This window comes from Camellia sinensis, chromosome 12 (assembly GCF_055761805.1).
Source record: "Camellia sinensis isolate YWXY chromosome 12, ASM5576180v1, whole genome shotgun sequence".
Classification (NCBI taxonomy): domain Eukaryota; kingdom Viridiplantae; phylum Streptophyta; class Magnoliopsida; order Ericales; family Theaceae; genus Camellia; species Camellia sinensis.
The window spans coordinates 110,870,468-111,000,978 of NC_138972.1; the positions used below are offsets into that span (position 1 = coordinate 110,870,468).

The 130,511-nt window shown below is 35.6% G+C and overlaps 2 protein-coding genes and 3 long non-coding RNA genes across 6 annotated transcripts; 3 read left to right on the forward strand and 2 right to left on the reverse strand.

The window, feature by feature from the left end:
* Nucleotides 1-29,362: 29,362 nt before the first annotated feature.
* On the reverse strand, nt 29,363-71,857 carry MIRO2 (MIRO-related GTP-ase 2). The gene is made up of 14 exons (XM_028227839.2): nt 71,450-71,857; nt 61,639-61,771; nt 61,314-61,463; nt 60,379-60,555; nt 59,951-60,202; nt 58,985-59,053; nt 54,071-54,126; nt 52,541-52,622; nt 31,554-31,765; nt 31,356-31,425; nt 31,031-31,143; nt 30,500-30,650; nt 30,158-30,344; nt 29,363-29,635 (listed from the first exon to the last, which is right to left on the reverse strand). Exons 1-14 carry the CDS (start codon nt 71,638-71,640, stop codon nt 29,559-29,561), a joined length of 1,920 nt encoding a protein of 639 aa, XP_028083640.2. The 5' UTR covers nt 71,641-71,857; the 3' UTR covers nt 29,363-29,558.
* LOC145804711 (uncharacterized) lies at nt 62,219-67,456 on the reverse strand. The gene is made up of 3 exons (XR_014347022.1): nt 67,306-67,456; nt 66,092-66,218; nt 62,219-62,391 (listed from the first exon to the last, which is right to left on the reverse strand). It is a non-coding gene; the product is annotated as an uncharacterized LOC145804711 (long non-coding RNA).
* Nucleotides 71,858-98,752: 26,895 nt separating the features above from the next.
* Nucleotides 98,753-103,252, forward strand: LOC114284869 (uncharacterized). Its single transcript, XM_028227822.2, has 5 exons — nt 98,753-98,929; nt 99,634-99,705; nt 100,034-100,217; nt 101,420-101,509; nt 102,904-103,252. Exons 1-5 carry the CDS (start codon nt 98,852-98,854, stop codon nt 103,071-103,073), a joined length of 594 nt encoding a protein of 197 aa, XP_028083623.2. The 5' UTR covers nt 98,753-98,851; the 3' UTR covers nt 103,074-103,252.
* Nucleotides 103,253-122,893: 19,641 nt separating this feature from the next.
* LOC145804712 (uncharacterized) lies at nt 122,894-123,333 on the forward strand. Its single transcript, XR_014347023.1, has 3 exons — nt 122,894-122,952; nt 123,045-123,157; nt 123,245-123,333. It is a non-coding gene; the product is annotated as an uncharacterized LOC145804712 (long non-coding RNA).
* Nucleotides 123,334-123,405: 72 nt separating this feature from the next.
* On the forward strand, nt 123,406-124,370 carry LOC145804713 (uncharacterized). Of its 2 annotated transcripts, XR_014347025.1 has the most exons (4): nt 123,406-123,503; nt 123,591-123,686; nt 123,768-123,902; nt 123,980-124,370. It is a non-coding gene; the product is annotated as an uncharacterized LOC145804713 (long non-coding RNA). The 2 variants fall into 2 exon arrangements; XR_014347024.1 differs by having other exon boundaries at nt 123,434-123,686.
* The last annotated feature ends 6,141 nt before the right edge of the window (nt 124,371-130,511 follow it).

The following is a 130,511-nucleotide window of genomic DNA, read 5'->3' on the forward strand; positions in this document are numbered from 1 at the left end:
TAACAACAAATGGAATGCAGAAGAAATAAAGGAAAGGAGAGAGTTTGTTTGATTATAAAAATCAAACCAGAAAATAAAATAAAATAAATAAAACAGATTTTTATTTTGTTACAAAAATAAAATCAAAATCTGAAACAAAAAAAAATAATAAAACAGAAAAGTAAATTAATTACTTACCAAATTAATTTGTTGAACAAATTTTTTGATCAAGTCAAATGTTTAACACTGTGTTCTTAAGACAGATTCGTCCTCTCCACGATACTTTCAGATTGTGAATGTCTATCTCCTAAGATAAAATGATCAACAGTGAATAGTAGCAGCACTTCACACTATTCATACAACGAACACACTTTGTGTTTGCACTCTTTCTCACAAGTGTAGACACCCTATTTTTGACCGACCTTGAGACTCAGACGTCACCAGTTGAGCGCTCGGTGATATTGCATATTGTGCTCATTCAGAAGTTTCAGAGTCTCGGTTGCGAGCCTTGCCTCCGGACTTCCGGACTTTTTTGTGCTTTGCCTCGGTTTGTGAACCAGGCTCCGTTTTCTCTTCCCGAAGGGAGGGAGAGGTCTTGTAGATCATCTCTCAGTGGCCGTAGGCTACGTTTCGTGGTCATAGGCCGTTTTGCCCGTTTGGAGTCCGGTTTCTAGTTTTTCAGAGCTGTTGGCCGTGTGCCTCGGTTCGGGACCGCTTAACCACCTCCGTTTGCTCCAGTTTTTGGCATGCATCTTATTTCCTCCTTTTTGAGGGACACTGTGGTCCGAGAGACCAGCTTCGTGGTCGGACACCACTTCCGGTGCCTAACAGCCCACTTTCGAGGCCCCAAACTGCGTGTTTTGGCTCCCGAACCTTCATTCTGCATTTTTGGGCTCCGACCCAAACTTGAGATAGTCATATTTTGAGGTCCTTTTCATGTTTGATTAAGGACCTTTTGCTGTTTGAGATCTCCTACTGCCACTTGCTTCTTTACCCCTCTTTTAGGCCTTTTCTTGCATGATAGTTTAGGCCTACTTGTATTTATTTTCGTGGCTTATCATAAACTACAAAGTGTCTTGTTTTGAGCCCCTCTTCAACTTTGTTGAAGGGCTCTCGGCCATTTGAGTCCAGCAGCTACCACTTGCCTTTATATCTCACTTTTTGGCCTTTTTGGGGGGAAATTTGAATTTGAATTTCCCCCCCATTTTTCCCCCTCTTTTCCACCTCTTTTGCTTATAAAACCAGCAGCTCCCAGCTGTGTTTGACGATTAGAAAATTTTGGTTTTGAGCTCTCATATTAAATCTCTCTCTCTCTCTCTTCCAAGCTCCAAAACCCCTTGTTCTTAGACCATTTTTACACTACAACCCCTAGCCTATCACCTCCATTACTCATTTCAGTACCTTGGGGGACATTTTAAGAGGTTGAAAGCTCAGATTTTTGGACTAAAAGTTGCTGAAAAATTGGTCTTCAAGGGTGAGTCCCTATTCTCCTTTTTTGTGCTTTATTTTGTTCAATACATTAGCCATACTTGCTTGCTGTTTTGGGCTCCGACTCTAACTGGAGCTAGGCTTATTTTGAGCTATTTTTCATGTTTGTTTAAGGGCCTCTCACTGTTTGAGGCTTCCTTGTTGCACTTGCTTCATTGCCTCCCTTGTATGCCATTTTCTTGTGTAGTATTTTTGGCCTATGTATAAACTATTTTGAGCTCTGTCATAAACTGTAAAGTAGATTATTTTGAGCCCTTCTTCAACATTGTTGAAGGGCTCATCACTGTTTGAGGCTTCCATTTTCCATTTTCCTTTATATCTCTCTTTTGGCCTCATTTTTGCATGTTTTGTTAGCCTCTTATGCTTATACTTTTGGGCTCTGGTCCGAACTATAAATGGCCTTGTTTTGACCCCCTCTCCATGTTTTATCAAGGGTCTTTAGCTGTTTGGAGCCTTCTTTTTGCTCTTTGTGTTCAATCCTCTTTTTAGGCCTTATTTTGTATAATATTTTGAGCATGCTTGTGTACTGTTTTTGGCTCGGTCATAAACTGTTTTGGGTCCCTCTTCAACATTGTTGAAGGACCCTCTTCTTTTTGGGGCCAGCAGCTATGACTTGCTTCTTTATCTCACATTTAGGGCCATTTTTGCATATCGGTTTAGCCCTATTTGTGTTCGCTGTTTGACCTTGCTTAAAACTGTAAACATGCTTGTTTTGGGACTGTCTTGAGTCTGCCTTTACATTTCATGTTCAAATAATACATGCTTTGTATAGCTGTAGGCCAATGCATATGCCTAGTTTTGTGTTTCGGGTTCATTCCGTACGTCGGGTGTCATGTTTCCATGTTTCGGGGCTGTTTTGCATCACATTTCAGTGCTGAAACTTGCATGTTTGTATGCCATATTTCATACCTTGCCATGCCTTGGTAGAGTGGCATTTGTGCCTTAGGATTGATCCTCGGTTTGCGTGCATGCATGCGCGTACTTCGAGAGTCTCATTATCATCTGATGGCCTCTTATGTGAGTGTGGCTGAGGTCTACTCATGTTAGTGTAAGTCCATTATGCATTGTGTATGCCATTTCATTTCGTAGCATTGCGTATGCTAGGTTGTATGTTAGCGCATTGTGTATGCCATGTTATCTCGTGCATCGTGTATGCCATTTCATAGCATTGTGTATGTTAGGTTGTATCTTAGTTGCATTTCATGCATATCATGCATATTGCATCGTGCTTGGGATAGGAGTTAGCCTAAGCACGGGAAACGAGGGGCGTTTCGTACTTCGAGTGACGAAACGTGTCTCAATTCCCTGTCACCGACACTCTGGATTGCCCATGATGGAGTTAGGTCTTGTTGTGTTTTCATATGCATTCATTCTATATTGAGTTACACAATTCGACTCCTCGGCCATCATGCATCGAGATGCGTGATTGGTGGCACGAGGATCGAGGCATGCATACATTTGTGAAAATACATTGCCATGCCCTTTTCCTGCTCTCTGTTGCAGCAAATCAAGAATCAATAGCCTTTCAAAAGCCATGCACAGCATTCCGGCATCAATCGCAAACAGAGGCTAATTGGGGCATCGCAGTGGATTTCCGTGCCAAGCAACCCGAGCATGCATCATTCATCATCCGGAGCGGAGTCGAGGCAGTCCCTAGCTTGCATGCTAGTTTGCAGTTTTCTTAGTTAAATTTGTAATTTAATTAGGATTTTGTAATTATTTGGACTGTAATATTTATTCGGGACTATATTATTCTTTCGGACCCTCTGTGCGAGGGCATAATTGTAATAAGTGTGCGTGTGTGTGATGCATGTCTTCCAATCCCACGTCTTTCTCCCTTTTATTTACCAACTTATGATGGTTAGATTAGGGCATGTTTCAATTAGCATACAGTATGATAGCATGTTTGCATTCATTCATCTGTTTTGCATGCACCGGGCTCGGCGCATCATACTAACTGCATTGTATTTTCAATTTCAAGTTGAATACATCATAGATGTAGCATTTCATATGCCATGTTTAGAATAGCCGAGCCTGCTATAGTTGCACTTTTGCATGTGTTGCATTAGGCATTTCTGTATAATTAGGATCATGCATCGATTTCTAATTAGTTTCTGTTTTGGCGTGGAGTACTCGGTAAGTTTTATGCTTTAGCATCTTTGCATGCGTGTGAGTGACTGCCATGAATAGCATGCTTACCATGAGGCTAATTGCTTATGTGATATAACTGTCTGAATGCCTGTGGGTGAAGGTTGGATTATTTGGATTGGAACAATTCATTCACTGTGTGTTTTAAGCCTACTAGATAGTGGCAAAATCATGTTTTCTAAGCCCACCCGAGGGTGGCAAATCCACGTCTTAGCCTACTTGCGAGTAGCACCATCAAACTATTTTCAAACAAACAAACATGAACTGTTTTGTTCCAATTCAGGCGATCTAGTCTATACTTGTATGCTGTGCACATCACATAGTAAATCTAGGCTAATAACCGGAATAAGAACGCACAATGTTTTTAAAAATAGATATCATGGTTAGTAGAGGCCGATCTTTGATCGGGCGAGCGGGGGTGCTCACGAAGTGACCTTCCCCAATCGTACCCAAGTTCCCGAGCCGAGGCAACTTTGGTGATGACGGACACGTGGCCTTAGGCAAACGAGCCAGAGTTTCCTAAATTTCTCCAAAATAAAATATTTAGGTGGCGACTCTGTATCTGGCAAAGCAGTCCATGTTTGGCACTTCTTTCAAAATCTGTTTTCTCAAAACGATTTGCCAGATTTGGACTCTTTGGTTCAGATTTAGAACCGTGACATTTGAATCTTGAACTGTAGTGAGCCCAATATCGAACGGAACGGGGGACTCGTTCCTCCCGGAGGCATTCGGGGACGTCTACAGTTTCTGGCGACTCTGCTGGGGATTTAGAGAACTTGACTCGAACTCATGATATCTGTTTTTGACTACACTTATGTGTTTCTTTGCATTGCATTTGCATTGGTGCGCCTAGGACACCGTGTTTGCCATCTGTTATTTCTGAACGGTTTGTCGGAGGCTTGTCTTGTCAAGGCATGACCATAAGGCTGACCGGTTGTGGGCTCTGCCAGTATGGGAACACAAACCCCGATTTTACCGGGGCACCCTTTTTGACCATTTGACCTAGTGCATATTCGGATCCATAGTGACCATTCCAAACTAGGACAGGTTGCTTAACCGATATAGGTTGTTTGAAACCACTGCGTGCGTAGTGAAACCCTAGCTCCTGACAAAATAGGATAGGGAAACCCTACCCCAACATAGGGGTGTTTTGGCTCTCACTTATCTGTTATGTGCTTTTAGAGTGCGTCTCTAGAGGAATGCATGTATCAGTTTGCAAGTTTGGGCATCAGGTCTGCGGGCACCAGTTCAGTATTTTGGGATTTAGTTTACCCGAGGGTAACAGTTTACAGGCCGAATTTTGGGGCAAAATTCAGTAGAGGGCACAGTCATCCCATTATGCTCATATCTGTTCTGGTGAAATCAGGCTGAGATACTGCATGTTTTCTCTTTTGCTAGATAGTCCTAGAACCATAGCTTCAGAAGACTCCAATATCCCCCAGGTACATCGAACTTGTGTTGATAGACTTTGTCGGGTCAGAGATTCAGTTCAAGGGCAATAGAGGCAGGGTAAAAAGGTCAGTTAGGCACAGACCACCAGTACAGTAGCTACCAGCTCAGTGGTCTTTGAACAGCTAGGTTGAGATTTTGAGTCTACTGTAGAGATAGATATACTGGTGGTTCAATCAGATCAAGACAGTATATCAGGCTTAGAAGAGATGGTGCGCCAGCTCCAGGATAGTATGAAAGCCATGCAGCAAGATGCTGTCCGTCAAGCGGAATTCGCCAAGCAACAGACTGTGGTCATAGCCCAACAAGCAGAGACAATTGCCAGGTTAGAGCAGCAAACCGGAGTATCTACTTCACACCAGGCTCCTCCCCCACCAAGAGTTCCCATACTCGGGGAGGCAACCCACGTCCAGGATGATACGGACATTCCAGGCGGGCCAGCTCCGCCCCCGGTTCTACCCCAGCTGTCTAAAGCACCAATTAACCCACCAGACTCCCCTTTTGAGTTCGAGACGGATCCCATGGCATTGAAAGTGAGCAAGCTTGAGAAATTGTTCAAAAAGTCTTAGGGGGCCCACTCTATTCCCGATATAGAGGATGGTTATACCGACTCAGTGGTGACATTATCGAATCGGTTCAAGATGCCACATATCAATCGATTCGATGGCTCTGAAGACCCAATGGTGCACCTCCAGCTGTTTTCTGATATCTTGAGGCCAATGGGTTTGACCACAGCCCAGAAATTGTCACTATTCGGCCGAACCCTGTCTGGGATAGCCGCAATCTGGTATGCAAAATTGGAGAACTTTGTGAAATGGAACTGGGAAGAGCTAGCTGAGGCCTTTATTGCTCAATACTCCTACAACACACAGATCGAGGTCACAACTCGTGATCTTGAAGTCACCCGCCAAGAGCCAAAGGAGGGTTTCTTAGAGTTCGTGACGAGATGGAGAGCGAAGGCCTCAATGATGACTACAAGGCCTTCCGACAAAGATCAGATCAGGATGATTATCCAGAATCTGCATGGCAAGTTGCTACAAAAGATGGTCGTTCTACCTCTGTTTACCTTTCCAGCCCTTCATGAAATGGGGGTTCAAATCGAGGACGCCATCAAACAGGGGGTCTTCGCAGAAGATAATGAGCCTTTGAAGAGGAATGTTGCTCGCAGTTCCAATGCTACTACTGATGGTAGCACAGCTGCGAAATGCTCAGAAGTAGACACTATCACCACTTCCCTCAATGGCCAAAAACCAATCACTTCAACTCGGCCCCAAGCCCGAAAGTTCACCCTCTTTACATGAGTCTTTCCCAAGCTTTGAAAAAGCTGCAAGAAGAATGACACCTAGAACTCCTAGAACCCCAACCCATTCCAAATCCTCTTCTACCAAGATAAGACCCAGCTAAATACTGTGCCTATTATCAACAACATGGTCATGATACAAACCGTTGCATCCGCCTCCGTCATAAGATTCAGGATCTTATTGACGAAGAGACCCTAGCTCCACCCAAAGGACCTCAGGTTAGTACTGACTCGTCACTTCCTCATCTCAACCTCATCCATATACTGCCGTCCACCTATGACCCCAGCATATACATCACCTCAGCCCATCTACCTAAGCCTGAGGTGTTTATCCCGGAAAGCATGGACTTATGCATGATGGGTGCATCTGAACCCCAATCATCCCAAACCGTGAACCCACTACTTCTGAGCTAAAGAGAATGATCGAAGACCTTCGAAGAACTGTGACAGATCTAGCCTCGGCTCCATCATAGACCACAGCACATGCTAGGAGTTTCACGACAAAAGGCTCCCCAATCTTAGGACGGGCTGCATTTGAAGAAGGCCGATCCCTTGACCAAGTGGAGGTAAGTGGTGAAAACAAGATAGGAGCGGACATGGATCCCCATGAACATCTTCTGTTGGATGTTGAGGCTTTGAAAGCCGAGGGACTGAACAAAGAGCAAGTGCTCGCAGTTGTTGCAAAAACTGTGGACGACACTTTTGCCACTCAGAACGAGAGCATTTTGAATCAAGGGGCAAGCCGGGAGAAGGGTCGTTGTATCAGAAACGTTCCTTTCAGTTATAATCTTACACTCGGAAGAGATCAACAAACCAGGCTAGCACCTGCCAATCCCTTTGCTGGTGCGTCCAGCAAAAATCCACAAACCTCGAAATATCTACCCCGAGGTCAGAGAGTCTTCCATGCTCTCTATATGCCATTGTCCAAAGCTCTCCAAATCCTTGTTGGACAAGGCCATCTCAAACCCCTTGAGCCTCGGCCTCTCCCGAACCCTCTTCTGGCTATGCATGATGCTACCTAATACTGTGCCTACCATCAACAAACCGGTCATGACACCGACAGTTGCGTTCGTCTCCGCCACGAGATACAAAATTTGATTGACAACGGGGTCATCCCCGCACCAGGTCCTGCAAAGCCTATCGGCACTTGATCAGTGAATTTGGGGGATAATGTGATGTGATTAGGGGGATGAACCACCTGCGGGCAGCGCTCAGTTTACTCCAGATATGGTGGATGGCATGCACTGTTTTGAGCATTTGCGAATGCTAGCTTTTGTGCTTTCTGACTTGGGTATTGGGTCAGTCTTGTTGTTTTGTTTTGAGTCTGTCTTTTTGTTTTGAGTCAGTCTCTTTTTTTGTTTTGGGTCTGTCTTGTTGTATCGAGTCAGTCCTGTTGTATAGGAGTCGGGTGATTCCGGGGGGTGTTACCTCGGGCGTCACCATTTTGTTTTGTGTTTATCTTTTTGTTTTGTTTTGAGTCTGTTTCTGCCAGGGAACCAGTTGTGCAGACAGATTTTGAATGAAACAGCAGTGATTTTCACACTCTTGTGTTTGCTTCTGCCTTGTGCCAGTTGTGCCAGAAGTTTGAATGAAATGACAGTGCTCTTCGCTTGCCTTTTCTGTGCCTTTGAAGTCATTGTAATGACCTAAGTTTTTCAAAACTTTTCGAACACTACGGTGAAAACGAAAAGGAAGGAATTCCTCGGGTTTTGCAAAACTTTGATCATTCGAGAGAAAGAAAGGCGTGCTAAGCCCTTAATGAATGAAATCATGCTTATTAGTGTGAGTACTGGGAAGGATCCTGGCTTGATCCAGATTAGTTCTACACTGTCTTCAGCGCGAGCGACTGGTCGCTTTCTTAAAAGATTTCAAAAAATGTTTTGCGCGGTCCTGCGAAGACCTGTGTAGAATCGCTCTTGAGATTGTACAGCTTAGGATCGCTCTCAGCCTCGAGACTCGACCCCTCTGCTTTCAAAACCTTGAACTCGAATTCAGAACGTTCGACGGTCAACTACAATGTGAGGCCTGTGTGGCCAGATTCAAAGCAGCCCTCGAACAAGAGGCAAGGAAGTCAGATCAAGAAGACCAGATGTCATCAAAAGAAGCTTGCGAAGCTAGGTCAGAAGCACCCTTCGAACTACGGGCAAAAAAAATGTCAGACAGCTCGAAGAGCCAAAGGTGGATCATTCCGCAAGTCAATGAAGATCGGCAAGAATGCCAAATCCCAAAAGGGAGGAAAGAAGAAAGTATTGCTGAAGGACAGCTGAGTTCCTATCCACAACACTAGGGGCAAATTCAGCCCCCATTGGATGGACTTCTACTTCGTCAGCAAATAACAGCCATTCTCCTGGATTCAGACGACTTCAGGATCTCAAAACCATTGGACATGGACAAAGCTACACTTTTACCCTTGAGAGGCTCGCTGGGCCGAAAACCCAGAAGGGCGACCCAGGCAAAAGTTAGAGCAAGAAAAAAAAAAAAAAAAAAGAACAAAAAAAAAAGTGCAAAGAATGAACAAAAAAAGAGAAGAAAAATGCAAAGAAAAGAACAAAAAAAGAAAATCAAAAAAGAAAAGAAAAACAAAGCTCACAAGGTCGAAAACCCGCAACAGGCGCCTTGGCAAAAGTTAGAGTATAAAAAAGAGAGGTTAAATACCCGAGTGTACCTTAACCCCGAACTACGTAAGGCTTGATTCCCATGTTTGGGATACGTAGGCAACTTCATTCTGAAGTCTAGCCATAAACACTTCCAAATCGACTGTGTCCATGCGATGGTTCTGGTCATCTTTGTCTTCTCTGTATCTGAGAGTCTGGTTGTGTTCGTCGCTCTGAGGACTGACTACAATGCGCTGCGGTGCTATCCAAAACAAGGGGCAACTTTCCGTTGCCATTCAAAACACCGTAGTGTCATTTCAAACAAGGGGCAACTTTCCGTTGCCATGCAGTGTCCTTCAGACAAGGGGCAATTTTCCATTGCCATGGATCCGAGGTTGCGCATCTCAAGAGTAGGTTTCGTGCTCGTTGAGCAGTGGTCGTTTGCAAAAATAGTTTTTGAGAATTTTTACTGAGGTTGACTAATCTTCTCGAAAAGTATTCCATTTTCAAAACTGGACCATTTCTTGGACCCAAAAGAGGAAAATTTTTAGTGCTCATGGCCTGACTTGCATGATTTTAAATCAGAAAATTGAACAAGCATGTTAATCTAACTCTCATTTTGGTCAAATTTTTTTTAGGAGAAAACTAAAACAAAAAATGGTCAAAATGATGAACTAGGGGCACAGTTGAGTCAGGCTTCCTGTCTTTCCCATTATCAACATACTTGCCAAGAAGGGCACTCTACCTGCCAGAATAGGGCACAACTAAAGTTAACAACAAAGGGCTGAAAGCTCTCTCATCCTCCAAGAAACGAGGTATCAAGCCAAGTGCGAAGCACGAACCGGAATGGGACAAGATATTCCACTCCCTTATCTGGACAGATCTGATCACGTCCGAACTCCCCAACAGAGCATCGTCAACCGATGTCAGCTGCAGATTTGCTACACACCCAATTGTAGCACAGCCCTTTTGTGGAAGAAACTCACTGTTGTGAACAAGAAGAAGAATCTGGTAGAATACCGGGGGCAAGAGCCCACAACTTCCTTCTTATTCATGAACCACCCAGGGGAGGGATAACAAAATGAGAGATTGAAGAATAGAGAGGTGTGCGCTGAGAGAAGAAGTGAGGAAAGGGCTTTTTTAGAAAAACAGAGCCTGAGGGCCGAGTGATGTGAGAGACACAAATGAGAAAGGATGGGAAACAATATCCGGAGAAACTGGCTCCTCGCGATCTGAGAGGGCTGTCGTCTTTGTAATACGTCTGTGTGTCGTGTCTTTTGTTTTGTTTATCTCGATTCCTGCTTTGAGTCGTCCCGAGTGTGTCTCGTTGTGTTTAGGTTGTTTACCTTTTTGTCTTTCGTTGTTGAGTCTTTTTCGCTATGTTCAGTCGTAGGCTCAATACCCGGTTAAGAACTCATTTCTTAATTTCAAAAATAAAATCGTTTTGTGCTCAGAGTGCTGTGCCATTCTTCATGATTGTGCAAAACAAGATTGGTTCTTTCATAAAGTCGCGGGGTTCAACATAGGTCACGTGAGAACAGTAAAACCAGGACCTATCTGAAGCTACATGGGTTCCGGACTGCAAAGCAAAAGAAAAGAGGGAAAATGGAAGTATCTGAGTGTGTTTCACCTTCAGCAAATTTCGTGATTGTATTCCGGATGTACCTTTTCAAAGCCTTGTCAATGCGCCGAAGTATGAGTGTGCCTCTACCTCAAGCGCAAGATCAAGCCTGCTTCAAAGTTATGCACCCTTCCACCTGCATTGTTATGCACTTTTCCACTTGTATTGTCATACACACCATACTTCCATTTATTTGCATCTTGTGTTATCTTCTACCTTTTATCCTTTTACGCTGAGCAGCGTTTGGGATCGTTGTCCTCCGGGACTTTCTCGGGTTGCGTTATACGCGCACTTGAGCGGTTGTTTTAGGACATCTTCTCACGATTTCAGCATGGTTAGAGTGTTCTTTTCCTCACACGATTTCAGCGTGTTTGGAATTTATCCTAGGTTGCGTTGTGTAGGCACCTGGGCGGTTGTTTTTGGACCTCCTCTCATGATTTCAGCGTGGTTTGAGTGTCCCGTTCCTTACGCGATTTCAGCGTGTTTGGAATTTTTCTCAGGTTGCGTTGTGTACGCACCTGAGCGGTTGTTTTCAGACCTCTTCTCATGATTTCGGCGTGGTTAGAGTGTTCTTTTCCTCACACGATTTCAGCGTGTTTGGAATTTATCCTAGGTTGCGTTGTGTACGCACCTGGGTGGTTGTTTTTGGACCTCCTCTCACGATTTCAACGTGGTTTGAGTGCCCCGTTCCTTACGCAATTTCAACGTGTTTGGAATTTTTCTCAGGTTGCGTTGTGTACGTATCTGAGTGGTTGTTTTTCGGACCTCTTTTCACGATTTCAGCGTGGTTTGAGTGTCTCCGTTCCTTACGTGATTTCAGCGTGTTTGGAATTTTTCTCAGGTTGCGTTGTGTACGTATCTGAGCGGTTGTTTTCAAACCTCTTCTCATGATTTCGGCGTGGTTTGAGTGTTCTTTTCCTCACACGATTTCAGCGTGTTTGGAATTTATCCTAGGTTGCGTTGTGTACGCACCTGGGCGGTTGTTTTGGGGCCTCCTCTCATGATTTCAATGTGGTTAGAGTGTTCTTTTCCTCACACGATTTCAGCATGTTTGAAATTTATCTCAGGTTGCGTTGTGTACACACCTGGGCGGTTGTTTTGGGGCTTCCTCTCACGATTTCAGCGTGGTTTAAGTGTCCCGTTCCTTACGCGATTTCAGCGTGTTTGGAATTTTTTCTCAGGTTGCGTTGTGTACGCACCTGGGCGGTTGTTTTTGGGCCTCCTCTCACGATTTCAGCGTGGTTTGAGTGTCCCGTTCCTTACGCAATTTCAGCGTGTTTGGATTTTATCTCAGGTTGCGTTGTGCGCGCACTTGAGCTGTTTTTCGGACCTCTTCTCACGATTTCAGCTTGGTTTGAGTGTCCCCTTCCTTACACGATTTCAGCGTGTTTAGAATTTATCCCAGGTTGCGTTGTAGACGCGTTGGGTGGTTTGTGTTTAGACCTCCTCTCACGATTACAGCGTGGTTTGAGTGTCCCGTTCCTCACACGATTTCAGCGTGTTTGGATTTATCTCTAGTTGCGTTGTGTACGCACCTAGGCGGTTGTTTTGGGCCCTCCTCTCACGATTTCAGCGTGGTTAGAGTGTTCTTTTCCTCACACGATTTCAGCGTGTTTGGAATTTATCTCAGGTTGCGTTGTGTACGCACCTGGGCGGTTGTTTTGGGGCTTCCTCTCACGATTTCAGCGTGGTTTAAGTGTCCCGTTCCTTACGCGATTTCAGCGTGTTTGAAATTTTTTCTCAGGTTGCGTTGTGTACGCACCTGGGCGGTTGTTTTTGGGCCTCCTCTCACGATTTCAGCGTGGTTTGAGTGTCTCGTTCCTTACGCGATTTCACCGTGTTTGGATTTTATCTCAGGTTGCGTTGTGCGCGCACTTGAGCTGTTTTTCGGACCTCTTCTCACGATTTCAGCGTGGTTTGAGTGTCCCCTTCCTTACACGATTTCAGCGTGTTTAGAATTTATCCCAGGTTGCGTTGTAGACATGTTGGGTGGTTTGTGTTTGGACCTCCTCTCACGATTACAGCGTGGTTTGAGTGTCCCGTTCCTCACACGATTTCAGCGTGTTTGGATTTTATCTCTAGTTGCATTGTGTACACACTTGAGCAATTGTTTTCGGACCTCTTCTCACGATTTCAGCGTGGTTAGAGTGTTCTTTTCCCTTACACGATTTTAGCGTGTTTGGAATTTATCTTAGGGTGCGTGGAATGCTCTCCTAATTTGATTTTCTTTGTTCTTCCTCCACTCACGAGTCCAGCGTGGTTGGCGTGTGTTCACCCTTTGCATCTATTGCACCACATCTATTACATCGTATCTATTTTACTGTCTGGTCTAGGAGACCTTAAATCCTCCGGTCTAAGGAGACCTTAAATCCTGCATCTTTATTCGCACTGTCTTGTGCACTTCCCAGTCTAGGAGACCTTAAATCCTCTAAAGGTGCAATTCCTTTGGTGTTTGTCGTGCCCGAACGACTTCTGGTGGTCTGGTATAGCCACCTGCCTGTGTTTGCGGTGAGTTCCTAGGAGACCAACTGAGACGGTGGAAACTAGAGTTCGAATGGCTTATGCCTAGAACGCAAAGGTTCGGGATTTCCGAGACTAAAGTCTGGTTTAAATACCCAGAGGTATATCCTCGGCTTGAAATCTGTATGGCAGCCCCATAGATTGAGATAGCATCTGTATGCACCTCAATTCTGGATACTGATCCAACCTAGTCTGTCACCCTGTTGGAGAATAGGGAAAGCTGCAACCATAATCAGGGAGAAAAGTAGTACCTGTGGTTCAACTGAGAAGAAGCGGGAGATCCCCAGCAGCATGAGGTAAGTCATTGCCAATTGCCCCTATGAGGTACCTTCATTTCCTAGCTATTACATTGCATTTCAGTTATTACATTACAGTGCATTGTATGAATCCTCAATTTTCAAACCGGCTTCGCGCAGCGTATAAATCCAATTATCAAACCGGCTTCGCGTAGTGTATAAGTCCAATTTTCAAACCGGCTTCGCGTAGCGTATAAGTCCAATTTTCAAACCGGCTTCGCGTAGCGTATAAGTCCAATTATCAAACCGGCTTCGCATAGCGTATAAGTCTAATTATCAAACCGGCTTCGCGTAGCGTATAAGTCCAATTTTCAAACCGGCTTCACGTAGCGTATAAGTCCAATTATCAAACCGGCTTCGCGTAGCGTATAAGTCCAATTATCAAACCGGCTTCGCGTAGCGTATAAGTCCAATTTTCAAACCGGCTTCGGGTAGCGCATAAGTCCAATTATCAAACCGGCTTCACGTAGCGTATAAGTCCAATTATCAAACCGGTTTCGCGTAGCGTATAAGTCCAATTATCAAACCGGTTTCGCGTAGCGTATAAGTCCAATTATCAAACCGGCTTCGCGTAGTGTATAAGTCCAATTATCAAAATCTTCCTGCATATCATTTTGCATTTTGTCCCTACCTGCGGGCATGCCTGCGGGCATATCTGTGTTATTTTGTATGTTTGTCTAAGTCTTCGGCCTTGTCAAAAATGGGTCGTCTCTAGATTTGGCATTCACTCCCGTCACTTATGACTTTCGAGTTCTGTCAAAGAGGGGCAACTGTAGACACCCCATTTTTGACCAACCTTGAGACTCAGACGTCACCAGTTGAGCGCTCGGTGATATTGCATATTGTCCTCGTTCAGAAGTTTCAGAGTCTCGGCTGCGAGCCTTGCCTCCGAACTTCTGGACTTTTTTGTGCTTTGCTTCGGTTTGCGAACCAGGCTCTGTTTTCTTTGTTTTCTCTTCCCGAAGGGAGGGAGAGGTCTCGTAGATCATCTCTCAGTGGCCGTAGGCTACGTTTCGTGGTCGTAGGCCGTTTTGCCCGTTTGGAGTCCGGTTTCCAGTTTTTCAGAGCCGTTGGCCATGTGCCTCGGTTCGGGACCGCTTAACCACCTCCGTTTGCTCCAATTTTTGGCATGCATCTTATTTCCTCCCTTTTGAGGGACACTGTGTTCCGAGAGACCAACTTCGTGGTCGGACACCACTTCCGGTGCCTAACAGCCCACTTTCGGGGCCCCGAACTGCGTGTTTTGGCTCCCGAACCTTCATTCTGCATTTTTGGGCTCCGACCCAAACTTGAGATAGTCATATTTTGAGGTCCTTTTCATGTTTGATTAAGGACCTTTTGCTGTTTGAGATCTCCTACTGCCACTTGCTTCTTTACCCCTCTTTTAGGCCTTTTCTTGCATGATAGTTTAGGCCTACTTGTATTTATTTTCGTGGCTTATCATAAACTACAAAGTGTCTTGTTTTGAGCCCCTCTTCAACTTTGTTGAAGGGCTCTCGGCCATTTGAGTCCAGCAGCTACCACTTGCCTTTATACCTCACTTTTTGGCCTTTTTGGGGGGAAATTTGAATTTCAATTTCCCCCTCTTTTCCACCTCTTTTGCTTATAAAACCAGCAGCTCCCAGCTGTGTTTGACGATTAGAAAATTTTGGTTTTGAGCTCTCATATTAAATCTCTCTCTCTCTCTCTTCCAAGCTCCAAAACCCCTTGTTCTTAGACCATTTTTACACTACAACCCCTAGCCTATCACCTCCATTACTCATTTCAGTACCTTGGGGGACATTTTAAGAGGTTGAAAGCTCAGATTTTTGGACTAAAAGTTGCTGAAAAATTGGTCTTCAAGGGTGAGTCCCTATTCTCCTTTTTTGTGCTTTATTTTGTTCAATACATTAGCCATACTTGCTTGCTGTTTTGGGCTCCGACCCTAACTGGAGCTAGGCTTATTTTGAGCTATTTTTCATGTTTGTTTAAGGGCCTCTCACTGTTTGAGGCTTCCTTGTTGCACTTGCTTCATTGCCTCCCTTGTATGCCATTTTCTTGTGTAGTATTTTTGGCCTATGTATAAACTGTTTTGAGCTCTGTCATAAACTGTAAAGTAGATTATTTTGAGCCCTTCTTCAACATTGTTGAAGGGCTCATCACTGTTTGAGGCTTCCATTTTCCATTTTCCTTTATATCTCTCTTTTGGCCTCATTTTTGCATGTTTTGTTAGCCTCTTATGCTTATACTTTTGGGCTCTGGTCCGAACTATAAATGGCCTTGTTTTGACCCCCTCTCCATGTTTTATCAAGGGTCTTTAGCTATTTGGAGCCTTCTTTTTGCTCTTTGTGTTTAATCCTCTTTTTAGGCCTTATTTTGTATAATATTTTGAGCATGCTTGTGTACTATTTTTGGCTCGGTCATAAACTGTTTTGGGTCCCTCTTCAACATTGTTGAAGGACCCTCTTCTTTTTGGGGCCAGCAGCTATGACTTGCTTCTTTATCTCACATTTAGGGCCATTTTTGCATATCGGTTTAGCCCTATTTGTGTTCGCTGTTTGGCCTTGCTTAAAACTGTAAACATGCTTGTTTTGGGACTGTCTTGAGTCTGCCTTTACATTTCATGTTCAAATAATACATGCTTTGTATAGCTGTAGGCCAATGCATATGCCTAGTTTTGTGTTTCGGGTTCATTCCGTGCGTCGGGTGTCATGTTTCCATGTTTCGGGGCTGTTTTGCATCACATTTCAGTGCTGAAACTTGCATGTTTGTATGCCATATTTCATACCTTGCCATGCCTTGGTAGAGTGGCATTCGTGCCTTAGGATTGTGTATGTTAGGTTGTATCTTAGTTGCATTTCATGCATATCATGCATATTGCATCGTGCTTGGGATAAGAGTTAGCCCAAGCACAGGAAATGAGGGGCGTTTCGTACTTCGAGTGACGAAACGTGTCTCAATTCCCTGTCACCGACACTCTGGATTGCCCATGATGGAGTTAGGTCTTGTTGTGTTTTCATATGCATTCATTCTATATTGAGTTACACAATTCGACTCCTCGGCCATCATGCATCGAGATGCGTGATTGGTGGCACGAGGATCGAGGCATGCATACATTTGTGAAAATACATTGCCATGCCCTTTTCCTGCTCTCTGTTGCAGCAAATCAAGAATCAATAGCCTTTCAAAAGCCATGCACAGCATTCCGGCATCAATCGCAAACAGAGGCTAATTGGGGCATCGCAGTGGATTTCCGTGCCAAGTAACCCGAGCATGCATCATTCATCATCCGGAGCGGAGTCGAGGCAGTCCCTAATTTGCATGCTAGTTTACAGTTTTCTTAGTTAAATTTGTAATTTAATTAGGATTTTGTAATTATTTGGACTGTAATATTTATTCGGCATAATTGTAATAAATGTGCGTGTGTGTGATGCATGTCTTCCAACCCCACGTCTTTCTCCTTTTTATTTACCAGCTTATGATGGTTAGATTAGGGCATGTTTCAATTAGCATACAGTATGATAGCATGTTTGCATTCATTCATTTGTTTTGCATGCACCGGGCTCGGCGCATCATACTAACTGCATTATATTTTCAATTTCAAGTTGAATACATGTTAGCTGTAGCATTTCATATGCCATGTTTAAAATAGCCGAGCCTGCTATAGTTGCACTTTTGCATGTGTTGCATTAGGCATTTCTGTATAATTAGGATCATGCATGGATTTCTAATTAGTTTCTGTTTTGGCTTGGAGTACTCGGTAAGTTTTATGCTTTAGCATCCTTGCATGCGTGTGAGTGACTGCCATGAATAGCATGCTTACCATGAGGCTAATTGCTTTTGTGATATAACTGTCTGAATGTCTGTGGGTGAAGGTTGGATTATTTGGATTGGAACAATTCATTCACTGTGTGTTTTAAGCCCACTAGATAGTGGCAAAATTATGTTTTCTAAGCCCACCCGAGGGTGGCAAATCCACGTCTTAGCCTACTTGCGAGTAGCACCATCAAACCATTTTCAAACAAACAAACATGAAATGTTTTGTTCCAATTCAGGCGATCCAGTCTATACTTGTATGCTGTGCGCATCACATAGTAAATCTAGGCTAATAACCGGAATAAGAACGCACAATATTTTCAAAAATAGATATCATGGTTAGTAGAGGCCGATCTTTGATCGGGCGAGCAGGGGTGCTCACGAAGTGACCTTCCCCAATCGTACCCAAGTTCCCGAGCCGAGGCAACTTTGGTGATGACGGACACGTGGCCTTAGGCAAACAAGTCAGGATTTCCTAAATTTTCCCAAAATAAAATATTTAGGTGGCGACTCTGTATCTGGCAAAGCAGTCCATGTTTGGCACTTCTTTCAAAATCTGTTTTCTCAAAACGATTTGCCGGATTTGGACTCTTTGGTTCAGATTTAGAATCGTGACGAATTTAGAGTCCTGAACTGTAGTGAGCCCAATATCGAATGGAACGGGGGGACTCGTTCCTCCCGGAGGCGTTCGGGGACGTCTACAACAAGGAAAATAATGCAGCAAAAAATGCAGAGAGCAAAAGCGGACAGATTTTTTAATTTGAATCGGACAAATATAAACATGTACAGAATTCTAACCGAATTTTGAAACCAAAACCGGACAGATTTTTGAATTTAATTTCCGAAATTCAAATTCCAAAAAATTAGAATTTAATTTTAGAAGAATAAAATTCAAATGTTTTTTGCCCAAAAAGATAAGTATTGAGTCAGACAAGTTCAACCCAACCTCACACCCGCGCCCAGGCCCAAGCCAGCCTGGACGAATGGTGGCGATACGTGTGTTTATTTTTGGGTCCAATGAGTCTAGTCTAATTTGCCCATAACCTCTCCCTTCTACAAACTTGGGGTGCCCCTTGGGGTCCTTCCCAAGTTACAATCCCAAGTTCTATAAATCCATAAAATTCTTCCCACCAAACCAACGTGGGATAAGCTTTTATTTAAACCTTAAGAAATTTCCACCAAAAACTTCATTTTCATGGAGTTCACTTTGGCTTCAATTTCTCATTCACCTGATAATGGTTTTGAGTAACCAAATATATCACGTGAATAACAACGCGGCATAGAACACGTTACAACTATGATCTGCTAACTTTGATGTATGGATCCCACTTAAAAAATATATCAAAGTTTAAGAAAAATTTAATTTTCCAAAATCATTTCTAACCAAAAAAAAAAAAAAAAAGATTCCAAGTTCATGAAATGTGCACGACACTTCCCGCATGATACTCTAGTCGCACAATTTCAGTGAAATCGAATTACTTGCTTTAATTCCTATATTACTTCATAAAGATGAATTCTCCTACGATTCGAAATTTTTGTAATATATATAGTTGATGACGCGTGCAATATATGGGAATTTATTTTTAAAATAAAAAATTAATTTTATGTCTTAATATTTTATGTGTAAAAGTTTTTAACAATTGAAAGTCAATTATAAATAGATTTGCTAATGACTGATATGTAAAATAGGCTCATAAAAATAATTTCTTTAATTTAAAAAAAAATATATATATATTCTCAGTCGGAAATCAAATCTTTATTTATGTTAATCAAATTTATCAAAAATCATGAATTTTACTTGAATTAAAATATTTTTTTCTGAAAAAAAATAAATAAAAACAATGAAAAATTCTATAATATGCAAATAATGACTTGATTATAACTCATTTTGGTTATTATTTGAGAAGATCTTTACTAATTTCTTATATTTTTTGTTATATCACTACAATATATAAGAGTTTTAGAGACCAAATGTTTTGGTCTCTAAAAGTAAAAATTTTATTACAAAAGACATTTAGAGACTAATTTCTATCGTCACGAGGATAATCGTTAAAAGGTTGTCTCGAAAAGTCAAAAATAAAGCTTTTAACGACAAAATTTTAAAAATGTCACTAATAAATAAACTTTTAGGGATAAAATAATTTGGTCTCAAAATGATTTATTTTTTGAGGCAAAAAATTTTGTCCCAAAAGGATAACAATTCATCACTAATGTCTAATTTTCGTTGTTAAAAATATAATAACGACATTTTTCAAAACAAAAATATTTGGTCCCTAAAAAATAATTTTGTTCTTAAATTTTGGTCTCCAAAACCTTAATTTTTTGTAGTTTATCTAAAGTGGTGCATCGAATCTTTAATTATACTTCAAGTGATATTTGATTATAATCTATTATAATACTTTTATATGACAATATTTAAGTATTTTATTACACGAAAAAAGTGTTTAAGGCGGGTTAACTCAAATGTAGGATTTATGCTTATATCAGAATGATCGTAAGAGTTATTCACATTGATATATAAAAAATTAAAAATTCAAATCATAAAGAATCATACACAAAATCTCTATAACCTTAATAATTTCAGTTCCCAAAGGGATTTTGATTAATTATGTTATCAGTAATACTATAAATTCAAAATTTTTCAATGAATCATTATTCTTTAAAATAATACTTCACACTATATATCACTTGGTATTTGTCAATTTATCTTCTAAAGCCTTAACAAAAAAAATTGAGTTCCATTATTTTAATCAATCATATCAAATTGGACGTTATACGTGTATGCAAATCATTTATAAAAATATGATATCTGACATAAAATCACAATAAAGTTAATTTTAATTAATGTAATGATATTTTGTATTATAATATATGTTACAGAGAATAATATTAATATTAATTTGAATTTGAATTATTTATTTTAATAATTTTAGTCTTATCGTTCTATTAAAGTGTTAGTTAAATACTTATATATAATATAATAAATTTAGTTAAATTATTTGTTTATTTTGATAATATTAGTTCTATTGTGCTATAAAAGTGTAATTATCATATAATAATTTTATATGATATACATTAAATTATAAAATAGTAAAGTAAACATTCATTTTGATATGAAAAATAATAGTTAAATTAGAAAAAGAATTAGTAATATAAAACTAAAAGTGATTCTAATTATTTATTTTTATTTTTATAATTTATTTGGAAAATAAAAATATGTAGAAATAGAATTACACAAAATTTATTTAAAAGATTAAATATAAATATGTAGTAATTAGATTAAGAAGAAAATACATAAATTAAATACGTAGAGTATTGATTTTTTTTTAATATGCTTTTTGAATTATTCATGTATATTGTATATAAGTAGATAAAATTTAAATAAATATAAATTTTGTAATAAATATTTAATATTAGGGAAGTTGGTTAAAAGCTGTGATTTTTTACTTTTTTCTGAAAAAATATATAAAAAAATAGAGAGATGATGTGACTCAAAATAAGTTAAAAGCTGCTTTTAACCAAGTTCTCAAATTAGTCATCAATAAGGCAGATAAAAAATATAAAAATAAATTAATTTGATCCGTGCGATATACATAATTAAGTACATGCTATCTTATTTATTTATTTATTTGTATATCAAGATAATTTTTTTTCAAATATCATAATAATTAAATTAAAATATCAATTACAGAGAAGAAATTTAACGATGACAAAACTAAATACATAGTGAAAAATATATGAAAAATAAGTATTTATCAAATAGAGTCTATATAAAATTGATTATTATAATTGAAATTAAATCTGTGTAAAAATTTATAGGTAAATGAAAAATGTATACTGATGTGAATTTTTTAGAATAAAACTAAGGTTTTAAAATATACCACCTAAGTAAAGGAAAAAACATTATTTTTAATAATATATATATATATATATACATGATAAGTAACCCTTCACGGTTCAAGATTTTTTTAAAAAGGGCCAATCCAAGTTTCGATAAAAAAATCTTCACAAAAAAATTAATTTTTTGCGACGGCAAAACGCCGTCGCAAATAACCCAAACGCCTTCTCAAAAGATTTTTGCGACGGTAAATGACTTTTTTTCATCTCATCTTATTATTTGATATGTCAATTTAGTTATTAGTGCTGTATTAAAAATATTCATGAGTGGTAAAATCATTACACTAATAATATATTAACAAACAAAATAGTAAATCTAATACAGTATAGATCTGTGATAAATATAACATTATTAATAAAACAAACAAAAAAAAAAAAGTTACAACAAAAGTTCAGTAATTAGCATAATTTGTCTATAAATTTTTTTTGTTGAATAGTATATTTACTTTATTTTTTGAAAGTTAAAAGGCTGTTATATCTCATAATTATAAGAATATTATTACATTAATTTATAACATTTTTTTTTTTCTTTCATACAAATGTTTTTATTTTTTTATTTTTACTCGGTGGTAAGAAGATCCACGGGGAATCAAACAGGGACCCAATTGACTACAACCGGATTGTGGAAATCTATTATAGCTGTTGGAATCATCATCATATATACAAGATTCTTCTTGTCTTCTTGTCCTGTAATTATTAGCATGTTTGTTTCAAACAAACAAACAAGTTTTTATTTTGTCTTCCTTTTGATCATTCAACATGGACCCATTGAAAAATTCAAAGCACACTAAAATATTCAAAATTCAAAGCACACGGACAGTAACGATTCAGCGAAAAATCTATTTTATAAATATTTTTTCATGTTTAGTAATGATAGTGGTAAGATAAAAATAGAAATGAAGGTGGTGATGGTGGTGTGAAGGTGGGGTGGCGGTGGTAATGATGGCGATAATTATGGTGGTTGTGGCCATGATGTAGTGGTAAAGTTGAGAGTACTGATTGTAGTGTGGTGATATTGGGCTTTAGGCCAAGTTTGAGATGTGTAAAAAAAGTTAAAAAGTTACTTAAAAAGTTAAAAAATTATCACTATTCACCAAAAGTAAAAAATTACGGCTGCACAACTCTCAATACTAATTTTTCCTACACACTAATTTATACAATTTTTTAATACACATTTTTTCATAAAAAGTCAAAAAGTTAACCCAAACATCCATATTTTTTCCCTTAACTTTTTAGTCTAAAAAGACAAAAAGTACACTTATTTAGGACACCTCAAACAACCCCTTAGTCTATGCTCAAAAGATTTATTTTCCGTTGATTATTGATTTTTTTTTTTTCTTCTTCTTCTGTTGAATTCATTTTTCATTGTAATAAATATCAGAAAATATGAAAAATATTTTATGTTCAAACAAATGGAATATAAATATAAATATTTCAAATTATATTTTTGTCTTGTTTTGTAAAAAAATAATAATTAAGGCCTCGTTTGGGAACAGGCTAATTTAGTAACTTTTTGGTTATTTGGCTAAAATGTGATGTAAAAAAAACTAGTATGTTTGGGATGACTTTTTGACTTTTTACGAAAAGATGTGCAAAAAGTAGAGAGAAAAGGGAATCTTTGACTTTTTGGTATGAGTTGTTGGCTTTTTGACTTTTTTAGTAACTTTTTGACTTTTTGACTAAAATAGCCTCTTGCCAAACGAGGCCTAAATGGATAACACAATTGGAACCCATTTGTTTTGATTTCTTAAACTGTGCACAAATTTTCCTTATTTTATTAATGCGGCATTTATTATATATTAAGGCAGCACATAAATTTATTCCAAAAACATTTCATAATTTATCCAACTTATTGCACATTTCATATACCCTACAGCTTATGAGATCAAATCTAATATATTTATTTAATATATATAGTATTAAAAATAAAATTTATTTTAATTAAACTAACTCTTTCTTTCTAAATTTAACCACATGTACATAAATAATTCAATTAAAATTACTATATATTTTTGTTGAGTTAAATGATAGGACTAAACTATTATATTACATTGCATATGTTGTAATATACTTTTTAAAATAATTTTATATGAATGTACTTATAAACATACATATAAATAATTCAATTAAAATTTATAAGACATTAATTAAAAAAAAATTATCACCTGCATTTTACATGGGTCTAGTATATATATAGAGGAGGATCCCTTCCAGTCCAAAATCTGGACTGAAAGGTGTTGTCTTGGCTCGTACGGCCCACCACGGATCCTGTTTCGATGATCTAAACCGTTTATTTTGTTAGATAATTCGTGTATTTCATCTCTAAAAAAAAAATTAAGTCGATTCAATAACGGTAACTAGTTCAATTTATCACTTTTTTCACACAAAAAAATGCATAAAAAAAATCATACATTTTTTTTATAACAAACGTTATAAATTGAACTAGTTACTATTATCGGATCGACTTAATTTTTTTGAATGAAATACATGAAATACCTGATAAAATGAACTATGTAGATCATCGAAACGAGTCCTGTGATGGGTCTCACTGGCCGAAACAACACCCTTATGTCCATATTTTAGACTGGAGGGGATCCTCCTCTTAACCGAACTCATATTTTAATGGGTAAATTGCTAGAGTATAGATACAACAAATGTAACCCGGTTCTTATTTATTTGGTATTTGGTTATATATATATATATATATATATATATTTTTTAAAAAGTTATAAAATAATTGAAAAAAATTTAATTATGACATTTGTGGTATAGGATAACAAAGACCCTATTTTAATATACGGATTGCTTCCAATGGTCTACACTGTCTGGGTTATGGGGCACGCCATGGGCCTCATTTTCAATTATTCAAACGTTTATTTAGTAAGACCTTTTGTATATATCATTCACGCAAAAAATTAGATCTATTCAATAATTGTAGTTGGTCTAATTTATCGTATTTATCACTAAAAAAATGGATAGTCTATTTTCATAAACACACTGGCCATCTATTTTTTTGGAAATAAATTTAATAAATTAAATAAGTTACAATTATTAAATTAAATTAATTTTTTTATTAAAAATATATATAATTTTTTTTTTAACAAAATGAATAATTTAAATTATCGAAACGAAACTCATAATCATCTATCCGGGCCTACCCTAGTAACCCTCTGGAATAGAGGGAAGCCCGTCCTAAGGATGGTTACAAAGTGGGTTTGTCATCTCCTACTCCCGCTTTCAAACTCCACTCCCGCCTCCGCCCCCACCCAATCTTGTTATAGGTGGAATTTTTCAACCTCAACCCTATCCTCACAAGTACGCGCAAATATCTGACAACATTTCAAATAGTCAAAAAAATTGACAACCATTTAAATCTTTAACCTACTAAATAATTTCTCAATTTTCCATATATATAATTAGTGATACTTTTAAGATTATTATTTACTTATATTTAAAGAGAATCACAAATTTTTAGTATTTTTTTTCTTATATCTAATTATATTATATATATACATATATATTATTTATTTTTATATATTATCAATTAAATTTGATTTGGATTTAGATCAGGGGAGGCGATATCTGCCTCCCGTCTCACTCCTGTTGCAAGTGACCAAAATATAATTTACTCTTGTCCTATATAAGTGTCAAATCAGATAAAATCTATTCTATTCAAAAAGATATAAACCAATCCCGTGAATCAGACTAAAATGGCCATCCAATGTGTCTCTCACACGCACACACTCAAACATGGAGACACAAATGACACATTATAGGTTAGAGTTTGCTTTGCTGTCGACCATATAGAGAGAGAGAGAGAGAGAGAGAGAGAGAGAGAGAGAGGGGGGGGGGGGGTGAGGGAGAGAGTTTCTTGTTGGATATGAATCACATGATGAGATATTTTTAACACTTTCTTGTACATGATCTCCTTCCTTTGATCACAATCCTCTTCAGATCCATCAACATTCAACTGGGGATTTCCCCAGATTTTACGTGAAAAAGTAAATAATCAGAGCTGCCCACTTGACCCTGCATGCCTCTCTCTCAATCTCTTGAGAAGATCTTCCCCATCCATTACCTCTTCTTTCGCCAATATTCATGCAAACTAACTTAAATCTATTTTCTCTTATCATCATTTAAAAAAAATTAAATTAATTTTTTTTATTAAAAAATGATCATTTTTTGAGTAATAGTAATAAAATCTAAAGTCTTGAATTCTTTTCATCCTTCTAAATAACTAAAAATTTGACTAATCGTTAACTTTAAAATCTCAAAATTAATTAAGATATACGTAAAACACTTAACTATAAAAATAAATAAATAAGTTTTTTGTTAGTTCAACTCATCAATTTGTTAATAAAGAAGCATGCAAGTTCACCAAAAACATGGCAATAATTAGTAGCATAACAAAGATGAATTATTTTCTTTTAAATTTTTTTTTTCATGCTTGGAATCTTATTATTATTATTATCTAAAATGTTATATCAAATAATATGATATACAGAAGATACCTATAACATTATTGAAAGGTTACGCTTGGATCACCGCATTTGAAAAAACAGCCAATCCCATAAAATATGACTCATAAATTTACTAATAGTAATGTGACAAGAGATTGGGTGTTAAGTGATTAATTTTTAAATCAATCAATAAAAATAGTCTATATAATTATTTTATTGATTTAAGGGTTTGTTTGATTAGGCTGATTATAAAATAAAATTGAGATCATTAGTTTATAGGACTCACATTTATTATTTATTTGCAAACTTTATTATTCGGATTAAATTTCAATAGTCATTCTATCTAACAAAATCGATGCATTTTTTTAATCCCACGACTAATAATACAAAACATACATATTATTGAAATTATATATTTCTATATCTATTACAAAACAAATGTGGATAGGAGAGATAAGAGAAAGTATGTAGCTCATTAATCCAACTGGATTAATTACATAAATTATTAATACTCTCACTATTAATGGTGTTAATCAAACAAATACTAGAACTTTTTTTTCCCAATTTTTATTAGCAATAGGGATGATGGTGGCTTCTTCATGAAAATGCATGCAACAGTCAACATTAGCAGAGAAGCTATGTTTGGGAATTTGTTTAGTGATTTTTAAATTTTTTATGAAAATATATATAAAAAGAATAATGTGATAATTTATAATAAATTTTTTTAATTAAAATTCATAGTTTCCAAACAAGACCTTATAATATCTAGTATATAACTAATCATGCAAGGCTAGTCCCAAAAAAATCAATTAGTAATCAAGAATTGCTATATAGTCCCTATACCCCTAAAATAAAACCCCTTCAATTTCAAACAAACTTTGGAGAGAATGAATTGACTGCGAAAATAATGGGACACAATTTATTCCCCCAGTACCCCCATGCACGCCATGACCCCCGGTCTGGTCTGCACCCGCTTTCGATGCCGAATTCTAAGGCTCTCAAATATTATATTTGTATTTTTTTTAATATTATATTTGATTTATTGAAATTAAATAAAATTGAATAATTACTTCGTCATAATATCCATTTCCACGTTTAGTTTACTACGCAAATGATAAAAAAATATATTATAAATTGAATTATCATTCACTTTTGTGATAGAATAATTATTCTATAAAGAGACTAATAGACGACTATTCCATCACATACAGTTCCATTTCAGTAAACCAAGTATTACATTGTCGTATTAGTAGTTTAAAATGAAGTTTATCTGAAAAAATTTAGTTATTTGTTAAATTTATGAAGTCATTCACTTTTGTGAGAGAATAATTATTCTATAAGGAGACTCATAAATGACCATTCCATCACATTTATAGTTTCATTTCAGTAAACCAAATATTACATTGTGGTATTAGTAGTTTAAAATGAAATTTTATCTAAATTTTTTTAGTTATTTGTCAAATTTATGAATTGATTATAGACTATTATAGACTATGCTAGTTACATTACATTCAATTAGCTACTCAATAACAAACCCTCAATAGAGGTCCACAGAGAGACTAGGTGATTTCCGGCGGTATTCCGGTAATATTTTGGTGATCCATTTTACATTTTTAAAGTATAGATCTAAAGTTTTAGAGTGTAGATCTGAACCTTTTATGTCCGAAATAGGAGCTTTGAGTTTTTTCTCCTCCGATTTCAGCATAGATTTTTAAATTTTCAACACCCACAATGGTTCTCTCTTCTCTCAAGCCTTCTCCCATACCATTGTGGGTGTACTTCTTTCTCCGGCGATGGTGGTGGTGGAGTTGGGCAGCAGCGACGGGGACGGCAGGCTTTCAAGCAAATCTTGCTTTCTAGACTATATCTTTGAACAGGTCAGTGGTTTTCCCTGGATCGTAGCTGTTTTTTTGACGAAATTATATATATATTTTTTTTGTTGTTTGGTTGAGATGGCCCTTAGGATCTTATTTATGTATTGTTATTGTTTTATTAATATAATGTTTCCCATGTTCTCAAAAAAAAAATTAGCTAAATATTTTTCTTGAATAAATTAATAATGAAACCCATTGAGAATGTCTAAAATTTATCTCAATAATTATAATTTATATCTATCTTAATAACTGTAATATATATCAACTTTAAAAATCATATGAAATTGCTTAGGAAGTACAATATTATTATGATTGTAAAAAAAATAAATTATAATTGATTCCATTAATTAAAAAAAAATTATAATACACTATGTTTAGATTAGATTTATCACTTAATATTTTATGTGGATAAAAAAACTAGTAATTTTAGTTTTAACCTAAACAAAGTTTGTATGGATACAAACAATACAAAAAAATAAAATAAAATAATGATGCTTACTATTTTATCAATTAATCAATTTTTTTTTTTTTAAATATGTATGGAGATACTATTTTTGAGTTCGCCTTGAGTCTCAAAAGTCAAGGCTGTCTGGCACTAGTATGAGATAAATGACGAAACATATCTAAAAGTTTTGATAATGAGATTTTATTTATAAAAAATTGAGACACCCAAATATATTCCAATGATGCCCTCAATGATGTGGTAAGGAAGTGATAAATCAAAAGTTCTCAAGCATTTTCCTTTGAGAAGAGTAATGATTCTATTTATAAATGATGATTCTCTTAAAAAAAAATCTTGATTTCATTCACCATTCAAAAAAATCTTGATTTCAGTATAAACAAGTTGTTCCACCCCTATATTATGATACTTTTTTTTATTTATTTTTTTACTCCCCAGGATTTTTTCAGAATGGTAATTGCCTATTGAAGCCTTGTCATACAATATCACAAACATTACATTGCATTTTCATAAATGCCTTTCAGCTGCATTTCATTTTTAATTTTTAATTTTTGATTTTTAATTTTTAATTTTTTCATCTCTACAATTTGTATAGCTACGTCCCCATATTAATAGCATCATAACCTTTAATTTCCATTTTATTTTCTTTGATCCTCCTATTCGGTGGTCTTAACACGTATCCCGGATTCTTAACACAGTTGATGCACTCTCTCATTTTGCTTCAAAATCTTGTGTAGCCCAATGATTTATCCATGTCCATTTGACAAAGTTCAATGGACTCCATTTTAGGAAGATTGCCACCCCCACCGCCAGCCTCAACGTTAGCCTCAGCCTCCGGTGATAGAGCGTGGGCTGGGTTGCCACTCCCCTGCGCGCGGTTTGATTCCCCCAGCACGGATGGGCAATCCATCTTTACCTGCTTTAAACTTTTCCAAAATTGAGTTTTTAACTTCCTAAGTTCATGAAAAATTAACAAAAACAAAAAATAATTAAAAAAGAAAAAAAGAAAAGAAACCACATTGCGGGTATGATTGGTCTGAAGTTGACAGGCCCTACAAGAGAACCAATGATACGCCCACCAAATGAGTTGGTCCATGTCTACTACTCAAATCCAAGAGCGTTACTCAAAAAACATGTGGAATGAAAGAATTAAAAATCCAAACACAGTACAATGTAATAGCTGCCAGTTTTACTTGCTAATGAGTCCTTTGATAACCCCCTTAAGTGCTTGATTTCGAATGTTACCTATAGATTTTCTCTGAAGTGCATTCGATTTAAAATTCAATTTAAAAATTCAGTTCTAAAAAATTCCGGCACTACAAAATTCAACATCGTGGGTTTTCGCTTACGTTTTTAGTTTTCTATCATCTATGTGCAATGCTCTTCCACAACTCAAAAGAGATCATTATTAAAGATTTTATGCCCTTCAATTCAGAACTTCAATGGAGGAAAGTTCTAACAGGAAAACAAGAGCTATGTACTTTCCACACAACAAAAATATGGATCTTCAGCATTGAAAAAGAAAAATACTCTATACACAAAGCCATCTTGAGAATGCTTAACAATAGACAACATGGAAAATGACGGGAATATATGGTAAAATAGGCAATTAATTTATTTAAGCTGTTAAGGTGGTGTAACAGCAGCTTGTCGCTTGATGGAAAACATTATTAAAACCTAATTGGAGGCAGCATTCTTCCTTGCAGTGTAGGAACGATAGGCTGCCAATCCAACCACAGCAACAGCAGCCCCAACTGCAATATATACACCATAAACAAATTCAAACATGCATTAGCCACTACCAAGTTAAAAATGAAAATGATGCTGAGACTGATAATATACCAAATAACCAAAAAGAACACCATATCAGATGACATTTTTTGGTATTTACTGTTGGGCTAATGCAGATTCTAACAAGTACTGATCATTAACCATTCAACCGTGGATCCAACTTCGCGGTCAGTTGTTGGAGGTTGCAGGGTGGCAGTGCCCCCTTGCCCCAAGGAGGGCGGTTTCAGAAGTAAGGGTGTTTATGGTATTCCGCATTTGTGACCTATTATTGCCCTAATTTCCATGTATTTATAGTTGAGGAAAGACAACTAAACCTCGTGTTATGCGTGTGTGTGTGTGTGTGTGTGTGTGTGTGTGTGTGTGTGACATTTATCTTTCTTGTATGTTTTTCCGTTTCTATGTTTCATGTTTCACCAATCCTAATTAGGTGTTATGAACTCCTAAGATTTACTGGGGTCTAGATTTTCAAAGAACAAAATACATACCTGAAACTAACATGAGAGAGCGATTAACAATCTGCCGGTAGTGCTTCTGGTTTCTCCCAATTTCGGTTTCAGGAACACTTAAATGAGGGGTCACAGCTGTGCTTACAATTCTAGAGAATACGTTATTCAAATCTCTTTCCTTCACACTGATATGAATCGGTACATCAATCCCCATATCCTGACAAATCTGGAATAAAGAATTGAGATTGAAAAAAAGTAAGCATACATGCTGCATCGAATAAAATCAAGAATTAAAAAAAGCAATTTTTATTTGTCTTCATTTGGGAACCGCAGAGGTGAAGGTGGAGACGGAAGAAAATGCAGCCAATAGAGGTAAAATACCTTTGCTGAATCTTTTGTTGCCATTGGATACGAACTCAAATCATCCTTGGCTGCAATTAAGAGGGAAGGCACCCCAAAACCAGTTTCTTCTCCACGCCTAGTCACTTCCATAAGTAATTCTGATGTTCTCTTTAAAGAATATTCATCCGAACTAACAAAGAAAGACAAATCGATGTCATTCTATCACGATATTATTTTTGAAAAGGAAAAGGAATAAAAAATCCTATGAGTAAGAAAATTGAGGAATAAAAGGTAAGGAGGCTGAAGACATTAATCCAGCAAATGATATAAAAAAAAAATTTTTAAAAAAATTTTAAAAAAAAAGAAAAAACAAAAGAGCACCGCCCACAAGAAAACATGCGATAATTGAGGTAAAATTCCATATACTTGATCATTGATGAAACGATACACAAATAATAATTCTCTCTTCAACAAATTTGACTGGTTTACCCTTTTTTGGCAAATCCTTTCCACAAATGTGATTATCTCATGGTTACTTATTTCCATGAAACATACCAAAATTATGCCCACCTATCATAAACAAAAACCGCCACATCACAAGCTGCCAGGGATTCCTTGTTGGACAAAAGTTTTTTAACTCTGTCTTCTTGAATCTCCCGCAGTATAAGAGTCTTCTTAGTTCCCTGCAATGCCCAAAGTATGTCACAAACAAATCCACATAGTTTGAATTCCAAATGACTCAATATAGAGAAGCAAATGTCAATACTGATTTGACACAATGACAGTAGTGTATCACAAACATGGTTGCGTGGTTTGATGCTTAAGTACTGAGAGAGAGAGACAGAGAGATTAATCAAATCAATAGCTCAGACTACACTAGTACTGATTTTCTTACCCCAAACTGATCAACAAGGTTTGCTACATAATGCTCCTCAGTTGTTGAAGTATAATTGTCTGAGAAAGGCCTGTAGATGGAATCAGCAACAAGAAAATTATACAGCTAAATGGCTTGGAAGAAGAAAGACATGGTGGTTAAAATCTGAACTGATCCTAGATCCTAGCATTTTGACTAAACTAAGGGTTCAGATTAAACCTTCCCAGAAATGCCTTCAGTAATGCAGATTTTCCAGCATTTTTTGGCCCAAAAACAAAGCATTGGAAAACATTTCTGTCTGTCTGTTGCTTCTTACGATCAATTGATCTTCTCCTAGTAAGACGGAGTGCTGATGCAGGATCACTTGTATATCCAATACATATCAAATTAGCCATACTTTGAGCTGGGTCCAGTTGAGTCATAAGGGCCCACTGCAATCATGTGCAGATGAGGGAGGCAATTAACATATAGCTCAAGAAAGAAAACGCCTGTTTAAAATACTCTATATATCGAAAGTCCATACTATTGCATGAACAACCTGCTGTGGAAATAAAAAATTACAAGAAAAAAAGGCCCTCCCATATAAGGTATGTGTTTTCAACCGAGTGAGCCTTATAAGTCTCTGCCCTCTACCTTTTGGTGATGAGTGTCTAGGTTTGGATTTCTCTGGGCTTAGTGCGGATGTGTATCAGTCTTCTTTGCATGTCAGGAAAAGAAAGAAGGAAAAAAAGGAGAGAGAGAGAGAGAGAGAACAACTGCTACCTCAAAGATAATTGAGTAAGCACATTATTATACAATCTATAATCATTTCAATTAAAGAATATGCAAATTTAAATGTGCTGCACCAAATCAGATTCAGAAAATCAACTATTCTTTCCCATAGAGGTGCCAGAATAAATAATGAGAAAAATAAAAATATACAAATAGTCCTACTTTTCTCAAAGAAGAACAATTTAGTCCTATCAATTTCAAAAAGACTCCCATAAAAGTCCTATTTTTCCTATATTCCTCTTTTTACCTGTAGAATTTTAATATGAAATACCATTGATATGTTTCTCTCTCTCTCTCACCATTCATTTTACTTTCTGAATTCCATCCACTACTAATTAAAGAGGTGGGGAAAACTAGAAGCCGCAAGAGACTAAATTGTGGTGGTTTTGATTTATGTGCCATGATGTTTCTAGTGTATGAGAAGCTAAAATGTCATCTATCCTATTTATGATTTTAGACTAATTGAATTTGATCATTTAACTATGAGTAGAAGCGTAATTAATGTCCATGAGAAGAAGTAAAATTGGAAGAAAGTATAGTATTGATGTAGTTTTGAAGGGAGCTTCTATTGACACCCCCTATTTTTCTATTTCTTTTTATTACAATTTTACCCCCCTCAATAAAATTACTTTTTCGGACAAAAATCCCCTAGATCCACCACCCCTTCTATTGACCACCGCCGCTGCTCCTCTACCCACTTCATTGACCACTGCCACCACCCCATTCACTGTCTCCCCAGCCCCGCATCACCCTTCCCCACCTGCACTCTCCACCTTCAACCCCTTCTCTCCCCACCCCGCAGGCCCCACCACTTGTAACCTTAGCTGCCACCTTCAAAACACAAGTCACCACCTGTAGACACTCCATTTTGACCAACCTTAAAATTTGGACGCTTTCTGTTGATTACTCGATGATGACAATTAGAATGTGTTTCTCACAAAATCCTCAAAAGACAGATGAAACTTGAGCTTTAATCCAAATTTTTACACATTTTCGGCCAAATTATTTTTAGAACTTAAAACCCTCTTTTCAAAATATTTTTCCAAATGTTTCTACAATATTCTGAGGCTCCCATTTTGATTAAAATATTGCACTTTTCAGTAAACCAAGTAAGGATAAAATGGAAATAAATGAAAGGGAGGTGAACTCTTTGAAAAATATTTAAAAACATATTCTTTATAGGTTTGGAGTTGAAGGAAACATGAAGAGGTGAAAGAAAACTGGTTTAGGAAAAGCATGAGTATCAAATCGTTAAGCAATAAATGAACAGTTTTTACTAAATTAGGCATATCTCTTTGTACACTTGAAATTTAGATGTGAGGCCACCACCATTGGAAAGTAGACTTTTGGGGCTTCAATTTTGATTCAAGAATCACCTAAAATTGAGTCTGGATAAGGGAGATATACCCGTTTGAAGTCGGACCTAAGAGCATATTTTGTTGACCCGGCCCGAGACAGCAGCAGACCTTTTTTTTTTTTTTTTTTTTTTTGGTTTTGGTTTTGGTTCTGTTGGAACACCCCATTGACCCATTTTATGATCCATTCAAGTGCACACACTCATCCTCCATTATCTCCACTCACCCTCCATTATCAAAAGAGGTTTTGGCCCTATCATAAAGGATGAATCAAAAGCAGCAAAGTCTTGATCATCATTATCATCCTTGTCATCCCCATCACCTTTGTCTTCCACCTTGTCCCCCATTCCTTGACGTGCTTATTTCTTCAAGACTTATACATTCAGATTGTATATTGAAGAGGGAGAGGATGGAATGAAGAGAAAAAATCATTTGAGAGAGTTAGAGAGAAAAGAGAGCAAAAGAGGAAAAATTGTCTAAATTGTAACCTTGAGCCAAAACACTTCCAAGCTTCCATAGCTACTGTATCTAGGCAAACACAGGGACTTTAAGTGCACCAATGCATACAATGTAATAAACATATAATTGAAAATAAAAATCATATAGTAGAGTTGTCAAAAACTGCAACATGCCCGGGGCCGGAGGCACCCATGCGCGTTAAACAGTTCAAACCCTCGACTTCTTTAATCTAGCCTCACAAGTGCAATGTGAAACATAAATGAGAGTCCAGTTTTGGCAACTTTTATAGAAAATCCGTTTTATTGCAAAACCTTTGCCAGAAATGGACTGCATCACCAGATCTTAGAGTCGCCACCTAATGTTTTGGAAAAATTAGGAAACCCGTGACTTGTGCCAAGGCCACTGTTTGTCGTCACCAAGGATGCTTGACTCGAAACCTTAGGTATGAGAGGGGAAAGTCATTATTGAGCATCCCCGCTCATCCGATCAAAAGATCGGCCTCTACTAAACCATGATATGAGTTTTATTTGCTTTATATGTTTATATTTCGATTTATTTAATAAATCCTAAAAATTTACTATGTAAAGATACAAGTATAGACTATGTCATTCATTTTGGAACAATTTGAGTTCATGTATTTTTTGAAAGAGTTTTGAAGATGCGCGCAACTCAAGGAAATTGAGTTTAAAAACATGAAAATCAATATCATTCCAAATTAAGCGACACAACCTCCATCCACCGGCATTTATAGAGATATATCACATAAGCAAACAACCACATGGTAGGATGCTAAACATAATAAGAAATTATGTACAAGCGGGATGCTAAAGCATAACAACTTACATATTTACTGACGTCCCGCGAATAGCTACAAAACAAAGTTAGTAAAATATGTATTATCCTATATACAAAATCCTAATACAATACACACACAAGAATGCTTCTAAAGATTCAGCTTCTAAAACATGACATGTGAAACATTACAAAACATGCGATAGTACACAAAATCATGTAATAATCAATTAAAGTACAAAGATGCAAATTTAGCCAGATTTAGGCATGAATCATGTATGTAAAAGCATGGATATGCATGGCATGCAAGATATATACATATGTACAGTTAGGAAAAACGATCAAAGAATAAGATAGATAAGAAGTGGGGATGGGAAATTATTTCAACCCTTTAAATATTACAAATCCGAGGGAGATGAATAAATATTACAACACAATATAAAAATCTTCACAAACACTCAAAATAAAATAAACATAAGAAAATAACAGCTTCAAGCGCCTCGAAGACCATCGGAGGTTGATTTTCTCAACGTCGGAAGTGTGTTCTCAAATCCTCAATTCAAAATTATAGAATTTATGGTATGGAAAGTGGCTAACTCTCTAGTTTTTCTTACTTTCAATCACTAAACACTCTTCCTTATGATCAAGGCAATTGATCTTTGGCTATATCAGAATTTTTGGAGTGATTTTGGTGTATAAAAATGGGAAATTTCAATAACTATGGAAGCTTGGAAGTGTTTTGGCTCAAGGTTGCAAGTCAGACAATTTTTCCTCTTTTGCAGTCTTCTCTCACTAACTCTCTCGAATGATTTTTTCTCATTCCATCCTCTCCTTCTTCAATATACAATTTGAATGTATAAGCCATGAAGGAATAAACAAGTCAAGGAATGGGGGACAAGGTGGAAGACAAAGGTGATGGGGATGACAAGGATGATAATGATGATTAAGACTTTGTTGCTTTTGATTCATCCTTTATGACAAAGCCAAAATCTCTTTTGATAATGGAGGGTGAGTGGAGATAATGGAGGATGAGTGGGTGCACTTGAATGGATAAGAAAATGGGACAATGGGGTGTCCCAACCGAACCAAAACAAAAAAAAAAAAAAGGGGTTTGCTGATGTCTCGGGCCGGGCCAACAAAATCTACTCTTAAGCCCGACTTCAAACGGGCATATCTCCCTTATCTGGACTCGGTTTTAGGTGATTTTTGAGTCTAAATTGAAGCCCTGGAAATCTACTTTCCAATAGTGGTGGCCTCACATCTAAATTCTAAGTGTACAAAGAGATATGCCTAATTTAGTAAAAGTTGTTTATTTCTCTCTTAACGATTTGATGTTTATCCTTTTCCTAAACCAGTTTTCTTCCATCCCCTCCTATTTCCTTCAACTCTAAACCTATAAAGAAGATGTTTTTAAATATTTTTCAAAGAATTCACCTTCCTTCCATTTATTTCCACTTTGTCCTTACTCGGTTTACTGAAAAGTGCAATATTTTAATTAAAATTGGAGCCTCGGAACATCGTAGAAACATTTGGAAAAATATTTTGAAAATAGAGTTTCAAGGTCTAAAATAGTTTGGCCAAAATGGGACGTAAGGTTTTTGAGAGAAAACTAAATTCCATTTTTCTTGTTGAGGATTTTGTAAGAAACACCTTCTTGTTATTCATCATAAGGTGATCAAAAGAAAGCGCCCAAGTCTTAGGGCCGGTCAAAATGAGGTGTCTACAATTGTCTCTCTTTAACAGAGCTCGAAGTCATTTCATGACATAAGTGAATGTCAAAGTCCGAACACAACCCTTTTGACAAGGCCGTCAGACTTGGGCAAACAAACAAAATGCAATGCAAGTGGTTGAATTTGAAGGTTGCCTACGTATCCCATTGCAAGGAATTAAACCAGCGTAGTTTAAGGACATAATGCAAATGACATGCTCGGCATACAATTTGAAAGTTGAACTCGCACGCTTCGCATAGCTGGTTGTTTTGAAAATTAATGATTATGTAATAGAATGCAAAGTCGCGGAGAGATGATAAAGATATGACGATAGTAACATATGAGACAAGCCTCGTGCAAATGATATAAAGCATAACAGAAGGTATAGCACATATAAATGTGCCACAACACAAATAATAGAGAGAGTTCATCGCATACAAATGTGCCACAACTCGATTGATAAAAGAAAGGTGAACTCAAAATCTAAACACGTCTCACGTGAGAGGAGAAATAGTGAATCTAAGATCCAAACGCGTTTCACTCGAGAGAAGAAAATAATGAACTCGAAATCCAAACGCGTTTCACGCGGAAAGAGGTATAGTGGTATAACCACCAGACGTTCCTAGCCGTATTTCATACGGAGCGGGGGAAGGTTTTAACCAGATAAACATCAAATCCTAACCTTATCTCATACGGAAATGGAGAAGGTTTTAACCAGGTAAACATCTAATCCCAACACGTTTCACGTGAAAGGAGCAAAGGTGGTGTAACCAACAAGCGTACCTAACCGTATCTCATATGGAGAGAGAGAAGGTTTTAACTGGGTAAACATCGAATACTAACACGTTTCACGTGAAAGGAGCAAAGGTGATGTAACCAACAGACATATTTAACTGTATCTCATACGGAGAGGGGGAAGGTTTTAACCAGGTAAACATCTAATCTTAACATGTTTCACGTGAAAGGAGCAAAGGTGCTGTGATCAACAAGCATACCTAACTGTATCTTATACAGAAAGGGGAGAGATTTTAACCAGGTAAATATCAAATCCTAACACGTTTCACGTGAAAGGTAAAAATGTGGTGTAACCAACAAGCATACCTAACTGTATCTCATACGGAAAGGGGAAAGGTCTTAACCGGGTAAACATCTAATCCTAATACGTTTCACATTAAAGGAGCAAAGGCGGTGTAACAAACAAACGTACCTAACCATATCTCATACGAAGAGAGGGAAGGTTTTAACCGGGTAAACATCTAATCCTAACATGTTTCACGTGAAAAGAGCAAAGGTGATGTAACCAACAGGCGTACCTAACCGTATCTCATACAGAGAGAAGAGAGAGTTTTAACTGGGTAAACATCTAATCCTAACATATTTTACGTGAAAGGAGCAAAGATGGTGTAACCAACAAGCGTACCTAACCGTATCTCATACAGAGAGAAGGGAAAGTTTAACTGTGTAAACATCTAATCCTAACATGTTTCACGTGAAAAGAACAAAGGTGGTGTAACCAACAGGCGTACCTAACCGTATCTCATACAGAGAGAAGGGAAAGTTTTAACTGGGTAAACATCTAATCATAACACATTTTACGTGAAAGAAGCAAAGATGGTGTAACCAACAGGCGTACCTAACCGTATCTCATACGGAAAGGGGGAAGGTTTTAACCAAGTAAACATCAAATCCTAACATGTTTCACGTGAAAGGTGAAAACGTAGTGTAACCAACAGGCGTACCTAACTGTATCTCATACGGAAAGGAGAGAGATTTTAACCAGGTAAACATCAAATCGTAACACGTTTCACGTGAAAGGTGAAAATATGGTGTAATCAACAAGTATACGTAATTGTATCTCATACGGAAATGGGAAAGGTTTTAACTAGGTAAATATCAAATCCTAACACGTTTCATATGAAAAGTGAAAATATGGTCTAACCAACAAACATACGTAACCGTATCTCATACGGAAAAGAGGAATGTTTTAACCAGGTTTAAACGATGTAAAAAGGAATCAATATACACAACAGGAGTATACATATACATCAATATACATACACATGCAAAGTATATACAAGAAGATATATATACATACAAAGATATACATATATATATATATGTCTCTCTCCCCTTTCCTGTTTTTGTCTCTCTTTCTCTCTCTTTTCCATCATTAGCTTCGAGTGTCGTGTCTGGAGCACGATTTCAATAACAAGACCGACAGAGCTAGACCCTCCTTGATTTTTTTCAACGATTGCCTCGGCACCTTCACCCCCATGTCTTATTCTCCTTGCTCGAGCGTCTTTGTACATACGTTGAAGCAGAGAGAGTTGCGCTGATAGTTGATACACTTCAAACGCCTTGTTTTGTAGTTGACGGGATAAGTTAGAGATCGCAGTCACGGTCTCCACACATGATCTCAGCGTATACGAGTTAGCCTGTTCTACCATTATTTGCTCAATTGACATCGCTGGAAAGCTGAGAACAGGGAAAGGAGGAGGGGCACGGAGTTGAGGTTCAAGGGAGTCAGAACCGGTTATCTCTATCGTAGACTCGTTAAGGTCTAGAAAGAGAGTGAGAGAACCACGGGAAGAGGCCATGTCAGAGGAAAGTGATGCAAAAGAAAGGGGTTGCAGAGTGGTAGCAGAGAAAGTTCGTAGCTTTTTGCTCTGCCTCTCTCACAGGCCTCGGTTTAAAAAGAGAACGAGGAAGGAGAAAGAGACAAAGGGGTGAAGGCGCCGAGGCAATCGTTGAAAAAAATCAAGGAGGGTCTAGCTCTGTTGGTCAGGTGACGTATTTGTTGAAATCGCGTGCCAGACACGACACTCGAAGTCAAGGAAGCACGGGTACGGGTACGAGTACGAGTACGAGTGCGGGTACGCCGATTTGGCAAAACTCAAAAAAAGTATGATACGGGTACGGCTGTGGTACGCCGATATATATATATATATATATATTATATATAATTATGGTTAAAGGATCCAACCTACAAATTAAAATTAAATATTAAAACTAAAAAGAGAACTACTCATTTTCCTATAATTTAAAACCATTAAGCGTTAAAAATAATATTTGTGAAATCTCTCACTTTGACATGTTATGCACTGTGAATTTGTTATCATAATTTATTTTTAAAATCTTTCTTTTGCTCATCAATTTGCTATTTTTATAGGGTGAGACCAAAGAAATAACAAGAGACCAAATAAAGACTTAAAGTTAATTGCCAACAGTAAAGGAAAAAAAATTCTCAATTGAGGCAGATTGTCAATTGCAATTTGCATAATACATAAAATTACATCATTCCCAACCACTACTAATCAACTAATACCATATCAATTTTTAATGTTTTGTGCATAAACTTTAAAAGTTTGTTATGATTAAAGATTTTATAAAGAAATTCTAGGAGAATCTGAAGCAAAAGCACAATACATAGTCATACATAGAACTGCCCTTTATAGGCTTTTTTATTTTTTTTGTTCAAATTGCTTTTTAAAAACATCAAAATCATTTGCTGATATGCTTATACAATTCATACAAATAGACAGGACAGCAGAAAAACATCAAAATTGCTGATCTGCAAAAAAAAAAAAAGGACCCGGCGTACCCACGCCGTACCCGAATGAACCAAACGTACCGGGCCCCCTTTTGCCGTACCCGGTACGCGTACCCACACCCGGTAAGTACCCGGTACTCGTACGGTACTATTTTTGGAGTACTCGTGCTTCATAGCTCGAAGTAGATGAAAGAAAAGAGAGAGACGAAAACAGGAAAGGGGAGAGACATATATATATATATATATATATGTATATCTTTGTATTTATATATATTTGCTTGTATATACTTTGTATGCGCATGTATATTGATGTATATGTATACTTCTGTTGAGTATACTGATGCATTCGTACATCGTTAAAACCTTCCCTCTTTTCGAAGGAGATACGGTAAGGTATCCTTGTTGGCTACACCACATTTTCACCTTTCACGTCACAGGTCTCTGTTTAAGTAGAGAACGAGGAATTAGAAGAAGACAAGGGGGTGAAGGTGCCAAGGCAATCGTTGAAAAAAATTGAGGGTCTAGCTCTGTCGGTCAAGTGACATGATTGTTGAAATCGTGCGCCAGACACGACGCTCGAAGCAGATGGAGAGAGAGAGAGAGATAAAAATGGGAGAGGGGAGAGAAACATGTATGTATATATATATCTTTGTATGTACATATAACTGCTTATATATACTTTATATGTATATGTATATTAATGTATATGTATACTTTTATTGTGTATACTGATACGTTTGTATATCGTTTAAATCTAGTTAAAACCTTTCCCCTTTCCGTATGAGATACGGTTAGGTACGCTTGTTGGTTACACCACATTTTCACCTTTCACGTGAAACGTGTTAGAATTTGATGTTTACCTAGTTAAAACCTTCACTCTTTTCCGTATGAGATATGGTTAGGTATGCTTGTTGGTTACACCACATTTTCATCTTTCACGTGAAACGTGTTAAGATTTGATGTTTACCTAGTTAAAATCTTTCCCCTTTTCCGTATGAGATACGGTTAGGTATGCTTGTTGGTTATACCACATTTTCACCTTTCACATGAAATGTGTTAAGGATTCGATGTTTACCTGGTAAAACCTTCCGCCTTTTCGTATGAGATACGGTTAGATATGCTTGTTGGTTACACCACCTTTGCTCCTTTTACGTAAAACGTATTAGGATTAGGCGTTTACCCGATTAAAACATTCCCCCTCTCCGTATGAGATACTGTTAGGCACGCCTGTTGGTTACACCACCTTTGCTCATTTCACATGAAACATATTAAAATTAGATGTTTACCCGGTTAAAACCTTCCCCCTTTTCGTATGAGATACAGTTAGATACGCCTGTTGGTTACACCACTTTTGCTCCTTTCACGTAAAACGTGTTAAGATTAGATGTTTACCCGGTTAAAACCTTCCTCCTCTCCGTATGAGATATGATTAGGTACGCCTGTTGGTTACACCACCTTTGCTCCTTTCACGTGAAACGTGTTAGGATTAGATGTTTACCTGGTTAACACCTTCTCCCTTTTCGTATGAGATACGATTAGGTATGCTTGTTGGTTACACCACATTTTCACCTTTTACGTGAAACGTGTCCGTATGAAATACGGCTAGGAACATCTGTTGGTTACACCACTATACCTCCTCCCGGGTGAAACACATTTGGATTTCGAGTTCATTATTTTCTTCTCTCGCGTGAAACGCGTTTGGATCTCAGGTTAACTATTTCTCCTCTCACGTAAGGCGTGTTTGGATTTTGAGTTCACCTTTCTTCTATCAACTGAGTTGTGGCACATTTAATGCAATGATATGGCACATTTGTATGCGATGCACTCTCTCTGTTATTTGTGTTGTGGCACATTTATATGCGTTATACCCTCTGTTATGCTTTGTATCATTTGCACGAGGTTTGTTTCATAAGTTACTATCTTCATATCTTTATCATCACTCCACGACATTGCATCCCATTACATAATCATGAATTTTCAAAACAACCGGCTACGCGAAGCGTGTGAGTCCAATTTTCAAATTGTATGTTGAGCATGTCATTTGCATTCTGCCCCTGAATTATGCTGGTTTGATTCCTTAGAATGGGATATGTAGGCAACCTTTAGGTTCAACCACTTGCATTACATCTTGTTTGTTTGCCCAAGTCTTACGACTTTGTCAAAAGGGTCGTTTTCGAGCTGACATTCACTCTCGTCATGAAATGGCTTCGAGCTCTGTTAAAGAGAGGCAACTGTAGACACCTATTTTTAATCAGCCCTAAGACTTGGGCATTTTTTTTTTTATCACCCTATGATGAATAACAAGTTGTTTCTCACAAAATCCTCAACAAAAAAAAAAAAATTCAAATGTTTCTACGATGTTCCGAGGCTCCTATTTCGATTAAAATATTGCGCTTTTCAGTAAACTGAGTAAGGACAGTATAAATAAATGAAAAGGATGTGAACTCTTTGAAAAATATTTAAAAACATCTTCTTTATAAGTTTGGAGTTGAAGGAAATAGGAGGGGATGGAAGAAAACTGGTTTAGGAAAAGGATGAGCATCAAATCGTTAAGAAAGAAATGAACAGCCTTCACTAAATTAGGTATATCTCTTTGTACACTTGGAATTGTGAGGCCACCAATTTAGACTCAAGAATCACCTAAAACCGAGTCCAGATAAGGGAGATATGCCCGTTTGAAGTTGGGCTTAAGAGCAGATTTTGTTGACCCGACCCGAGACAACACCAGACCTGTTTTTTTTTTTTTTTTTTTTGGGTTTAGTTGGGACACCCTATTGACCCATTTTATGATCCATTCAAGTGCACCCACTCATTCTCCATTATCTCCACTCACCTTCCATTATCAAAAGAGGTTTTGGCCTTGTCATAAAGGATGAATCAAAAGTAACAAAGTTTTGATCATCATTATCATCCTTGTCATCCCCATTACCCTTGTCTTCCACCTTGTTCCCCATTCCTTACTTGTTTATTCCTTCATGGCTTATACATTCAGATTGTATATTAAAGAGGGAGAGGATGGAATGAGGGGGGAAATCATTCGAGAGAGTTAGAGAGAAAAGAGAGCAAAAGAGGAAAAATTGTCTAAATTGCAATCTTGAGCCAAAACACTTCCAAGCTTCCATAGCTACTGAAATTCCTCATTTCCATACACCAAAACCACTCCAAAAATTCTGATATAGCCAAAGATCAGTTGCCTTGATCATAAGGAAGAGTGTTTCGTGATTGAAAGTGAGAAAAGCTAGAGAATTAGCCACTTTTCATGCCATAAACTCCATAATTTCGAATTGAGGATTTCAGAACACGCTTGCTACACTTGAGGGTAATCAAGAGGGAGTTTGTGAACTAAGGAGTTCATCATTTCCTTGGAAAGTGAATTTCACAAACTTTTCATTTTCTTGTATTTCTTACTTATTTTGCTCTTTTGCTTTGATTTCTTGTTATATTATATATTGTTGTAATTTAACTGAAAGTGGTGAGTTGAGACTCCCATATATGTTGTTTTTAGTTCTGTTTTGTTGTGGAAATCTAAGAAAATAGAGTTTGGCTGAGCCTACCAAGCTACCCAGACCGTTAGTTCATAAGGAAGAGTGTTTAGTGATTGAAAGTGAGAAAAACTAGAGACTTAGCCACTTTCCATATCATAAACTCCATAATTTCGAATTGAGGATTTGAGAACACGCTTGCTACACTTGAGGGTGATCATGAGGGAGTTTGTGAATTAAGGAGTTCATCCTTTCCTTGGAAAGTAAATTTCACAAACTTTTTATTTTCTTGCATTTCTTACTTATTTTGCTCTTTTGCTTTGATTTCTTGTTATATTATATATTGTTGTAATCTAATTGAAAATGATGAGTTGAGACTCCCATATATATTGTTTTTAGTTCAGTTTTTGTTGTGGAAATCTAAGAAACATAGTTTAACTGAGCCTACAGGGCTACCCAGCCCGTTAGTTGGTCGGGTAGCCACCTAAAAGTACACTATCGCTCCCGCAACCTTCATGACCATGCCCGCAACCTCTAGGCAAAATCGGGCAGCCTTCCGACGTTGAGAAGATCAACCTCCGATGGTCTTTGGGACGCTTGAAGTTGTTATTTTCTTATGTTTATTTTATTTTGAGTGTTTGTGAAGATTTTTATATTGTGTTGTAATATTTATTCATCTCCCTCAGATTTGTAATAATTGAAGTGCTGTAATAATTCCTCATCCCCACTTATTATCTATCACATTCTTTAATCGTTTTCCCTAACTGTACATATATATATCTTGCATGCCATGCATATCCATGCTTTTACATACATGATTCATGCCTAAATCTGACTAAATTTGCATCTTTGTGCTTTAATTGATCATTACATGATTTTGTGCGCTATCGCTTGTTTTGTAATGTTTCACATGTTATGTTTTAGAAACCGGATCTTTAAAAGCATTTTTGTGTATGTATTGTATTGTATTAGGATTTTGTATATAGGATCATGTATATTTTACTAACTTTGTTTTGTAACTGTTCGCAAGACGTCAGTAAATATGTAAGTTGTTATGCTTTAGCATCTCGCTTGTACATAATTTTCTTGCTATGTTTAGCATCCTACCATGTGGCTATTTGCTTATGTGATATATCTCTATGAATGCCGATGGATGGAGGTTGTGTCTCTTAATTTGGAATGATATTGATTTTCATGTTTGTAAACTCAATTTCTTTGAGTTGTGCATTTTCAAAACTCTTTCAAAAAATACATGAACTCAAATTGTTCCTAGATGAATAACATAGTCTATACTTGTATGCTTCACATAGCAAATTTTTAAGATTTATTAAATAAATCGGAATATGAACATATAAAGTAAATAAAACTCATATCATGGTTTAGTAGAAACCGATCTTTGATCAGATGAGCGGGGTGCTCATTATTGACTTTTCCCTCTCATACCTAAGGTTCCGAGCCAAGCATCTTTGGTTACAACGAACAGTAGCCTTGGCATGAGTCATGGGTTTCCTAATTTCACAAAATATTAGGTGGCAACTCTGAAATCTGATGACGCAGTCCATTTTTGATAAAATTGCAATAAAATGGATTTTCAATATAAGTTGCCAAAATTGGACTCTCATTTATGTTTCACATTGCACTTGTGAGACTAGATCGCAGAGATCTCGGGAGTCCGAACAGTTTACCGCGCGCAGGTACCCCCTGGGTGATGTTACACCACCCACGCTGCCACCTCACCATTGTGAAACCCTAGATCTGAGAGAGAGAGAGGGGACAGGAGACCGAATGAGAAGTAGAGGATGGGTGTAAAGAGAGTTGTGAGGTTAGAAATGAGATAGATTTGATATATTGGGTAGTGCAAAGATAAAATAAATTTTTAATTGATGTAATGTGATTCAATGCCGTGTAAATAGAAGGCTCCCAGTTTTGAGCTACTTCGGAACAAATTATTCAAAATACGATTGAATTGTCTTAATAGAAAATTGATTTTTCCTTTGAAAAAATAGGGCAATTTGGACATTTCCCCACAAATAGTTCATTTTGAAATCAACAGCGAAAAGAAAATAAAAGTCAATTTCAAATGTTCACAAATCTAAATTAAAAGGCAGTATTACAAAAACTGCAAGAGCATACTATCTCATCATAGCCCAAATGTCACCACGGTTTCTTTATATATAGTTTATTACAAGGTTTTGAAACCCGGACCGGACCGGCCGGTTCAACCGGTTGAACCGGTGACCGGATGGGGTTCCGGTCCGGTTAGCCCTCTTAAACCGGCCAATTGCAAAAACCGGACTATTTATTGAAAACCGGTGAACCCACCGGTTAAACCGGTGAACCGGTTGACCCGGTCACGGGTTGATCGAACCGGTCCGGGTCCTTTTTTTTTTTTTTTTTTTCAGTTTTTCTTTTTTTTTTCATTCTTTCTTTCTTATTTTATATATATATATATATTATATATAAAATATAAGAATATAAGAAAATTTTAATTTGAAACTCTTTTTTAAGGGTCTCCTCTTGTGAGGAATCTCATTAAAAGTTTTGATAAAATTATAGTGAAAGTCTTCACCTATTTATAAGAAAAAAAAGTTAAAACCTATCACCTACTTCACCCACTTCACCTACTCCACTACACCTACTCCACCCACTTCACCTACTCCACCTACTACCTATTCTTCTCTTCTATATATAGGAATTGTAAACATAACAACAAACATCAATCAATAATACATCAATTTTAACATGGTATCAGAGCAGGTTTAGAATCTAATAATTCTGCTTCACCGGCGGGCGGCAGCCTCGCCTTGACCGCCCGCCAGACCTCTACACATACCTTCACTATCGCTGTCATATTCATCACCCACCTTAGGAACTCCGGTATCCAAGTCCACCCCGGCTTGTTCAACGCCGAGTTTGCCCGAGCCGAAGCTGAGTTCGGCTTCGCATTCCCTCCTGACCTCAAAGTCGTACTCTCAGCAGGCTCTCCTGATCCGAGTCACAATCCTCGGCCTCGTCTACGTCCTCGCCTTCATCAGTCGTCTCTTCAGCGTCCTCCGCTACGAGAGCATGATCCACGAGTTCGATCCCTACTTCAATTACAGGACCACTCTGTTCCTGACCGAGAAGGGCTTTTACGAGTTCTGGAACTGGTTCGATTCCGAGAGCTGGTACCCTCTAGGTCGCATCATCGGCGGCACTCTCTACCCGGGTCTCATGGTCACTGCCGCTCTAATCTACTGGGCTATCAAGTCCCTCCGATTCTCCGTCCACATCCGCGAGGTCCGTTGCTGGCTCTTATGCTAAGAGCATCACCCTCTGAAACCTCATTGGTGTTTCCAACATCCTCGAGCTCTCTCTCTTCAAGGCCATGAAGTTATAAAAAAAAAAAAAAAAAAAAAAAAAAAAAGCAGCGGCTCTCTCTCTCTCTCTCTCTCTCTCTCAGTTTTGGGGTGTTGCTCTCTCCCCAAACCAATGACCAATCCCAGTTCTCTCACAGAGCTTCATACACACACACCCATTCTTCTTTTATTTATTTAATCACACCTACCCAGTTTGTTTCACTCTCATTATCACATCCATATACACCCGTATCATGTTGTCTTCCCCTTTCTTTTATTTATCCTTTTAAGATACACCCTTATCATGTTGTTCCCAACTTTCTTTATTTTATATATATATATATATATATATATATCTTTTTATTATATTATATTACCCCACACCAGCACTCACTTCCCTCTTTTATTTCTTTATTTAAAACACTTTTCCACAGAAAGTGAGCCAGCCCTTTTCAAATAATTTTCCATTACATTTTTTATTTTAAAAAAAAAAAAAACACATACAAATTTGCACAACAACTTTGTTTTATTTATATTAGGGATCAACCCTGATCACAGTTCTCCACACCAAACACAAAAAAAAAAAAAAAACAAACAAACAAACAAACAAACAAAACAAAAAAAAAAAAAAAAACGCACATCCAACCCCCACAACAACACCAGATTTGTTTTCTTTTCTGCAGACGGCCACCCACCGACCTCACTTCTTCGCCTATTCCGCCGGTCTTTTCTTCTTGCCTCCGTCCTGGGCAGTCCTTGACGGTGTTGCCTCCGTGTTTCCCACTCCACTGGGCACGATCACTACTCCCTGCTCCTCCACTGCAGCATATGGCGGACCTCCAAATCGGAACATAACGGTGGCCTTCCGCTTCAGCTCCTTATTTTCCGCCTTTAGCACATTTATCTCTGCTCGCGCATCCTTATACATGCGTTGGAGCAGAGCCAGTTGGGCGTTTAACTGCTGCACCTCATTTGTCCTACTCTGCAGCCGGTGCGACAAGTTTGTGACCGCCGTCATGGTTTCCACACATGACTTCAAAGTATACTGATTGGCCTCAATATCCGTTTGCACTGCCATTTTTTGCTCCACAGACCGCATCGGAAAGTTCGACGGAGCAAAACCAGAGGTGTTTGGTTGAGGTTCACGGGCCACCGAACCAGTTATCTCTCTTGTTGACTCGTTGAGGTCGGGAAAGAGAGTGAGCAGACCACGGGAAGACGAGGCCATTTTCTGGGCAATTGAGTATCACAGAGTGTTTCAAGATTTGCAGCTCTTAGAAACAAGCTCTCAGAGAACGAAGAGGTTTCAACTGGTTTGTTATGCTTCCAAGCCTCCACCTCCGCTTCGGTTTATAAAGACCATGACGAAGAGGCCGACACACGCTCTGTCGATCACGTGCATCGCCGCGTGTCTGGCGCGCCTTTTGATGGCTCGCCTTTTGATGCAGTGGGCGCGACTTTTGAGGGCTCGATATATATATCTACATGTATATCTTTTGGGCAGCCTATATACACTGTTAAAATTTACCATCACCTACCACACACTTACCATCACCTACCACACACTCACCTACTACACTCACCTACCACCACCATCCACTACATCTACATCTATATAAGGAACCATTTGTAATAGACAGATAATCAATCAATACATCAATCAATAATACATCTATCATTTTCTAACATGGTATCAGAGCAAGGTTGAGAAGCTAGTAATTCTGCTTCACCGGCGGGCGGCAGCCTTGCCTTGGCCGCCCACCGGACCTCTACACATACCTTCATTCCGGACCTCTCCCAAAAGTCTCGTTGATCTCCTCTACCCAGTTCCCCAAAGTCTTGTTGATCTCCGTTTGTGCAGTGAATTCACACAGCAGCTTGGAGCCGTTGGACATGGGGGTTCAGATCCCATACTACTTCAGGTGTCCGATCTCGCTCGAGCTCATACGCGACCCTGTAACCGTGAGCACCGGTCAGACCTACGACCGAACCAGTATCGAGTCCTGAGTCGCCACCGGCAATACCACGTGTCCGGTCACCCGAGCCCCGCTTACCGACTTCACTCTGATTCCGAACCACACCCTTCGAAGACTCCGAAGCAACCCGCCGATCCAGCCATGGTTCGGACTCTCCTGAGTCAAGCCTCGTCGGTGTCGATTCCGAAGCATTCGCGGCTCTCTCCGTCGGCTTTAACCAAGATTCCGGCTAGGTAAAATAAAGATTAATGTTGCAGCTGCTCTTGCCCTACTTTTCCTTTCCTTGAACCTGTTGAAATCAAAACCATGGAGGCCAACGATGTTGACGACGAAGAGTTTGGGTTCTCAAGAAACTATTTTCTCGCAAAAGAGTTGGGCAGTTCTGGAAAGAAACCAACTCACAAGCTCTCTGACATCAATCTTGTCGATGAACAGGAGCTAAGAGAGCCCACTCAACTTTCTTTTTGATTTTTTTTTTATGAGGAACACATTTTTAATTAACCTCTCTTATCTTTCCACTTTCTTTTCCTTTTTTTATATTTATTCTACTCCATGTTTTTTTTTGAAAAGCTAACCGACCCCTCAACTGGTTTTACCAATTCCTCCTTTATTTTATTTTTTATTTCCACCACCTCCCTTTCTTTTTTTTTTTACCGATATTTTTGAACAACCAACCCCACAAATCATGTGCTGGTTTTACCAAATTCATGTGCCACCCTACACCCAAATCCCTGACTATTTCATATTTTATTAATCTAATGGCTGGCATCGTCCATTATCACTTTATTTTATTTTATTTTATTTATTTATTTATTTTTTTCATTAAAAAAAACAAAAAAACAAAAACAAAACAAAACAAAAATTCCAAACACCATTGCTGTTTTTCACAAATCCGTGTGATAACGATTTACACACCAAACCTTACCTTATTTTATTCATCTCAGGGATCAACCCCGATCACCATTTTACACAAAAAAAAATATATATAAAAAAAAAAAAAAAACCATAAAAACACAAAAAAAAAAAAAATCAAAAATCAAAAAATAAAAAACACGACAACGACTTTGTTTTCTTTTCTGCAGACGGCCACACACCGACATCCCTTCTCTACTCTGCCGCCGGTCTTTTCTTCTTGCCTCCGTCCTGGGCGGCCCTTACCGGCGTTGCCTCCGTGTTTCCCACTCCACTGGGCATGATCACTACTCCCTGCTCCTCCACTGCAGCATATGGCGGACCTCCAAAACGGAACATCACGGTGGCCTTCCACTTCAGCTCCTTATTTTCCGCTTTTAGCGCACTTATCTCTGCTCGCGCATCCTTATACATGCGTTGGAGCAGAGCCAGCTAGGAGTTTAACTGCTGCACCTCATTTGCCCTACTCTGCAGCCGGTTCGACAAGTTTGTAACTGCAGTCATGGTTTCCACACATGACTTCAATGTATACTGATTGGCTTCCACATCCGACTGCACTGCCATTCTTTGCTCCACAGACCGCATCGGAAAGTTCAACGGAGCAAACTCCGGGGAGCTTGGTTGAGGTTCCAGTGCCACCGCACCAGTTCTCTCTCTTGTTGACTCGTTGAGGTCGGGAAAGAGGGTGAGCAGACTCCGGGAAGACGAGGCCATTTTCTGGGCAACAGAGTGTTACAGAATATCTCTCGCAACAGAGTGTTACAGACTCTCTCTCTCAGCACAACGAAGAGTTTTTCAGAGGATTTCGCAGGTTTTTTGCCTCAGCCTCTACCTCAGCCTCCGTCTTGGTTAAATAGCCGAGGCAGCCACGCGTATCGCGCGCCACTTAACGCCAGACGACAAACGGGCGCGCCAGCCAAGGCACTCACGTGCCTCGCCATCATCATGTCCGGCACACCTTTTTATGGATTGGGCACGCCTTTTGATGGCACGCCTTTTGAAAAATTGGGCACACCTTTTGAGGGTGCGACTTTTTAAGGGTCCGACAAGACTCTGTAAACTGTCCCGACATTGATTCCGGTTAGCTCCTTCATGAGTCCGACAAGACTCTGTAAACTGTCCCGACATTGATTCCGGTTAGTTTCTACAAGGGTCCAGCAAGACTCCGTAAACTGTCACAACAACTGTCAGAACATTGTCTGCTACAACGGTCCGACATGACCCCATAAACTGTCTTCTACATCGGTCTGACACCGCAATCCAGTGTCCTCTACACCGTTATGACACCACCATACAGTGTCCTCTACAACGTTATGACACCCCCATACAGTGTCCTCTACAACGTTATGACACCACCATCCAGTGTCTTCACCAATGGTCTGACACGACCATACAGTGTCTCCTATCTTCTTTTATTTTTATGTATTTTCTTGTTTTGTAACTCTCTCCAAACTCAAGTTGGTTAGTTCCTATCCTCCTTGAGTTTGCGGGGGGCTGTTAAAATTTACCATCACCTACCACACACTTACCATCACCTACCACACACTCACCTACTACACTCACCTACCACCACCATCCACTACATCTACATCTATATAAGGAACCATTTGTAATAGACAGATAATCAATCAATACATCAATCAATAATACATCTATCATTTTCTAACATACACCATCATACAGTATCTCCTACAACGGTCCGACATGACCCTATAAACTGTCCCGACATTGATTCCGGTTAGCATCTCCCTCAGTCCGGTGTGACCTCGTCAACTGTCCAGACTTTCTCTGCTACAACGGTCTGCCACAACCATCCAGTGTCCTCTACAACGTTATGACACAACCATCCAGTGTCCTCTACAACGTTATGACACAACCATCCAGTGTCTTCACCAACGGTCTGACACGACCATACAGTGTCTCCTATCCTCTTTTATTTTTATGTATTTTCTTGTTTTGTTACTCTCTCCAAACTCAAGTTGGTTAGTTCCTATCCCCCTTGAGTTTGCAGGGGGCTGTTAAAACCTATCACCTACTTCACCCACTTCACCTACTCCACTACACCTACTCCACCCACTTCACCTACTCCACCTACTACCTATTCTTCTCTTCTATATATAGGAATTGTAAACATAACAACAAACATCAATCAATAATACATCAATTTTAACAAAATTCTTTCAAAAAGACTCAAGAAATCCATGTGGGATTCAATCAAATGTATTTGAGGGAATATTGAAATTTTAATATCCCTCCAAAATTTTTGCTCTCCTTTCAATCAAATTATTTGAATTAAAATCATATGGAGGGAATATTAAATATTTGATTTCATCTTCCAAAATTGAAATTAATAATATTTCAAAATATATTATTATATTTTTCAGTAAAAAAAATATTAAGACAAATATTTAAGATAATTTAATATTTTTAATTTATAATTTTATTACTTATATTTTTATTTAAATATAATTTTAATATATTTATTACGTCCCGGTTCAACCCGACGGTTGAACTGGTGACCCGTCCACCCGATCCTTTTTCAGGTTCGTTCACAGGTCCGGTTTTTAAAACATTGGTTTATTAGTTTATCATTAAAAGTAATCCAGAGAGACTTGTAAACTACAACAGAAAAGCATTAGAAGAAAATTTTGATGATGAAGTAGCACTTCTGCAGTTTCAGTATCAGGATAATGACAGAAAGGAATCATGTTTGTCCACTTGATTTATGTATCACCAAACCCCCCCAGCAGTGCGCACACAAAAACAATGACGACAAAAAAAAAAAATTACAGTTCAGCAAAACATATAACCAAGTGTTGATAGGCATAGCCCTGCAACAACTGAAGGTCAATGGATACACACCTCAGATAGAAACCCATTAAGTGATATACCCCCCAATGCACTTCTCTCTGCAGCATCCTTATAAGGAGCTTCCTCCCAAGGACTGAAATTCAAAACGTCAACGGCTATATGAGATGGTATTCAGCGGAACAAAGCCAACTAAGTCCAAAGTCCATATGCACAGCAGTAAAAATAATAAAACAAAACACACATAAGAAGCCATTGGTTCCAGTGGAAATGCACATGAAATATTATTACTGATGCTGCATAGGCAACCTATGCATGATTACAATTAGAAGTAATTTATTTGATGAGATACATACTAGCAAATGCCAATATTAAAAGTTGCAACCCTGCTACCTGGGGTTCAATCAGAGCATGAAATTTAAACCACAGATGACAAATTCTGTCAACAAAAAATATTTTTAACACAGATTGACATTTTCTTTCCTGTCCTTCACTGATCCATAGACTTTCTCGTCAAATTTAAGCATAACAAGAAGAGGGCATTAGCTAATATTGGTCCCCATTAATTGAGGGTGATGGGAGAGGTAAAACTGCTGGTGGACCTAATCTTTCGCATTGTTCACACAAAGTGGCTGCTCTCAGCTCCAACCCACGTCCGTCAAAATTAAGTGTGAAAGCTAAGATAATTACTAGATCCACATCAGATTCTTGGCATATTTACAAAGGACAGTTTTCTCCAATTTAAAAGCAACATCAATGACCGGGATTAGTGTCTATGTTCATCTCATTCCTCAATATTACAATATTATCAAAAGGAATTAACTGAGATCGATGGCAGAACGTGTCTAGAAAACAACCTTAGATACCAATACTTCAGTATATTTGATCTAATTTCCACATATTGTCACTGCATCCTAATATTAAAATTAGCCAAGACAAACATCTGGTTGTTTCACATAACAATGAAATTAAAGATACTTACCAAAAAATAAATATACATTACTCACATAATACCATTTCATGCCACCCTTAACCAGAATGCATGAGAGTTTAGGTTTCAACATTTACAAAAAGTTTATGTGCCAGAATTCACCAGTGTCACATAAGAAGATAATTAAAGCATAAATTGTTTTGCAGGCTATAAACCATATCAGTGATGTAATAATGGTGACTCAAACAAACAGTAATACGATATGTCTCAAAATTGGAAGCAACATGATGAACATGCCAAAGAGCAAGCTTAACTACCCATATGACAATTTAAGCAACTGTAATTGAAAACATAGTTCCATAAAGTACTGCTATAATTTTGCACCCAACACAGACCAATGATTTTTTCAGAGCATGAACAATATTTTCTGACAGAAACATGAAGTTCCTTGCAAAAGTAACAGCTGAAATATATAAGATAAATGTTATGTAGTCTCTACATTATTTACAAACAACTACAGAACACAGCGGGAAAAGTACATCAGTAAATGTACATGTATGCATATATGTAAATATGTCTATGCACATGCTATACACTGCAGCAAATAAGAGAACAAGATTAACAACCAACATTGATTATTGAAAGCAATTCACCTTTCTGGTGCGGTTGAAAATAGATCATCAAGCTCAGAAAAACGCAGGGCTCCATCCTGTTCAGTGCCAAATTTTCCATTCAGAAATTAGGAAACTGTGCATTAGCTGGAATAGCAGAACCTGAAGTGTAAATTTTGTAGGCATACTGCAATCATCCAAGACTGATGGGCTCTTACATAACCTCTACAAAGGCATGTAACTTAGAACCACCAAACACCAGACCTAAAACTGAAAGGCAAATTGCTATCATACAAGAAAGATGAATAAAAGAATGGTCACTTGCATCACCACTAGTCAAGAAATAGGAATCTACCCAAAAAAAAAAAAAAAGAAAAAGAAAAAATTCCCCTTAAAGATGATGTTCCTTAAAATTTGCAAAAAGAGATGTTGCATTTCAATGATGACAAGACAACTATCCAACTGGTTGCACCAAGAGAACCTAGCTATGAACCACATAGATTTACCTAACCTAATTCATTGAGTCAGACTCTAAAACAGAAGTAGAGGAGGAAGAACTAATAAATTAGATATGAAAGAGGAAAGAGGGCAATGGTTTGCTAAGAGTAACTCTGGTTGCATATTGGCATTTGGAGGAAAAACATGAAAACATCAACTGCACCCATACAATTGGATGTTTTCCTTTTGACATATTAGTCATACTCCAAACATAAGGAATGTCATCTTTCCTTATGGCTAGTATTATACTAGTAAATAGCTAGTGCATATAAGAGCCAAAACCATGTATGAAATGTCTGAAATTTACAATAAAATTCAGGAACCAAGCATTTGGTGTAAGCAGGGTAGAGACCAACCAAAGGTTCATGAAGTGCCATTATAATTAGTCCATTTCTGATGACAAGAAGTTTCTCTAATGACTGTAACCTATATGAATTAGGTCATTCAACCGCTATGACAAGAAAGAAAAAGAAGGGGGGAAAAAGGAAATATTTTCAGTTGTAAAGAATGTGCAACGAATAACAAAGAAGTACAGTGTTGCAAATAGGTCTAGTTTTACAATTAATCACAATATTGATTAGCCACAACTCGTTGTCTACTGATATGTTGCTTATGCATTAATAGCATGAAGGCAAGGATCACCTAATTCAGAAATGAAAAGAAAAAAATTTGGAAACCACACATTGAGTCAGTCCACTTAGAAAGATGTATGGTTAAATATATAATATGATTGTCTGAGCCAGAGAGACTTTGCCGCATGAACTGACACTTTGGCTTTCACACAACCAAATAATATTTGGGAGTCAGATTCCCAATAGAATAAAATTGACAACCAATCATCATTTATCCTCTTACTGTCGGTTGTGGAGCTTATAACCTTAAAGGCTAGATATTTAAGACAATATTACATTTCTAAAATCCTTCAATTATGTAGGCTTAATAATCAAGACTAAGCAACATCTATTATATCCATTCTAACAACATAACCATTTACAGTGCTAGGTAAGTTCCGATTAGGTATTAACTAGCTCAGCATATCAGCAATTTATCTTCACATTTCTTTTATCATGATTTGCAAGTTATCTTCACTTTCAAGAAATTATGTGTAAAAATTGATGTATTATTGATTGATTTATATTGATATCTATTACAATGATTCATGATTCTTATATATAGAAGAGGGTGAGTGTGTAGTAGGTAAGGAGTAGGTGAAGTGGAGGTGGTAGTGGTGTAGTGGGTTAGGTTTAGTGGAGTAGGTGAGGTGGTAGTGGTGTAGTGGGTTAGGTTTAGTGGAGTAGGTTTAAGTGGGTGAAGTAGGTGGAGAGTAGGTGGATTTTAACAGCCCCCCGCAAACTCAAGGGGGATAGAAACTAACCAACTTGAGTTTGGAGAGAGTTACAAAACAAGAAAATACATAAAAATGAAAGAGGATAGGTGACACTGTATGGTCATGTCAGACCATTGGTGAAGACACTGGATGGTGGTGTCATAACGTTGTAGAGGACACTGTATGGGGGTGTCATAACGTTGTAGAGGACACTGTATGGTGGTGTCATAACGGTGTAGAGGATACTGGATGGCGGTGTCAGACCGATGTAGAAGACAGTTTATGGGGTCATGTCGGACCGTTGTAGCAGACAATGTTGTGACAGTTGTTGTGACAGTTTACGGAGTCTTGCTGGACCCTTGTAGAAACTAACCGGAATCAATGTCGGGACAGTTTACAGAGTCTTGTCGGACCCTTGTAGAAACTAACCGGAATCTATGTCGGGACAGTTTACAGAGTCTTGTCGGACCCTTGTAGAAACTAACCGGAATCTATGTCGGGACAGTTTACAGAGTCTTGTCGGACCCATAAAGGAGCTAACCGGAATCAATGTCGGGACAGTTTACAGAGTCGTGTCGGACCCCTAAAAAGTCGCACCCTCAAAAGGTGTGCCTAATCTTTCAAAAGGCGTGTCATCAAAAGGCGTGCCCAATCCATAAAAAGGCGTGCCAGATATGATGGCGATGCACGTGAGGGCCTTGGCTGGCGCGCCCGTTTGTCGTCAAGTGGCGCGCGATACGCGTGGCTGCCTTGGCTATTTAACCAAGGTTGATGCTGAGGCTGAGGCAGACAAAAAACTTCTGAAAATCCTCTGAAAAAAAAAAAAAAAAAAAAAAAAAAAAAAAACTCTCCCTTTGCTGAGAGAGAAACTCTGTAATACTCTGGAACCAACCCGTCTCTGAAACACTTAGCAACATGGCCTCTTCTTCCCGTCCAGCTACCCAGAACCTGGCCTCCTCTCAGCTGGCTCTGCTCCAACGCATGTATAAGGATGCGCGAGCAGAGATAAGTGTGCTAAAGGCAGAAAACAAGGAGCTGAAGCGGAAGGCCACCGTGATGTTCCGATTCGGAGGTCCGCCATATGCTGCAGTGGAGGAGTATGGGGGAGTGATCGTGCCCAGTGGAGTGGGAAACACGGAGGCAACACCATCAAGGGCCGCCCAGGACGGAGGCAAGAAGAAGAGACCGGCGGCAGAGTAGAGAAGAAAAATCCCACTGTTCCGATTTGTGTTGGTTGTGTTTTGTTTTGTTTTGTGTTTTTTTTATTTTTTATTTTTTTTTTAATTTTTTTTTTTTTATGGTGTAAAATGCTGATCGGGGTTGATCCCCGGCATGAAGAAATGACAAGTTTGTAAAATGTTGTTTTTTTTTTTGTTTTTTGTTTTTGTTTTTTGTTTTTGTTTTTGTTTTTGTTTTGGGAGTGTTTTGTTGAAAAAATAAAAATAAAATGAAAGAAAACAAGGGAGAAAGAAAATAGATAAAAAATATTTATAGATGGATTATATGAAAAACATCAGTGCGATTGTTTCAAAATAAAGTGGGGTATTTAAAAAAGGAGGAAAAGTAATTTGGAAAAAATAAATAAAAATAAGTGATTTTTGAAATCAAATGGAGGAGAGAGAGGGACAAACCCATGTGATAAAGTGGAGAGAGAGTCGGTGAGTGGGGTGCAAAAGGTGAAGGAGAAATGATGGATTGAAAATGGTTTGGGTCAAAAGTGGACACTGTTAGTGGGGAACATGAGTGCATTGATTATTTGATATAATAATAATAATAATAAAAATAAAAAGTTAGAACAGTTGGAGAGAATGAGTGGTGTATGGTAAGGGTTTCATCCAAAGCCAAAAATTCCTACAGCGAATCACTTCGCAAATCCTAGCATGAGCTTTTTCTCTTTCCAGGCTTATTCATGAATTTCCTGGTGATTTCAAGAGCCTCTGGTGGCATTGTGGCAGAGAACACCCCAACCTGGATTTTGGGTGGCAGCAACTGAGAACACCCCAACCTGGATTTTGGGTGGCAGCAACTGGAAAATATCATAGATCTGATTTTTAAAAACCTCGTGACAGCATTTCATCAGCTTCATCCAAGACAAACATTTTGATGCAAACAGGGCGAAGTGATTGTCTCCGCAACATGTCAAACACACGACCAGGAGTACCAACAACAACATGAACCCCACTGGAGAGAATGAGCTGATCTTCGCGCACACTAGTCCCTCCAACACAAGCATGAACCTTCACACTTTGCTGGGCAAGTTCACGAGTGGGTGGAAGAACCAAAGCTTGGCACTCAACCAAGCTATAATCTAGCTGCTGCAGAATTCCAGAGCAGAATGTTGCAGTGTTTCCAGTTCCAGACTGTCTCGTCATATGAGGTGAAGAATTCTTCTCCATCAGCCTCACACATGACTACAGTTGCACAAATCTTTGTTGATTTTATCAGCGGAATAGGTTGAGGTCCGGCGGGCGGCCAAGGCGAAGTTGCCGCCCGCCGGTGAAGCAAAAATACTAGGTTCTAAACCTGCTCTGATACCATGTAAAAATTGATGTATTATTGATTGATTTATATTGATATCTATTACAACGATTCATGATTCTTATATATAGAAGAGGGTGAGTGTGTAGTAGGTAAGGAGTAGGTGAAGTGGAGGTGGTAGTGGTGTAGTGGGTTAGGTTTAGTGGAGTAGGTGAGGTGGTAGTGGTGTAGTGGGTTAGGTTTAGTGGAGTAGGTTTAAGTGGGTGAAGTAGGTGGAGAGTAGGTGGATTTTAACATTATGCATAAGACTTCCAACATCACTCTCACATATTACACAGGTGTTGGTTTAGGCTTCCAAATGTTTTAAACTATCCACAAATTTCAACTTTTATTTTCCAAGCAGATCTAAATGTTACCCAAAAAGTTCTTTTAGTTCATAAATATTTATTTTAAACTCCTTCCCCAACCTAATTTATGGTTCTGGTATGGACACAACTTAAGGAGGTGCAATCAAATCAAAGACAGGAAACATGGCACAAAACCAAGAGATACAGGGATGCTTTGTCCATAGTGTATTGGTAAAAGCACCAACATAATATGCTTTTATCTACAAGCGACGACTACGAAAAGACTATGAAAACACTCATAAATACCTTATCCATGTCAAACAGACTGAAGACCCCCTTCAGAAACTCCACAGCTTCGCTTGTGAACTCCACACTCTAAAATAAGGCATTTAAAAGGAAGCTTCATTATACAAAAGAATTATTATCCAAAAAAAGTGTCAACTATTTAAAAAGAATTCACATTATTAATGAATATAAACTACTCAAACGATAGATGACTGGATACGGATAAAAAGCGAAGAGAAGTAGTCTTGAATAGCTCAAGTTCTAGCCTCATTTCCAAGCTTGTTCAAGAAACAAGCAACTTTGACCAAGACAACCTCTGGTCGTTGGCACTTGAATTTGTGAAAATGGATCACATATAAAATTCTTAGTATCAAACAGAATTTGTTACATTTTAAAACTTGTTAGGACACACATCCACGTGATGTGCCAATGAGACAAATATAACTACCTCCTTAAAAGAGGTTGAGTTTGATAAATGTATATTAAATATTTCATTAAGCAAGATGAGTTCAACCAACTACTTTCAAGAGATGTCAAATTTTACCTTTTTCACAAGACATGTCAAGATCAAGCCATCCCATTTTCTCTATTTCAATGGATAACTTCACTCCAAAAGTCAAAACCAATACAATTTAAAAGTTCTGAAACAGAATCAATTGTAAAGCATGTTGACCAAGCAGTTCGTGAGTTCACCAAGCAGACAACAAGGCAAACTCAGACAAGCTAATACTCACTCAAAAAGAGGATGAGTTTTTTAGGTCATCATGAACAAATGTTCAAATAACAGCATAGTTAGTAACATAGTTACTCAACAACATGTATCCAAAAGAGAAATATGTTTCAAAGTGTAATTAAAACAAAGTTCCCTTGATAGATCTTCGGCCTGATTCTACTGAATGAAAATGAGAAACAATTAAGACCATAATATTATTATATTAAAAACAATGAGCAGATGAGAATCCAATTCAATTTCAGAAATACAGTTACCTGATCAGGAGCTTTCTTGGAAGGAATTGAAAGCTGATCGCCCCTGAGCTTAATATCATCATCATAACCAAATTTCCTTAAAACAGTCCAGGTTGTCTCAAGGCGCCCTTTCTCTATAAAAAGAGCATGGAGGAAAAGAAACCCTGTCAAGGTAAGCCCAAACTCATTGACTCCTTCAGGTAGCTTCTCCTGTACAACTCGCTTAACACCCACTATTTCAGCGGGCTGTAACGGAGCATTGAAACATTTAACCTGTTTACAGTGTATATAAAATCACTTCACATTGTTAGACACGAGATGCCACAACACTACATGCAAATCCCCCCCCCCTTTCAAGAATAAATAAATAAATAAATTGACAACTTTAAAGACCCAAGGAAACAACTATCATATGATGAACAGGAGAAAAGAAAAAAGAAAGAAAATACCTGAAACTCATTCAGCTCCATATCATTCAGGGCACCATCCATATCGTGATCACAAAGAATAAATATCCGTTTCAATGCTCTCACACATCGAGGTTTCAAAGCCTGGGTTTCTTGATCAAATAATGGGGCTGTGGGATGAAGAACTGCTTTTTGAGCATAATAAAACACTTCAGGGACCTACAAGCAAATAAGAACAATGTTGTCTATTGTTTTCACCTTGAAGGTCTCCAACATATTGAAGCTCAGCAAAAAGAATAGCAAGGTATCATGGCTGAAATCCAAAATTCAAATAAATATGATTGCAATTCCCAACATCATGTATTGTTCTCAAATATCCAAGTAATTATGAAACTATAATAGAAATTCAAGTTGCACAATCTATTTGTCTATTGTTATCATTCATTATTCATGTGTAATTGTATACAAAGCATATCAAGCAAGGAGGTTGAAAGAAGTTTATTATCAATTCATCAGTGTGAAAATAATAGAATATGCATTTGAGTCAAATGGCAGCCACTTTGTGCAAATAATATTACCCAATCCACCCTTCCCAACACACTCAGTTAACAGGTACCAACAACAATGGGGATATCTTCAATTTTTTAAGACAATGTAGTTTTGAGTAAAATTTATCATGCATCCAGAAAACCAAAAATCAAGCATATGATTGAATAAAAGGAAAATTCTAAACATACATAGAATTCATACAAAAAACTTGACAAGAATAATGCGGCAATGTCATTATTGTAAACAAATCCATCTTCAATGGTATTTTGTTTTGAAATGAAAGGTCTACAATGAACCACATCATTATGTATTAAAATTATCTATAAGTTTTTTTGTTTGTATAGCATTACTCTTGAATAAAATTCGCCATAAGTAAATGCTTATTCATGTAACAAAACTGCAACAAAAATTAAACAATTGTAGCGAACCTGAACCAGATTAGCGGCAGAACATTCTATACAAGTCTCAATCTCCCGAAACTGTTGCATAATTGGTGACATCACCTGCTCTAGACTCATATGGTGACGCTCATCTCGCAAATCTAGCTTGCAACCAACTACAATCACGGGTACCTTCACCTATCCATTGGTAACACAGCATGTCCAAAGAAAATAACAATGAAACTATCATGGTTTTCAACCCAAGAATGTCAGAATAACAAATGAAGCCACGATAAATTTGAAATTTTACAAATGTGTCCAAATTTACAAAAGAGAATGAATCAGTTGTGCACAGAATGTGTGAATTGTAAACCTCAAGTCGACGAAGTTCGTGAAGCCAGAAAGTACTGAGGTGATCAAGAGTCACAGGCTGATCACATGCATAGGTTAGCACCACTGCATCTGCACGCTTCAATTCCTCCGCAAGCTTCCCTCTACTCTCCAAACTAAATTCACCATCAAATTTAAAGAAAGAAAATAAAATAATTATCAAAAACAAAATTCAAATCAGTCAATAAAAGAACTCGCATCTACTTTCTTTCTTTTTTCTTTTTTCTTTTTTTTTTTCAATTTAGACCTTCACGAATATCAATTTACCTCCTTCAACTAAAATCAACACCAAAAAAAAAAAGTACTATAATTTGGTCTCGTTTGGTAGGGCTTATAAGCTGCTTATTTCAACTTTTAGCTTAATTTAAGCTAAAATATTGTGTTTGGTGCAACTTAAGTTAACCAGCTTATAGCTTAAATCAAGCTATTTTTTAGTTTATCTCAAAAGCTGGTCAGGGCATGCTTAAGATTTCGACTTAAGCGAGCAGCTGGTGTAGGGGGGTTTAAATGACTTAAATGCCCCTTCCAAAGTTCATTATTTACGAAACTGCCATTATATATACCCTTTGATCTCTCTTGACCTAAACACTCTCGCCTCTCACACTCCTCTCCTCTTCTCCTCTCCTCTCTGGCGATCGAGAAGAATAGTCGTCCACCTCTCTGATTGCAGTAGATCATGCTTGTAGAACAGTCGTCTACCTCTCCAAGAACAGTCGTCCCCCTGTTTTCCGTTCATCTGCACCGAAAATGTAAGATTTCATGACTATGAAGTTATATATATATGTATGGACATCGATTAGGGTTTTTGTTTTTGGTTATGTGAAATGGTGTGCGAGTTGTGTGTGAGGTTTCTCTTCTCGCTCACTCTCTCTCTCTCTCTGTGATTACTGTGAAATGTCCCTCTTCTTCACTCTGTGATTAGGGTTGAAAACGCCTCTCTCTCTCTTCTTCACTCTCTGATTAGGGTTGAAAACCCCCTTTTTACTGCGATATGTTATTTATTTATTTAATCCTTAAATGTTTTTCAATTTTAAATGCATAAATTTGGTACTGGATAATGGTAGGTGAAATTTGAGTTCAAAGTTAATATTCATTTCATAAGCTTCATTAATGTGCATCCGATTACAAGAAAAAGAAAAAAAAAATTGTAGGGTTTATGCATCCTTAAAAAAATTTGTCTCTCTCTCCCTCTGTTTCTCTCTCTTTCCCTTCTCTCTCTAATTTTGGGTGATCTCTTCCATGTTCAAAATCAACCAACAAAGCTACAAACCCTAATCTTCACTTGTAAAATACTTATATATTAATCAATGTATTTCCTCACAACCAAAAATACAAAAACCAGACAGACAGTTACATACTAAGACAGATATATGAAAAAAAGTAAAAGCAAAAGGCCGGGAACAAACAATGAAAAAGAGTGATCTTTCTATATTTTTGTAACCCAATAAATGATGTGTTTGTTTTCGGTTTTTGTTTATGGCTTGTTTGGGTATTGTTTCAGTACATCTTCTCTGTGACTAACTGAGCTATATTATAATTGTTTTGTTTCTTTATATATATATATATATATATTTGACTTGAGTTTAAGTTTAATTGAGCTAATTTTGATTTAAGTTTGAAACTTGGTGAAAATTTAACAATGAAAGAATATTAACATCGGAGAGAGAGAATAAACATTTGTCATTAAGTATTTTTTTTGGAGTACCCAATTTAGATTAAGCATTTTTTTTTGGTTGTCTTGTTAATGGACTGGCTTTTATCTTGTTGAAGTCTTATTATCTGTAGAAATTTAATGTATAAAGAGAAATGATTGTATTATTGATTGATGTATATTGTGTACATTATATAGGAGATGGAGATGTGAAGTGGAGGTGGAGTGGTGGAGTAGGTGAAGTGGAGTGTGTAGTGGAGTAGGTGAAGTGGAGTAGGTGAAGTGGAGGTGGAGTGGTGTAGTGGGTTAGGTTTAGTGGAGTAGGTTTAGGTGTACATTAACAGCCCCCCTCAAACTCAAGGAGGTTAGACACAAACCAACTTGAGTTTGAAGAGAGTAACAAAACAGGAAAGTAAACTGACAAATAAAATAAAACAGGATAGGAGACACGGTATGGTCGTGTCAAACCGATATAGCAGACAGTTTATGGGGTCATGTCGGACCGTTGTAGCAGACAGTTTACGGGGTCATGTCGGACCGTTGTAGCAGACAATGTTGTGACAGTTGTTGTGACAGTTTACGGAGTCTTGCTGGACCCTTGTAGAAACTAACCGGAATCAATGTCGGGACAGTTTACAGAGTCTTGTCGGACCCATGAAGGAGCTAACCGGAATCAAACTCAAGTTGGTTTGTTTGTTTGTTTGTTTTTTTTTTTTTTTGTGTTTTGGGTGTAAAATTCTGATCGGGGTTGATCCCCGGCATGAATAAAACGAGGTTTTTTTTTTTTTTTTTTTTGGAATGACATAAGACGGAGCAGAAATAATAATGAAAAAAATAAAAATAAAAATAAAAATAAAGTGAAAGAAACATAAAAAAGAAAGAAAGAAATAATAATATATAAGTAAAATCAAAACGAGAGAGTGAGGGAAAAAGAAGATTGGTGCACGTGGGTTTCTTGGCTCACGGTTTTGTTAAAACCTGCAATGGTTTTTTTTTTTTTTTTTTTTTTTTGTTATTTTATTTTAAAAATGAAAAAAGAAAGATAAAAGAAAATAAAGAAAGTGGAGCAACGGAAGTGGACAGCTGTGGTGAAGATTGGGTTAAAAAATAAAAGGGGGTATGGGTATGTGCAAAAGGTGGTGGATGATGGGTTGGAAAGTGGTCACCCTGGTGGAGGTCCTTGAGTAGAGAGAGAGAGAGAGAGAGAGAGAGAGAATCCAATCACAAACTCCGAATGTTCCTCGGCAATTTTCACAGCGGCAGCTGTGTAATCTCCCGTGGCGAGGTGACCCGCCGAACTCATTTCAGCCAGCAGTAAGGGTTACCAATCAGTGATTTCATAACTCTTCTTCTCACACAGTCTTGCTCATGTCCTCGAATCTTCATAAAACCACGCAGTAATTCTCGCTTGTAGTGGCAATCACCACTTAAATGACCAGCCTGAATCTCACATTATCTCCTTATCGCAGTGAACGGCCGCGATGAACTTGTCCCCAAAACTGCATCCAGCTTTCTCCACATGTTCCCTCAAAAATTTCACCATTGGAGTTATGGTACTCTTGGTACTTCTGTTAAAGCTGCTGTTGTTTATCTTGGAACAGCATTAGTGAAGCTTGTTTGCCTGGCAACCTTTCTTAAGGTGTCTGAAAATGACAGCTTTGATCCATATCAAGAACTATTGAAAGCTCTGATTGGCTTTATAGACGTTGCTGGGCTTTACTTTGCATTGACCCAGTTGACTCACAGGAACATCTCTCAAAATCATAAGTTCCAAGCGGTAGGACTTGGGTGGGCTTTTGCCGACTCGGTTCTGCATTGGTTGGCACCCCTTTGGGTGGGTGCTAGAGGATTAGAATTTACTTGGGACTACATTCTACAAGGCCTTGAAGCGAATGCAAATCTGGTGTTGAGTATATCTCTTGCTGCTGTTGCTGTTGTATTTGTTATGAATGGTCCATTATGAGCAGCCTTGTGCATTCATCTTCCATGCAACAGAATGTGGTGGTGAGGTGTATGGAAGGAGAGAACCAGCCCGAGAGAGAAGAGGTTGGCCTGTCTGTCTGGCTATGCTGGGTGTCCCGCCTGCATGGTGTGTGTTTTGCCCATCATTGTTGCAGACATGGTGTTTGACGAAATATCCCAGAGGGATTTTGGGTTTGTTTCGGCGAGGTGGTGAAGCAGAGTGAAGGTATGTGTAGAAAATTCTAGCGGATTAGGTTGAGGTCCGGCGGGCGGCCAAGGCGAGGTTGCCACCCGCCGGTGAAGCGAAAAAATTCTAAGTTCTTAACCTTGCTCTGATACCATGTAGAAATTTAATGTATAAAGAGAAATGATTGTATTATTGATTGATGTATATTGTGTACATTATATAGGAGATGGAGATGTGAAGTGGAGGTGGAGTGGTGGAGTAGGTGAAGTGGAGTGTGTAGTGGAGTAGGTGAAGTGGAGTAGGTGAAGTGGAGGTGGAGTGGTGTAGTGGGTTAGGTTTAGTGGAGTAGGTTTAGGTGTACATTAACATTATCATTATAATCACTGTTGTTTGAAGATATTGTTGTATTATCTCTTAGTACAAAATTATTTTTCAGTGTTACGGAGTACTCATATTTTCCTTCTAGTAGATATATGGACTTGTTTGGTTGGATAAGTTAGTGGTTCATTTTCATAATGACAGTTACTTTTTAAACACTCTCTGAATTGAGGACACTGCAAGATCAATTAGTGATATTAATGCTCCTTTATCAAAAGTTTGAAGTATTTAATCTATTTTCTTTACAAGAAAGATCACCTTAAAAATTAATGTAGAGACATGTCATCCTCTAGTAACTATTCTTCCAGTGCTGAGATCTTGGACTTGGAATATGAGGCTTTGAAATGTGATTTTGGTGTAAGAGCTGCCATAAGGGTTACCGAGTCTGACAAGCCATCAAAAAGGAGATTGTATGTCATTTGTGAGAAGAGAAATTATCAATTTTGGAGGTGGTGTACCCCAAAATCTGTGAGGATGGTAGAGAGGCAGAGAAACGAGACAAATCTTTATCAAAATCAAAACATCGAGACTGTAGGACTAAAAGTCAAGAACCAAATGCTTGAGCAATCCTTAACATTCATGAAGCAGCTTGTTGTGGATTTGCTCACAATTTGTATTGTTTTGTCAATTACATTACCCTTCAAATGATTGTAGGTGGCTTTTAGATCAAGTGTTTTTGTACTAAGCTGTGTACCCAATAAGGGGTTGTTTGGGATGACCTAAATAAGTGCATTTTTTGTCTTTTTACGAAAAGATGTGCAGAAAAATAAAGAGGTGATGTGATGGAAAAAAGATAAAAAGATGGATTATTTTGTGTACATCAAACTTGGCCTAAATGTTGATACATCTATCCTAGATGCCATGTATGGTTATTTTGTACTAATCTTACGTTTTAATGCAAGCAATGATGATTGAGTATGTGTTAAAGAATTTTTATTCTTCATAGAATGAGTACCCAAGATGAAACACAATTTGAAAATAGGAAGAACAAGGGAAAATCCTCTCAAGTACCATTCGTTAAGGCTCATTGGGATGCAAAATCAAATGAAGTTTTTGTTAAGCTTTGTGTTGAGCAAGTGAAGGTTGGACATAGACCTGGTACATACTTAGATAGGGTCGGGTGGGAAAATGTGATAACTAAGTTTAAAATTAAGACTGAAAAAGCATACCAACGAATACAAATGAAAAACCATTGGGATGTGTTGAAAAAAGATTGACTTTTGTGGAATAATCTGTCAAGGGGTGAGACAGGCATAGGCCGTGATACATTGACTGGAGCTATATCTGTATCTGATAAGTGGTGGACCAAGAAATTGAAGGTGAGTGAATTGTTGAAGATGAACATATTCTGTTTGTTTTTTTGTTTAAACAGACCAAATTTTGTTTCTTGAAATTGTTAAATTGTTCTTTGTAATTGTTGCAGAGGTCTGCTAAATTTTGGCGTATGCCGTTGCAATTCACTGAAGACTTACATACTTTTCTCAGATGCAGCTGCTACAGGAGAATGGACATACACCCCTACCTCAGGGGTTATGCCTCACACTGATGAGACTGTGGAGGAATTTCATAGCCCACATGATGCTGAATTTCATGATGATGCTGATTTGGAGGCGGTTCATCCTTCTGAGTTAAACAAAAAACGTCTATCAAACACTGATGGTTCAGCAAACAGCAGCAAGACGAAGAAGAAATTTTCTGATGCAGCTCTACTTAACAAGACACTTGATCGTATAGTCAATGTGGTTGAGTCATCTTCAGCAACTTCAACACAAACCTTATCACGATATCCTTCAAGGTAATGGAACTTGGGTGTTACATATAATTAATGTTGTTAGGATATTTCTAATAATGAATAAATATATTTTTATTCTCAATTCTGTAATAGGATTGTATTGGAGCAATTGATGGAACACACATCAAAGCATATATATCTCCAGATAAGCAATCTCGTTTAATAGGTAGAAAGGACTTCGATATGTGTTTCACATTTTGCTTGCCAGGATGGGAAGGAAGTGCACACGATACTCGGATCTTCTTAGACACAATTAAAAATCCTAATTATAATTTTCCAGAATCAAAAGAAGGTAACTGTTTTATAATTGATTGCTACAGTAGATGCACCGCACTCACATCTTCATATTTATTTTTACATTTCTAATTGCTTACTTTAATTTCATTTTGGAATTTTAAAATAGATGAGTTTTACTTGGTAGATGTTGGGTATCCAAACATGAAATGATATCTTATACCTTACAAAGGAGAGAGATATCATCTAGCTCAATTTAAACATGGTTAACCCCCCCCCCAAAATGCACAAGAAAAATTCAACCAAGCATATTCATCACTTAGAAGTGTAATAGAAAAAACGTTTGGGGTTTGGAAAACAAGATGGCCGATGATAAAGGATATCCCACCAAACTACAAGTGGACGACCCAAGTCAAACTTGTTTGTGCAACAATGGCAATTCATAATTTCATCCGACAAAGTGAGTTCTGCAATATTGCATTTGACTCTTATGATAGATTCACAGATTATGTGCCTAATGAAGAGGAAGGATCTTCATCTCAACAAGCACGCCATGGAAATGATGTTGCAGGTGATAGCAACGAGATAGAAGTGAGGAGACATAATATTTGTATATCAATTTGTTAACGAAATTAGGAGTTTTTTAAATATCTATGGAGTTTTATTTTTATTGCCTTAATAGTAATTTATTGTATTTTTACTACAATGATATTTTCTTGTTCCCTTGTGAACTCAAATATTTAAAAATATATATATATAAAAAAAAAAATTGAGGTAATAGAAAACTGTACCAAATTAGGTATTAATTATATCAACTTCCATTAATGAAATAACTTTTTCAAAATTTAAAGTGAAAAAAATGACAAAATTACAAATTTTATATTCATAAAGGCAAAAATGACAATTACATAGCAAAAAGCTATTTTACAGCTTATTTACCACACACTACTCTACTGCTTAAATCCATAATCTTACAACTGCACCAAACAGCACCAAACATGTTAACAGCTTAAGTTCACCGCAGTAATTTATAATCTGTTAAGTTATAATCTATAATCACTTTTCCCTTATATCAGCTTAAATTATCAAACTGTATCAATGTGAATCTTTCGTCACAGATCCATTGCATAAATGAATGGAAATTGACATGCAAATTGCACATGATATCACAAAATTTGTCAACTGTTTCAACTTAGTTGTCCCACTCGCGTGAATAGTCATAGCTCCCTATACACTACCTATCGATTTATATAATAATTTTTTGGATACATTGGAAAAGTATCGATTTATATAATAATGAATTAAACTATAGTTAGGGTAAAGTGATATTGAGTGACATTTCAAAGATAAACATAAATAAATATATATATATCAGGGCCGGCCCTGCCTTAAGGCAGGTAAGGCTTGTGCCTTAGGCCCCAAATTTTGGCCCAAAAATAGGGCCCCTAAATTTAAAAAATTGTTATAGGTCCAATCTTTTTTTTTTTTTTTTTTTTTAAGATCAATTTAAAGGGCCCCAAATGTTTTATTAGGCCCATGTATAATTTAGCCCATATTTATTTATAAATGTGTTTGGCCCATATTTATTAAAATGAAAATATATAAATAAAATAAAAAAAAACAAAAACTGAAAATGTGTTTGGGCCCAATCCAAAATTTATGTGGTGTGGGGCAGTGAAAACAACTTTGGAGGCTTTAAAGGGCCCCAAAACTGAAAATGTATTTAAAGGGGCCCAAAATGTGTTTGGGCCCAACCCAACCCAAACCATACATACAAATATAATACACAATAGCATAGCAGTGATGAAACGAAGTGCTTCAGTTTTCAATCTCTGTTTAACAAAACGAAGTGAATCACTCTCCCTCTTGAAGGCAGGCAGACGAAAGCATAGACTCATTCTCCCTCTTTCACACACTCCTACTCCCGGCGATTCACTCTCTGTCACACACTCTCTCTCATGTAAGTCCTTTCTCTCACTATCAGATTTTATTAAATAAAGTTGCCCTAATTTTTTTATTTTTTTTTTTATATTCTCTCTCTATCAATTAGTAGAATAATAAATTTGCCATAATTTTTTTATTACCTTCTTTATCCATTGGATTTTAGTGGAATAAATAATTTAGCCCTAATTTTTTTACCTAAGTATTTATCAGTTTTAATTGAATAATTTGTTTGCCCTAATTTTGTTTCATTAAATTATTTTTTTATAATTTATTTGCTATCAGATCAGTAGATTATGATTTGTGGATTGATTTGAAGTGTTTGTGATTTGTGGATTGATTTGAAGTGTTTGTGATTTGTGGATTGAAGTGTTTGTGATTATAGCCATGTTTCCTAGGAAGTATAGTTCTGGAAATGAAAAGAGAAAGAAGAGGATGAAAGTAGAACAATTAATTCAATCTCAATCGGGAGCACTTGATAAATATTTTGGTACCAAGAAACAAGTAGATATTTTGGGTTCAAATGACAATGATGATAAAGATTTGATAATTGAAGAGCCTACTCATTGTGTGAGTAATAATGAGAATGATGATTTGGTGATTGAATAGCCTAGTGAACATATGAATGAGAATGAAAATGAGAATGAGAATGAAGATTTGGAGAATGTAGAATCTATTGAAAGTGAAGATGTCAATGTTGAATGTGGACCTCTAAACATTTATGACCCTAGTAATTGGGACAAGATTGATCAAAATTTAAGGGATTTACTAGTTGAAAGAGGTCCCATAAGAGGTAATGGTGTGAATTTTCCCCTAGATGACAAAGATAGGCATTTTTCTTCTACATTTTACATGCGACAGTTACAAAATAGAGAGAAGCAGGATAGAAAGTGGCTAGTATATTCAGATGCTTCAGACAAAGTGTTTTGCTTTTGTTGCAAGTTGTTTAAGCATGATAGGCTTATGGATACTGATGGGAGAGATTTATTTTCTGAGTTGAAAGTCTTCAAAGATATTTTGCCAAAAGAAATCAGTAGGCCAATTGAGGTGATGAATTATTTGAAATTGATGGATGGTTGTTTTCCAAATGCCTGGATTACGTATAGAATATTATTGACTATTCCAATTACCGTTGCCTCTGGAGAAATAAGTTTTTCAAAGTTAAAATTGATCAAATCCTACCTTCGATCAACAATGTCACAAGAAAGATTGAATGGATTAGCTATATTGTCTATTGAAAAGAATTTGGTAGATAAATTAGATTATACAAACTTAATTAGTGATTTTGCAGCTAAAAATGCAAGAAGAGTAGTATTTAAGTGATCGTTGGGTTAATTGTAAGATGGATATTGCTAAACTATAAAGCAACAAAATCAGTTTTTAATGTTTTGGAGTCATTATACTGATTTCTTCCTATCTTAATATATAAAATATATTTTAATTTATAATTTTAATGATGTTCAAGTATACTTAAATAAAAAATTTATAAATACTTATCATTTTATGCATAAATTTTTTATTAAAAAAAAAATATATTAGAGGCCCCATTTCACAGGGCGGCTTAGGCCCCACAAATCTCAGGGCCGGCCCTCATATATATATATATATATATAGATAGATAGAGAGAGAGAGATGACATGATCGGTTACCTGGAAGAAGTATCGATGATAGTAACGGGGATGCCGTCGGGGTAGAAGTCGGAGGGGAGGCGAGTAGGAGGTAAAACGGAGGGGACGCTTTCGGGAAAGTTTTCGGAAGCGGCGGCGGCGATCAAGCTTGATTTGCCGGTGCCGCGGTCGCCCACGACGGCGACGCGGACGGTGGTGCGGCCGCCTGCCATTGGAGAGCTGCTGCAATCAATGATCTGCGTAGAGCAGAGAGAGACAGAATATCAAAAACAAAAAGGATTGAGTTTTTATTATGATTACTTTTATTTATTTATTTATTTAATTGGATTTACATAGTGGGGCCTCTTTTTTTGTGGGGGCGGGGATTCAACTGACGGAGTGACTGTCGAAGCCCTAACCGCGGCAATGGCTTTCATGTGTGCAAACTCGCTGCCTTTGTTTGCCAGCTGTCATTTTTATTGGTAGTAATATGTTTGGTTTGTGTTTTTTGGATTAAATTTTTTAAAAATTGAATTTTTTTTGTTTTCATATTTTTTTGTTTTTAGTAAATGTTTTTAAAATTTTAAATTTTTTTTTACTTTTTTAGATGCAACTTACTTAGATGTATCTAAAAAATAAAAAATTTGTAAAAAAATATTTTAAAAAATTATTAAATACATAAAAATACAAAAAATGTACCGAGTTCACGTATTTTTTTTGTATTTTTTATATTTAGTGAATTTTTAAAAGGCTTTTTTCACAAATTTTTTACTTTTTAAGTATATTTATGTTAGGTATGTCTAAAAAGTAAGAAAAATTGCTTAAAATATTAAAAAAATTCAATAAAAATAAAAAAGTACAAAAAACAAAAAGGTGAAATTTTCTGAAAAGTATTTTTTGAAAAACCTAACCAAGTAATATTTTTTTTTTTAAGTTCCGATTGGTAATGGGCCTTCTCGTTAGCCCAATTACGCGTAGTTCATTTTCAGGACAATCCAAGCAGGCCTGTATTGAACCCAAGACTCAAATTGAAATAAAGAAAATCCTGCCCCGCCCGGATCCATGACCCGGGTTCAAGTCCCGAGTTCCTAGAGAAACGAGATAAACAGAATCGAGCCAGAGATTTGGCGCACAAAATCATATAAGACTTAATTTTAATATCATATTAAAATTATTAGAGACATTTAGGGCTGGTTTGGCAAGTGTAAAAATAGTTAAAAAGTCAAAAAATTACTAAAAAAGTTAAAAAGTTATTATTATTCACCAAAAAAATAAAAAAATTAATATACAAATATTAAATACAAATCAACTTTTTTGCCCATCAATTACTGACGTTAGGCCAGTTTCAGGGAAAGGAAAAAAAAAATTGCATGTGTACATTCACTAAGTTTGATGGTAAAGTTGAGCCCGTGAGGGCCCACCATGAATCTCATTTTGATAATACAAATCGTTGAAGATGTAGAACTCGTTTAATACTATATGCCTATAAAAAATCACGTCTATCGGATATCCCTAACTACATGATCAAATTAGTTTTGTATAAAAATTGGATGGTGTTATAGTTAACAATTGACAAAAAAAACTAACACGATCAGATAGCTATCGATATCTAATCAACGTGATTTTTTACAAGCATATAGTACTTGACGAGTTCTACACTTTTAATGGTTCCGATTAGAAAACGGGACCCATGGTAGGCCCCCACAGGCCAAGTAATACCATCCAATCAAAGTCCGAAAAGGAGACAATCTTTTCTTATGTATTCACCTAGCCAAATGACTGCCAATCCGTATTACATGCTACCCTATCTTCTCCTACATATTTCTTTATACAATTTTTTAATACACATTTTTTCATAAAAAGACAAAAAGTTAACCCAAATATCCATATTTTTTTTCTCAATTTTTTAATTCAAAAAGATAAAAAAGGATACTTATTTAGGGCACCTCAAACAACCCTTTAATTCAAAATTAGTTGACAATTAAGTAAAGAGATATATAAACCATAATAATTAAATTTAAATGAATTAGAGATGGGGAAATATGAGCTAAAGGGATAGAAATTTCACTTTGAGCGGCGCAAATTGCACACAAGTGGTCAATTTCACTAACTTTAATATGAAAAAATAACAATTAGAGAATATCAAATCTCTTGTGGTGCAAATGACAATTGTCAATTTTGAGTTCAATCAACTTTTTAAACCACGAAACCATACATTATTTTTATTTTTATTTTTATTTTTATTTTTATTTTTGTAAAATTAGAATCAAGAGCTCTTGTAGATTGGTTTTTCCAAAAATTTAGCTTTGAAATATGAACTTGTGGACTTGAATAAGTGGAAGAAGGCTTGCCCATTATATTGAGCTGTCCTTGATCAAATATGAGCTATAGCTAGAGCTAGAGCCAGGTTGTGGTGAATCCAGGCACATTGTTTTTTATTCTCAAAATTGATGTTTATTTGTTCGTAATGCATTCTCAATCATATAATGATATCTCAAAATTTCCTATCATATAGTGTAGTTGAGAATGTTGAAAAATTTATAAAGAGGTAGTTGTGAATTGAAATAGACTCCATTTTGAATGAAATGGTGTAATCTTTCATGATGTCTTTTTATTTTAAAGGAAGGGTCAAGCCTCCATTTGAATGAAAAGGTGCAAACCTTTTATGGTGTCTCTTTATTTTAAAGGAAGGGATATGTCCCTTCTTCATACCTTTTCTATTCAAATTGAATAGGTGCCAACAAAGCCTATATAAAGGCAGCCACATTCCAATTTTGATTGAATTCGAAAAATTCAGTCTGAAATTCTTGTCCCTTTGCTGTCCATTTTCTTTTAGTGCATTATTTTTCATATAAAATATTAGGAATAAATTTCAAAGAGTTATAGAACACAAGGTTCTAGTTCGCCGGACAAATTTATTTGAAGTGCTTCTACAAATTTGTGAAGATCATTGTATCCCGGGAGATAGATGCCACTCAACCGTAAGCACCGTAGCGGGGCGAATCTGTCTTAAGGACAGAGTGTCACACACTCGACTTGGTCTTAATTTTAATTTGATTCGATAAATAAATCCGATATGTTATTTATTTATTTTGTTTGATTTTATTTCAAGTTATTTTATTTACACAGAAGATTGATCCAACAATCTTAAGACAGATTCGAATTATTCTGTTTACAGAATTTTTCATTTGTTTCCTTTTCTCTTTCTTCTTTTAAGAAAATTATTTTCTGTAGATTTACAAAATAATATTCTGGTTGGAAAAATAAATAATGATTATATGCTATTTGATAGATAGTAGTAATATACTGTCTTTTTTCTTTGACAACAACTAGTAGTACGATACTGGTGTCATTAACAATTCAGAATATATTTTTGTGAAATTTTTCAAAAATTAATTTTGTGTTTTAGAAATTATTTTCTGAGTTTTCATTACTTATAATTCTGTTTTAGTATTTTAATTATTGAAGTGCTATAGAAATTAATTTTCTGTGTGGAATTAATTTGGTTGAATAAATTTTTTTTTATTTTCAAATTAATTGAAAAATAAAAGTTATTTTCTTATTTCTTTTATTTTACAGAATTTAATTTCTTGTGTGGAATTAATTTGGTTAAATAAAATTTTATTTTATTTCCAAATTAATTGAAAATAAAAGTTATAGTTTTTATTTCTTTTATTTTACAGAATTTATTTTTCTGTGTGGAATTAATTTGTTTAAATAAAATTTTATTTTATTTTCAAATTAATTGAAAAATAAAAGTTACATTCTAGTTTCTTTTATTTTTACAGAATTTAATTCTGTAAATTTGGTTTAATTTTCTATGTAGTGAAAATTTTAATTATAAATTTGTTTTATAAATTAGAATTGATGGCTACTGAAACAAATGCCCAAACAAGTACTACTGTGGTGGCTGCAATTGCACCAACCCCCTCTCCTGTGATGACAGTACCAATAAATCATGGAGAAAAGCCAGAGAAGTTCTCAGGAACTGACTTTAAAAGATAGCAACAGAAAATGTTGTTCTATCTTACAACTCTGAACCTGGCTCGTTTTCTCCGTGAAGATGCTCCTATCCTGAAAGAGGATGAAACCGACCGGCAAGTGGTTGCTGCGGTTGATGCTTGGAAACATGCCGATTTCCTTTGCCGGAACTACGTCTTGAACGGACTTGATAACACATTATACAACGTCTACAGTCCAATCAAGACAGCAAAGGAACTTTGGGAATCGTTGGAGAAAAAGTACAAAACGGAAGATGCCGGCTCAAAAAAAAATTTGTGGTTAGCAAATTCTTGGATTTTGTAATGGTTGATTTAAAAACTGTGATCAGCCAAGCTCAAGATTTCCAACTCATTCTGCATGACATTCACGCAGAGTACATGTCTCTCAGTGAATCCTTCCAAGTTGCAGCCTTAATTGAAAAATTACCAAAAGACTGGAAGGAGTTCAAGAACTGCCTCAAACACAAGCGCAAAGAAATTTCTATGGACGAATTAATTGTGCGTTTAAGAATTGAGGAGGACAACCGCAATTCTGAAAAGCGGGCTGGTAAGCATCCTATGGAATCTAAGGCAAATGTGGTGGAACATGCTTCAAAAACCAAGAAACGAAAGTCTTCTGGAGAAAGTTCATCACAAGGCTCTAAAGGGGGGATAATAAAAAGTACAAGTTTAATGGCAAATGTTACATCTGTGACAAAGAGGGACATCAGGCCAAAGATTGCCGTAGCAAAGGCAAAAGCAAAAGAAGAACAAGCAAGAAGCCTGCTCAAGCCCACATGACTGAAGTGGACAATATTTCCAATGGTATAGATGATATCAATCTTTCTGCAGTTGTTTCCGAGGCAAATCTTGTCGGAAATCCTAAAGAATGGTGGGTGGACATTGGTGCTACTCGCCATATTTGTGCCGACAAAAAGATGTTCGCATCTTATTCTATAGTGGACAATGGTGAACAACTCTTTATGGGCAACTCCTCAACTTCCAAAGTTGAAGGACAAGGAAAGATTGTACTCAAGATGACATCTAGAAAGGAACTCACTCTCAACAATGTGCTGCATGTACCGGACATTCACAATAATTTAGTTTCCGAATCTTTGTTGAGTAAGAATGGGTTTAGGCTAGTTTTTGAAAGTGACAAGTTTGTACTTACCAAAAACGGGATGTATGTAGGAAAAGGTTACATGTCTGATGGCATTTTCAAGTTAAATGTAATGACCGTTGTACCCTCAGTTATTAATAATACTACATCTTCTTCTTACTTGCTTGAGTCTTCAAATTTATGGCATGGTAGATTAGGACATGTTAATTATAGATCCTTGCGTAGATTAATTAATATGGAATGTTTACCTAAATTTAACATTGATTCAAATCATAAATGTGAAGTTTGCGTTGAGGCAAAATTATCTAAAACTCCTTTTCATTCAATTGAAAGAAGTACGGAACCACTTGAATTAATTCATAGTGACATTTGTGATTTTAAATCAATTCAAACTATAGGTGGGAAAAAGTATTTTAACACTTTTATAGATGACTATACTAGATATAGTTAAGTTTATTTAATTCGAACCAATGATGAAACTTTGGAAACTTTCATTCAATATAAGAATGAAGTTGAAAATCAACTTGATAAGAAAATCAAGAAACTTAGAAGTGATAGAGGTGGTGAATATGAATCACCTTTTGGTGAGTTTTGTAAAGAACATGGAATAATTCATCAAACCACCGCTCCTTACTCACCTCAACAAAATGGAATTGCTGAAAGGAAAAATAGGACTTTAAAAGAAATGATGAATGTCATGTTAATCAGTTCTGGATTACCTTAGAACTTATGAGGGGAAGCAATACTTTCTGCTAATTATATTTTAAATAAAGTACCCCGAAAGAAAGTGAATCAAACATCTTATGAAATGTGGCATGATAGAGTACCATCCTACAAATACTTAAAAGTGTAAGGGTGTTTGGGTAAAGTGGCTATTTCTAGTCCTAAAAAGACTAAGATAGGTCCTAAGACCATTGATTGCATTTCCATTGGTTATGCCAAGAATAGTAGTGCATATCGATTTTTGATTCATAAATCCGAACATTTCGAAATGCATGTAAATACTATTATTGAGTTTCGGAATGCATCATTCTTTGAACATGTATTTCCAAATAAAACTAGACAAGAGACTAGTAATAATAAGAGATCTTTTGATACTATTACTAGTAATGATCAAGAACATGATCAAGAGCAAGAGTTAGACCAAAATGAGGAAGAAGAACCTAGGTGTAGTAAACGTGCTAGAACCTCAAAATCTTTTGGTCCAGATTTTCTAACATTTTTGTTAGAAAATGAGCCTTTAACTTTTAAAGAGGCTATGTCTAGTCCTGAAGCTCCTTTATGGAAAGAAGCTGTCAACAGTGAAGTTGAATCCATCTTGCAAAATCACACTTAGGAATTGGTGGATTTGCCACCAGGTTGTAAACCTCTTGGATACAAGTGAATTTTCAAAACGAAAATGAAAACGGATGGATCAATTGACAAATACAATGCAAGACTTGTGGTCAAAGGATTTAGACAAAAAGAAGGTCTAGACTATTTTGACACATACTCACCGGTTACTAGAATAACATCCATTAGAATGCTAATTGTCATTGCATCTCTATATAATCTAGAAATTCATCAAATGGATGTTAAAACCGCTTTCTTAAATGGTGAGTTAAATGAAGAAATTTACATGGAACAACCAGAAGGGTTTTTCTGTTCCAGGGAAAGAAAAGAAAGTGTGTAAATTGGTTAAATCATTATATGGTTTAAAACAAGCGCCAAAGCAGTGGCATGAGAAATTTGACAAGGCAATGATGTCAAATGGATTTAAAATTAATGAATGTGACAAATGTGTTTATATTAAAAACACAGATAAAGGTTATGTCATTGTATGTCTTTATGCAGATGATATGCTCATCATTGGTAGTAATAATGACATGATTAAAACTACCAAGAAAATGTTGAATAAACATTTTGACATGAAGGACATGGGCATTGCTGATGTAATACTTGGTATGAAAATTACCAAAACATTAGAAGGATATGCTTTGTCACAATCTCATTACATTGAGAAAATACTTGACAAATTCAGCAAAGATGATGATCATCTTATAAGAACACCTATAGATATTAATTTGTATCTTTCTAAGAATGTACAGGAAAGTATTTCTCAATTAGAGTATGTCCAAATTATTGGAAGCTTAATGTACTTGATGAACTGCACTTGCCCAGATATAGCTTATGCAGTAAGTAAATTAAGTATATATACGAGTAATCCGGGAGTAGAACACTGGAAAGCTATTATAAGGGTTCTTAGATATCTCCGATTTACTCTTAACATTGGGCTTAATTATACTAGATATCCAGCAGTACTTGAAGGATACTGTGATGCAAATTGGATATCGGATACAAGAGACTCAAAGTCCACTAGTGAGTATGTCTTTACTCTTGGTGGGGCGGCTGTATCTTGGAAATCTTCCAAACAGACTTTTATTGCTAGGTCTATTATGGAATCTGAATTCATTGCTTTAGACAAAGCAGGGGAAGAGGCAGAATGGCTTCGCCACTTCCTTGAAGATATTCCAATATGACCAAAATAGGTGCCTGCTATATGCATACATTGTGATAGTCAATCAGCAATTGGTAGAGCACAGAGTCATATGTATAACGGTAAGTCTCGACACATTCGTCGTCGACATAATACTGTAAAACAACTACTCTCTAATGGAATTATGTCCATAGAATATGTTAAGTCTAAAGACAATATAGCAGATCCACTAACCAAAGGGTTAGCAAGAGAGTTAGTTGAGAATTCATCGAGGGGAATGGGACTAAAGCCTATTAAATAAGAGTTACCACAATGGCAACCCAATCTAGTTGACTGGAGATCCCAAGATCTAGGTTCAAAGAGACAACCGAGTTGCGAATGACTCAGAAGGATCACTAGGGAGTTTATCTCCTACCCATTTCTTTGATGAAATAGTGATGTCTGCAGCGGTTTAGGTTAAGTAATACTTTTAATGATTCTTATATCTAGGTAAACCTAGTGGAGTATGGCATGATACTTTTCATAAGAATCACCTATGTGAGTGTGAACTAGGTCGGTTCTATAAGATTTGTGAAGGGCTACAAGTCTTTAGAGCATTCATGAAAGACCAGGTTGTTCAGGGCCAAAATGAACACAATAGTGAGAACTAAACTGTGTCTGGAGATATACTGTGTGGGTTCTATTGTCTTGGTTTACACAAACGGCTGAACAGTTCAAGACATCATGTTCAATGGTTAGCTAGTAAATCCGATAGTGTCTCACAAGGGAATGTTCAAAGCCAAAAGCTACCTATCCTTTGCAGAATATTTTCAATTTCTGTACTCTCTATATTTACGTCATGTTGTTGTATTTTCTCTCTGTCAATTTCATTCATGTAGAGGATTGTTGGAAAATTTATAAAGAGGTAGTTGTGAATTGAAATAGACTCCATTTTGAATGAAATGGTGTAACCTTTCATGATGTTTTTTTGTTTTAAAGGAAGGGTCAAACCTCCATTTGAATGAAAGGGTGCAAACCTTTCATGGTGTCTCTTTATTTTAAAGGAAGGGGTATGTCCCTTCTTCATACCTTTTTCTATTCAAATTGAATAGGTGCCAACAAAGCCTATATAAAGGCAGCCCCATTCCAATTTTGATTGAATTCAGAAAATTTAGTCTGAAATTCTTGTCTCTTTGCTGTCCATTTTCTTTTAGTGCATTATTTTTCATATAAAATATTAGGAATAAATTTCAGAGAGTTATAGAACACAAGGTTCTAGTTCGCCGGACAAATTTGTTTAAAGTGCTTCTCCAAATTTGTGAAGATCATTGTATCCTGGGAGATAGACGCCACTCAATCGTAAACACCGTAGCGGGGCGAATCTGTCTTAAGGACAGAGTGTCACACACTCGACTTGGTCTTAATTTTAATTCGATTCGATAAATAAATCCGGTATGTCATTTATTTATTTTGTTTGATTTTATTTCAAGTTATTTTATTTACACAGAAGATTGATCCAACAGAGAACGTATTGAAGATGAATGGTAGCGATTTTGGAACAAATGGTCTCCAATTATTCAATAATGGACCTCTCCACTGGCAAATGATCATCTATCCTCAAATACTTTTGTTTTTCAATCTTAAAATACTCACAATTACATGTGAGGATTTCAAGATATAAATATCGATCTTTAGGCACGATTTAACGTCTATAAATGTATAGATAGAGAGATTTATACAAAAAATTATCAGGTGAATTAGAAAATTCAATATAATTATATGCTTGTTCAGTTATGTCACGACCCAAACCCAGCCCTATGGGTTTAGCACCGTAACCGGCCAGTAATCCGAGATTACCGAAGGCCTGCTTAACAGTAGTACAGTAAAACAGAGTACAGGGCCTGGCGGAAGCCAAAACAGTAAAGAAATAATGCCCAATGAGCTGTGACAGTCTGCATGCAAAAATACTTTCCAAACATATTTACATTCAGTGAAAATGTATACACAATATATACAATCATTCAAAATAGGGACTCAATCCCTATGTAACGGTACAGTAAACATTCAGTCTATACAATCCATTCAGTTATTACAAAATAGCAAGACAGTACAGAAGGGGGAGTCCTAAAACACCCCTAAGCCTTAGCATGATAGGCTCGGAACCTCGCAGTGAAGCACGGTAGTTGGCTTGACAAAACTGGAGTAACCCTGACGCTCCTAGCCGCGGTCTGGTGCCTGTACACCTACATATATATATGAGTAGTGAGCTAAAGCCTAGTGGATAACATAATGCGTAAAGAGGTTAAGAATGAATGTCCTTACAGTAATGAAAACAGTTCATTAAATCAGTATTTCAGTCGCTCAATCAGTACAGTCATATGTGGTACATCCATTAGCATAACAGTACAGTAAACAGTAGGTCTTAAAAGACCGAGCAGTAAATGATGGCCATCAGTCAGTAACAGTAGTGGTTCCAACAAGGGAACCGACAGAGAATTCTGTCACAGTAACAGTAAACAGTAGGTGCTAAGGATGCCACAATACAGTTCAGAATATAGGACATACATTCATTCAGTTAACAGTAATCAGTTCAGAAAACAGTACAGTTCAGTTGTTCAGAAGATAATCATTTGTGAACATATCTTTACACAATCGTTACTCACAGAGTTTGGGCTACAGTATGCTAGAGCGTGTCTCCCCAGTCGCCAACCCTACACAGTTAACAAATTGAACACACTAAGCTACACAGCTGGAAAAGATAATAACTTAATCCCTAATTTGCCTTGGTGTGTTCTACATCTATGCCCTTAATAAGATGTCTTAAACTAGGCCTAAGAATGCCTAGGATGAGATGAGGATGCAAAGATGTGATCAGAAAACAGTTTCAGGAGTTTTCAGAAAAACATAGTCCTGCTCGAGCTCAGGTTTCCCCGCTCGAGCGGTCATGCAACAAAGGTACACGCTCGAGCGTCAAATATCCCGCTCGAGCGTACTGTAAAAGTACTGGATGGGTGAAATCTCCGCTCGACGGACGCTCGACGCCCGCTCGAGCTTGAGACACACGACTCCGCTCGAGCGCCCGATCCTCCACTCGAGCGGACTGTAAAACAGTGCAGAGATACTGGATGCTCGGATTCCCCGTTCGAGCGTCACTATCCCCCGCTCGAGCGGAAGTGCAGAATCTGGAAAACCCAAATTGCACCTCCAAGCTCAAACTCAAGTTTTAACAACTCAAAACTCGACCTCTTGGGCTGAATTTCCAGAAAACATTTGTAAACACATAGAATAACATGGTTCAAAGCTCAATTTTGAGAAATCAAAGCCCAAGGGTGTTTAATTCAAATCCAATTTCAAATCATTTTTCAAGAACAATCCTCAAACATGACATGCATGATCTTTAAAATAACTTTTAAGCTTCAAAACATGCTCTAATGAGCCAATTGATTCACAAACATGATGAAAACATGGCCTACACTCAAAACATGGACATGCATGTGACAATTTGCCATGAACTCAACTCAAAATCCAACAATACTAACATGCATGCAAGGAATGCTCTTCAATTCAACAACAATGACCCAAAACATGACTTAGTTCTACAATGAAGCATGAATCATGCAAGAACTAGCTCAAAGACAACAATAAGAAGATGAGTTTCCTACCTTAGTCTTGTATTCAAGGTTTAGGAGCTCAAATATGAAATCTATACATCAATCCTCTTAATCCAAGCAAGATCAAGCAAAAAGAGATGAAGACACTCTCACTCCCTCTCTCAAGTCGGTGGTATGCTCAAAATGAGCTGAGCAAAAGTGTTTTGATTCAAGTGTATATAAGGCTCAACAGTGCATAGATAATGGCCACTCAGTGGTCTAATCGTAATTAGGTCAAACTATTGCAATTCACCCAATATTTAATCTAATTTAATCATACCTAATCAGTTTTCAGATAAATACACCATAAAATCACATAAATCATGATGATCGAGAAACATTAATCAATTCCCGGTTCGGCCGCCGATAAGGCTTTCAATTAGCAGTTTAAACACTAAAACATGAACAGATAGTCAAACAGTCAAACAGATGGATTACAGATTAACATACATACTCAGTCAATTCAGTTCCAGTTTCCAGTCAGTCAGTTCAGTACTTTAATCAGTTCAGTTATCAGTCATGATCAGTTCAGTTTAACGGTAATCAATGTTTATCGGTAAGCAGTGGTGAGGGTTATTACAAGTTATTAATGATCATGCATTCAAGTTGTTCTTATCACTACAAGAAATACGGGTTTTGGCGGCGTTTTTTTAACGACACTTTTTAAAATGTCACTTTTCTTAATATTTAGCGGCGTTTTGAAAACGTCGCATATTTCTTTAATTAAAACGACGCCGTTTTGTAATAGAAGGCGTTGAGCAACACCTCCAAATGCGTTAGACCTCACGCGTCTCTTTTGAATCTGCGAATAATTGTTAAAGCCTATGTAAACCCTTATTTTGAATCCTCACGGCTTCAAATCTCGCATCTCTCGCAACCCTTTCTAACCCCTTATCATTCTCACGATGTTGCTCTAGAGCGGTGTCTTTCTCTCTAGATCTCTCTCTCTGTCAACCTTCTCAGAGATTCATCTTTGAGATTCAGAGATTCAGATCGGTCTCAGTGATTTCATCTCAGAACGATTTCGATTTTGAAGCTCCAGAGCGGTGTCTCTCTCTCTCTCTTCCCCTAGAGATCTCTCTCTCTCTGTCAACCCTCTCAAAGTTTCATCTTTAAGATTCAGAGATTCAGATCGGTCTCAGTGATTTCATCTCAGAGCGTTTTCGATTTCGAAGCTCCAGAACAGTGTCTTTCTCTCTCTCTAGATCTCTCTCTCTCTGTCAACCCTCTCAGAGATTCATCTTTGAGATTCAGATCAGTCTCAATGATTTCATCTCAGAGCGATTTCGATTTTGAAGTTCTCTCTCTTGATTTCAAAGCTCCAGCGACGTCTCGATTTCTCTCTCTCTCTCTCTCTCAAACTCTTCCTTCCCGTCTCTCTCGATTTGGTATTTATTTTCTTGGAAAACCTGTTCAATTTCTTCTTTTGTTTGCTTTGTCATTATTCCTTAATATGTTGTGTTTTTATTTTGAGAAAATGCCAAATGTGCTTGTGATTATGACATTTGTTGGATTTGAGATCATTTACACTCGTGTATGGTTAAAATCTAGTCGGTAGCTTAGCCAAACTGTGGGAAGTTGTTGCGGGAAGATTAGATTTTTGATAACTAGTTGAATTTCAGTTGTGCAGTTAGCATTATTAAACTGAATTTATCTTCTTATTGAGTCAATGGCCTGTTCTGAATAATTTTTTTTGACTCATTCTGTAGTTTGTTATCATTTTCATTTTTCATTTTGCATTAATTTGCCTACTTTAATGTCTAGACTTTCACTAGTAAATGCAAAAAATCATCTACCACTCTTTCAAATACTGTTAGGTATTTGACATCTCAACTCTACAAATAGAAATAGAACAGACACAGGTGCTGCATACTACATAATCATCAAGTGTGCAACTCATCCCATTGCCTAGTTTAATTGAAGTACTTGAGGAATTGGATTTAAACAATGCAACTGGAGGCCTTTAAACAATGAAAGTTTTATATTAGAATAACTCATGAAATAATCATTATTCAGAACGGAGAGAGGAGTGAGCTAGGGTTGAAATGTCCTTATATTAGAATGACTGATGGGAATTTATTTTGGTTTTGTAGCGTTTTCCCCCATATTTAAGCCAAAAAGAAAGTTTGTTTTTCATGAATTACTTTACTTCTATTTTTTATTTTTTATTTATTTTATTGAAGGTAAATTGAGTGTTGGGTTTGGATGAAAACAGAGTGGGAATAGAAATTCCAAAGATTGACGTGAGGTTCCAGAATTTATCAGTGGCAGGAGATGCCTATGTTGGGTCCAGTGCTCTTCCAACTCTCCTCAATTCCACCACGAATGCTATTAAGGTACTATTACTTTCCTCTTCTATTTCTCACACTCATTTTTGTTTGTTTGTTTGTTTTTTTTTTTCCCCATATGAATTCAGTCAGATGCACACTTTGTTCAACTTCAAGATGCAATTCAAATTACGCTTTGATGTCTTGTGAATTTTGAAATGGATGTTTGGGTAAAACAAAATAAAGAAAAGCAGAGTTTTGTTCTTAGTTTACAATTTCACAGAAATTATCACTAAAAGCACATGTAAAATTCAAATATCTGCTGTGTGGATTGAAAACTATGCAGAAATTTTGCTTATTTTCTCTTCAAAAACTTTCTGTGAGTGTAGTGTTTCATCTTAAATTTAATAATGTGATATTTGAAGATTGTTCTCTTTATGTTGAATTGTAATATGAGTAGGGAATCATTGGAATGGTTGGGCTTTCTCGATCTAAGAAAAGGGTTATCAAGATACTTCATGAATTCCTCAATTTTAGATGAATGCTACTTGATTGATTGATCTAGTGGAAAATAAAAAGTTTTGGTCTCCAAAAATATAATCCAAGTGCCTTCATTTTATTTTTTTTCTTTGTGATTTTAGAAATGAATACAATATAAAGTTCAAAACACCTATAGTTTTTATTTTGTGCTAAAACAGTTTTTGAAATTTTTCTAGAAAGGGGGTTGTTTCCAAAAAAAATTTATGAAAAGATTTTTCACCAAACATGTTTCTATGCTTTTGAGAAAATGAAAATAGAAAACAAAAAACTAAAACACAACCAACTAGACATTTTCTCAAATATCCTTCAGTCATTAAACGGTTATTTTTTTGTTTGTCAGGATGACACTACTTCTTGGGCCACTTGGCTCTGGAAAGACGACACTGCTAAAGGCACTCGCAGGGAAATCTGATGACAATCTAAAGGCTTGTCATGCTCTCTAAATTCTCCCATTTGTTTCTCTCCCCAATTTTCTGTTTTGTTCCATGTATTTCTTTTCCTACACGGTATTTTTTCAACATATTGATAATTTGATTATATTGGGATTGTGGACACTGGAAAAGTCACCTACTGTGGTAGAGAGTTTAAGGAATTTGTTCCTCAAAGAACGAGTGCTTATATCAGCCAGCACGATCTTCACTATGGTGAAATGACTGTTCGCGAGACATTAGATTTCTCAGGACGTTGCTTGGAGTTGGAACGAGGTATGAAATGCTGGTAGAGCTGTCAAGACGAGAGAAAGAAGCGGGTATTAAGCCCAACCCTGAGATCGATGCGTTCATGAAAGCCACAGCTGTGTCTGGCCAAGAAACTAGTTTGATTACAGATTATGTTCTCAAGGTCTGTTGCTTCCATAATTACATTGTCTTTTTTTCCCGCTACATTGGAAAGAATCTATAATTATTTACAATAGATTCTTATTTCAGGGAATTGGCATTAAAGAAATGCTTGCTGGTGCACTATGAAGCACGAACATGGCACGGACACAACACGGACACAGGAATACGCAAATTTTAAAAAAATGGGGGACACGACACGTTGGGGACACATTTAATATATATAAATTTTTTTATTTATTATATGTCTAAATTAAAAATAAAAAAATCATTAATTTTATACAATTACAATAATAATAAAATTAATAAATACATTTTAAAAAATTTTTTAATAAAAAATGAGTGTTTTTAAATAAAAATAATTTATTTTATGAATTTTAGGTTTAACAAAAATAAAGACAAAAAAAAAGAAAAAAGAAAAAAAAAAGAGAAGAAAAAAAAAAGAGGAGAGAGAGAGAAACAGGTGAAATAAAAAAAGAGGGGAAAGTGAATCAGCAAAAGGGGGAAGTGAAATCAGAGAGAGAGAGAGAACAGGAGAAGGAGAAGTCGAAGAAGAGGAAGGAGACGAAGATGGAGACCGAGGACGAGGCGAAGAAGAAGAGAGCAGACAAATACCTCAGCTTCTTCATTGATCTAAACAGGTTAGGCTCCTCTCTTCTCCTCCCTCTATCTCTTTCTTTGTCTCTATCTGTCTCCTCTCATCTCCTCCCTCGATCTCTGTCTTCTCTCCTCCCTTGATCTCTTTCTCTCTTTCAGTTAGGGTTCTCTCTTTCTCTCTTTCAGTTAGGGCTTCGATCCACCTCAGGCGTGTCCGGAAAGTGTCACAGCGTGTCTATGGCGTCCCTGACTGCAAAAATTCAAGAAAAAAAAGAGGACATGTTAGAGAGTGTCGGACACGTGTCCACTGCATGTCGGACGCGTGTCCGTGTCTGACACGTGTCTAACACTCGTACGCAGACCTTGGGGACGTGTCGGTGCTTCATAGCTGGTGCATCATTAATGGATGAGGCAAATAGGACCACCGTGGTAAAGATTTATTATTCATTCTCTTATTATTGTTACTGTTATTTTTAAGTCATTGTTGTCTTCTGATAGTAGTTTTGTTACTTGAGTAGCCAAACTATTCTCATCTTCTCAAGCAACTGAATAATGGACTTTCTACAATTGTGGGAAGTGCATTTTTATCTTCTACACTTTCTTCATCTTCTCATTCTTCTCCTCCATATTTCTTTTTTCTGGCCTTGCAAAGGATCGTCCATCTCTTTCTCGCTACACAAAGGTATTGTTATATGTTGAGGTGTGTGTCTCCTACAATAATTATGTACCTCTTGTGTGGTCTATTGAACTTAAATATTATATACAAAAATAAAAATAAAAAAAATAGGCGAGGATTTAGTGTATTTGGCGTGGAAATAATAACATGGAGATGGAGTCATGGAGAAAATGACTCGTACATTCAACACTAATAAATAGGGAACAGGATCCAACATTTGATGCATCTCAATATATTTATTGAATTCAACTCAAAAAAATCCAAATAGATAGCATACCCTGCATGAAGGAAATATGCCACCACCAAAGTTGAAATATAATCAGTTTACAACATGCTTGTCTATGGTTGATTATATATATATAATCAGTCTCAAATTTCCAGTCTCAAATTCTCTTGATCCTTGTTTGTTTTCATTTTCCCCAGGGAATGGCCAGAAATTTGGGATTTCTGGTTCTAATACTATCTGTAATATTTGTATGCGAAGCTACGATATTCCATCCCATCTCGGAATCTCACCGATTTGCTGCGTTAGAGATCTTCACGCCACTCCATGGATCTTTTGGAAGGTCAAACTAAACCCTAATTAAATAAGAGTATAGTTTAATGAATGATTATTTCATGCCATGCTTCTTCAGAGTTGGAGTGGAAGTTCTTGTGAAGAAATTTTGTTTGATTCTTTTCTTAATTGATTTTCATTTGGTGTCAAAGATTTCTTTTTATCCCACAAATTTTTTTTTTCTTTAGCCATGTAAACTGGATTCATTTTGGTCTATGTTGCTCTTCTTATTATATCAAAATAATGTTATCATGTCACCTGTTCCTTATGGAATCAATATGTTAAATATATAAATGAAGTTTGAGCTGGTAAGATTGCGGATTGCACCTCTGTGACAAACATTTGTAACAGAAAGCTGATAAGTGGAGAAAATGCTTGATATGCATATTGCATCAGAATCTCCCAAAGAAGATAACACTTGGATTTAGAAGTTTGCAGCCCCTTTTTATTTTTCCATTTTCCTTTTCTTTCTCTTGTTTCTATAGTTGTTCAGGTACCTTCCAGGGATTCCTGTTCGAATTTGACTTATTATCTTTTATTCTTCCTGCTTATTAGCTATTCACTTGCCTAGAAGGAGTATGCTTTTATCACAGAAAGATACTAAAACCTATCTTTATCAATCAATCTCGCTCATCTCAAAGATGTGGTATCACATCCAATTTGGGCTTTTATACATGCTGCTTTCAGCAAGAATTCTATGTAAGTTTGTTTCCAGCATTATGTTAAGAGTTCCATCCTTGCTTTAGTTTTATTTCTTATCAATTATTTTCATGCATTTTTTGTCTTTATTTTTTCGGTAGTCCATTTTTCTGGTACTCTATTAGTTCTATCCTGACTACTTTAGTTTTATTTCTAGTCAATTATTTCTATGCGTTGTAAACTTTTGGACATAACTGTGCAACTTCCTAACTACTCTGAGCAAAATTGATAGTGTATACTTTTGGACATCCTTAAAATCACAAAAAAAAATTATAACTCCATTACAATTACTAAAAATGTAGTTGCTAAATATACCTTAAAAACAACAGCTAAAGGAGAGAGAACAGTAGAATAATTACTATCATACTCCAATTTAGTGTTATTTAGTCACTAGGAGAGAATTAGAACATCAGATCAACTCTTTGTCAATTGGAGATGCCAAATTCTGGAAAATCAGCACAAAACAATGCTTCATTAGATTCCCGGTCATCCTTTGATAAACATTAATAATGAGCCCACATGAAAATTTGCATAATAGGTAAAAGGGTTTTCGGAAATGGATTGACCTTTATTCTTTTTCTTTTTTTTTAGCTATCATGATGCCTGTATGATAGGGGGAGAAAATAAGACCATAGAGTATCTGTCTGTAGTGTGTGTGGGTATGAGTATGGGTGTGTGTAAATGTGTGACTTGGATATGGAAATTGGAACTTGAAATGATATATTGGAATTGGGTGGGATCACCGTTGTAATGAAATGGCAAGGAAATGCTTATGATGGTATTAAAATGGAATGTTGACATACATAGTGAGATATAAAGATTTAATATGTTTTTCCCATATCTTGTACACTTAGACATGTCACTATACTGATGTTTACTTTTGCTAGAATTATTCTACTGGCCACATTTTCCTCACACCTACAGTTTAGAGAGGAAACTGAGGCCTAGACTAGACCGCATAAGGAGATGTATTTGTTTTTGGACATTCTTTTTATTTTTTGTTTAGTTGACTTTAACATGGATTATGTTTTTGATGAAAACAGGTCTTTTGAGCATCTTTCTTAGATAGAATGGATTGTATGATGGAATATGGAGATAAATGCTTGGAACATTCAACTTTTGGATATTATGGCATGTAATGTATGGAGGTTGCTTCTGTTCTTTTTGATTTCCTTGATAACACATGTTTGTACTATGAAAAAGATCGATAGTTATGAGAAGATTTGGAGCTTGATGTACGAACATTTGTTTGGGAAACCATTTTGTAAAAACTTTACTTTGAAGCTTTTTTTTTTTGGTAATTATTATTTCAAAGTATACATTTTGAATTTTATTTGTATTAGAACTTGAGGATTCATATGATAGCTATAGTGGAGGGTTGAGATAATGCCTCTTACCTCATTTGGTTGCTTCTGTGAAAGTCAATAGGGGCCTTGAACTTTGCCCAAATGAGTTCCAACGTGATGCTGGCGCAAATTGTTGACAAAAATGAAGTCAAAATCATTTTTAGTGCTATTCAATTTCATTACAGGTATTTTTTTTAATTCATTCACATAAAATTAGCACAATTTCAAAAAAAAAAAAGATATCACGGCATTTTTAAAAAAAAGATATGACGGCATTTCCAAACGTCGCTAAATTTCATAGTGACGTCATAGTACTGGTAGGGTGGACATTGCCGCCTATACTAATATAGCGATGTTTTTGAAACGTCATAAAGCTATAGCGACGGCCGCGTTGTCGACGTTTGCACTAAACACCACAAAAAGAATTAGCGACGTTTTTAATACCTAGCTAAAAGTAAATTTTCCAGTAGTGTATGTTTTTTAAAAAATAATAACTTATATCTCTGTTATTAACTAATCACCTGATCACGTTGTATTTTCAAAAAGCTAATAATTATTCTCTATATAGAGATTTAAAATAGAAAATCTTGTGTCTTCTCAATTAAAACCAACATGACAAACCTATAGTAAAATGACAGATGTCCAGGGAGTGTAGGAATAATTCCTTATGTGTACTATGTGAAACTCATAATCATTGCACCAAATATATTATCAAATTATATAAAAATATAAATTGAAAACAACGTAAATTGTTTGGATAAATCAAACCAAACCATATATAAAAAACTATAAATACTTACAAACAGATTGTATAAATCTGGAATCGATAACAATTTGATCGAGACTTGTGTTGGACACAATTTCCTTAAGACAAATTCGTCCCCCTCTATGGTTCTTACGAGTTTTTATTGGACATTTGTCTACCAAGATACAACGATCGAACCTTACAGAAATAACACTACCACGGCAAGTCTGACAAATCTTACTGTGCAAAATTCTCTTATAAAAAAGACAGTGTGCAAAAGAAAAGAAACACGAGATGAATTTTAATTTTTTAATGAATGCGATGGAGGCCTGTTTATATAGATGAATTGGTGGCTATTTGAATGTTCATGGTGACTTTTCAAAGGAGTCACCTCTTTTTCATGAAAATGTGCAACCAGAAAAGACATGATCGTTCTTTCAAAAGAATTCGAATTCTGAATCGAATCATTTCCAATTTTGACCCAAAAAATTAACGAATTTATTTAAATAAAATCAAATTTTATATTAAATAAATATTTTCTTAAAACCATTCTCAAATGGTGTATTTTAGAGTCAATTTCTCATTCAACTAGTAATGGTTTCCAAACTATTTTTTTCAACAATCTCCCACATGAATGAAATGACGGAAAAGTATGCAAGACGCAATGCAGACTCAAAGAGAATTCAATTGGGAATATCTTGCATGAGGATAGGTAGGCTTTGGCTTTGAACCTTCTTTAGTAAAAGATTATCGGACTTACTAACTAATCAGTGGACGCAGTGTCTTGAACTGTTCAGCCGTTTGTGTAAGCCAAGACAATAGAATTCACACATAATATCTCTAGACACAGCTTATTTCTCACGGTTGTGCCCGTTTTGGCCTTGGGCATGTCTTAGTGTTTCATGAGTGTTTTAGAGAATTTAGCCTTATCAATTCTCATAAAAGTGACCCTTTTACAATGATATAGGTAATCCTTATTTCGAGTCTCTTAAATACTCCTTTTGAAAGATACCCCTCTATGTTTTTCAAGATATAAGTGATCATTAAAAGCATAACTTATCCTAAGTCTTCTGCATACAACACATATTCTCATCATAGAAATGGATAGGAGATAGACTCCTTTAGTGATTTCTAATGAGTCATCCATAATTCGGTTGTCCATTTGAACTTAAATCTTAGGATCTCTAGTTAGCTCGGTTGGGTTGCCATTATGGTGACTCAAAATTAATAGGTTTTAATCACATTTCCCTCGATGAACTTTCCCTCATTTGCTCTCTGGTCAAACCTTTTGTTTAATGGTCGCTATTTTTCGTCAGACCTTCTCAGCTATATATCATTGCGTAATTAGTGGATCCACTATATTATCCTTAGACAATATTTTCACAACTGAAAGCAAATGTCCCACGGTATTAAGTCTTTGATTACATTGAAACTCACCGTTACTCTATGTCAATCCCGTTTCAAATTTAAATAATAAACATAGAGGTGTTCTTTAGAAGTTAATGAAACCATTTTTACTTTTACTCCAATTTTGTCCTATAGAAAGAATTGAGATTCTTTGTGGACCTATTATCGGAACTGTTACTTTGGTAAAATCCTCCAAGCACCTCCACATTTTAAGTACTCTGAGAAAAACTAATTTCTTTGTTAAGATATTATCAGACGAAAATATCAATACACCCCAAAAATTCTGATATAACTCAAAATATACCATCCATCACTTATTGATTATGGCGTGCTTAAATAACCAACTTCTGAAGAGAATTTATGAATTCCAAAATAATTATGACTACCACAAGTCACAATTAATGCTTTGACAAAAATATATCCTCATAAAAATTTTTCCTGGTAATCAAACAATTCAAAATTTTCATTTAATTGTATAAATCTTTAAAATGCATTCAATAAAAAATACTTGTACAATGCATTTAAGGAAAAGTACTTGTACATCCAAATTAAGATTTAAACTCTTAAATTTGAATACTTCTTGTTCGAGTTTCTAAGGATAACATGTCATAAATCATGACTAGCAGACAATTCTGCTTCTTTCCCCCCACATTTACGATAATACATAAGGAAAATACTACAGACCCCAAATAAATTACCAAATATTCTACCAAACCTCTCACATGGGTGTGGGACCCACACACATGTGATTTGTGTGGGTCCCATATCCATGTGATAGGTTTGGTAATTCATTTGCGGTCCAAAATATAACTCAATACATAAATTAACACAAATAATATGACTCATTTCTGAACAAGTGTCACTGTCACAAATAATAACTCATTTTTGATAAATTCATACATTATTTACTTAAAAAAAATATTTGTGACAAAAGAAAATTAAATTATCTTTTCTAATTCAAGAGATAAACTCCTACATTAAGATCATGGTTCATAGTTAAATCAATTCTACTACATAAGGTTCATAATTATTTATGACAACCTATGTTACAAAATTCAAAACTTAGATTATTAATAAAATAATAATTTATTCATTTGTATGGTTATCAAAAGATTTCACGATTCATATTCAATTAAATGAAATGACACCACTATTTAAATAATCATATTTAAATTTCTATGATGTCAACAACCGCCATAATGATGCAAATATGCTACTACCATAACAAAAAAAATATGACATTTACATGATGTATACTCTTAAAAAAAATAGTTTAGAAGCACTCGATTTAGAATCACCATATATTTATCAAAGCAGATAAAACAATATTATAATTTGTTAACCATCATTAATCGATATAAAAAGCCCACACAAACAGAGTAAGTAAGAAAAAGGCACAACGGTACTATTATAAATGCTGAGAAATTCTGCATAAATGACAAACAACCTTTCAAATGAAAATAGGCTACGGTATTTATAATAGATGTTCTTCATACTACATCGTCATCATCATGACAGACACCACCAAGTGCCTTTGTGTGAAAATCAATAAATGATACAAACAATTAAACCCATCAATGAACAATAAATAAATATAAAAATTGATAAGTCAATTTTCTGTAAATCTCTAAAAACCATCATCTAATGGATTATACCAACTATGAAAGTCCACAAAATACGATTAATCCAAATTGGTAAGTACCCATTATTCTCCACCAATCAAAATGAAAATTTTGTTCACTAAAAACAAACTTCCAAACATGGCATAAGAAGTAAATACACAAGCCTATTTATTTAACACCAGTAGTTAGGAAAGAAACTCACAACCTTTAGTCTAGTGTAATTTCGACACAAAATTTAAAGACATGTATCATGGCAAATAAGCACCATTAAAGTATAACAATTAAGCATGTACACACAGTTTAATTATAAAATATTCTAAAACTAAATCAAAAATCGATAATATAAATTTGTAGTATCTAGAAAAATTACAAAAGAAAAAAATTGTATTTTACTTGAACAGGCAGACAAGAATATTCTTATCTAAATTTGTTTTAAGATTGTAAGAATAATTCCTTATGTATACTGTGTAAAACACGTAATCATTGCACCAAATATATTACCAAATTATATAAAAAAAATAAAAGTTAAAAACAACGTAAATTGTTTGGATAAAACCAAACCAAACCATATATAAAGAAATATAAATACTTACAAATAGATTGTCTAAATCTAGAATTGATAACAATTTGATTAAGGTTTGGGTTGGACACAATTTCTTTAAGACAAATTCGTCCCCCGCTATGGTGCTTACGAGTTTTTATTGGACGTTTGTTTCCCAAGATACAACGATCGAACCTTATAGAAGTAGCACTACCACAGCAATTATAGAAAAGACAGAATGCAGAAGAAAATAAACACAAGTTGAATTTTAATTTTTTAATGAATGCAATGAGAGCTTGTTTATATAAATGAATTGGTGGTTTTTCGAATGGTTATGGTGATTTTTCAAAATAGTTACTTCTTTTCCATGAAAAGGTGCAACCAAAAAAGACATGATCGTTCTTTCAAAAGAATTCGAATTCTCAATCGAATCATGTTCAATTTTGACCCAAAAAATTAACGAATTTATTTAAATAAATTCAAAATTTCACATTAAATAAATATTGTTTTAAAACCAATTTCAAATGGTGTATTTTAGAGTCATTCTCAAATGGTGTATTTTAGAGTCAATTTCTCATTAAACTATTAATGATTTTCAAACCATTTTCCAACAGGGAGATGGGTTAACTTTCCGAAACCAAACTTGGAACTTTTGAAAGATGTTGGTGGGTTGGTGAGGTGGTTTAGAAGATAACCAATCCTTTTTTTTTTCCCTACTATTCAGCAATCTGATAACCAAAGATCAAATGTGTTGTCTAATACTTTAAAACATTTTATTACATATACATTGTATGTGTTATACATACGTGCATTATTATAATAAAAAACATTAAAATAAATAACGAAGGTGATATTTATATCTGGAGCAGAGAAGAAGAGTAACTGAACAACCCAAGGGAAAAGGAGGGGGTTTACCGAACCCAACCCAACACATCCACTTCACGTCCTCCTAATTTCCCAATTGGGAATGTACCTTAAAATTACTAAATACCCCTTTATTTATATCAGGGCCGCCCTGACTTATTAAGGGCCCATGGCCAATTTTTTAAATTGGATTCTTCATATATCATTATTCAAAAAAAAAAATTTGTTTAGATAAAACAAAAAAGATAAAAATTTATTTCTATTGCATTAATTTAACAAAATTTAGATAACAAATATATATATATATATATATATATATATATATATATAATAGTTGAATTTCAATTAGTTGAATCGAATCTTTATTTTTTCACTTACCAATGCTATAAGAACAAAAATTAATTGGGGTTAAGGATAAGAATTTTCGACACAACTCAAGCAATATATAAAATTAGCAAGTTAAGGTTGACTATTTTCAACATGCATCCAAGTATGACACAACTCAATAACATGAATTATTAGTTATATATTTGAATGTTCACTAAGGGATGCCATGACATTTTTTAATTTTTTATTTAACTCTATCTAACTGAATAAAAAAGTATGTAAAATAATAATTAAGGCTAATATCTTTTTTTCATTTAAGATATATATTTTTTTGTTACCTATTTCAGAGTCAATCTAATAAAAAATATATAGTAATAAGGTACAATTTTTTAATTAGAAAAATGCAATTGAATTAAAATCAAACATTCTATGAATAATTTTATTTAGTTGAAATAAATTTTATAAAATTCAACTTATGAGAAAAATTTTAATCTCTCAATACACTTGCTAAGTTATTTTTAACTAAAAGTGAAAGTTTTCACATTAAACATCAATCGAACACGAATCAAAATAACACCACACGACAACATAAAAATAAATAAATTGAGCTAATATTAAAATAATTATGAAATAATATGACATGATACACTCCCCTAATTGGAGGCCCTAAATTTTGTTCAAAATTGGAGGCCCGAGACGACCGCCTCAGTCGTCTCACCCCAGGGCCGGCCCTGGTTTATATATTATGATTATATATATATATGTTTGACATCATGGTTATTCTTCAAAGGGAAATTTTATAGTACACATAAATATCCTTAATTACGATTTTTATGTTAATGGTTATGACTTAATATGTTGTTTGTTATGATATATTGTGATATTAATTATAATATTATTTTGGTTATGATCAAAGAATTGTTTAGCTATACCACATGTAATTAGTTATAACTCAATTTTTTTTTTTTTTTAATTACGTACCATAGCATTACCCATATTGAAATTATCAACCAAAAGCACCATGTTAAAATGTGGGGAAAACACAAAAACCCTCAAGCGTATAAGTTTTGATATAATCATATTGGATTTTTTACGCTGTATTTGGATCATGAATTTAGATAAGGATTAAAATATGGAAAGTGAAATGGCAAAAAAGTTAACTTATATTTTATCAAAAAAGAGTGAGACCCCCTTTCCAAGGGACTCCCACGACCCCCTTTGCCTTTTCATTGGTTGAAATTATTTTTCTTTTCTTTTTTTTCTTTTCTTCTATCCCACTCACCAACCCCCACGTATGTGTGGGGGTGGTGGGGGTGGGAATATGAGGGGGTCCTAATAACAGCTCATATTTTATTTACATTGTCCTTACATTTTTCTTTTTCTTTCTAATTTTCTACCCAATTTATGATCCAAATATAGTTTTAAGATTTTTATTAACATAGTATTTTGTCTCATTTTTGTCAGTAAATTGTATAGATGGAAAAATGATGTAGATACTCTCTTTTACACTAAAATTTATGTTGTACTAATATTTAATTCTTATATTGACACACCATATGCACTAGTTTAAGTCATTTTAATTTGAGTAAAAGTGACATCGGTGTAATAATATTAGATTTGTTTTACATTTTTTTTCCCAACCCCATGAATAGTTAATAATCTATTTTAAGTTGTATTTCGATTTTGAACTAGTGAAGATCAATGAAAAAGAGAGAGAGGGGAGGGGAATCAACTTCTACTTCATTTTTTTATACAAAAATTAAGTTCCAAACACAAATGAAAAAAAAAATAGTGTTTTGGGAGAGAACTGCGCAAGGACAAATTAAAAAAATTAATGAATGATAGCAAGTAGTATTTTGTTATGTGCCTTGTGTGCGTACCGGATTCCGCAATAGATAAAAGTGGATTGGGGCTTCGCATTCGGTTGGACTATTCAGGAACTGAGGTTCCTACCACAAAAAGCATCGTTAGAGCTGCCCGGCCGGAGTTGACCGAATAACCCTTCCGGTGTGGGAATTAGTGATCGGAGAAGAAGTGCACATAGAGTTGAATCTATCTCTATGTGTGAGTTTGCTTAGAATAGTTCAGTTACTTTCAATGTGAAGTTCATGTTGTATATATAGTGTTCCCTGCTTGCTTCTCAAGGTGGGTTCATAGAGTTTGGATGCTGCCAGGTGTCCTTTTAGCATTGCTCAAGGTGGGGGACCACCTGATAGTTGTCATTGAATGCATATACTCATTGTAGTCATGCTGATAATAAATCACATTCCGTTGATTCAACAACTTCCGTGATTCTAGGTGTAGGGGACCAGCTGAAGTGGCAACTTGCACATGCATACATTCACAACTTCCACGTTTCCTTACGAGGTTTCCTCGGCTCGGTACCGCTGTGCCTCAGCTCGGCATCATTATGCCTTGTCTCGACCTTTTATAGGATTATTCATGGAGATGGACTGATCCATTCGGATATCTTTGTATGGGCTTAACCCATTTTCTGCTCGGCCCATAGGTTCAGTCTCGCAGCTCGGCCCAACCCAGCACCACGGCTGGACTAGCCTTTCTACTGTGGGTAGGGCCCAAGTGCTTGAGAACCTGGGTGGACTGTTAATCATGAAGTTGGGCTCAATTGGTTTACCCATATCCTCATCCAGCCCACTTAGATTTGGACTTCAGTGGATTGGGCCGGCCCAAGGCTTGGACCCGACCCATTTCATGTTTAACCCCTTCACGTGGTGATACAAAATAATGATAAAAATCGATGATGTATAGCAATTTCTCAACTTCATAAATATAATATAGCGGTTTCCAATATATCCAAAAAAATTCAAAAATATTATATATCTGTATCACTTACCTACATGGATCGTTGTATAATTGGTTTACTTGTTTTAAAATAATTATTTAAAAATTAATGATAATAACCGGCCATATATACCAATTCTTCAACAAGAACTGAATGATGAAAGTGACATGTACGTTGGTTGGATGCTTTGTTTATCAAACTCATCAAATCCAAATTGCGTAATTATTGTAGAAGATCAAGGTCAATATACAAGCATCATCCTAACTCTCCACGTAACTATATAATTAGTTATGTTGCAGGTTTGAAGTTGGAACTCGACACCCTCTCTTATCATCCCCATTTCTACAAGAAGAAGAAATAACACAGAGACTCCTCTCTCTCTCTCTCTCTACAAAGTTGGAGAAAGTACTTCAATGGCTGAAGATGGGTTTGAAGTTGGTTTTGAAGAAGGAATGTCCTGGCTTCCAACACATGTGGCATGCCATTCCAAGGTACGCTCTTTCTTCATTTTCAACTTCTTTTCTATAAGTTTTAAATATCGGCCAATACATACCATGTTGAGCAATACTTATTGTGATTTTAAACTTTCGACACTGATATTTAACAATATATTTAATTTTGTTTGATATATTACCATATTGACAGTATCGATATGTATATGCTGATAACAATAAAAGCTATTTTATATATATGTATAGAATCTGAAACAAAATCAAATATGAGATAATTGTATCTTATTCTACAATCGCATCATGTGCATTTAGAATTTTTGCCCCGTGTCCACTTCTAACTTGAATGATCCAGGTAGGTTTCTAATTTCCAGAAAAATACATTGAAGTGTGTGATATTATTAACATTTTTCAAAAGAAAATCATAAATGGCATACAAGCTTAGTTTTTAAAATTTTTGTGAATTCTTCACACAAAAAAAAAAAAATCAGACATATCGGGCTGTTATTGTTTCATGTTCGTGGACTTCTATATTTTCCTACCTAACAGGTGTACTTATATATAATTTGACAAAAATTCTTAATTCATAGTTTGCAAAGTGCTATATGTGTTTTGCTCTTTGCTTTCTCACTTAAAAAAAAAAAAATTAAATTTTTTTGGATATACATAGCACTCTGATTTGATTATTGCAGTAATAACATTTTTTATAATGTATTTTTTTTGTTTTTTTTAAATTTAATCTGCAGGAAGATTTGAGAAGTCAGAGGCACCAACAAAATGGTGGTCGTCTGAACTTAGCTGCAGAACCACTACTACCGGTACTTGCTTCAATCATCTTTATTTTGATTCAAAATAATATAATAAATAAAAAACTTAAAAACTCTACCATCATCACCTACATCCATTATTTTCATTGTCATCACCACCATCACTAGAACATGGTCCAAAAAATATATTTAAAAAAAAAAATCGTAGAAAATATTTTTCCCCTTAACAAACGGAGCACTAGTGTCCGTCATTGACACATGAATTATTGCTAGCTTTAATGGCTAAGCTAATTAAAGAAGGTTATACTAGTAATCAACTTCAACAGATAGTAAATAACACTGTTGTATTAAATGGATCATGTTATGTTTGTATGAACAGCAAGCAAAGTGTAGCATGAGGAAACCAAATCACAGAGCAAGAAATCCAAGAAATTGGGGAGCTGGAAATGGAATGCAAGCAGTGTTTCTAGATTCTTCTTCTTCTGCCCAAACAAGATCATGCGGCACTGGCGTTTTCCTTCCCCGCAAAGCTGGCTCTCCATTCCACCCTACCAAAAAGCCAGGTATTTGAGACGGGGGAGTGTTTGGTTTGGTTTTCTCAAACAATTTTCTGAAATAAAAAAAGAAAAAGAAAAAGAAAAAGAAATTAGTTTCACAAAAATAAACATCAAAATATATTTTTAGATTTTTAAAAATTATTTCTACCTTCCAAAATAATAAACTACATAAAAATAACTTTTATTTATTTTTTTTTGAAACTAATTTTTAAATAAAATTTTAAAAACTAAACCAAACATTCCGACTTTTTTCAATTTTGATTGGTTCAATGCTTTTTGTGTTGATAACATAGGAGTGGATTTGTTTGAAGTATCACATGGCCTGAGCCCATTCCCCTAGGGAATTGAGGCGCTTGCCTAAAGTCCAAATTTTTTAAAGGGTTCAAAAATTTTATTTTCTTTTTGATATTTGCTAAACTACTAAATAAAAAATCATATCTAAAGGATTAAGAAAAACTCTTTCTTCAATAACCCAAAAATAAATAAAGAAATTTTTTCCAATAGCGTAACAAAATAAAAATCTCTACTTATTCATGGGTCCAAGTAAGAAAACATTTTCTTGTCGAAAATGCCCAATAAAAAAATAAAATAAAAACCTCAGGCAAAAGCCAAACAAAAAAAAATTCCTCATTGTCTCGCAAAATAGTAAATCCCATTTTTTCTTACCAAAATAGATTTAGAAGGAAAATAAATGTTAGAATACAAAAAATACAAAAAATTTATAAATATTATTTAAATTAATATTTAAATATTTAAAAAGTCTCATTTGAGATTTCACCTAAGGGCCTAGCAGTATGGGGCCACCCTGCATATGCATATGGCATTGCAACCTGATAGGCTATTCACATCTAATAATTTTTTCTTATACAATAGATCAAAGTGTGTCAAGTTTCGCCATCCACACTTTTATTGTTTTGGTATTTCAAAACTACTAAAATGAATATCGAATTGAAGTTATAAATCTTAAAGTATCTTTATTAGTCGTGTAATATTTTTTTTGCTATTTTATCATAATAAAATTATATAAATATGTTTTTTAGATTTACTATACGCTCCTATAACAATGCATTAAAGTATATATTGTGCTAAAATAATATATTGTCCAAAAGTGTAGTATTTTTTTTTTATATATATTTATTTTGTTGTATTTAGCTTCATATCAATAACCATTTTTTTAAATAATGTTTTTCAATTCATCCAATTTTCAGGTTGCTCTCCTGTTCTCCTCCCCTCACGTGTGGTACAAGCCCTTAATCTCAACGTGCATGAACTTGGATTGCAAATCAAGCCACCACAAGGTTGTTTTTTTAATGCTATAATCTCTTTCATTTCACTATCTAAAAAAAAAAAAAATCTCTTTCATTTCTAATTATTCATCAATTTTTTCACCAAATTGTTAACAATCCAATTTACTTAAATTTAATAAAATTTTAAAAGAATAAAGATTGAAAAATGACTTTATTTCATAAAATTGTTAAAACTTGTTTTTTAAATTATTTTGAAAATTTTGCAAAAAACATTGGTGAAAAAAGAGAGTAATGATTTGAGTGTTTCATATCAGCTTAAACTAAAAGAAAGGATAAAGATCGGACTTTGCTCTAAGATTTTTCACCAACTTAACGATGAGTCAAATTCTTCACCAAATATTTAGCAATCACACGTCTACTCAAATTTGATAAATTTTTAAAAATATATAAAGATTGAAGTTGATTTTCTTTTATCAAAACAGTTAAAACATGTTTTTAAGATAAATTTGAAAATTTCCAAAAAAAAGTTGATGAAGAAAGAGAGAGAGTGTTCCATACCATATTAAGCTTTTAATTAAATTTTTACTTAAATTTATTTAAAAAAAGAGAATTAGGCCTTGTTTGGGAAGCGGCCGGTTTAGCAAAAAAGTCAAAAAGTTACTAAAAAAGTAAAAAGCCAACAACTCATACCAAAAAGTCAAAGATTCTCTTTTCTCACAAACATATTCTCATTGCTTGGTTTCTAATTTTCCAAAACACTTTTCAGAAAATTCTACTTTCTTATTTTCCGTGTTTGTTTGTTTTTACTGAATTTTTTTAATATTTTAAGCAATTTTTTTACTTTTTAGGCACACCTAACATAAATACACCTAAAAAGTAAAAAAATTGTAAATTTTTTTTTTTAAAAATTCACTAAATACTAAAAATACAAAAAAAAATATAAGAATTCAGTACATTTTTTGTATTTTTATGTATTTATTAATTTTTTAAAATATTTTTTTATAAATTTTTTACTTTTTAGATATATCTAAGTAATGTGCATTTAAAAAAGTAAAAAAAATGTTTAAAATTTAAAAAATATTCACTAAAAACAAAAAAACACAAAAACCAAAAAAATCAATTTTCAAAAAACTTAATCCAGAAAACTCAAACCAAACACAGTGATTAGTTTTTTTTAGCTCATATTTTAGCCAAATAACTAAAAAATTACTAAATTAGTCTGTTCCCAAACGAGGCCTAAGAATGAAAGATGCTATAGGATTTTTACTGAAAAAAGATCTGACCAACAAAAAAAGGAGAGAGACTATGGATTGGGCTGTTCTATATTAGATCAAGCTTTTATAATCAAATTTTTACTCAAATTTATTGAGAGAGAGAGACAGAGAGAGATGCTCTAGGATTTTCCGTGAAATAAATAGTTTATTTATTTATTTTTTAATCTGTAGATACAAATAAGGACTTAAAAAGAAGTGCAGATCGTAATGCCATAACAAGGAATAAAAAGGGAAATAAGGATGATGCAACAGCTCAACAATCTCAACCTCAATATTGTGTCATCTCACGAAGCCGCAGTAACTCGCCGGAGATATTTCTTCCAAAAGAATGGACTTACTAGCTACCCAAACACCCACTTAGACACCTTTACAAAGTTTCAACACAATCAAAATTAAAGCACACAATATCATCTCTGGTTTTATTGCTGTTGATTTCTACTACTTGATAATGATGATGATAATGATCATGTAAATGTAAATTAAAATAATAAAAGCAATAAACATGATGATATCTCTCTCTGATATATGTTGATTATTTTTGTAACTTTATAATTTGCAAAACTTGATAGTGAAATAAGACACAATCTATCCTTTTGAGAATTTATTTAGTTATTTATTAAATAAAAAAATAACAAAAAGGACAAAAAAGAAACTTTAGATGTGCTAGTTTGTGAGTGACTGATAATGAAATAAGACGGATTTTGATATCATTTATTTTTGCTTTTTGATATCATTTATTTTGATGATTCAATCTCAAGAGTTTATCGAATATGTCAAGTCAAAGTTACAACTGTAAATAGGATGATATTAGAGATATGAAAATTACGAACCTCACATCTATGTAAGATATTTAACCATTTATTTGATAAAAAATTTGAAACTTATAATATTGTCTCCATATATAACATTTTGATGTCGACATCACTTAGATGTATGTGTGGAGAATGGTGCAATCATTTATTTTATTTTATATTTACAATCAAAATTGAATAATAGAAAGCTGCGCCTTAATTTATTAATATATTCATTAATGAATTTTTTAAAAATCGGTCGATAGTTGACTTTATTTATATATTTTAAACGGTTCTAGTGAGAACCTGATCAATTATTTATGAAGTTTTTATTGGACAAACTTTAATTGCAAAATATTTTTATTTGATTGAATTTTTAGAATTTGTATTTTAAATTTATTTTTTAAAAAAAATATAAATTAGCTTGACAAAACTAAATATAAATATATATTTGCATTTTTAAATATTATTTAATGTTCCAAAAAAAATCATATGAAAATAAGTGTTTGATTTAATTTTTTTTTTTACCAACTAAATTTTAATTCTTTTTAGAAAAGCATATTAAAAATGAAAAATTAGTCTAAGGTCCCTCTTCTATTTTTAGTAATGGAAAAGATCCACAATATTATTTTATGATGTCTATAGTCCCTCAATCCCACACCCATATATTACAGAGAAATTTGATTTTGTGAAATCCGGCCTCATTCTCTCTCTCTCTCTCTCTCTCACACACACACACACATACACGCACACACTCTAAACTCTCTCGGCGTGCCCAGTTCACCAGATCGTTCACCTTTGAGATCACAAACTCCGCCGCCTTTGACATCCCCACCAGGGGCGTAGGGCATGGGATGCGATGACTGAGCTACCAGCGACGGCAGGGTTGTGTGGATCGTCGCAGCCCTCTGTGATGCGATTTGAGGCGAGTTTTGAAATAAAAGAGCCATGGTGATTAGCTGCACACAGAGAGAGAAAGAGAGAGAGATTGAGATTGAGTTTTCTGGTATGTCCCTGATGCCCTCAATGTCATGTCCTTAATCTGCAAAACCAAATTCATTTCCCTAATTCACTTAATACGCATGTACATGTGTGTGCCTACACTCTTATTCTCTCTGTATCTGCATTTTCTCTCTCTTTATCACAGTCGAACTTAGATTAGGGCAAAATCATGTAAATGCATGCAATTTGAATGTGGAATTGCTGATTTTGTAAGCTGAGATCGAATTTATTTTATTAATGGCTTTGTTGATTGTTGAATCCCTTTGAATTGGATTGTTGAATCTTTCTTTGTTATCTTCTATTTTAATTTTGAAAATTGAAGCTTTTCTTCACTGTAGCTATCTATGGAGTCCCTTTTCTACATTTTAATCTCTTGAAATGTAGACTGAATTGTAGACATCAAGAATTTATCTGGGTTCAAACTAGAGAAAATTCAAATTTCTCTAAATTCAAACCAGAGAAAATTGAACAACATAGAGAAAATTAAAATGTTCTACTCTCACTAGCTTCTAGCTCGGAAAGCCTCCCTCGGACAGATATGGTGATTCAAATTTTGTTTTCCTTTTTATTTACTTCTCATAATTTAACTTGGTTTTCAATTTCTTCATCTGTGAATTGTGTGTTTTTATGTAACTTGTGTTTAGCTCATATTCACTGTAATTTATGCGACTGCATGGGAATTGATGTGAAATTTTCCTCTCAAATTTGGTCATATTGAATCTGAATTATGTTTGTTTATGCAAATTTACTCCTAATGCATTTGTAATTTCCATCAACTCTCTTTGTTTTCGTAATCTAACGAACATGGATCTAATTCAAGCTCTCTATCTGTCTGTCTCTCTTTGTATGTGTGTAATCAAGGATGGCAGCGACAATGCATCTTTGGCGTAATTTCTCTAAAAAGTCCAGAGAAATTCTAATTTTTCTGGAACCTAGAGAAATTCTTTGGGAATTCCAGAATTTCTTTAGTTTTGAGATAATTTCTCTAGGAAGTCTAGAGAAATTCTCTAGGAACTGGATCAAGATTGGACTGATGATGATGATGATAATCAAGTAGGGTTGAGCAGCATTGCTAAAGCTGGATTACACAAGAAATCAAGTGTTAATTCAAATATGGAGTTGATGAATGAGATGGAAAAGAATAGGCTTTTATGGGAGGCTTATTTAGCTTCTTGAGTATGTCATTTCTTTCTTTTCTTTTTCTTTCTTTCTTTCTTTCTTTTTTTTTTCCTTTTTCTTCCTTTGTAGAATTGGGACTCAAAGTCACTTTTTGGCCAACTCATTTTCTTTGGAGAGAATTTCTGTCCAGAGAAATTGTCTGGGATTTTGGCCACTGTGTAAATTTTCTTTGAGAAATTCTCTGGAAAGTCTAGAGAAATTTTCTGGATTGAATTTTCTCTGGATCGATGTTGAGAGACCTTAGACATTATGAAAATATTAGGTGTCCTTTATGCTATAAAATCTTAATAGTAGGGACTTTAAAAAAAAATCTCCTATTAAAAAAACTCAATAAAAAAGAAAGGAGGAAAAGGGTGCAAAGCCAAAAGGGTATTTTGGTCTTATTATAGATATATACAAAATAATAATTAAGACAACTTTTAAAGTTATGTTATTTTCTATACAAATTGATATAAATATATTTATTTAATATTTTATTAACATATGCCCTTGGTGCATAGGGACAGAACCAAGAAATTTGTCCGAGAGGGACCATTTTGTATGCATAGAAAATATTGAGTTAATTTTGGTACATTACAAATTGAAGTAAAAAATGCTTAAAATTCTTAAATTTACACTCAATAACACTGAACATTACATGTCAATTGATTGTTTATAAATCAATTAACTAAGACCCAATCCGTACCATGTCATTATGAATAAATTTACGGGTGAAGTTTTTGGTTCTCTACCATTATTTATAAAAAAAAAAAAATACATACCATTTTATTTTTAAAGTTAAAAAAATAAGTAATACGTATCTCTTATATTAATAAAATCAAGTCAATAAAATTGATGTTATTGTTTAAAATATAAAATAATAGAAAAATTACTCATAAATCCCACTTTGGTTAATGTTACACTAGTTAGTCCTGAGTGTTTTTTATTAAACCATTTAGTCCTTTTTTTTTTTTGGTATAATATATTTTTTTAATTTATTGTATATAAGGTTACCATTTTGCCCATTTTATGTTTTGTTCTAATGTTTTTCTAGTGATTGTTTTTAAGGATATACTGTAACATTACTATTTATTATGAGGGAATTTCGAGGGGGAGGGGGGTGGTGTGGACTCATATGGAAGTGTAGGATGTTTCCCAAGTGGTGTTCGTGTTGAGAACGCTGTTGTGGGGGTTGTGGGGGTTCATTTTTGGGTGTGGTGTTTTGCGTGTTGCGGTTTGATCGTTAGAGTTTTTATGCGATTGACGTTGTTTTTAAGGTTCAGTTGATTTCAGTGTTGTGTATTCTATTTGCGATTGATTTGTTGATGGTGTTTGGGTGTGTTTGTTGGACTATTTTTGTGTTATGATGTTTGTTGTGGTTTTAGGTTGTATTTGTATGCTTCATTAATTTTGTTTCTCGCATTGTCGTTTCGTCGTTTTGTGTAGGGGTTCCGGAATGATTTTTGGTGTTATTTGCGGGGGATTTGTTCTTTGTAAAGTGTCTTTCGATATCGAATAGTTGATGGTATGTGTAGGCGGTGTGTCGGTGGGGTTGTGTTATTGTAATCTGTTTTTTTTTTTTTTTTTGTTGAACAGTTCGGAGTGGGTGTATTGGGTGTGATTTTGTATGGGAATTAGTGTTTTGTAATGTGTGTTTCGGTATTGATTTGTGGTTCGTATGTATGGACAATGTGCCGACCGCGATTATTTTGTGAGATTTTCTCCTTGTTGATGTTTATTTCGGAGGAGTAAGAGTTTATTAGCATATGCTGGTGAAGTTATAAACATATGACAGTTTTACCAATTTTATGTTGCCCATATTTAGTTTCTCAATTTCCGTATGTTATTTTGGCAATCTGTTTAATTTCTGGAGGAGTTAGAAGTATTGTTATGATGAAGAAGGCATTTTTTAATGTATGATCATCTTATTTTTTGCATTGTAAATTGTTGGTGGTTTGTTACGGTAACGTGGATGTAAAATGTACATGACTACCTATTTTATTATTTTTGGTGTAATGTGTTTGTTATTACATGTTTTTTTGCAGGGAATGGAGTTTGCAGTGTTGTTGTTATGTACGTTCCGGCAGACGAACGCAGTGTTCTGCATTTATCAAACATTAACTTTCAAACAATTGGTTCATGCCGTTTGTGACAAGTTCGATCTCATGTAGCTGGAATTGGTTTATTTATTGTTCACTATTCCAGGATACAAAAAGTTTAAGGTTGATTGCAACGATGATGTGCGAAACATGTTGTTACTTGCAAAGTCGTTCAGGCTTGACCATATGGACGCGCTAATTCAAGTGTAGGATAATGGGTCGGGTAGTTAATGTGGTGTTACAGTGTCACATGATGATGGGGAGTGTGAGACCATAGATCTATAGACGGCCGATATGGAAGACCAGACAGATTTGTTGGCGACATATTGTCCTCATCAAACGATGACGTTCTTGTCTGCTGGTTGGGCATTCGGTATTATACATGCTGGCCAAATTTTTTTGGAGGGTGCACATGAATTCCAGATAGTACTGTGCAAGTATGCCGTGGAATGTGGGTTTCAGTTCAAGTATGTCAAAAACGACACTGTACGTGTTACTATGGTGTGCAAATTTGCAACATCAACTACGTGTGGGTGGCTTCAAACGGTATTATGTGTTTGAAGAGATTTATTAGCGTACATTCATGTGGTGCCGCTGTACGAACATACCGTAACCCACGGACTGGGTCAGATTTGGTGTCCGATGTGATCGCAAGGCGTGTGCATGAACAACCACTCATACGACCGACGGATGTGGTGTTCGACATGAAGGATGGTTATGGGCTAGATATTAGTTATCGGGTTGCATGGTTAAGGGTGGAAAAAGCAAGAAGTGAAGTATTTGGCGATCATGCTATGTCGTTCGACCAACTTAGGTGGTATAGTGATGTTGTTATGGAAAATAACCTACATAGCTACATTAATTTGGATTTCGATCAGTAAACTGGGAGGTTTGTGAGGTATTTCATAGCTTTTCGTGCATGCATCGATGGGTTCAATGGTTGCCGTCCACTTCTATTTTTGGATGGTACGTTTCTCAAGAGAAGGTTCAAGGGGACGTTGCTCGCGGCTACTACTAAGGATGAGAACCAAGGTATGGGGTGACAATTTGTAAATGTTGTTTGTACTATTTTTGAGGGTTGTGTTACACATTTGCCTCTCACCATACCATGTGAGTTACAGTATACTATCTTGTATTATTTTATATTGTATTATGGAACCACCACTTCATTGCCTAGCACGTTACGAACATGCTTTTTATACAGGTTTGTTCCCCATCGCATTTGCTATTGTCGATTAAGAAAACTCATCAAACTGGGAGTGGTTCTTGCGTCATTTGGCCAAAGCTGTAGACGGCTCAAGGAATTTAACTTTTGTGTCTGATTGTAATTTGGGTTTAATACAATCAATGCCCATCATCTTCCCTGTGGCACACCATGCATTTTGTTTGCTACATCTTCAGATAAATCTTCGTGATTGGATGAAATATGTTAACCCTGATCAGAAAGTTGGTCTAATGTGGAAGTTACGCGAATGTACTTACGTACCTACGGTAACATCATTCAACCATAAAATTGAAATTTTAAAGCAATGCAGCCCAGCAGTGGTTGGGAATTTTTTGCAAGACCTGCATCCCCAACATTGGGCCAACGCGTACTTCAGGTATTTGTTTTGTCTGTATATTTGTGTCTTGCATTTTTTTTTTTGTATTACTTAATGAATGGTATGTACATCACTAATTCTTTCCCTTTCCACAGGGGTCATCGAGATGGCGAGATGTGGTCTAACGCCGCAGAGTTGTTCAACAATTGGATTCGAGAAGCTCGTCACCTGCCCATTACTCAATTGGTGGATGTAAGAAGGGGGAAGATCATGGAAAAAATGTTAAAACGGAAAGTGAAATCCAACGTCTGGACTGGCAAACTTTGCCCAAAAATGGAAAAGCATTTTATATCTGAGTTTAAAGATAGCAGGCACTAGATTGTCAGCCAGTCGGATGACAATATTTTTGAGGTTCGATCCCACCCATCAGTGCTAGTTGACATTGGTAATCATTCATGTTCTTGTTTTCAATGGCAACTAAATGGTTTTCCATGTCCCCATGCAGTTGTTGCTTTTTGGAATAGTGGTAAGAATGTGTACGATTACATTGAATCATTTTATCACGTGGTCAAGTATAGGGCAAGTATAGGGCAGCCTATGAAAGGTCAATACACCCAATTCCCACTGTGGCAAAACCCAAGTTCACAGCCTTAGACTGCCTCATTGCACCATCCGTTTTCAAACGTCCTCCTAGAAAGCCCAAGCAGAAAAGAATTCCATCAAAGGGCGAGGTTGTTCAACGTATTTGGTGTGGTCGGTGTGGCAAAATGGGTTATCATAACAGGAAAATATGCAAGTAACCGATGTAGCATACTCATCGTCCATCTTTCACTTATCCTTGAACATTGCTCAAATATTTGATATCCTTTTATTAAAAAATTATGTGTAGTTTCCCAAAACTTTACCGTTTTTCTCATTAATGGAAGTTTATTAAACATTATAATGCCTAATATAAACATTGATATGTTTGAATGGTATGCATGTCTTGATTTGAAATAGTATTACGACATTGCATGGCATGCACAGTGTGTGTAATGCCTATTTGTTTGATGGTTTCATTACGTGATAGAGTTTTTGACATATCGAACATTTACGTTACGGTCCAACTTTAACAAATATTCCTATTGGTATATGTCTGTGTACAAATCTGTGTGTTTTGAATATTGTTGATGTTGTTGTATGTTAAATAAACATTGTCATTGTTGTGAGTGTACTTGACAGGTTTTTAGTCCTAGGTAAGAGCCATGCAATTACTAAATTAAATTGTGCGTCGCAGGAACATTGACATTTCAACTCTGACAATAAAATAGTGTCGTTCTCTGTAGGTAGTTATGTCATGATGTTTTGAATTGGATTATGGGAATAGCGGAAGAATGTTGCCATGAATGGATTTAACCCAAAATGGTGTAATAGACAATTCAATTCTAAGATTGAATGGTCATTCATTGTCCGCTCAATCAGGATGGTGAGGGAGCTACATTACTTTCACTTATCATAATATAAAAATGGTGTTCAATGATGCAATTTTTCAATGGCAACTTCAATAAAACCATACAACACCATTTCCCAATTTCATTTCCTGACAATCATATAACCAGTGTACATACAAAATTAAACCCCAACTGTCGGCATTTCCCTAGCCAAATATGTGATGAAATTATGCACTTCTATCATTTGACAGCATCCATACAAAACAACCTACGTATTAAAAGAAAACACACCCACTGCCAACATTATCATCGCCAAAAATTGAAAGCAATTATTCATTTATCACATTTACGCATCAAATGTAACACTTACGTCACTTTGAACAAAATGTACCAACATAAGAAACAAAATGTACCAACATAACAAATATCGTCACTAATCGGCATTTCACTCAACAAATTATCAAAAAAAATTGGATATCATTATATACTTTGCACAAATTGCAACTCTCCAATATTAGTGCGACATGACATTTTGGTGACACACCTCCAGTGAAGTTAACAAAACTGTGTTCATAAAATTTTTTACCCCAATCAAATGTCTAAATTATTCCACGTCGCTACAATGTGGTCAATAAGTAAGGCAAAATGTACGCGGACAAGCTAAAACCAAAAAACACTAGCACACTTCAAAAGTAATTCAATCCAAAAAAAAATTCTATCAAACACTTCCATCAAAAAAATTAATAACCAAGAAAATGCAAAACCAAAATCCATGTGCAAATGCCACTATTCTGGGATGGTAGTGAAGACAGGCCCATCAACGTATTATAGCGTAGAGTCCTCTGACTGAGTCGTTTAAGAACATCTTCACTATTGTTGCGCGTAACTCAAGTGGCGTTAGTCCTTCCATCGTGCCGGCAATGTCGTTACCATACATATACTGCCTAATGATGTAGCAGACGAAGATAGCACAATCCGATCTGGTAACAGCCAACCAACCATATCAATACCACCGTCATTGCAAAAACAAGTAAATTGGCCTTGTTTGGTTTATGTTTCTCAAAAAAATTTTGGGAAAAATTCTCTACAAATAAGTTTTCAAAAGTAATCAAACCAAACAAATTTTTCCAATTTTTTTTTCCAAAACTTGTTTGATTTACGAGTTTTTCAAACAAATCTCTCTCTCATACACATCAAATCAATCACTTTTTCAAAAACTCTCTCTCAAAATAATTTTCCAAAACATCTTTTGAAAAAAACCAAACCAAACAACTTTTCGTACTTTTTATCTCTAAAACTCATCTCCCAAACTCAAACCAAACATACCCATTATTTTTTGTAAAAAAACCAACAAAACAACCAAACCACTATTACAACTTACGCTTCCGGGCTCTGTTGTGGGCAATCAATGACTGAAACTAGAGGTCCGTTGAAATTCGGCGTTCTAACAGTACCGGTTGCCAATCATGGCCAGACAAATTTTGTGTAATATTCTTCCATCCATTGTTTCTATGAAATCAAATTTTCATATACCTCAGTTGTATGACACACATATTAACATAAAACCAATTACAATTATTTATCAATGTTTTCAAAAAAAAATTGCACATATTCTGACATGTCACTAAATGCCAATGCAAAATTTATTACGCTTGGTAACAGTTAATTTTATGTTGACAAGCTTACCACTTTCAACGATTCATTGTAATATTCATCTCGTATTCCTTGTCTTGGTTTTGCAGAATTATAATGTTTTCATGTCTCGTGGGCCGTGTCGTGCACCATTATAGTCCAGTGCTTGGTATGGTACACCGGGTAATGCGTGTATCTGTGTCCTTTTGCAGCTTTGGTTTGCATATTCAGATACTTCGCCCGCGACAGTGCACTTGAATTCCTCATAACATCCTGTTACATTTTGCCAAACACAAAAAAAAATTAGGTATTCTGACAAAACCAAATGCACATCATACTTTTGGGTGGGGTGGGAATGTATACGTGTAAGTGTACGTGATTACATTGCATACACTTACTGAGCATATGCTGCTAAAAACATACAACGTCTCCCCAGAATCTTGTCTGCTAGCACCCTTTCCCAACAACTCCATCAATATGGCTGTGTACACGTCAATGACCTATACCAATCAGCAACAATGCCATTTATGTTACACAACCATCTCATACCAAACAAGTCATGTTTTGTCTATTTATTAACGTAGTGGACAGAGTGTTAACACAATACTTGTGTTCCCTTGAATAGAAGAGCATTGCACTAGGTCACGAATATCTGCGAACATAACTTGTATACCGCTTTCACCTCCATCCCATATAACAGCCTTGCAAACAATTTAACATCATCACTAATGTACAAAATTGCACAATTCGTCACACACAGTTAAATACATATGCATTTACATTTTAATTGCTTACCCGTCGCCGTCAAAGGTGTACACCCTTTCGAGAATCATCATTTCGTCCTGATTGAGCATGTTCTACACAGCATGTTTTTCTGCTCATTCCAAATCCTTGCCATGTTTTATTTCTAATTTCAACATCCTTAACATCATATACTACTTCAGGCCCAACAGTTTCCCTATTGTCCATCCTCTACTTCTGTGTGCCACGACCACCTAAATTAGGGTAATCGTAGTCACTTAATCGGAATTCACGTCGTGCCTTGCTCTTAACTCTTCTCACCAACGATGCCATATCCGGACTAAGTCTAATGTCTTTCAACCTGTCAATCCCATCCCATCCAATGCCTTAAATATCGACAACGGTGGCTTCTTGTTCAGCAACAACAACATTGTCAACGTCACTCCCTTCGGCAACGTATCACAGATTTTATTGTCAAATTGTTCATCACCTAATTTAGAATCCCAGTCCATACCTTCAACATCCTTTGTTGGACCATTCACGGTTTTCATGAAGCTTCCTCCAACGTCTAACAAACGCCCACCATTACCAGTTACTGACACATTTGTAGACTTGTTAGTTTTGCCCAAATCATTTTCCGATGTCGCCTGCTGTTTGTTTTTCTTCTTCAGTACACCTCACATTCATCCACATGGTCTTCCAAAGTTGTTTATCCTTGCTTCTAGCTTTTCAACTTGTGTGTTCAGCTGTAATATTTCTGCATCTTTCACGACAATTACATTATTGAAGCCCATGAATATGTTGGTGGCCTGTGTACCTAGCATTCTCTCCATCGCCTCAACCTTACCATCTAGGTCATGCACACGAATAGACTTCGCACGAACTTCCATCTTCAATTCACTAATTCTCTTCATAGTTTTTTCTAACTTTTCAGTTGCATCGTTGGTGTCTTGACAGACGGTGGCCCCAGGTTGTGTGCTTGCCAGGTCTAGTAGATCAAGGAACAACATCGGCTATGATCCCCCAGCTGTCAATATATTACCACCCTCATTGCTCATACCATATGGCTGGGGTTTACGAGTTTAGTCATTCTTCCTTGTTGACATCCATTCAACCTCACCACCATGGGTGAATCTGGTTGCCAACAATCCAAACTCGGTTCAGTAACGTTCACAGCAACATCAGCAACATTAGCAGGCAACCCATCCCACGTACTCACCGGTTTCACTTCCAACACTTTTCCTCCTTATTCCACACTGCCTTGTGCATCAGCCGGTAACTCAACGAAATACATTTCGATGACAGTCTCCATAAGTTTATCAGGATTTACCTAGGAAAAATAAACAACGTTACCATATATTAAGTATGAATCAAACAAACATATTCCATAGCCCAACAAGAACTTGAATGTCATACATCTACGGAACCCTTTATTGATAATTCAACGCTTTTCAATTTCCCGATTATTTTTCCAAGATTCCACCGGCCAAATCATGGTGAAACATTCCGCCTATCTGGCTCTATAATGTCCGTGTGCTCGCAAAACAGAAACTACAAATTGAAAACAGTAATCAATGGTCAATAACAACGTCAACTACTTGTGTTCAATGTTTTGAAACTTATTGGTATTTTTAGATTTCAAATAAGAAACTTACTAGCAACGCTACCACACACCCGGTGACCCGTTCCGGCCTGTTATGTACCTCATTCAACGAAGAAACTAGTGAGTTTCGGATCGTTGCTGTCCAATCATACAACCGTAAAGTCTCTAACTTATCGATAACTCGCACAAACGTCCACCCAATGGACTCACCTGTCGTAGCGAAGAACAATTTCACACATATGTACAGGTACATCAGCTTTACAACATCTTCTTCGTCTCGCATCATTCGCCCATGCATTACCACTACAAGTGCATCTTTGATTACTTTGGATGAAATCCGGCTGACGTTAGGGCTTCGTTGGTGTATGAAATCTGTCGGTTCTTTCCCACCATGCACCGAATCTATCTTGTCCCTCCCACATTGTAACCCAAACAACAAACGGATGTCGCTATTTTGGATTGGCAGCTCTATTCCCCCGATGTAAAATTTCTCATCAATAGGGTTGTATGTCTGAATTATACGGCACACCGTCGCATCACACTTCCTATATGCGTTCGGATCCAATTTGTGCACTCGGATCGCGTCAATCATGAGCCAAAACGGGGTTTTTTGTAATTGCTTCACATGACGATCACCGAAATCAAACTCCAACACGGTTTTGATAACCCCAGCGATGTTCGACCGGTACATTAGCTTTGTTGAGTCGACAACAGCTTTTTTGACAGGACGCGTACCTATCCTGCTTATCTTGAATGGCAATTTCGATTGTCTCTTTGCAGCTAATCGGGTTGAAGTTTGAACTAAAGAGCATGATTGCGGAGTTCTGTATTCTGACTTGCGTGTCGCACGCTGTCGGCTTCCACTTCCTGCACCCACATTAACATTACTAAATAAGAACCAAAAGAAAAACTAACCAACAATAACAGACAACACAAGATTCACATATATAACCACCTAAACAACCAACAACCATTTATATTTCAACACACATGTCATAACATTTGCAATACCTAAATACATATAACGCTACAAACGTCCCCCCACGCAACAAATACAGAAACACCAACTGAAACTGGAGTAACTTACAACATTACATTTAACATATAACATTACACTCCACACCATTTTTCACCCATACTTCCCCCTCATTGTAATTCAAGAAACTTACACATTTAAATGAAGATTTAACATTAAATAACACACTAATCATTACTCACTTATTGTCAAACCTTAACCACACACGTGACCAAACTCCCAAAAAAAATAATAATAATAATAATTTCCACTGTCCACCCACACATTTTTCACACCTCATTACCATGCCACCCAAAATTGAAAACACCACTTTCATACACCCAACTTAAATTTTGCAACCCACATTGGAATGCAATGAACTTGTAAATTCACTTTTAAATTAACTTTGACATAATAACAATACAACATTTATTAGTAACTTCTTTTCTAACCCAACCCACACAGGTCGCCATAGACCCAAAAAACAAAACAAAACAAAATGCCTACCAACTCATTTTTAACCACCCATTACCACGTCACCCAAAAACACATTCACCACTTCGACACACCCCACTCTATTGTACAACTAACATAGTAATTCAGGTAACTATGAAATTTAAAATAACATTGACAAAACAAACACAACAATACAAAAAACAGCAAACCATTGGTCCCTTATAAACGTAGAAAAACACACAAATAGGCCATAATAGGAGTGAAGAACTAATGCAATGTTCACCCATCCCAAGACACTGGTCAACCTTCAACATTGACAATTACAACATCAAAAAATAAAATAACATCGACATTTTTCCGACACCACTTTGACTAAATTTACATAGACATCTAAACAACAGCACTTCGACCATTACCTTATTTTCAGAAGCCACCAAAACTGCTAGCCACTGTCCAATAAAAAATCAATCCCTACATTTTTCCACCCTCATCACCAAGACACTCAAAAAGCAGGGGCCCTTCACCAACATAGAAAACACACACAACTGGGCCATTCCAGGACAAAAGGATCACTGCAATGTTTACCCAAACCATGACACTGGTCCACATATAACAACATCAACCAAACGACGCAGCGTTACACGTCATAAATCTATTAGAACATATCACAACATCAACTAACATGCACACACCAGTAACCGTAAATAACATACCTGCCGCCATGTGTTTCCACGGCGATCACCGGCGCCAAAGCTCTGTATATGTCATATTCTACGTCAATTTCTGTTCGTCACACTGATCAGACCCAACTCTGACGATGGCAACATCGTATTTCTATGAATGAGGTTTTCCACAAATTAGGGTTCTACGCGACAATCAAACGTTAAATAAGGTCTTAACATCAACAATACCAATCTTAACAAACAATCTCTGTAATCACGTATTTGGAATCGCTTCAACATCAGAATCACAATCCCTATCTAGAAATCACCTTCCATTTTCACTCACACTAGCCTGACGCTCCATTTCGATGTTGGCCTCTTCGGTAAATTCAACACAAACAATGGCCCATTTTTATGCCTTTCTTTTAGACACGTATTTCATAAAGCATGAGCTTTACCGTCTTTAGCATTGAAATGAGATTTATTAGTGTAACAAAATAAACACAGGACTAAATGATTTAACATTTACTAATTTAGAATTTATTAGTGTTTTGCCCTGAAATAATTAGAGATTATTTTCATTATACATTGTAAAATATTAATGAAATAGAAATTAGTAAAATAAATTTTATAAACTTAATTATATATTTTACAAATATATAAATATAAAATTAATAATAAATTGTAAAAAATGGGAAGGGATCGGGTTCCTCCTGCACCCTACACAATTCTGCCCTTGTTCGTGCAGTAGCCCTCAGTAGAATTAGGCGAAAGTGAAAAGGTGCAAAGTGCAATTACACCAAAATTATGTGAAGAAACTAGAAACTGCTGCTCACATCCTTTCACCAACGGGTCCGACTATGGTACCCAAAAGTGGTATTTGGGTACCATACATGAAAATAATTTTGAACCATTAGATTTGAATCTTTAAATCTTAGCCATTCAAAATCAAAACAAATTAGTTTAAAAAAAAAAAAAAACATCTGGTATTGTACTGCTCATCTTGTACTCTATTCTCTCTCTACTGTGTTATTTTTTGTTTCTTCTTCTCTCTCTCTATTGTGTTAGGACCCTTGTTTACTCTCTTCTTCTCTCTCTCTACTGTGTGTTAGGGTGTCTACAAACCCTTCTCTCTCACACCCCGTCGCCTCTCGCCGCCTCGATACTGTTGTTCTACCACCACCGGCGCAACCTCGACATTGATTCTCGCCACTCATCGCCTGAAGATCCTTGACAATACAAAAAGCTCTGTTAATGGTTTCCTTTGATAGGAGAAAGAAGAAAATGGTTTGCTTTTTAAACTTTTTTTTTCCTTTTGATTTTCACACTCAGTTCACAGTGGAGATGCAAACTTCTTTTTATTTAGTTTCATATTTGCCTAGAGTAGTATAATGAGGAGCGAATATGCATATCAAAAAATAAAAATAAAAATAAAAACAAAAAAATAATTGCGCAATCCACATAGAATAGGCATTTTGTATTTGTAGGCTCCACAAAATTATCTGCCTTGTTTCTTTGGTAAGATTTGGAAATATCAACTTCAATCATGTGGAAAGTGTTTTTTTTTTTTTTGATTTTTTTCTTTTTCAAAATCATCTAGAAAGTGAAAGTGTTTTCTTTTCTTTTTTTTTGGTTCCAGACTATAGACAAAAGTAGATGGGTAAATTGGTTTTAGTTTTTTTGGGTTTCTCTAGTCTCTAAACCTGTTTTCTTGTCATTGATTTTTTTTGTTCAAAATCAAAGGCAAAAGTAGATAGATAGTTGGCTGCTTTTTTTTTGGGGGGGGGGGGAATTTCTCTGCTTTATAATTTTTTTTTTTTTTTTGATTTTTTTGTTCGACAAAAGTAGATGGTTTTAGCCCCTTCAAATACTCTTGTCAAACATGAAGCATCCTCCACATTTTACTACTAATAAACCAATAATCATGATTTTTTTTTCAATTTTTTAAATATTTCGCATGGCCTCTTAGAATATTTTTTTTTCCAATTTTTTGTTTGTTTTAAACTAGTCTAACCAACTTAGTTTAATTACTAAAATAATATATAATATATTTATTATTATATAAAATTTTCAGAATTATTGAATCAAATTGAACCGAACCAAACCAAACCGATTTTTATGATTCAGTTTTGATTCAGTATTTAATTACGATTTCAATTTTTCTGAAATTGTAGAAACCGGTTTAGTTATTAATTTATTCCAAATTTGAACTAATTTGATGTGTGAACACTCTGAAGCAAAGTGGATTTTTTTTTTCTTCTGATTTTTAGAAAATCTTGGATAGGTAAAAATCATATATATATATATATATATTAAATTTATATATGGTATTTTTTTTGAATTTTTAGTGTATGGTTGGAGGTGGAATTTTTTCCCTTAATCCCCAAATCTTTCTAGAATACTAAATATATGATTGTCTCATATGCTTTGGAGTTTGTTTGTTTGTGGATATGAATTTTGTGTTGTCTCATATGCTTTGTTATTTTTTTTTATTTTTTATTTTTTGAGTAGATGGTCCATGGTGGTCCCATTTGTGTTGTTTATGTTTTTTTTTTCTTTATCATTTATGCACTTGTTTGTTTTCGGAAGGGAGACATGAATTGTTGACAAATTGTCTCATTGGTGGGTAATGGAGACTTTGACACTTTTTGTTAGATAATAAATAGTTGAGTTTTTCTTATTAATTTCTCGTGGTTATGAATTTTTTGTATTGTCTCATGCTTTATTGTTTATATTTTTAAAAGTAACATAGTCTATGGTGGTCCCATTTGTGTTTTTTTTTTTTTTTTGGGTCTTATTTCTTTTTTTTTTTTTTTTTTTTTTTTTTTGAAGTAAGATAGTCCATGGTGGTCACATATGTGTTACTAGTTTGCTTTGGAGATTGTCTATATGTGGCTATGAATTTTTTGTGTGATCTCATATGCTTTATTGGTTTTATTTTTCAAATTAAGATAGTTCATGTGGTCCTATTTGTGATTTTTTGTTCTGTTACTATTTTTATTTTATTTTATTTTAAAGCAAGATAGCCCATGATGGCCCCATTTCTATTACTATTTTTGTTTATAGAAGAATAGAGGGATATGTAGGCTTGATTAATTGTCCTACTAGTGAGTAATTGGGACTGGGTGCTTTTGCTAGACTTGAGTGAGTAATCTAAAAGGTATATATACACAATATTTATAGAATGAAATGAAAGAACACTATAAAAAATTAATGATATTAATAGTATGGTTTAATTGTAATGTTTTAATGTAGGATTAAATTTTCATGGTATGTTTTGGAATTTAAATTTTCATTGTATGCCAGATGTGTGGTATCTACCTACATATTTTTGTTTTGTCTCATATGCTTTGTTACTTATTTTTTTAAAGTAAGATGGTTCGTGGTGGTCCCATTTGTATTTTTTATGTTCTTTCTTTCTTTCTTTTTCTTTATCATTTATGCACTTTGTTTGTTTTTGGAATTGAGGAACTTGAATGGTTGACAAATTGTCCTATTGGTGGGTAATGGGGACTTTGATACTTTTTGCTAGACAATAAATGGTTGAGTTTTTTTTATTAATTTCTCATAGTTATAAATTTTTTGTATTATCTCATTCTTTGTTGATTATATTTTTAAAAGTAAGATAGTCTATTAAACTTGATGTATTAGTCATTTAAACAACACTTACTACTTAATAAGACTCTACTTATTATTTTATCAGACTTAACTCATTTAAACCAAACTTACTACTCAATGAGACTGTACTTACTACTTTATCAGAATCACACTTACTACTCAATGAGACTCTACTTATTACTTTATCAAACTTGACTTATCAGCAATTTAAAACACACTTACTATTCAATGAGACTGTACTTACTATTTCATCAGACTTGACTTAGCACTCATTTAAACCATACCTACTACTCAATACTTGACTTACCACTCATTTAAACTATACTTACTACTCAATAAGACTGTACTTACTTCTTTATCAGACTTGACTTACCACTCATTTGAATTACACTTACTACTCAATGAAACTATCCTTACTACTTTATCAGACTTGACTTACTACTCATTTAAGCCACACTTACTACTCAATAAGATTGTACTTATTACTTTATCAAACTTGACTCATCACTCATTTAAACAATACTTACTCAATGAGACTCTACTTACTGCTTTATTAGATTTGACTTATCACTCATTTAAACAATACTTACTCAATGAGACTCTACTTACTACTTCTTTTTTGTTATTGTGTTTAGCTAACCATGACAACTCGGACAGCATTGAACTCAGTTTATGAGTTAATACAATTGCTTCAACCATTACAAAAAGAAGCTATCAAATCAATTGGCTTTGGAGGTTTATTAGAGCTTAAATGCACGAGATTGCCACGACAACTCTGTGAATGGTTGGTTGGTTGTTTTAATCATACATCTCGGTGTTTATTCGTTCATGGTAAAAGAATAATTATAACACCATTTGATGTAAGCCACATATTACGACTTCCTTGTGAGGGATCAATTATAAACGTAAATGGGGACCACACTGATATTGAAGAGTTGTCGAACAAGTATGGTGTTAAGAAGTGTGGTTCTATTTCATTGAGGTCTTTAAGGAATGAGTTGTCTAATATGAAAGTAGATGGGGATGATTTTAAGGGAAGATTTGTATTGTACATTCTAGGTTCTCTTTTGTGCCCTACATCGGAGTTGTCAATAAATCGTTGTTTTCTCCATTCCTTGAAAGATATGTCTTCTTTACATAAGTTAAATTGGTCAAAACTCGTCTTAGACTTTTTAGTCGATGGTGTGCGAAAGTACAAGGACAAAGGAGAAGGAAAGGGACAACGAGGAATTCGAGGTTGCTTGTTTTTTTCTGATGGTATGTTTCTAAATCATGGTAAACAAATGATTGTCTATTTAGTGCATTCTTGAACTTACTAATCATTACATAACCATATCATGTAGTTATTCTACATTGAGCATGTGACACCTGCTGTGGATTTTGTTAGTCCATGTGCAAGTAGACAAGCACCTCGTTTAGTATATTGGACAGATGAGGTGATTAAAAAGAGAATCTCCATGTTAGAAAAACTTCAATACCAAAACAACAAGAAGGTAATCTTATGTGTTATATAATTTAATTTGTATGCGTGTTGTAATTAAAGAATTCGTTTAACATGTTTGTTATTATTTTCTTAATAGGTTGGTTTTATTGTTGAAGATAATGATGTGAGTGTAGAGCCAAACATAAATGCACGGCTAAGTAATGTTGAAAAAGAAGTGAAAGATTTGAGAGGAGACTTAAATAACTTAGTCGTTGGTGTCAGTCAATCAATAGAATCTGCCAAAGAAGAGATTTTGATAGCAATTGCAAAGGTAGCTAATGGGTCATGGGCTATTGAGAAGGAGAAACACTCTCATGATATCGATTGTCAATTGAAAAATGAAGATATCTTGGATGACAAATGGAGTCCCCCACCTTATGCTTTCCAATATCGTACGTCTCCTATGGATAAACAACTAAAACAAGAAAATGAGGGATTGCCTAAGATTCCATTAAGTAATCAGTTCACATCATCCATATCTCCATTTGCCCCATTTTTTAGTGAACATGAGCTACTACCACCAAAGTTACCAAAAGTGATTTTAAAAAGGTCAATTCCGGTAGATGATGGTGCCGAGTCTTCAACAGTTTTGCCTTATCATATGAAGCTTAGGAGGGAAAGCAAACGAAAAAAAAGCAAACATATACTCTCACCCTATGATGTTGAACTTGGCAAGGTAAAATACATTATTATTATTATTATTATTATTATTATTATTATTATTATTACTATTTGTTTTGTTTTGTTGTTAGAATTGAAAGTAGTTATTGATTTATTTGTGTTATGTAGAAATATAATATAACAAGCAAACAACTTGACATGTTGCCTAAATATGCACAAGAGGTAATAAATAATATTTGTACACATAACAATTTTTTTAAAAACAATTCATTACAAATGAACTTAGTCACGGACTGATTTATGTTATACAGGAAGCTACAATGAAAAATAAACAAGTTGTTGTGTTTCCTGAACAACATTCGATAAAGGTATACTTATGTTTTATTATAGAAACTCATTTTTAGGAGAATATTCAATTACATACTTTATGAAAATGTTATTAATTATTGGTTAAAAACAGATTTCTGAGTTGTTGAGTATGCCAACTCCCATGAAAGGATTTGATTTGCCACCGCTTTCAGTTGAGGATAAATTGATAAGAGACTATTTGTTTCATCGTAGTAAATTGGAAAGGTTCTATTTCTTTCAAGAAATATTTTCTTTTATGTTTTATGTATTTATATTGTCACATTGACATGTATCACTTAATTAATATGATAGTGAAATTCTTATTAACTTTGATATTCAACATGGAACGCGCAAAAACATATGGACATTAGATCGTGGTTGTTGGCTTGATGGACAAGTAAGTAGTAAACCACTGCTCAAATGAATTTATAATGTACAAGATAATTGCATTTATTGATGAGTTGTTGTTTCTTAAATAATTACTTTAGTTGCTTTGCAATTTACATTAAAGCAAAAGGATCGTATCCCAGATGCGAAATATCCAGCGTGGTATCTACCTACATATTTTTCGGTAATTTACTTATGCATTTTACAATTAAAAGCATTTGACTACGTAGTTTGTGTTATTGATATTTATACTAATTTTTATGAGTTGTAGCAACATATTTTGCAACACAAGGTTCATAAGCCAAACATGCTCAAGTCCTATTTTGGAACAAAACGGTACACGGGAAAAATTGAATCATGTGAAAGGGTATTGATTTGTTATTATCTCACTTCACTTTTGTTTAATATGTTAATGAATATGATAGTGCTGATTATTGATTTAATATAGGTGTACATTCCAATTAATGATGCGGGTGAACATTGGTATATGTGTGTGGTATACATGCGACAACAAGTGGTATATATCCTTGATCCGTATATATCAAGAAGAAGTAGAACTCGGCCAACTCAAGTAAAAAAAGTGGTATATATCCTTGTACAATGTCGTTATTTGTATTTTGTATTGCATGTTTTCCTACTAATTAGTTATGTAAATAACAGGTTGAAGTGTTACATGACTTATTGGGAATTCAGTACAAGAATGCATATACAAATAAAATTACCAAGTTTCCAATTAGAACACTTGAATAGCTTCCACAACAAAGTAATGGCTATGATTGTGGAATGCATGTCATTAAGTATTTTGAATTGGTGCAATTTATTGATTCCGAAGCTTGTTTGCTTCAATTTGACTCGTGGGATGCTAGACAAAGATTAGCACTGGGCTTAGTTCGAGATGCAAACAATAAAATTGGGTCAAGAGTGATAGAATTGGCTTGTGATAGATAATTGTCATGTATCATTGATGTTGTTGCATGTTCATACTTGAATTATGTGAATTTCAACTGAATTTGTTTTGGGGAGGATGTAGAGCAAATGGATTTTAATCGTATGATTTTTGTCGTTTTTTAGTAATTTGGATTTGGATTGTACATGGGCAGGGTTTAAATTAATTATGACTTACCACTTTATTATACTTCAATGACTCCACTTACAATTTCATTATTCTTTACTTACCATTTTATTCAACCATACTTACTAGTTAAAAAGACTCTACTTACAAGTTTATTAGACTTAACTTACAACTCAAATAAGCCTCACTTACTACCACTCAAATAAATTCCATTTACTACTTTATTACTCTTTGCTTACTATTTTATTCAATCATACTTACCAGTTAAAAAGACTCTACTTACTAGTTTATTAGACTTAACTTACCACTCAAATAATTCTCACTTACTACCACTCAAATAAATTCCACTTGCTACTTTATTACTCTTTGCTTACTATTTTATTCAATCATACTTACTAGTTAAAAAGACTCTACTTACTAGTTTATTAGACTTAACTTACCACTCAAATAATTCTCACTTACTACCACTCAAATAAATTCCACTTGCTACTTTATTACTCTTTACTTACTATTTTATTCAATCATACTTACTAGTTAAAAAGACTCTACTTACTAGTTTATTAGACTTAACTTATCACTCAAATAAGTCTCACTTACTACCACTCAAATAAATTCCACTTGCTACTTCATTACTATTTTCTTACTATTTTATTCAATCATACTTACTAGTTAAAAAGACTTTACTTACTAGTTTATTAGACTTAACTTACCACTCAAATAAGTCTCACTTACGACCACTCAAATAAATTTCACTTACTACTTTATTACTCTTTGCTTACCATGTTATTCAACCATACTTACTACTTAAAAAGACTCTACTTACTAGTTTATTAGACTTTACTACTCAAATAAGTCTCACTTACTACCACTCAAATAAACTCCACTTACTACTTTATTACTCTTTACTTACCATTTTATTCAATCTTACTTACTAGTTAAAAAGACTCTACTTACTAGTTTATTAGACTTAACTTATCACTCAAATAAGCCTCACTTACTACCACTCAAATAAACTCCACTTACTACTTTATTACTCTGTACTTACCATTTTATTCAATCTTACTTACTAGTTAAAAAGACTCTACTTACTAGTTTATTAGACTTAACTTATCACTCAAATAAACTCCACTTACTACTTTATTACTCTTTACTTACCATTTTATTCAATCTTACTTACTAGTTAAAAAGACTCTACTTGCTAGTTTATTAGACTTAACTTACCACTCAAATAAATTATACTCACTACTTTATTACTCTTTGACTATTCACATGTGACTCATATAATTCACATGTGACTACTGAAAATGATTGATCATGACACTAGTACATATGACTATTGACCATTCAAATGATTGAACATGATTGACATGACATTAGTACATATGACTATTCACATGTGACTATTAACCATGATTAAAATAATACTAATAGATCACGTGTGACACCCTTATTTAACCTCACTTGTATACATCACACTTCACTACAAGCCTAAGTACTCAAAATGCCTAAACGAAAATCTGAAAATATTGCATCATCTAGCTCTACATTTAGTCATGGTAGTGATGATGATTTTCAGACGCCTCCAACAATAGGTTCCTATACTGATCCATTAGGAAAGACATGGTATGGAACCAAACGTCACTTCCATAATAAACCTCTTTTCATGCATGATCCATGGCAATCAGATGTGGGTCATGTAATTGTTGGTCATGCATACAATCATCCACCACATGGGGTTAATGTTGACAGAAACAACTTGCAATGGCAAGACCTCTTCGAAAAACGTTGTGAACTTGAGATATATTGTCGATGGCATGGGCTACGGGTTCCAAGGGCACGTTCAGCTGAACTATGCAGAAACAAATCATGCGATGATGCAACAGTCATATCAAGGCTACAGAGAGAGAATACACAGATGCAACGAAAATTGGATAGATTTCATTACATTGAATATGCCAAGAAAAAATCTCATTTTGATTGTGACAATGCTATCACAACAATCATTGAAGATCCATTGCTGGTTTCTGATCCAGACATTTCAGACTTCTCTGATGATAGTGATGATGACTTTGTAAACTATTTGCCAAATAGTTTATGTGTTCGTGGAAAACCATTATGTTGTTACGAACATGGTGAATAAAATCGTAATGGTAATTATTGTGTTGATGAATGGTAAGTAGCATAAGAACAATTAGTAAGCATTGCCTTATAGATATAAGTCATACAACTTTTTACATTTCATTTACTATTCAAATAAACTTTACTTACTACCACTCAAATAAACTCCACTTACTACTTCATTACTCTTGGCTTACCATTTTATTCAATCATACTTACTAGTCAAGAAGACTCTATTTACCAGTTTGTTGGGTTTGACTTACCACTCAAATAAACCTCACTTACTACTACTTAAAATAGACTCCACTTACTACATTACTTACCATTACGTTGTTATGAATATGATGAATGAAATCATAGTGGTAAGTATTGTGTTTGAGAATAGTAAAAGTCTTACACTATCATTTGTCTTATACATATAAAAAGTCACATGCCTTATAAATATAAGCCTTATACAAACGAGTAATGTCACACAAAAAATCAAAATATAAGGCTGATTGCTTTGATTGTCTCAAAGATTGTTACAATCACTTTGACAAGTCAATTGTCCCTCCTACGACACGGCCATAAATGCTGTCAGGAGTTTCTGAGCATGTACGTACCTACATAATGTAACTAATAATTAATAAATTCTGAAACATAAATTTTGTGAATAAAAGTTAAATAAAAAATTATTACCACAAAGTTAGGATAGATATTGGAATCGCATCCCATTATATTGTAGTCAGTTCCAACAAAAGTAGGGTGCCCATTGGAACCATATCCCATTATATTGTAGTCACTATTAGTAAAAGTAAGGTCGACATTGAAACCACCTTCTTGGTGCAACATGCTTGCCCCTGATACATAAGTATCTTGTGTAGGAAAAGAATCAATATTCTCATTTTCTAGTTTTGGACACTTATTCCTCGTATGACCAGTACCTCGGTAACAAAACACATTACACTTAGGATATAAATTTAATTATAATTCAATACACTTACTAGATAAATTAAATTGTTAGATACCAATGACCACATTTTCTTGGCTTTGAAAACTTATCATTTGCAACAGAACGACTTCCTTTCGTCTTTGTAAAGGGAGGATCACCAACACTAAAATGTAAACATGTCCCTTCAACATTAGCTTTTCCTTTTGTTCCATTTCCTTCAACATGTTGGACATACAAATCTTTCATTCGACATGTTAACTTTGTCACTGCATCCCTAGCTTCTTCGTATCCATTGGTTAAGTGCGAAGCATAATAGCACATCTCAGTATATGCACTTGACAATGCACCGAACCGTGTTGTTTGCGTAACCCATTCATGATTCATGGCATGATCACTTGGTCGATATTGTACATTCCATGTGGATTCTGAATGTGTATACATAGACAAATAGTATACGTGAATATCTTCTATATCAGTTTTTCCTGACATAAATAACACTTGCTCGGATTTTATTTGTTCGCGAAATTTGAAAAATATGGCACGAGTAAATATATCAGCTGCATGTCTTTCAATCCTTTTCATACCTGTAGAAAGAATAGGAGTGGTATTCTCAGTTTCGGATTGTGCCTTAGCTTCGTTATGGCGAAGTCTTGCAAGTGCTCTATCATATGCCCTTACAAATTCAAAGAGCCTTAGGCGCACCTTTAGGAATCGATTCAAAAATGCATTCATACTCTCACAACGTTGCGTGCTTTTTGCACCAGCAAAGAAATGTCCATGGAGGTATGCTTCAGCCCATAGAGTACGCTTGCAATATACATCTGCAATCCACTTGTTATTATGAAGGCCATACTTGTCTACGAGGTTCTTCCACTCTAATTCAAACATTTCCTGTGTACATTGCATTGACATGCATTTTTCAAAGTTATGAAGAAATCCCTCTATGTGGATATTGGAAAGAGCATTCATTTTAAGATGCCATTTACATAATCGATGTCGAGCAGTAGGCATAACTGTTTTGATTGCTCTACACATGGCCTTATCCCCGTCAGTGATTACGGACAGAGGCATCTTGTGATCCATTGCATCAAGAAATTTCTCTAACACCCATATGTATGTCTCTACTGTCTCGGAAGCTAACAGTGCACACCCAAAAACAGTCGTTTGAAAGTGGTTGCTCACACCTTGTAATATCACAAAAGGTTTGTTGTACGCATTTGTCCGATACGTAGTATCAAACATCAACACATCACCAAAATACAGATAATCTGTTCGAGATCCACCATCAATCCAAAACAAATTATTTAATCGATTTTCTTCATCTACATCATATTTATAATAAAACATTGGATCTTGCTCTTCTTTACCACATAAGTAAGCCAAAGCACCTTCTGCGTCACCATCGACAACTTGCACTCTACGCTCAGTCCCAAAATGGTTGTACATGTCCTTCTGTATGAACCCAACATTCTCATAACCACCTGCTTGTTGTGCAACAAAGTCCATAATGTGACTTGTCCTCATACCAATATGATGCATTGCATTGCCTTGTGCCTTGTCGGCACTCGTAACATTCCGGTGTGAGCGAAGAAATTGAACACCAAGAGGCCCTATCATGGAATGATTGTGCTCCTTGAAAAATTCATTCACTTCATATTTGGAAGTACTCCGATTGTATTTGATACGAAAACAAGCACGACAACCAACTCTAGTTAATTGTTTTGGTTCTCTTTTACGTTCTTCAACCTCAAGGTATTTGGATTGTCTATATCCTTCTTTTGAACATACCCAACTCCTTGATATAACCATATTATTCTTGTCCTTATACAATTGATCCCTTCGAATACTAAAGCCGTTCACCTTAGCATACGAATTATAAAATCTTTCTCCGTTTTCTTCTGAATCAAATGTCATTTCAAACACATCCTTTTCAGTTAATTCATCTAGACGCTTAATATCTCTTTCGGTTGGAATATTATTAGAATTGACGATATTATCTTCGTTATGAATATTATACTCACCATCATTACCGTCATCATCAACTAGTTCATATATAATGTTATTCTTGTTTTGCTCAGTGTTGTCTTCCATCTGCAATAAGCATAAACAAATTAATTAAGAAAAAGCAAGTAGAAAATGATAAGTAAAATACTAGGTGGTAAAATAGATGGTAAGTAGTAAGTTGAGTCACAAAGAGTTACTAGTAGAATGAGAATGAATGGCAAGTGTTGTGTTTTTGAATGATAATTAAACTCATTTAAACCATACTTACTACTCAATGAGACTGTACTTACTACTTTATCAGAATTACACTTACTACTCAATGAGACTCTACTTACTACTTTATCAAACTTGACTTATCATCCATTTAAACCACACTTACTAGTCAATGAGACTGTACTTACTATTTCATCAGACTTGACTCACCACTTATTTAAACCATACTTACTACTTTATTAGACTTGACTTACCGCTCATTTGAATCACATTTACTATTCAATGAGACTCTACTTACTACTTTATCAAACTTGACTTATCAGTCATTTAAACAACACTTACTACTTAATAAGACTTTACTTATTATTTTATCATACTTAACTCAATTAAACCACACTTACTACTCAATGAGACTGTAGTTACTACTCTATCAGAATTACACTTACTACTCAATGGAACTCTACTTACTACTTTATCAAATTTGACTTATCATCCATTTAAACCACACTTACTAGTCAATGAGACTGTACTTACTATTTCATCAGACTTGACTCACCACTCATTTAAACCATACTTACTACTTTATTAGACTTGACTTACCGCTCATTTGAATCACATTTACTATTCAATGAGACTCTACTTACTACTTTATCAAACTTGACTTATCAGTCATTTAAATAACACTTACTACTTAATAAGACTTTACTTATTATTTTATCAAACTTAACTCATTTAAACCACACTTACTACTCAATGAGACTGTACTTACTACTCTATCAGAATTACACTTACTACTCAATGAGACTCTACTTACTACTTTATCAAACTTGACTTATCAGCCATTTAAACCACAC

Excerpts from the sequence above, each read along its gene's own strand:
- LOC114284869 (XM_028227822.2), top strand. The coding sequence starts at position 98,852 with ATGGCTGAAGATGGGTTTGAAGTTGGTTTTGAAGAAGGAATGTCCTGG. Across the intron at positions 99,706-100,033 it reads CTGCAGAACCACTACTACCG|CAAGCAAAGTGTAGCATGAG; the intron begins GTACTTGCTTCA and ends TTGTATGAACAG. Across the intron at positions 101,510-102,903 it reads GCAAATCAAGCCACCACAAG|ATACAAATAAGGACTTAAAA; the intron begins GTTGTTTTTTTA and ends TTTAATCTGTAG.
- MIRO2 (XM_028227839.2), bottom strand. The coding sequence starts at position 71,640 with ATGGCAGGCGGCCGCACCACCGTCCGCGTCGCCGTCGTGGGCGACCGC. Across the intron at positions 59,054-59,950 it reads CCAAGAAAGCTCCTGATCAG|AGTGTGGAGTTCACAAGCGA; the intron begins GTAACTGTATTT and ends GCCTTATTTTAG. Across the intron at positions 30,651-31,030 it reads GCGGTTTTTGTTTATGATAG|TTCGGATGAATATTCTTTAA; the intron begins GTGGGCATAATT and ends TTTCTTTGTTAG.